The 144,179-nt window shown below is 29.5% G+C and overlaps 5 protein-coding genes and 1 long non-coding RNA gene across 8 annotated transcripts in view; 2 read left to right on the forward strand and 4 right to left on the reverse strand.

The window, feature by feature from the left end:
* Positions 1-6,207: 6,207 nt before the first annotated feature.
* On the forward strand, positions 6,208-69,629 carry LOC107440433 (microsomal triglyceride transfer protein large subunit). Of its 2 annotated transcripts, XM_043050617.3 has the most exons (20): positions 6,220-6,539; positions 27,245-27,271; positions 35,714-35,916; positions 36,844-37,071; positions 38,466-38,585; positions 42,225-42,370; positions 43,623-43,711; positions 44,807-44,883; positions 46,325-46,482; positions 48,599-48,764; positions 51,123-51,236; positions 52,094-52,303; positions 58,328-58,542; positions 60,538-60,635; positions 61,811-61,932; positions 62,909-63,100; positions 65,022-65,176; positions 66,798-66,968; positions 67,116-67,280; positions 68,206-69,629. In XM_043050617.3, the coding sequence occupies exons 1-20, from the start codon at positions 6,503-6,505 to the stop codon at positions 68,207-68,209; spliced, it is 2,697 nt and encodes an 898-aa protein (XP_042906551.1). In that variant the 5' UTR covers positions 6,220-6,502; the 3' UTR covers positions 68,210-69,629. The 2 variants fall into 2 exon arrangements, with proteins under 2 accessions (XP_042906552.1, XP_042906551.1); XM_043050618.3 differs by lacking the exon at positions 27,245-27,271 and having other exon boundaries at positions 6,208-6,539.
* On the forward strand, positions 29,188-31,302 carry LOC107440422 (transmembrane protein 179). The gene has a single exon (XM_071182118.2). It carries the CDS (start codon positions 29,671-29,673, stop codon positions 30,325-30,327), a length of 657 nt encoding a protein of 218 aa, XP_071038219.2. The 5' UTR covers positions 29,188-29,670; the 3' UTR covers positions 30,328-31,302.
* Positions 69,630-71,828: 2,199 nt separating the features above from the next.
* On the reverse strand, positions 71,829-88,369 carry LOC107440421 (splicing factor 1). 2 transcript variants are annotated; one of them, XM_087160898.1, is made up of 12 exons: positions 88,307-88,369; positions 88,036-88,169; positions 85,595-85,786; positions 83,182-83,257; positions 80,485-80,637; positions 79,721-79,841; positions 79,233-79,385; positions 77,090-77,389; positions 76,184-76,354; positions 74,242-74,466; positions 72,827-72,953; positions 71,829-72,276 (listed from the first exon to the last, which is right to left on the reverse strand). In XM_087160898.1, the coding sequence occupies exons 2-12, from the start codon at positions 88,121-88,123 to the stop codon at positions 71,960-71,962; spliced, it is 1,923 nt and encodes a 640-aa protein (XP_087017024.1). In that variant the 5' UTR covers positions 88,124-88,169; positions 88,307-88,369; the 3' UTR covers positions 71,829-71,959. The 2 variants fall into 2 exon arrangements, with proteins under 2 accessions (XP_087017024.1, XP_087017023.1); XM_087160897.1 differs by having other exon boundaries at positions 88,036-88,369.
* A 1,609-nt stretch (positions 88,370-89,978) lies between these two features.
* On the reverse strand, positions 89,979-96,419 carry LOC147810872 (uncharacterized). The gene is made up of 2 exons (XR_015433003.1): positions 95,497-96,419; positions 89,979-90,338 (listed from the first exon to the last, which is right to left on the reverse strand). It is a non-coding gene; the product is annotated as an uncharacterized LOC147810872 (long non-coding RNA).
* Positions 96,420-107,528: 11,109 nt separating this feature from the next.
* On the reverse strand, positions 107,529-110,945 carry LOC147810873 (uncharacterized). The gene has a single exon (XM_087162130.1). The coding sequence runs from the start codon at positions 110,943-110,945 to the stop codon at positions 107,529-107,531; it is 3,417 nt and encodes a 1,138-aa protein (XP_087018256.1).
* A 27,294-nt stretch (positions 110,946-138,239) lies between these two features.
* The window catches only part of LOC147810874 (uncharacterized), a 22,013-nt gene continuing 16,073 nt past the window's right edge, over positions 138,240-144,179 (reverse strand). Inside the window, exon 2 of the mRNA XM_087162131.1 lies at positions 138,240-138,614. Coding sequence (XP_087018257.1) covers positions 138,240-138,614 — 375 coding nt within the window. The remainder of the gene's footprint in view (positions 138,615-144,179) is intronic.

Genomic DNA, 144,179 nt, shown 5'->3' on the forward strand with positions numbered 1-144,179 from the left:
ATTTATTTCTTCAAACCATTTTAGTAACGATAATAATATTAAAAAAAATTACAAATATACTCGAGTGATGTGTTTTCAATAATCTTAGCTTCGCCGGTCACCGGTGATCCCCGTAGCGTTACGAACAAACTCAGTGCCGGTCACCGGTGATCCCCATGGCATTCAACGTGTTAAATTCAAAAAAAAAAAATAATAATAGTTAAATTTAAAAAAATATTAAAAAATTAAAAAAAACTGTAGCTAGTAGAGAGAGACCGATTGCAGATTTCAAATCAGTTACGCGAAAATCGTTACGAAATCTCACGCAACAGAAAATAATGTGTTTCCTAATGTAATCATCCTTTGAACTCATTATTTGTAATTGCATAGGAAATGAATTTGTGATATTTTTTTACCCATTAAAAATGTTAAATAATAATAAAATAGAAGACTATAATATCTAAGAAAGGTAACAGCTGATGTCTCTTGCATAACCAGTCACATGACTTCTGAAAGAAGGAAGAATACTTTCCACGGTCAAGGTCACTTTTAGTCGGAAGAAAAGGTAAACCTAGAGCGTTGACCTCCTACCATAATCATGGGGAATGTCTACGGCCCTTTTCATGTTATTTTATCCCAAGAGGCAAATGGAATTCGTCATCCGACAAAACAGGTTTAAATATCATCGAATGTGATTAAGAATCAATTTTTCTAACTAATAAAATAAATATTTGTGTATTTTTCCTGCCTGTGGCTTGACTCGAATTTGAATTGATAGTTAAAACAAAAAAATTTTTTATTTTGGAATTTTTTTTATTGTTTTAGAAAGTATTTCGAAAAATTTAATTAATAAGATAGAAAATCATAAATTTCATACAAACTGGCTGAAAAGAAATTTTGTTTGAAAAAAAATGGACCCGTGGTGTTATCATTCAGAGAAAATAATATGAAACGTTAAGAAGCATCACATAGGACGCAAGAAAGATGGGGAAAAAAGAAGAAAAAAGGAGAGAAATTTGGTAAAAGGGTTGATGAGGGTAAAATTAGCAATTATGCATTTAAAATCAGTAATAAAAAATTGATGTATTCCTACATCATTCAAAACAATCACGCCTTAACTCTAAAAATTCGTTAGAAACAAACTTCACAATTGCATTACATGGAGAGGAAAACTCCGAAAACCATCCATGGTTAGCTCGATTGTAAAGGGATTTGAATCAATAGTCCGTTTACAACCTAAACATCCTAGAGAAGAAAGCCTCACAACTTTTTAGTGACGTCACGAAGTATCGACTCTACTTTCTCTGTACCCATTTAAATCGTCTGCAGTTATTTTAATTCTGCTAGAGTGTTTTATTTTTAACAACGAAAAATCATTAAGAATTTTTTTATTTTATTTGTGCTTGATAAATATATAAACGTATGCGTGTTGTTTCAAATAATTTAGAGTAATATTTAACCACATTTTCTCATTTATTTCCTTTTAACTAGAAGAGAAAACTTGCTTACATCTAATCTTTATTTTTTTTTTTAATCAAAAGAAAATCTACTTTATGTCTATCAATTCAATCATAATTTTGATTGTAACAACTTCTAAATAATGAAAAGCGGAATACATTTACAAACCGCAAAGAAAACTAAATCATGCATTTTTTCAAAAACCATCATTTCTTAAAAACAAAATTCATAGTAAACAGTGCATGGAACTTTTGTCACTTCGAAGAACTGAATTTATTATAAAAATCAAATCAGGTAACACTTTCTTTCTTTCTTTCTTTCATAAACTATTTCTCATGTTGCTTGGAGCTTTTATAATTAATGAAATTACAATTATAAAGTTACAACTTTCTTTCATAAACTATTTCTCGTGTTACTTTGAGCTTTAATAATTAATGAAGTTACAATTTTGAAGTTACAATTTTCTTTCTTTTATAAACTATTTCTCGTGTTACTTTGAGCTTTTATAATTAACGAAGTTACATATTTCGTCACTTTATAGCTAATTTCAGGGGCCGTGGCATATAAATTATCTTATAAACCACAAAAATTATCTCGAAGGTCACGGGTTCAAATCCTAATGAAACCCTTTAGATGTATTTTTGAGATGTCATTCTATAATTTGTGCAATTTGCTTTTCAATTTAACAAGAGCTTATAAGCTGTCCTTATAATGAACACACAACTGTAAATGGGAAAATATAAATAAATAAATAAACCATTTCAAATTGAAATATCCGATTAGATTTTTTTTAAAGAGGCTTAATTAAACTTGTAATTTTATTTTTTGCAAGCAGGGGAACAAAAGCTACAAATTTTTCATATCATGCTAGCAGCTCTACAACAAATTGTAATGCGTAAGTTTCAAAATAACTTTTTTCTTGATTAATAATTTGGTTTCTTCTGTTTTAAAATAAAATCTTAAAAAAATTGAAATAATACAAACTATATTATTAAGTATTGAATTTTTAGGAAAAAAAATCGAAGTATTATGCTTGATTATGCTTATGATTATGATTATGATTATGCTTGATTATGATTATGCAAAGTATTATGCTTAAAGCTTGATTAAAACAATTATCAAATTCACACTTATATCTTATAGTTCAAAATATCACTAACATTATGCAAAATCAACACACACTATGGCAAACGTTATACAAATTTACATAAAGTCAACGTAGTCTAAAATCAAAGTTTTGTAGGAAATATATTTGCAACAAAATTCTGAAATGTAAGAAAATTCTGAGAACAAAAAAATTAATAATTCGAATATTCATTTAGGAAAATTAATTTTTTTGTGAATAATTTATTTCAATAAAATTTTTAAAATGGGTAATTATTTAAATAATTTTTTAATTTGCCAGAGCATGAGCAAGAAAGAAAATGAAACGGAAAGAGAAAAATACTGCTCGAAACAAGTTCTTCCTATTCCTAACTATAAACTATACACCAACATATACTTTTTTTCGAGTTAAAAAATAAACAAGAATGAAATATTTTAGTTACCAGTTTTTACTCTTTTCTTTTTTGCAATATATTATAAATTTTTTTGTTTCTTAAAAAGAACATGTGTTACCACAATATCACAAAAACAAAATGTCTCATTCACTGAATAATTTTCTTGATGAATAGGGTTGGGGCCGCCGCACGTCCTGCTTACCCAATTTGTTTCAAATAAAGAAAAAAGAACCTGTACGTCATTCAACTTTTAAACTACCAACTAATTTGACATTCAGAAATAATTTTCTTAGTGTCAGCAACATTAGTGTATTAAATCTCGAAATTTAGACTTAAAAAAAAATTAAAACTACCACTACGATATAGAAATTAAAAAAATATGTAATTAAGATCGATTTGATTGTCGTAAAATTCTCATTGTGAACCTAATAGTTCCAAATCTTCTCAACTTAATCATAAAATCTTGGCAAACAAAACGAACCGTTGATAACACTTGGTAAAATTTTCTTCCACGACCGTTTAAGCTGGCAGGTATGTGTATATTTGCATGTAATAGTAGTCTAAATAATTTGTTATAAACTTATAAATCCAGGAATTATATAGTAATACAAATTTACTAAAGTTAGATATGAAAATTAAATACCCTGAAAAATGAAAAAAATATTTTCTCATTTACTTTGCAGTACAATTGTTGTGACAAAAGTACGTAAAAAAATACGATATCCGTTATCAATTTTTTTCTTTCGTAAACCAGGTGATTTCTTGTCACTGCTTTATGAAATAAATTTAATATAAAATTTCTACTTTTTTTAATTATAAACTGATTTCTGCATAACACGAATTAGCATAAATAAATAAAAGACATTGCTAATTACATTAAAAAAAACAAGAATGAGAAAAAAAAGCTATAAGTCAATATTTAAATAAAAAATATAGTGAAGAAAACAACAACAATCAAACGAAAAGTGTAGGTTGAACTGTTCCGTTATTTGAACGCTATAAAATTCTCATGGTAGACCGGTTCTCGTTTGAGCATGAAGATAGGAAATTAGTCTTCAAAAAATGCCGCCAGAAGAAACGATTTGGCGATTTATTTTTATCCCAGTTTGTTTTACAAAAAAATCTCAAAGCTTCGATAACAGTTTGAAACCTGTCTGTTTGTTTCATGATTAATGAATGACGACTTGTTTGACCTTATACTTCGGACCTAATAGAGGTTAATAAAGAAAAAAAATTGAAGACAATATTGACAGAGATATTGAAAACATTTGTAAAAAAAGGATCTGCCTATTCAAAAAATTTAATTGCGTAACTAAAAATGTATTGTCCTAAAAGCAATTTATTGTCCTAATTAAACAGACTACCAAAAGTAAAAATATTGCCATTGAATAAATAACGTCAGCATTCTTGACATTTTCTTTTTAAGAACATTTTATTGTCCTAATTAAACAGACTATGAATATTAAAAATATAAACATTTTATAAAAAAAAAAATATATTAGTAACATTGACATTTTCTTCCTAAAAACATATTTATTGTCCTAATAAAACACGCTACCAAAATTATAAATGTACACATTTAATAAAAAATGTCGGTATTTTCGACATTTTCCTTCTGAAAACAATTTATTGTCCTAATAAAACACACTACCAAAATTTCAAAATGCGCACATTTAATAAAAAATGTCGGTATTTTCAACATTTTCTTTCTAAAAACAATTTTATTGTCCTAATAAAACACGCTACCAAAATTATAAATGTACACATTTAATAAAAAATGTCGGTATTTTCGACATTTTTTTCTGAAAGCAACAATTTATTGTCCTAATAAAACTCACTACCAAAATTACAAAATGTACACATTTAATAAAAAATGTCGGTATTTTTGAAATTTTCTTTCTAAAAACAATTTATTCTCCTAATAAAACACACTATCAAAATTACAAAATGTACACATTTAATAAAAAATGTTGGTATTTTCGACATTTTCTTTCTAAGAACAATTTTATTGTCCTAATAAAACACGCTACCAAAATTATAAATGTACACATTTAATAAAAAATGTCGGTATTTTTGACATTTTCTTTCTAAAAACAATTTATTCTCCTAATAAAACACACTACCAAAATTACAAAATGTACACATTTAATAAAAAATGTTGGTATTTTCGACATTTTCTTTCTAAGAACAATTTTATTGTCCTAATAAAACACGCTACCAAAATTATAAATGTACACATTTAATAAAAAATGTCGGTATTTTTGACATTTTCTTTCTAAAAACAATTTATTCTCCTAATAAAACACACTATCAAAATTACAAAATGTACACATTTAATAAAAAATGTTGGTATTTTCAACATTTTCTTTCTAAGAACAATTTTATAGTCCTAATAAAACACGCTACCAAAATTATAAATGTACACATTTAATAAAAAATGTCGGTATTTTTGACATTTTCTTTCTAAAAACAATTTATTCTCCTAATAAAACACACTACCAAAATTACAAAATGTACACATTTAATAAAAAATGTCGGTATTTTTGAAATTTTCTTTCTAAAAACAATTTATTCTCCTAATAAAACAAACACACTACCAAAATTACAAAATGTACACATTTAATAAAAAATGTTGGTATTTTCGACATTTTCTTTCTAAGAACAATTTTATTGTCCTAATAAAACACGCTACCAAAATTATAAATGTACACATTTAATAAAAAATGTCGGTATTTTTGACATTTTCTTTCTGAAAACAATTTATTGTCCTAATAAAACACACTACCAAAATTACAAAATGTACACATTTAATAAAAAGTGTCAGTATCAGCGATATTTTCCTTTTAAAAACAATTTATTGTCCTAATTAAACTGACTACAAAAACCAGAAATGTAAGCATTTATAAAAAATGTCAGTGTCATCGATGTTTTCTAGCTGAACTATGATTTAAGAATGCCAATGACAAATTACATTAACTCGCACAGAGTGGCATATATTTTACTTGAGATTACACTTAATTTTGAAAGCACGTTAGTCATCGAATTTAATTTAATATTATTGTTTCATACGTCATCATTAAAAATTTACAGCCAATATAATAACTGTACAGGTAATTACAACACAAAATCTGCTGACATGGCACAATATGCATATTTTAAAAATTGACAGTAGAAATTCATTCTTTTCATATCTTCTTTTCGAATTCGTCGGCGAATGAATGAACATAATCTGAAAATCCCGGTATGCTTTCTTTTTCATGGCAACCCTAAAACTTAAACTCCTAAAACGAGAACTTCGTTCCATCTGTTTCATCACTCGGTTCTTTGGTGTCTATCTTGATTTGTCTTAATCTAGATATTCAGTTTAAAGTTCACACTTTCTCGGACATTTAAGGGGTCAAAGGCCACCTGAAAGGTCAGCAACATCTTAAACACATGCGAGTGTAAAAATCTTTTTACTTGTAAAGACTCTTCTGTTTCTGTGATACCTTCCTGTGAAACACGTGTATTTATCGTCTGCTCAATGAGTTTCAGTCTAAGGGATTTACACTATAATTGTATATAACATGTGGATTATTTTTCTTATGATACTTTCTGCTGTTGGTAAGTATCATTATCTATTATTAGTATCATAATCTGTTCTTATATTATTGGTTTTAAATAATGAATTTAAAAAACGTACAGTTTGACAGAAATATATTATTAGAGTATGTACGTACTCGGGAAAATTTAAATTTTGGTTTAAATTTATTTTGATTAGCTTTGGTCTTATAACAAAAAATTCAAATTCCGTGTCAGTGCCATACTACTGCGGAGTTTGCTTAGCTTCAGAAAATTACATGCATAAAAGTTTAAATGTAAATAAACTGAGAGGAAAGATTTATGATTAATTCTGTTTTATCTGTTAATCATGTAACTTAATCATTTTTTGATTTAGTTTATTACCAGTGGAAAAATATTTAGCTCTAATCTCAACTAATCTTATCTTGGAATCTTTCAAGAAATATTGACACTTTGCAGGCATCCATTAAGATTAGCAAACAGTGTAATTGCCATTAAAATTCTAAATAATAATATAAATGTTATTGGACACAATTATTAAGATTTAAATATATAAATCTAAATTTATAAATATATTCTGGTAGATACAAACTAAATTAAACACAGCTTTTTTTTTTTTTAAATCTGAATTATAATACCATTTTCCCAAGAGCAAAAAAATTTTTCATTAGTTATTTAATTCAAAACTAAAATTGCTTCAACACATTTTGTAATGATATGGAAATATGATAAAAAGTGGTAGGGCTTTTACGACAAAATTAATTTGATATTTTCTACTGCTAGCCACCACTTTAGTTCTAAAGGTTCCGCAGTTGCAAAATTTCAGATTAAAGTACAGAAATGATTGTTACATTATGCATAGCTGCAGTTTTTCACATTTACTAGTAAAAATTCTTGTAAAAGTAGCGATATAACAATTGATTTTAGAATTATAAACAGTAACTCTCTTAACGATGCAAACACATTAATTATATGGAATGGTAGTCTTGATTATTATGGTTCAATTAAAAAAAAAAAGTAGATACAATTTTTTTTTTTTTTTTTTTTTTACCACACAATATAAATGAAATCTCCCACAAAAAACAGGAGATTCCGCAATTATGCATTATGTAAGAGATGATAGGTTTATGCCAAGTACAACCGTTTCTCAAACATAAACATCAAAGATGAAATATTTGATAGGTCAGTCTGTATAACTTTTCAAAGAATTCACTGAAAAATTGCCCTTCATGCAGAAATGCCAACTTGCATTGCTTTGTAAAAAAATATTTTCCATCGGTAGCGAAATTTTTAGTTTAGCAGTATTTTACTTTTTAAGTAATTGTTTCACCTCTACATATCAAAAATTCAAAGTATCTTTTGAAATGCAAATTTTTTGCAAATATTTTGTGGTAACACTCATTAAGCATGGGCGTAATTATCCTTAGTCTACAAGATTTACTATTTTATTCGCTACCCATTAATTGCCTTCGTGGAAGACGTTTTGATGGAACAAACCACGAATTCCTGCCGTGGTTAGCCCGACGGCAAGAGGATTCTAACCCGCAATCCGTCTACCACTGAGGATATTTTATGTCAGCATTATGGTTGGTGCAAGTCGGGAGACGAATTCGCATCCACTAGCAAACGCTGGGATTCATGCTTGGATCACCTCATAGGGAAGCGTGTGCTACATCTTTAATTGAAATTAATTTTATAAAACCAATGATGAAATAGAGGAATGTAAATTTTGATATCATTTTAAATATAAAAATAAAATCTTACGGAATAGTAGGTACTTCATATATACTCTCCAATTATTACAAAATTTTGGTAGTTTCGGAAAAGGTTTTCTCCAATGTAATAATGGTAATGTACGGTTGTTTTGATAGTTTAAAAAATATTTATTTAAAACAGTACTTGTGCAGTTTAGATGGATCTTTTATGAGTCAGCCCCACTGTGGGTCAGTGATAAGATAGGGAAGCAAGAATGCGGTGGCTGATTGTGTACAATTTTTAAAAAGATAAATACAAATAGAACAAGCTCTTGCTTTTTTCTTGGAGAAACAACACAAGTCCATCCCCAGTGACAGGGTTCCCACGGTCTGGAAATTTTTTTTAAGTGGTCGCAAAAGTGATATAGATTTAGAAGTTTTAAGCTACCAATAAATGTTTAATTCAAGGAAATATATAGAGGTTCAAAAAATAATATAACTCGAGAATAATTTCATAATTCGAAAATAAAAGCTAAATTAATGCATTTTTCAGCAATCTTGAAAAATCTTATCCACCACTCATTTATTTTTTCAAGGTCGTGGGAACGCTGCATTAGAAAAACAAATATTCTGATATGGATTTATAATTATGAGATAGCGATTTGTTTTCTCTCTTAATTTAAATGGTTTTAAGCGTAATAAAATATTTATATTATTGATAAATTAAGGCCTTTTATTTGTATTAACACTTTATTCGAAGATAAAAAAAAAAAACATGTTTTAATGTCCATTTAATAACACTCGAGATTTTAAACAGAATATTTTTCCAGTGGTATTGAACAGAAGTGGAAACATTCAAAGCTAATAGAATGTTTATAAAACTTTAATAATAACTTAAGACAATGACCATATAACATTTGTCCGTTTATATGTCTGCCTAACACATTGCAAACGGGTCACGTAAAAATAGTTTTTTGAAATTTGTGCTGTCCATACGAAAGTTTAAAAAGTGATAACAAAATTTCTTCTTTTCCGTTGTGTTTTTCAAAGAAATTATCTATTCGTGATTACCATAAACATAAATGATTCAGTATTATATGTAATCATTACTACAATCTTTCGTCGTGCATTTTTTTTTAAAATTGAAATTGCAGCTATGGAGAGAAGTTTGTTCCAGCTTTTATGAAATCTTGCTTAGAACTTTCTTAAAATTTTAATCATAACACCTGTAATATATTTTTTGAAAAAGTTGCTCGCGTGCAATGCATAAACAACATTCGAGATTTTAAGAGAATGCTTCTCCAGTGAACTAAAACCGAAAAATTCAAAACTAATAGAATTCTTATAAAACATTAATAATAACTTAAGAAAATGATTATATGACATTTGATTGTTTATATATCTGCTCAAATTGATTACATGTAGTTGCGTGAGAAATTTTTTTTTAATTATAATTTATTAAATATTTCTATATTACTCTTTGCACTGACTAGGAAAAAAACATTTTCTAATTCAAAAATTCCTAAGTAGTTGAAGGTAGGTAGGTAAGTACTTTATTTACGTCCCACTAGAGCAGCACAATAAGCTATTGGCAACGGTCTGGAAAACATTCCTGAGGATGATCCGAAGAGATGCAGTCGCAATTTTGATCCTCTGCAGAGGGGATGGATCGCCTGTTTTAGTAGCCCGACCACCTGCACGCTAAGTCGAGAACTTTACGGTAGAACAGTTTAACGAGGACAGATGTCACGCACCCTCGGTTCCTACGCAGGCTGATCAAAGTGGTCACCCGCTTACTTACAGCAGCCAGTGATGCTTGACTTCGGTGTTCTACTGGGAACCGCGTCCTTACGATCAGTCCACTGGGGGACAAGTAGTTGGAGGATATTTAATGGGAAAAATGCAGAGGATACTTTCTCATTTTAACACGTTCACGCCGGGAAAAGTGAAAATACCGGTACGGGAAAGGAGAAAATACTGGTAGAAGAAGTATTTCAATATTAGATAATACTAGGGAGGAGTTAATCTATTCTCAACAATAACATTTCACTGTAAGGAAATTTATCACGGCGATGAAGCAATTCAATATAATAATTGCATCCGTTAAAAACAATTGGTAGTTATGGATTTTTATTATTCCCGGAAAAAAACTGAAAAATGAAATTTATTGTTACCAGTTTTTACTCCGGTGAGCTGCCAAGATGAGAAAATCTAGCGTGACCCACCGGTGGGTCACATCGGCGTGAACGTGTTAAGCTATAACTATCATCATCATCATCATCATCAAAATATAACTGGGCGCCTGGGGCCGTTAGCGGCCTTTTTCCCATTCGTCTTGTATTTAATCTTTAAGGTGGTTCTTTCTGGTAATTGGAATAAAAGGAAATCAAATATTTTGTATTTTAGTTAAAATTATGTCACTACAAAAATGAGCTGCAATCGGCCTGAGGTTTATGTCTTCTCTTAAGTTTTCAAAAGTAAAAATTTCATTGAATCCTGCGGTGTCACAATATATGGTTAAGCTATAACTTAGAATCCCCAACCCTACATTTCTTGCTCTCCTTATCATTTGTAGTGGTAGCAAAATAGTACTTCAGTAAAAATTTTATATGAAGTAAAATTAAGGGCTCGATATTTTAGTCATTGATAATTAGGTATATTAAGCGTTTTCACATAGCCTCCTACAAGTTCATGTTAAGCTTATCTGCCAACTTCTCGCTGCAAATCGCAAGAGAGTGGTTGTAAATTTCTTATTTTATCCTTTATTATTGACCTAATACTTTGATTTAAATTTTTTTTTTTTTGCAACTATATGCAGCAATATATCACCACTATGTGCAGCTGATAATCTTTAAATGAATTGATGAAGTTCGGGCTAAATTGCACAAATGAAGTCAACCATAAAATGTTATTTCGCAACCACATTAAGAATTGTGGAAGGCTATCACATTGTTACATAACTGCCAACTTTTGCTGTTGTCAAAAATGATTTTCCAAATTGGTAGTAAAATGTAAATTAAAAAATTAACTATAGACAAATATATTTCAGGGTTCCCACGACTTGAAAAAAAGTAAATGAGCAGTAGCTAAGATTTTTTTCAAGACTGCTGAAAAATGCTTAAATTTAAAAATATTTCATTTGTGAATTACGAAATTATTCCCGAAGTTTTTCCACCCATATATACATTTTCTTTAAATTAAATATGTATTGATAGCTAAAAACGGATGTATCTAACTTTTGCTACCACTTTAAAAAATTGTCCAGATCGTGGGAATCCTGTATTTGCATTGTTTTGTCAGTCTAATTCCTCTAACGTATCATCCTCATCAAAATTTATCTGGGCGTCTGAGGCCGTTTCCTATCCGTCTTGAGGTTTTAACATTTAGGTTGTACTTTCAGATAGCTAGAACGCAAATAGGAGTAAAAAGAAATGAAATATGAATTCTGGATAAAGATTCGCCAAATGTCTCAAGAAATTTGTTTAATTTATGAATATGATTGGTTTGTCTTATTTACTTGTCAACCACCAAAGATTCAATTCTCAAATATATATCATAAATTTCTCTAATTTACTTTAAAAAAAGACTCTTTTCCTATCCACCAATACAACTTTCCTATGTATGTCCCTTTGGGATATTTCATGATGAATGGGATAAGGGCCATTTAGGCCTCAGATGCCCAGTTCTAAAACAACGTACGAACGAACTTTAAAAAAAAGAACATGGGCTCATGCACATAACTTGTTAACCTTTTAAATAGTCTTCACAGACTACTTTTAAAAAGCCATAGGGAGGCTTTCTGATGTTGGATTAACTCGCTCTGATTATACCCACACCATAGTAAATTATTATAAAGTGGTAGTCGAAATTATATTTATAAAACCAATAATTAAATAGAGAAACATAAACTTTGCTTCCGTTTTAAATATAAAAATAAATTCTTCCGGAAAAACCGGAAGAGTTGTCAATTAAGTATTTCTCATTTATGGTGCTAAAGACCATTATTCAATTTAGTAGATAATTCGTGAATCGGTGTAAACAGATAGTTTCAGCTTGCTTATAATTCAGTTCTAAAGATAAAGAATATCGAGCAGCCGAAACTGATTACAATCGAACGAATTTTATCCGCCGTCTTATGATTTTTCACTATGCAGAAAATAACTAATGATCAGAATGATCAGCTATAAAAAATTTCCTTAGGAATTATTATATTATTAGTTTTGTTACCAAAAAAAAGTAGTCATTAGTAGTTTAATTTCTTTAAAATTCAAATAAATAGAAGTGATTGAGATTATTCTGAAAGTTTTTTTTTTATACACGAAATGATCTATTTATTCATACTCATATGTGTTGGTTATCTTAGCATCAGCCCCGCTAGGGGCTCCAACTAATTCATCTGAGTGGAAATAAATAATAAATCGCCAAACCCAACTGAGAGGTGAAAGTTGGGGTTCAGTATCTTTTACTGAGAGAAAATTAAAATGAAGTAGTGAGATTGAACAAACAAGTTTGAGAGAGAGAGAAGAGGTTTTGTGGCAGACTGCCTCGCCTCCCTTCGAGGTATTACCCCCGAGCTTCACAGGTGCACAGTAGCCACATAGCCCCAGAAATGATCTATTTGAAATAAGTTGAACTGAGATATGCTTTCGGAAAATATTACATACTGGTAGCAAAAACAAATATCACTTCAACCTATGTTACAAAACAAATAAACTAACCGTGATAACCACTACTTATCAATACTTGAAAAAACATGTATTGACTCGCGAAGGAACTTAAATTAAAACTAATAAATAGTGGTAGTTACAGATAATTCATTCAAAATATATATATATATTTATATAGTAAGAGGAAATCTATCTTGGTGTTTTTTTACTTCAGTCTATATAGCACCAAGTATGGCCCTATCCTTTTTTGGATAAAAAAGAAATGCTTTCACTTCCACCGATGTATCTTTTCTGAGAATTATCAGCCCTGGAGTAAACCTGAAACAGTTACATTTGGAAGTATTACTTCTAGTTGGAGTGATAATGGCTTAATATTTGGCTTTCACGCCAAATTGGTATTCGAATAGAAAATGATTATTAAGATACAAAATATGGAAATAATTAATTTTTTGAAAGGCGGAAACTTTGTTTTTGAAAAGTGTTAAATCATAGATATCTTTAAGGTGATGAAAAAAAACAGGTAAAGTCAATGACTCGGCAATCAAGAATAAAACGTAAAGTGTTTGTTTGATAGAGTGCGAAATCAGCATTTTTTCCAAAGAGATCGTATCAGATATTAGGTCAATATGATACTTATTTAAAAAACCAGCTTAATTTATCTGAAATTTTTATTATAATCATTGCAGTTAACCGCTTTATTTTTTTTGTATTAGCTACCACATCGACTGCTAAATTCAAAATGTTATCACTTTAAACTTATGTACATTTCTAGATGTATGGGATAGGGGCCGCTGCGCGGCCCAGGTGTCCAATTTTTTATAAATAAAGTAAAGTAAAGCTTTATTTTTTGTTTAATTGGTTTGACTTATATTGATTTTTGCCACCACAATTTATAAACAAATTAAGCATACATAAAAAAAGTCGCAGATTACATTTACAAGCAAAATTTCATTTTTTAAGATATCCTTAAGATTTGAACAGAATTTTGCTCACAGAAATATTAAATGTTTTCCCCCATTAAGGGAGTACAATTATTATCAAAAATGGAATTTTTATTTTATTTTAATTTTTTATTATCGTGGTTTTTGAGGGCTAGTGGTAGAATGTACTCGAAAATATTGGGAAAGGTTAGTTTGTTTTTAACATAATAATTTGATTGAAACAGCAAAATGCTACTATAAGTTGATAAAATTATTTAGAAAATTGAATGAGTGACTTCTAAAAAAGCAAAAAGTGGTAGAAATTTGATTCATTTTTGTTTAGTTACTATCTTTTTAATTAGTCGATCTTAACTACAACTATGACTTACTTTTAAAATTATTCATATTTAAACCAAAATCATTGTTTGTATTCTGCCTGCTTACTGCCTACTTATATAATTCACGACTTTCCTCAGATATGCCAGGCTAAACCTTTTAAAAAACTAGCAAAATCTATCTAATATTTGCAAATTTAGTTTGTAGTTATTTACCGTTTGGTTCGACGTACAAGACATGTAAAATTAGCGTGTCATTTAACGTGTTAATGAATTCTTTAAAAAAAATCCCATTTAATCTTTTTTTCGTAAAAAATAAAGTTTCAGCTACCATAATATTATTCAAAATAAGTTTTAAATTTTCATTTTAACAAGCAACTCATATTTTTTTTCAAAATTCCTTAGAAGATAGGATGATAAGCTTTTTTCAACTTTTCGTGGATGATATTTCTTTTTTGACTACAAAATTGTCATCTACCCAAATAGGCTCTACATCCTTGATATCGAAACATTAGTATAAACTAAATCATAGATAACAATTTATTTTATTGATCAACAATATCTACTTTCAACTGTCATCCGTTAGTTAGTCACTGTAACCCTCCACGTATTAATAGACTATCCGTATATCAAAAATCTACGTAATTCAGAATAATAATCGCTATCTTTCTTTCCTTAACATCGATAACTAATCAAAGAATCAAACTGATTTACACAAATTCAGAAAATTAAGCATTATTTAAATAAAATTATTTCAAATGATAAGCATTTTATTATTAACTAGGGGGCTCCGCCCCCTGCTCGCTACCGCTCGCCAACCCCCGAGAATTGCTACACAATTCTTTTTTGTTTGCTTCGCAAACAAATTTTAATACATTTATATAAGGATATAAATGCGCTGCAGAGCAAAAGTACGATTGTACGATTCTCCCAAATACTGATTTTCATCTATTTCTCGAAGACGATTAGCTGCCATACTTCGATTTTCTCTTTGGCGGGCATTAGTAAGCTCTCGATTATTTTGTCGATTTATTCTTCGACGCTCTTGTTCATTTTGACGAAACGTGGGATCCAGTCTCCGCTGTCTGCAATATTCTCGATCGCGATCTGTCCTGTCAGACATTATACTGAAATTCCAAATGATTGAAATGAGTTGAATAAATAAATGTGATTTAAAATTTAACCATTTTAAGGTAAGCAAGCCTCAGTAAGCTTTATCATAGCAAGCAACAAAAATGTAAACATTAAAAGATATCAATCACTGGATAGGTATAAGAATGATAAGATAAGATGAGATGTAATCAGCAAAAATCCACTCAAAGTAAATCAACAAAAAGCTTTGACGCGAATGCGTCCTCTTTTCTGATTGGCTTAAAACTGCATCCTCGCTTGGATTGGCTACTTCTTTCTTACTGTCACGTGATACCTTAGATTTCATTGGCTGGTGCGACACCATCATTGGATTTTTATATATAGTTAGATAACAACTAAAACGTTATAAAATATTTAAATTACAATAATATTAATACTGTTCTCACATGTGATTTTGAAAATCTATTTACGAGTATACCACACAATAATTTAACACGTTCACACCGGGGTGACCCACCGGTGGGTCACACTCGATTGTCTCATCTTGGCAGGGCACCGGAGTAAAAACTGGTAACAAATAAATTTCATTTTTTAGTTTTTTTCCGGGAATAATAAAAATCCATAACTACCAATTATTTTTAACGGATGCAATTTTTATATTGAATTGCTTCTTCCCCGTGATAAATTTCCTTACGGTGAATTGTTATGGTTGAGAATAGATTAACTCATCCCGAATATTATCTAATATTGAAATAGTTCTTCTACCAGTATTTTGTCTTCTCCCGTACCAGTATTTTCACTTTTCCCGGCATGAACGAGTTAAGGAATATCTGTTTAGAAATTTTTGATAATTATTTGAGTAATGTGAACATTAATAAGGAAGATTGGATCAGGGCTAAAGAGAATAGAAGGGCTGGTTCACTCCTTTGAAGAAACTCTCGCCGCGCCAATCCTCCGATTTTCTCTAGTGACGTCACTTTGGCACAAAGCTCGCACTTTTACTTCAAGATCGGAGTGTTCGGCCTTGCTAGCTCTAACTAATATTGGAGCATTTTTTTGTGGCATATTCTAAGCCATTTGTCATTTTCTATAATGACTCTTTCCTCAGTTTTTGCAGTGAATTTAAATAATTTAAAATTATTATCGAAATACCAGTTTGCGTGATTGCAACTTGCAAAAATTCTGATAAAAAAACAAAAGGAAAAACGTGTTCCCTAAAGTAAATAAACAATTATGTAGAGAATGGATTCCGAAATGACACAGTTAATATAAAACAGCAATACGTTTATTCTATCGTTAAGAACTTTTATAAAAATTCATTATCTAAATAGAAACCGCCTCGTTACTTTAAAAAAAAAGGCAGGTGAAAAAAATTAAAAAATAGATTAAGTCAAAGAAAATTAAAATGTAAATAAAAAGTATAAATAAAATATATAGTATATAATTGAAATTCTCCTAATTTCATAACATATTTTTAATGTAGTTATTCTAAATATTTATAATTTCTTTAAAAATTATATTCTCTTAAATTTAAATATCTATAAATTATATCATCGTAAATTTAAATATCTATAAACAATTGTAAAATTTCTAATGTCATTATGAACCTAAATTATTATTTTGTTTCAGTAATTAGCGTTTAAGGTAGATGTTTCCTAATGATTAAGTATAAACAAATTGCTTTTAACGGCATATTTAAAAATTAGGGATTCTAAATTTAACTCAACTTATTGTTATAACAGAATATGTAGATAAAAAAGTGCCAATATATGCTTTAATTTTTCTTAATAATTAATGTTAAAACAGAACTTTTAATAAAACTAAAATAAAGTATTTATAGTGTCATTTTCGCCAACTAGTAAAATATTTTTATAAGTTTAAAATGGTATTTTTTTAATATAATGGCCAAGAAAGTTTTTTTGAACTATGCTTATGAACGGAAATAAAGTGTTAATTACGTAAAGTTTGAAAGCCAATAACCAGAAAATGTCTAACTTATTTTTACAAAGAGAAAGATGCAAAGTTATCATAATGTCTTTGCTTGCGATCTCTGAGATCTGTGGACACAGTGACGTCATGAGGAGGGAAATCGTAGCTTCAGCTCTAAGAGCGGAGTGAACTAGCCCTTCTATTCTCTTTAGCCCTGAGATTGGATAAATGTATGTAATATAAACATTTTTGAAAATTATCTTTTTAATGGTATTTGTTTTTGCAGATAAATTCAAGGTATCTCCACGGGAAATTGTTATTCAAGTGCATTTGCTAATATTTCCTTACATTTTTATGAACAAAAATTTTTACAGCATAATTTATAAATTAAGTTTATTGATGATTTAATTATTTCTGATTCTAATGATTTTGATTTAATTAAAGACATTTATTCTAAAGAACTAAATTTAATACAGACTAATTCAGGTGAAAATGGCGCTTATTATTTAGATCTTGATATTAAACTTAATAACCAAAAAATTTCCAGCAGATTATGTGATAAAAGAAGAGATTTTAAGTTCAATCTTATTAGTTTAACACATTTTAATTCCAACCTATACTTTAAGATTTTTAAAAATATTTTGATTGGATAAATTATTAGGTTTAAATTTATGTAATAATAAAACAGATTTTCTTTCAGCTATCGTGAATTTCAAGATTACATTAGAGAATAATAATTTTCCTTTTAATTACTGTAATTATGATATTTTAATTCAAAATATTTTCTGATGTGTTTGTCATAAATATAGACGTTCAAATAATTCGGCCGATATTGAAGCCCGCATAAATAGGCCTATGCCGTGAAATTTAGGATTTTCTGTTCCTGAATCATATAGATGGCTGCACACTTTTAGAAATTTTACTCATTGAATGTTTTTTGCTTTATTTTTTAAGATTTTCAAAAGGGGTCAGCACTTGATTTATTTCTAAATTTTTCTTAATGATTTGGCAATTTATATTTTATTTTGATTTAGTTATTCTAACTATATCTTTGCTTATTTTTCTTACATGTGGGCGTTTTATTATTAAGTCTTACTCTGTGTACTTTTAAATTGTGTTTGTCATTAATTTTTCATTGCTTTTACATTTAAATTTTTCAAATTGCTTTTTCTTATTTGTTTATCCATAACGGGACCTCGGGGCACTGTCAGTTTTTGGTATTACCATTGACAACAGAATGGCTCCTGTGTGTTGACAGGCATTATGTCCCCTGATAAAAGAACTGTCTTGCTAACGCAGATATCTTATTAACATTTTTCGTATTTCTGACTTTCTAAAATCGATAACTGATTAATAATTATTAACTAGTTGGCATATTTTTCTCCTTTTGGCGTAAATAATACTTAATTATTTCAGTCGATGATTATTTTACACGTATTTGGATAGATATAATTAAATCTTGTACTCAGAAACTTCATTTTTGCAGCATTTATCTTTCAAGAGGTAGGTCAATATTCTTGCTTCATTGCAATAAGGTTGCACAAGAAGCATCCTTTTGCAGTAGTACACTTTACGTTTTATTCCTAAGCTTTATACATTAATTCACCGTTTCTGGACAACTATATCTGTAGTTGACTAGAAAAAAAGTCAATAAACCCTCCATTTTGAATGAGAAAAATTAAGAGAAGTTGAAAAATAACAACTGCGTTCCACAACTAAAGGTCCAAAAATGGCAATAGAGTATAGGAAAAAATAAATTTCCAATTTGAATCAGAAAGCTGTCATTTTAACAAGCATTGAAAAATCTAAAGTTTGTCTTTCAATATTCATAAGAATATGTGGTTAGTTATTATTTAAGTATAAATTTTATTTAATTTTAGAGTGGTCACCACTATGTTGTGTTGGTGGCACCTCAGAGGTGGCAACGGAGTGCGAAGAGTTTGAAAAAAATGGAAACAGCTTAAATTGCTTGATTAACCATCACGTCCTACATCAGAAAACCTCCACACGGTTTCTTATAAGTAGTCTGCGCAGATAATTTAAAAAGTGAACCACTTGTGCGCATGAACCCAAATTCTGTTTTAAAAGTACTTGAGAGAAATTTATCATATATATTTCAGAATTGAATCTGTAGTGGTTGACAAGTAAATAAAACAAACCAATTATATTCATAAATTAAACAAATTTATTTATAGACATATATTTTCTACCACTTTCTAATTTTAAATAGATTTCATATTAAATGGTGTTTTTACTAATTGGTTTACCATCACAGTGGTCTGATCGAACTACCTACAAAAAACCGTGTGGAGGCTTTCAGTTATAGGTGTCATGATAATTCTGTACATTATAAGTTGGTGTTGGCAACAGTACCATTATTGATTGATTGTTGTCTTTGTAATAAGTTGTTGTTGCAATGGCTGTGTAGCTAAAGAGTTGTTATGCTTAAAAGATGAACTATATTAATCCAGAAATAATCTCATTGTAAATACTATAAATAAAATGAATATGAAAGAACTATTTGTGTTCCATTAGAATTGTATTAACAACATTTGACATGGTGTCAGAAAGGAAATTGATGAAATCAGATTTCCATCGAGTCTAATCCACGTTTTTTCGATTTGCCATGGATGCGTTCCGACCACCTGCTCCATTGAAGTTCTCCAGTGGAAATGTTAAAGAGAAATGGAGAAAATGGAAACAAGAGCTGGAAAATTATCTGCTTGCCACAGAAAAAGATGAACGCGCAGATAAAATAAAAATCGCAATCCTGCTGAATTTACTGGGAAGTGAAGGACTTGAAATATTCAACACTTTCAAATTTGAGTCTCCTGAAAGCAAAGAAAGGTATCCAGATGTCCTAAAGAAGTTTGAGGATTATTGTTCACCACGGCAGAATGTCGTTTATGAACGTTATAAATTTTTTTCGTGCGTCCAGCAGGAGGGACAAACAATAGAATGCTACGTGACTCAACTTAAAACTTTAGCTTCAACCTGTGAATTTGCCGATCAAGAAAATGGACTAATTCGTGACCGCATCGTCCTAGGAATTAGGGACAGTGGTTTGAAAGAACGCCTGCTTCGAGAATCTGGTCTGGGACTAGAAAAAGCGATTGAAATCGTTCGTGCAGCTGAGAGTAGTAGAGAACAACTCCGAAACATGAAAGACGAAAGCACAGTGTCTGTTAATAGTGTAAAGAAACATCGCAAGCATAATCAGTTGAAACAGTCTGGACAAGAGTATGATTGCAAGAAGTGCGGAAGAAAACACAAACCTCGCGAGTGTCCAGCCTATGGAAAAATTTGTGCCAAGTGTAAAACGAAGAATCATTTTGCAGCTAGGTGCCACCAGAATTCAAAGTATGTGCATGAAATGAAGGTTCCTGAAAACGAATTAAGTGTATTCGTTGATTCTGTGATTACAGTACCTCCAGAAAAGAATCTAAGTGTACAAATATGTTCAAAAGACCCTGTTGTTCATGTAAAACACATTAGTGAACTTAATGAACTGAAAATTTATGCTAATTCTGTGGGTAAAAACACAGAAAAGGTAAGTGAGACATGGTTGAAAAGTATAACATTGTATGTAAACAATAAGTATTTTAATGTTGATTTTAAACTTGATACGGGTGCAGAAGTTAATATTTTACCTATGTATGTTTTAAATAGTGTTAATGTTAGACCAAAACTTAGTGAAACTAATTTATCATTAACAGCATATGGTAATTTTAAATTGAAGCCAGAAGGTACTATTGTTATTAATTGCTCAACTGACAAACTTAAAAATGTTCCTTTACAATTCTGCATTGTTGATGTTAAGTCTAAACCAATATTAGGATTAAATGCATGCTCTAGGTTAAAATTAATTGAAAGAATTGATTCTGTAAAATGTATAAGCATAAATAAAAATGAGCTGATCAATCGTTACAAAGATATATTTACTGGTACAGGTGAATTTCCTGATGAACCTTATCACATAACATTAAAAGAAAATGCAATACCAGTAATTCACCCTCCAAGGCGTGTTCCTCAGGCATTGCAGCCTATACTAAGAGACACACTTGAAAAGTTAGAAAAAGAAGGGATTGTGTCAAAAGTAAACAAACCAACAGATTGGGTTCAAAGTCTTGTAATAGTTGAAAAACCTAATGGGAGTTTAAGATTGTGCTTAGATCCAAGGGATTTAAATAAGGTTATAAAGAGGGAGCATTATCAAATTCCTTCTGCTGATGATATAATCAGTAGATTAGAAGGTAAAAAGATATTTTCTGTTGTAGATTTGAAAGACGGATTCTGGCATGTTCCACTTGACGAAGCTAGTTCTGAAATTTGTACGTTCAATACACCATTTGGGAGGTATAAATTCAATAAAATGCCTTTTGGAATATCCTCTGCCCCTGAAATATTTCAGAAAAGAAATCAAAAGTTGTTTGGAGATATCGAAGGTGTCGAGGTTTATTTTGATGACATAATTGTCGCGGGATCTGATGAGGCCACACATGACATAATTATGGCTAAAGTTCTAGAAAGAGCTAGGTCTCTAAATATAAAATTCAATCCTGATAAATTGCAGTATAGAGTACCCGAGGTAAAGTATGTAGGCCAAATAATTTCTGAATTGGGTGTAAAAGCTGATCCTAGTCATATTAAGGCAATTACTAACATGCCAACACCTAAATCAAAAACTGAAGTTCGACGGTTGTTAGGCATGATAAATTTTCTATCAAAATTTATACCGAATGTTTCTAAAGTAACTGCCCCATTGAGAGAAGTCATTCATGAAAATGTAGAATTTATTTGGGGAGGAACTCAAGAAGAATCATTTAATAACATTAAGGAATTGTTGACTAAGGCTCCGGTTTTAAAGGTTTTTAGTGCAAATGAAAAAATAGTGATACAGTGTGATAGTTCAAAAGATGGCCTGGGTTCATGTTTAATCCAAAATGGTCAACCTGTGTCATTTGTCTCCCGCAGCTTAACAACTAGTGAAAAGAACTATGCACAAATTGAAAAAGAGTTGTTGGCAATAGTTTTTTCATTTGAGAAGTATCACAATTTTGTATATGGACATAAAGTCATTATACAAAGTGATCATAAGCCTTTATTGGCAATTGTAAAAAAACCTATGCATAAAATATCCTCTAGAATGCAAAGAATGGTATTAAAATTGTTAAAATATAATTATGAAATAAACTATGTACCAGGTAAGCAAATGTTTTTAGCTGACACACTTTCACGTGCATTTCTTGAAAATGAAACCATTAGTGATGATCCCGAAATGTTAAACATTGTTCATACTATTTCAAAATACCTACCTATGAGTGAAAAGAGAATTGCACAATTTAAAAATGAAACTGCTTTAGATTCAGAATTACAAATAGTTCAGAGATATATCAAAGAGGGCTGGCCCAACTCTTACAAAAATGTAGATAACAGTGCAAAGACATATTACAAAGTTAAAAATGATCTTCATATTAATGATGGTATATTATTTATTAATGAAAAAGTAATTGTTCCTGTAAATTTACGAAAAGATATGTTGCAATTAATTCATGAAGCTCATTTTGGGATAGAAAAGTGTAAGAAAAGAGCTAGGGATATAATGTATTGGCCTGGGATAAATTCTGATATAGAGAAATTAGTAGCACAGTGTGAAATTTGTGAAAAATTTAAAAGAGCTAATAGTAAAGAGCCCTTAATGCCCCACACAGTTCCAAATAGACCTTTTGAAAAAGTAGGAGTAGACATAATGGATTTTGGTAATCTAAGTTATCTGATTGTAATGGACTATTATTCAAAATGGATTGAAGTTAGTGAAATTGTAAATAAATCAGCAGATGAGGTAATTATTAAACTTAAATCTATTTTTTCTAGGTTTGGTGTTCCCAATACTGTTATCTCAGATAATGTTCCATTTAATAGTTATGTTTACAAGAAATTTGCAAATGATTGGGATTTTAACTATTCATTTATTAGTCCCCACTTTTCCCCAAGTAATGGAATGGTTGAGAGAGGAGTAGGAATTGTAAAATGCATTATGAGAAAGGCAAGGGAAGATAGGAAAGATTATTTTGTAGGATTAATGGAGTATAGAAATACCCCAATTTCAGGCCTTGATCTTTCTCCTGCTCAAATGATGTTTAATCGCAGATTAAAAACTAAACTACCAATATCTAACAAGCTGTTAAATGCTAAATTGTTTAATAACATTAAAGAAAAGTTAATTGTAAGGCAAAAGATTCAAAAATCTCACTACGACAAAACTGCTCATACACTATCAGAGCTTCAGCCAAAGGAAAATGTTAGAATACTAAATTTCAAAAACAAGACTTGGGAACCAGCTGAAGTAATTTCAAAGGATAAATTCTATCCTCGTTCATATTATGTTAGAAATAGTTCTGGTAGAGTTTTCAGGCGTAACAGAAAACACATAAGACAGTCAAATACAAAGTTTAAAATTGAAATAGATCCTAATGATGATGATATAATTAGCAATTCCCAAGCTGATTTAAACAGTTCTTCAAATTCTCAAATCTCACAGAATTGTCATATATCAAATAGTAATGTGCAAAGAAAAAGTAATCGTGTTCGTAAGTCACCATCTTATTTAAATGATTATGTTGTATAATTGTATAACGTAAAAAGGGGGATGTCATGATAATTCTGTACATTATAAGTTGGTGTTGGCAACAGTACCATTATTGATTGATTGTTGTCCTTGTAATAAGTTGTTGTTGCAATGGCTGTGTAGCTAAAGAGTTGTTATGCTTAAAAGATGAACTATATTAATCCAGAAATAATCTCATTGTAAATACTGTAAATAAAATGAATATGAAAGAACTATTTGTGTTCCATTAGAATTGTATTAACAACATTTGACAATAGGAGGCGTTGGATTAACACGTTGAATGTCACACTAATTTTACACGGCTTGCCCGCCTGGCTAAACGGTAAATAACTACCAATTAAATTTGCAAATATTCAACAGATTTTTCTAGTTTTTCAAAAGGTTTACCATGACAAATCTGTAAATGGTGGTGAATTATATAAGCCTACGAATTGTTTAGAAATAGCGGCGGATAAAGATCTACTCAATAGAACTTATTAGATCAAGAAACACAATTAATAAACTACCAATTGAAAGTTTTTATTCGCTGTCCGGAGCAAGTTGGCATTTCCGTACATATAAATAAAATTATTTTTGTGTGTTCTATATTGCATTAATTTCTTCAAACCATTTTAATAACGATAATAATATAAAAATATTAAAAATTTACTCGAATTATTGTTGAATAAGGATAATTACGCCCCACTTTTTATAAGTGTCACTACGAGATAACTGCAATGAAGTAGCTTTCCATAAATTATATATATTTCCATAAATTCTTAAAATTCCCGATTAAGAAGCTGGACATGGCGCAAAACTTCTATTTTAAATAATAAACCCAGACTTTTGATCCTATGCACCACGAGTATTTTAAATTATTTTAGATTTTTGCTTTTTAGGAGTTGATCGTCAACGTAGACACCCTACTAAAAATTAACCCTTTGCACTCCGAGTACTACTAAACACTATTTGAACAAATGTAACCTTTAAATCAATTAAAACAACAAAATGTTGTATTTTTATGCAATTTTTAAAATTCTTAAACTAATGATGTTTCTAATTGTTAACGTATAAAATTTTTTATTTTAGAGTGGTGACTGTTGATGAAGCCTCAGAGGCGACATCAGAGTACAAAGGGTTAAAATGCAATTGCTCTCATAAAGCTGATCAATTATTTTTTTAATAACACTTTTGCTTTGATGTTTATGGACGGATCTAGCAAGGCTCATTAACCAAATTTTTTGGAAGTCCGAAACTTTTCGTGATTGAAAGTGTTTAAATCTCTTTTTGCCGAATTAATTTCAAAGCAGAATTTTGTTATAGCCCCCATAAAAGTGGTAGCATATTTATCTGCTATTACTATTTTATATCACACTAAACTTAAGAAATCCACTAAAAACAAGCTGTAACTTTGCCGGTGGAAAGGTAAAACTGGTAATAAAGCAATTTCATTTTAACATGCATTAGAGATAACTGAAATATCCTTAACTATAATGAATTACCAACAGTTATAACGCGTATTTATTCGTGAGAAATTTTCCGATTAAGTATAGATACACATCTGCCATCTACTACGCGATTTGCAAAATATTTAATGGAGCGGTAGACATTTAAAAACCAAAGCTTTCAGAATTTTTCATAATTTGCCATTTTAAAAGCCTTATCACGATAGAGCTGGAACTAAGTGGCGTTGCATATGAACTTTAAAATCATTTATATGTCGTGGTGTGTAAGATCAGTTCAAATGAATGAAAAATATTACATTAAAACATAAATTAGGTACCTTTAGAATAAATTTTAACATAAAGCGTAGAAAGTTGGCAGCCGTGTAGATAATTTAATCCACAAAGTTTACTCATTGTGAAAAAGTATGTTTGAAAAAGTTTAACTGCTAGTCTTTCTCTTTTGTATCAACTGGCAAATGTTTAAAATAAATGTAACATGAGTTGGTAGTGACAATTAATGTCTTGTATATCCTCCAACTACTACAGAATTTCCGCATTTTCAAAAAAAAAATTTTATAGTAGTAAATATATGTAATACATCAATGTTTCAATAAATTTTAATTAAAATAATATTATTCATGACTAACGTATAAACATTTTAAAAACATACATTTAACACCAGATTTAGAATCAATTATGTTCTGAAGGTTTATAAGAGATTATTTGAAAGGTTTTATAAGAGATTATTTGAAATTTCGGCTGATATATTTGGCATGACACTCAAATGTTGGAGGAATATGATTTAGTACACTCTTCTTAATTTCAGAGTTGCAATGGGGGACAAAAAAACTGAAAAGGTGACAAATAAAATTCAAAATTTTTTTTGAAACAGGTAAACAGATTAGCAATTTTTTTTAAAAATGCTCTCCTTTTCAATTTATTATTTAACGCAGAATCTTTAAGAGTTAAATATGAATAATTTATTTAAATTGAAAATCATAGTGGTAGTTACGATTGGTAAATTAAAGAGATTATAAATAAAAAAATTGAGTTTTTACTGAATAGTTAACACGTTAAACTACTGAATAGTTCAGAGTTTCTACTGAATAGTTAACACGTTGAACGCCACGTTAATTTGCATGACTTGCCCATCTGGCCACGGTAAATAACTACAAACTAAATTTGCAAATATTAGACGGATTTTGCTATTTTCTTAGAAGGTTTATCATAACATATATGATGAAAGTGGTGAATTATATAAGCCTACGAATTATTTAAAAATAGTGGTGGATAAAAATCTACAAAATTGAATTTATTAAACCAAGAATCAAAATAATTACGTAAATTTTAAATAAATTTTCTGCAATACCATAAAAGACTGTAAATTTTATTGTTCTATATCATGTTATACGCTGTGAGCCAGCTGTTTTTCGCGGCCTATGTGAAAGGTCAGTGACAGCAAGAGGTGGCAGACGCAGCCTAAATGTAATTTCAGTGTCAGCCACCGGTGGTTGACGCTGCCTAAATGTAATTTCAGTGTCAGCCCCCGGTGGTTGACGCGGTGCTCAACGTGTTAATAACTAAAAATCGATGAAATAGTTTGACTACCAGTTATTTTTATCTTTTCCATCTAGCCTTCAGGCCTATTAGTGAAGAATAAAGCATTTGTGACTACCATGATTAAATATTGTTTTTTTATACCCCTAAAGCAGTATATATATATATATATATATATATATATATATATATATATATATATATATATATATATATATATATATATATATATATATATATATATATATATATATATATATATTAGTTTTTAATCGTGGTAGATATGGATAGTTAACTCTATTTATATTTTAAGGAGAGTAAGTAAGAATGAAAAGTAATTGCTAGTAAATTGCTTTTCCGGAAGTTAGCAGCCTTGCATGCATTATCCTCGGACAGAAATTCCTATTTTTTTCTTGAGCTGTGAAAAGCTTAGATCCGTCTATATTGGTGTTGGTCTTACTTACATTATAACTCTTCTAATTTTTCTCTTTCTTTGCACAGGCTTGTCGAAATCTCTTCCTGCACCAGGTATGAATTGCTAACTTTTATATACACTTTCAATAACAACTTACTGCGGTACTCTTACGTCGGGGACACCACTGAAAATACGGAGTCAAAATTCTAAGTCGTTATTTCGAATTCTAGCCAAAGTTCACACCTAAAAAAAAGTATGATCTTACCTAATCTCTTTGATTTCAAATAATTAAAGTTTAATTTTTATTCCAATTGAGATGATGATGCATTAATTTCATGTTAAATTTGTTAGTTAGTTTCATGTAATTATTAAAACACATTAAAAATAAATAACAATAATGCAAGAAACAGCTATCTAATGCAACTATATTCATTTATCGAAATACATTATAATGTATTATAAAGATTCCTTAAAATAAAGGAAGTACAATAAAAAATTACGATAGCAGTATTTTTGTGATCAGATTCACCCCTCCCCTAGCTTTATCGGTGGCTCCTCTTACGTAAAAGTACCATTATAATACATAACACAATTTTATGTATAACATTTTTATACAAAACATAGCCCTTATTATACATAACATATACATAATTGTTCCTATTAGTCCACCAAAATATTGAAATGGTAATAAACACTTAATGATATATGATTGTGCTGAAGTATTGTGTTGTTACTAAGGTAAATCACACTGCATGCAAATAACGTGTGTAGCTAAAACAGTTTTTATTCAATATACTGTCATTTTAATATATATATATTTTTAATAAATTTTTAATAAATTTTTTTTAATATTTTACGTTTAACAGAAGCAGAATTAACCGTTTAAATGTCAATAGCCTATTTTTGGAACATGTCTCTTTTTCAACATGTTTTAGATTGATAATTCTAATCTAGCATTCTTAGCACTTACGATTGGAAAAAATGAATATTCCTATCAATCAAAATCGATTCATAGAATAAAATTATATATCTTGTAATATCTATTTTGTTCTGAAATCATACAGGTGTATATTTCAACAAAATGAGTAGCAAAGTTAAGAAATTTCCATTTATTAAGCATACTTGCTACCACGTTTTTTAAAGGCACTTTTTCCTTAAATGCAAATTAAAATCCCTGTTATTAATGCTAATGAATAAGTGAATAAAATGAGGAATTAATTTATTATGAAGGCCACTTTTAGCAGGTTCCTACATTCCATAGCAAAGTTTTGCTCTAATCATTCTACATCCGAACTGTCATCTCAAATTTATTTTAGAAACTTTTTTTTAAAATTTACTTTAAAAAAAATCTAAATGTGAAAACATATGTTCTTATTTATAAATGTTTTAATTTAATTATTTAAAATTTTTGACCAATAGAGAATTATATGACATTTTTTATGTCATTTTGCATAAATATTATAACATTTGACCAGATTCCTGGAACCAACCTAATAATAAATCTAAATTTTATCGATTACTCGGAACCGGCCGAGTATCAATTAAAATTTGTATCGTGTACCAGAAACCGACAGGTTCAATACAATAAAAATATTTATTTAGAAAGTAAAAATAAATCATTTTTCAAGGCTTAAATACATTAAAGATTTAAATTTCTAAATATATGCATTTATATTTCTTAAATTCATTTTTGAATCTTTACCTTTGAACAAACAATACACGCCAAACGGTTTAGTTCCATCGTTGTTTAAAACTCCATAGTGGTATTTTCTCTTTTGGTCATAAATTGATATTTTCCTTAATAAATATTTTTTATTTATTTGTTAATTTTAAATGCCTATTGGAAATAAATTTAGTTTTAGTAAATATATTTCTAAACAGAATTATAACTTTTTTTTAAATGATTACGACTTTCACTTTTTTAAAATTCTTTTTCTATCGCATATTTTGACGAAAACTGAATTAATAAATAATATTTCCTTTTTCAAGCGTAATTCATATTTATCAAAATTTTGTTTATTTCGAAGAACTCTTAAAGTAGAATTAGTAAATATTTACCTCTCTAAAAAAAAATTCAAAGTTTGAAAAGAATGATGCATTGATTTAAAACCTTCCAAATGCTTAATGTAAAAATTAATCTTATTTAAAGATTAATAAATATTTTTTCATTAAATATTTTATGCAAAATAAACGAAGAAAAAAAAAAGAAGGAAAACTCATGCCAGTCTTTATTTCCACACTGACTCATTAGATGGCAGCATTACATCATTTATAAATAAACATATCGTATCGCTACTTGCTGACGTTAATTATATCGTAATCACTATCGCAACCGCGCATGAATTAATCGTAATTTATATGATATTTGTTTATTTTCCTTCCTGTCATGTGTGGTGTGCAACATGTAATTCTACGGGATTTTATTCTTTTACCTTACTGAGTAATTTATAATCTTCATTTAGAGTAACATTATTTCTTATTTAGTTAGCAACTGATTCCAGTTTCGTCTACCATGGCGGTAAACAACATATTACTTTTGTCTCAAGCTACTGGCTATGTCGTCGCACTTATGTTATCACTAAGTGTAATTATTCCTCTTGCGATGAATCTAGAATGTTTCAAAGGACATTGTTTATTATTTACCACTGGTAGTTTCGGCGATGATGGTAATTTCAATGCGGAATGGGCTTCCAAAGCATATTGCATTTACATCGCTTTCATCAGCTCTCTATTAGTCATGGTATCTACATTTCAAGCTATTCGTATGTTTACGTTACTCAAAAAGGAACGGGACAGTTCCTTCCTGGCTGCTTTTTTGGAATGCATTATGACAGTCTGCATCTCTATTATGGTGTTTGCTGCATCTATAATGGTTACTCTCGGATTTAAAACTTGGTGTGATGCTGTGACTCAAAGATTCCGATCATGTGATGATGCTTCAATAATGGAAATCAGTAAAGCTGATAATGTTCAGACCAAAGGATTTTTTATACAAATCGGAACGGTTCAGTTTGGTGTGTGGAGCTCCTGGGTGTGTTGGGTGCTCTTGGCCGTGCTTTCGATGCTAAAGTTATGTCGATATCATGAACAGGAAGTTATAAGGGTGAGCATGGCACGTCAAAGACAGAAAATCATTAATCAATCTGATCAGGATTCTCTCCTTGAATGATGGATTTGCGACAATTTGGCTTTTTAGAGTTTCCGAAGGGTTTTTGTTAGAAGATCTATATGCTGTCAATTGGGAAGATTTCCGTATCAGTATCTATGCCAATAGTCACGTTTTAGCGTTTTTTCAGGACAATGGCTATTGAGTAACTTAAAAAAAATCATTGAAGGGTACCAGCTTCAAAGGTTATAGGTCTATAAGATGCCCCATTGTGATCTGTGGTACAATAATGATCAAGTCTTGGCAACTTCCAGTCTTGAGCCTCGAGAAACTAAAAAAAATAAAACATCACAAAAGGGGACCAACTCACTGTGTACGTCTCCTAGTCCCCACGAGCAAATCTTTTCCTGTTTTTTTTGTAATGTGCAGGTATAAAATCAATTTACTGCTTTGGCAATTGTAGTTGGTGCGACAGATCCAGATTTATAAATATTTCCTATGAACCAAAGTTGCTTGTATTTTTAAAAAAAATTTATTTTGTGAGATAAATATCCCTTTTGCGCCTTGGCGATCGTAGTTCATGAGAACAGGTACCAATACGGAAATATCTCCTGTAATTTCATTCTATTTATTTTATCAGTATCAGTTATTATGGTATTAATTATGCTGATAAGAGACTTCATTACTATTTATGTGCACTTTAGTTGTTTCTTGTTATCAGTACATGAGTATAAAAAATTAAGTTCCTTGACTTATAATCAAATTTTATATTGCTTGAGTTATAATCAAGTGTGTTTTAACAAAATGTTAAAATTTGTTAAAAATATAGTGGAGGATATAATTAAAAAATAAGGACAACTTATTAATTGTTATTAACAGTTAGAAAAAAAGTAAGAAAAAGAATATTAAAATGCATTTGTTTGGTATTTTTATTTAAAGTGTATCTACTTCACAAGTTATTTCTACTAATTCTTTCAAACCTCAATTTTTATTGCATTTTCTTAAATAGTTTAAATACTCAGTAGAGAAAATTCTAAATGCAAAAAAAAAAAAAAGAAAAATATTTGTATTTTATGTCAAATTAAATGGACTTGTTTTTTTTCTTCAAACTGAAAATTATCAATATTGATCATAGTAATGAAAATATACTTGTACAAGAAGTGAATAAAATAGGTTCTCTGACATAAAGTATGTAGAAGACATTCTAAAAAATCACAATCATAAGGTCCTCAGTTTTCGAAATTTGCAAGTTTTCTTTTAAATAAATTTGAGTACTTCATGAAGTATTCATTGAGTATTCATGAAGCTTTTTCATGAAGATTTATGTTCAAACTAGTAGCTCTTTTAAATAAAATGATCTATGATTTAAGTATTCTCAATTCTCATTCAATTATTTTAACTTAACTGGAATGTTTTTAAAATTGCTTTTGCTTCAAAAAGTTCTATGAAGAATGTAAAATTTTATAAACGTGCTGTTTAATATTAAATTTGAGGCATAGAGATTCTGAGATACTGAAACATTAACAATATACTGCTTATATTTTTTTGTAGTAGTATTTCACGTATTTATGTATGTTTTTGTTTTGACTACATATTATTACTTCTTGATTACTTTTGTTATGACAATTTTTGTTATCATTAGCTATCTAAATGTGAGAAATATTAATTTTTTTGTTGTCATAACAAGACAATGTTTTTCTTAATGATAAATAAATTATTTTAATTTATCATTATTTAATTAGATTTATAATTTGCTTTTAATTTGTATTATTATCTATGCAATTTCTAACTTCGTTGTTTAATTTAAAGCTTTTGTGATTTAGAAAGTTTTCTGTGTAAATGAACATTTTATAAATATCAGTCAGTTGCACATTATATACTTATAAAAATTTCACTTATATATGATTTATTAAGAAATGCAAGTATATTTTTAATTGAATGTAAATATGATCTTCAATTTAAATCATAAAGATTTTTAAGAAATTGTTAGATGTGTATCAACCTGTCAACTTAAGGGAGCACAACCTTTCTGAGGGAAGGGCTATTTGCACGGCCGGTTGACTAACATAGAACCTCTCACATGTTTTGTCATGTTGGCGGCAATATGAGAATTTTTATATAAATATTTGTGCTCAAAGCACTTATTTTTTTTGCCAGTAAACACATAGTAACATATTTAGTGAAAATTTTTCAGTTATTAGAATTCATTCAAAAAATGAAAAAACTGATACTTTAAAAAAAAAAACTTATTTTCTTTATGTATATATATTAAAGAAAAGAAATATAAAGTATAAATTCTAACAACAAAAAAAACTGATGTTTACAGAATGAAAGAGTAAAAAAAAATCTTCGGACTTTTTAAACCATAAGGGAATAAATACATTGCAATAACTGCCGATAAAATAATTGAAAAATAACGAGGATTTGTAATGAAATCAACAAAATAAGAAAAGCTTGTCAAAAAGTGATTACTAAATGGATGATTTGAAACTATCTGTCATAATATCATACTAAAAATACAGTATTTTCGAAATCGTCGAAAAGCAAAGCAATAATTGCCGTTAAAAAATCATTTTGATTTACTATAAAATCGTCACAAATGAAGGATGTCAAAAAGTGATAATGAGTGTTTAGGGATTTTAAAAGCCATGTGGAAGTCCGTATGTATATATTTGTCTAAAAAACACTATTTAAAAATGGTTAGTATTATGATAATTAATATGAAGTGGATTTATGATGAAAAATTTATTGAAGTCAGAAATTGATTACTTATTCAAAATTTGGGTATCAAAATATTGGGATTTTAAAAATCATGTTTCGTTACAAAAACTGTTGAAAAAGTAATCGCAACAACATGACTCAAATGTGCAATTCAAAATTTTTCCTATTTTTTATTTTTCAAAATTTTTTTTCTTCTTCATTGTGTTCAGAAACACCCACGGACCGAACATCAATAGTCGATAGGTCGCAGGTTGTGCACCCTTAACTGAAACTGATTAATATTTGTGCTCACTATTTTATGAATTATTAAACATTTTTTTCGAAAACTAGAACTGAACAATTTTAAATAAAATGCATTTTTAGAATCTGTTAAAAATGTACTGCAAATTAATTCAACTAATTTTTAAAATATGACTCACTTTATCTAATTCATGCTTTTATGAATTGAGGGAATTATGAATAATGTTAATCTTTGTTGTTGTGTGTGGAATTGTCCATCATCCTACTTTAAAATTATCATTTTTGTATTTGTTATCTTTTGTGAACCACATTCTCTTATGATTAGTTTTATAATAATAATTAATGACAATGAGTAATGAAAATTTTAATTAATAATTAAAAAGCATTAAAAAAAGAGTTTTAAATTTTTGAAAAAAAGTTTGTTATTTTTTCCAGAAATTTTTCCAAGCTGTTCAAAGCAGCAAACATAGAAACTTCTGTCGTGTTTTAAACATTTCAAAACATCAAATTGATTTATTTATATTAATTATCCTTTTAAAAGTATTTATTGATGGAATTTGGTGTTTAGAAGACAAAATGTTTCAAATATGTATGGATATAAAAAAATCTCTCTGTTACGAAATTACTTAACATTGGATCCAGCATTGCCCCAGATTTTAAAATTCTCTGAAACTATTAAAAATTGGGTCTATAGAAGTTCGATAAGTTAACTACCCTATATTTCATAAGTATAAGCAATTTTCTAAATTTTTTTGTTACTGTATTAATTCTTATGAACAGTCTTCTTACTTTAATATTTACAAAATCTTATGACATTAGCCTTAAGATTATAATGTGCCTGTTACATTTGTGATGCTGTTACCAAAATATTTTCTGTTTTTTGTCACTTATTTGAACTTCATTGTTGGATTACTGTAAAATTTTATGCATCTTTATTTGATAATAAATTAGTTTATCACCTTCATCACTGTTTCCTTCTTTTTTTCTGCTTGAAAATTAAATTATAATTGGCATAGTTATTTATATTAATTTTTAAAAGCAATTTTTTAAAAAAGTTTTAATTTCTGGTATCAAAGTCATCTGTTTATGTAAAAGGAAAAATTTATTTTAACTTTTTTTTATTTTTTTTATCTAATAAGACATTTTTTATTTATATTATAAGCCACTTTTTTATTAGCTTGCAATCTTTTATTGTTGGAGTTAAAAAAAATTATCATGAGCATTTTTACCATTATTTACAAGAAAGTGTTTTTTAACTATATTTTAATTTACAACTAAAAATAATTATTTGATAGTGTGACAAAAGGAAATTATATCATGATTTCATTCAAATCATGTAAATATTTATAATTGTCCAATTCTTGAAAATATTGTTTAATAAATGTTTAAAACTATTTTTATAAGCAATTTCATGATAAATATAAGTAACATGCATTGATTATAAAGTTTAATAATAAATGCTTAAAAATATTTTTATAAGCAAATTCTTGGTAAATATAAATAACATGCATTGATTATAAAGTTTAATTATAATTGTATCTATTGTTTTGTTTTTAGTAAAACTAACGCTGAAGATTTTTTTACCTTTATTTTAAAGGTATTAGAATTGGTTGATTGCAGTTGCTAATTAAAATTTAGAGTGAAATCTTAATAAGAAAAATCTGTAAATAATGTTCTATTTAAGTCATGCTCATTCAGTGAATTTATCTCAGCTTTCAGAATATTTAATTTTCAAAGCTCTCTGTTTCATTAAACATTTCAAGGGGAGTGGGATAAAACATGTCCCACTTTTGACAATAATATAAACCATTAAAATTGTGATAGTTATGTTTTTCTTAAACAATGATGCTTAATAAACCACTTCTTGTTTAAAAAATTTTAATAAAGATAACTTCAAACTTAGAAATCACTTTATTGGTGATATACATATGATGATCGCAATTCTCTTGGCTTTTTTTGATTAAATTTTCTGCCCCTCTAAGGGTTAAATAATAAAATGTAAGGCATTCTTAATATTATTCTTCTGTAGTTTTGAGTACAAGCTAAACATATGTGCTTTAATTTTAACTTTCACTTGCAATAAACAACGGTTGAGTTTTCAGTTTGGATTAAAATCTTAAAAGATGCTTGTTACATTATTGGTGCACAATATTGTCATTTGATATTAGAAGATTAAAGTAGGCTCTGTTTCATAACTGTTCTATGAATTGCAATTCGTAAAGAAAAGAAGAAAAAAAATGTTTAACCAGTGCTTAACTGCCATAATTAAAACTACCAGATAAACCTGATAAATTTCATTTAAATAAAATGTTACATATTTTTACATATTCATTTAAAATGCCTAAAATTTCAGATATTTATTTGCTTACGATTTTAGTTGGCAATTTATTTTATATTAAAAGATAACCTATTATGAATATTTTCTTATAGTTTATTGTATGTTTTTAATAATTTTTTCTTTTGAATTAATTATTGATTTTTAATTTAGTTGGCCACTCTTTGCTTTATGAGACTGGTGTATCCTATAAGTACAGTTATCAATTCACAATCCTACTGAATGAAGATGCGAACATTACAAGTCGAACTCAGTCTCTTGGTAGAAATGTGGGTTATCGAGTTTCTTCAGAGTTTATTCTTTCACCTATTTGGCAAAGCCCAGAAAATCCAAAGGAAAAGCTTTTAAAATTAGAGGTTTGTAAATGATTTAGTAAAATTGTAAACGAAAAATTTTGTAGAAAAATGATTTATTAAAATTTCTATTGTTGCTTCAAATTGTAAGAATAGAAAAATAATATTGAAGGATTTTTTTATTTATGATTTTTTTATAGAAAACTGAATTATCTGAATGTATAATTTTTAATAAATTAATTGCTAATTAATATATCACTAATATATATAGCACAATACATATATATGTAAATACAAAAATGATAAAAAGAGAAAAATGAAAATTAATAAGTCTTATTTTAATAAATATTTTATATCTTAATGTGTTCTATTTTGTTTCATAAATTTTTTTGAGTGCTCTTCACACTATTGTATTGATATAATTTTGCTTTGGCTATATTTGATACAATATTAGAAAGCACTCCTTTTTTCGGATATAATCGTGTCAGCTGATAAAGAGATTATACATATTTTTTCCAATCCAAACAACCAATCACCACGCGTCTGAATTGCAGCCTAACTTGAAGTTGTCTTTGCCTGGTAATGCTTGCCTGATGACAGGCTAGGAGAAACGGAGATGAAAAATCAGGTTTTCAGTTGACTTGCTACCTCATGTGCTTGATGTCAGACCTCTTGTAAATTTTGAGTTCTTATTGTTTCTTTGGATAAAAGGGACAAGCATTTTTCAAAATTGGTATTTATTTAGAATTGGAAAAAAAATTGCTGTAACTTATTACCTTTTTGCTCTAAGCTTGGTTAACAGTTAAATTTGCTACATCTCAAAAGGAAAAGATGAGTAGTTAGCCATTGTGACCTCCTAACACATTTTTTTAAAGTTATTATTATTTTTATTTGTATTTTGCTGTGATACATTTAATCTTACCTTTATTTAATCATACCTTTTTTTGTTGTCAATAACAAATAATTTATGTTTTAACATTTACATTCTAGTTATTGAAACCTACTTTGCACGTATCTTCAACCATGCATTCAAATGATGGTATCAATAGACATTGGTCTAAATTGGACAATTTATCCTATCCACCGATTTACATTCATTGGAATGATGGAATAGTGAAAAAGGTTTATGTATTGCCAGATTCTCCGTCAATGATAAATATTAAAAAGGGCCTAGCAAGTTTGTTTCAGATAAAAGTATCAAATACTCCAGTGAAAGAGGTTGGTTCTATTTTTTTAATTTGCTAATTCCCTAATCAATTGACAGAATTTTAAGTAAAATATTATTATTTTATTTAACATCTTTATTTTTATTTTTGCATACTACTTAATCATTCCTTTTGAATTTAAATCTTTTACAAAATATAAAAAAAAACTTACTAATTCAAATGAAACGTTAAACATAAAATTCTCCGAAAATTATGTGTTTTGTTATACAGTTTTTGTGTAATTTTTTTTAAAAAAATATGTCACAGTAAAATAAAACTTGTAGATTCTTTACAAAAAGATCAAGTTTTGTTTTCAAAATGTTTAGTTGTGTTGTTGTTTCTATCTATCTTTCTTGGTTGTTTCTCTCTATGGCTAAGAATACAACTTCAGCCACACCCATGTCACAGCCCTGTTAAGAAGGTGGGCTCATTCATACTTCATTTTATTCATCTACAAATTCTAATTCTGACTTGAACCAGAAAACGATCAATCTCCGATTCAGTAACCCTAGAAATATAGATTTTTAAAGAGAATTCGAAGGACTTTGTGACCCAACAGATTTAACATATACCAATCACCATTTACTACACTGGGAGTCTTTGGCCATGAAACCATGACCAGCTGAAACTATGACCTCTTGAACTTAAGCTCGGCGATCTACCAACCAGATTATCCCGGCCCGAAAGCCAGGGATAACCTCCACAGCCAGGAGGATCAGCTTTCAGTTATACAAAATCCGATATATATATAACTACACTGTATTGAAACAGTGAGTCGCGCACTTTAAATCTCTCGGGGTCACAAAGTCCTCCAAGCTCCCATAACAAATCAATATCTCTTAGGGTACTGATTTGGAGTCTCAGGTTCAGGTCAAAATTATGATCTGTGGATGAATGAATGGGGTTGATTGGGTCCTCCCTGTAAAATGGGCTGTGATATGTGTATGGCTGAAATCCTATTCCTGGCTATAGATGGCGCCACTGAAAAGACATGAAACACAGCCTCTGTCGTAAAAATTTGCTTGTTTTCAAACTGACTTACTGATTAGCAAGTAGCATTAGTAATAACACTAACAACTCGTTTTTCAAATACTTTAGTTGACATTTTTGAGTATATACGCTAAAAGCTGTTACAAATAATTTTTTTAATGTATGGATAATTAGGAAGTTTTATAGTATAAATGCATTTTTTAATGAAGCATTCTTTGAATCTTCCTAATTTTTGAAAAAAAATATTAAGCTTTTTATACTTATATCAGTTAAATGATCTTCTCTATACCTAAATATTGGCTATTTTTTAACTCGAAGTAAAAGTTCATTCTATGAAATTTCTTACATTTGTATTTATCAAATTATGTACTTTATAATCAATACTATACTGTTTACTTAAATATTGCATATTTTCAGCTAGATGTATCAGGTACTTGTGTTGTTCATTATAAAGTGCATGGTTCAACCATTAAGAAAAACAAATCCAACTGTGAACGTATAAATTTTCCTCTCAAGAATACTGTAGTCAATAATGAGGTAAGTTTCTCAAAAATTATGTAAAATTTCTTTGCTTGTGGGTTTTGCAATTTCACACAAGTACTTCTTGAGCATTGATTTTAATAATAAAATTGGAACATTTTCATCTCTAGATCGGTGTTTCTTAACCTGATTCAATCAAGGGACCAGTAGAATATTTCAGTGTTTTATTGCAAACCCATATGAAATTAGTAATCTGGACTGTATTATCATAATATTAAAGGTTTTGGCACTTAGAAGGTTTTTTGACCCGTTTGTCTCCGATCATTCACATACTGTCTACAATAAAACATATTCCGGGTCAAAATCTATTTAAATAGAAATAAAATTTATATTGATTCTCTTACAAATATTTATCTGTAGACCAGCAGTTGAGAAACAATGCCCTAGATAATAACATGCACACACCTGTTCAATTTTTCAAATGTTTATATTTATTTGTTAGTTTTTTTATTATATTCTTTGTGTGCATTTTTTAATACCAGTAATTATTAGTATTATAAGTATTATACTTAATAAAGTAGTTATACCAGTAATTATTAATATTAATGAATTGAAAAAGCCTTGGCCTGCAATAGGCTGTAGTGCCGGCGAAGAAGAATTAATGAATATTTATTAGAACTTCTTAAAATAACATACTCAGAAAAACAAAGCTGTGTCTTTCAGGAGAAACAAGCCACTTTTCATCAGGTATACTTTCATCGAGTAGATATATTTCAATAATTGAATTATCTTTACTAGCTTGGGATACGTTTGTATAGCAGTTTACTAATCTGCTGGCCCGGTGGCCGAGTGGTTAGCATGCCTGATTGAGAAGCCAGATTGCTGCAGGTTTGAATCCTGCTCAGAGCATCTCTCTGTATGTTGTCCACTGTTGTGTGATGTGTGAATGTGACCTATCCTATTTATTGGTATCTGTGGCAGTGTGGCATATAGTAATGTTGCTCCCCTCCGTAACTTTGGTCACAAGATGCTCACCATGGAACGCAAAATGACCAACTCTTCTGGCACCTTCCGTGGCAAAGAATGATAAGTTCGGTGCCTGCTGTTAAGAAAAAGAAAGAAAACAATTTACTAATCATGAATATTTCATGAACAATTTATGTGTGTTTCAAAGTTTTCTTCAATTAGTTTAGTATGAGCTGCGATGACTCAGGGGATAGAGCGTTCGCCTTCCAATGAAGTGAACCAGGCTTCGATCCCGGCGATGGCTGGTTGATACGAATTCCCCAACTGGCTTGCACCGACCACAGTTCTGACATGTAATATCCTTAGTGGTAGATGGATCATGGGTTAGAGTCCCCTTGTCGTCAGGCTAACCGTGGAAGGTTCTTGTGGTCTTCCTGTTCATGTAACGCAAATGCGGGTTAGTTCCATCAAAAAGTCCTCCACAAAGGCAAATTTCTCCCAATACTCAATCCAGGAGTTCCTTTGTCTTCTAGATTGGGTGCAAAATTAAAAGGCTACGGAGTTGAACATTAGTAGTGTTGAACCCAAAAATTGGGTCAGCTATTCAATGACGGTTATGAAATAAAATAAAAATAGTTTATTATTTTTCTTCTATTTAATTCCATAATTACTTGAAGAAACAAATAACAGGGATGAGATTTTTCCGCTTTTTAGCGGATTTCCGCTTTTTTCACTTTTATCTCTTAAATTTCAGCTTTTTTATCAAAAATTCAGATTTTCTAAAAATTTCATTTTTTTTTATAAGTGTTCCGCTTTTTAAGAAAATTCACCGATTTTCGAAGAGAAACAGAAAATTCAAACTACATAGCTACTAATCCTTTCTCATTTTTACTTATTTTACCTATTTTCTCCCCTTTTACACGCAGCAGATAAGATTTTCGGAATTTTTTACCCGCCCTCCAGATTGATCCGATTTTCATAGCTGCTTCTGACAAGCCTTTTAGAGGTCCCAAGCCTGGAATCTGCTAATATCTCGATTCTTATTCACACGATTTTAATATCAAACATAGCTTTTCATATTTGCATGTTGCGATTCTTATTCACGCGATTTGAATATTGTACGTTGCGATTCTTATTTACGAGATTTAAAAATCCGATATTGTGATTCGTATTTGCGTCTTTTTAAAAACCTATGTAGCGATTCGTATTCACGCAAGTTTAAAATTCAATGTGTTGATTTGCTCATGTGGTTTATAATATCAAACATTGATTTTCGTATTTATACGCGATTTTAAAATAAGGCATTGGGATTCGCAGTCACGCATTCTAAAAGTTATGCATCATAATTCTTATTTATGCAATCTAAAAATTATGAATCGGGATTTGTATTTACGCGTTTTAAAAATTCTATATCCCAGTTTGTATTTTCTCATTTTCAAAATCGTAAATCTAGTTTCATATTCGTGTGATTTCAAATTCCATAATTGTTATTCATATTCACGCAATTTTAAGATCAACTATCGCGATTCTTGAAAGAAGTAAATTTTTTTTAAAATTAGTTACTATAAAGGTGACTGTTTTTCTAATGACGATTATTAGTATATGTAAGTGTTACAACATCAGAGAAACTGGAAGGGAATATATTCAAAACTTACATTCTGTGCTTGCAATGAAGAAAAAATAGGATTTGTCACAAGATGTTTGAAGATGGACTAACGACTAAATATAGCAAACATAAAAGATATAGTAAACAAAAGCAATCACTTAAAAAGGGATTTAATTAAAAAAAAATTTTGGGGCAAAAAGAGTTAATTAACTCATCATCAAAATTTTATTTATAATTGCTGTTATTTATGCTATAAAATGCAAAATTCTTATCAAATAAAAAACAATTATCTAAACAGTTGCTGATTGTCATGTAATTTTTCAAACTAAAATAGCAATTTTTGTATGTTAAGGAGTTACTATATATTTCTACTTCACTGTTATTGATATGTTTCAGAGGGCTGTAGTTAGATTAGACTATAATATGAACATAATGATTCGGTCCATTGTTAAAGTTTTTTTTTCCCAATATAATTTAAAAAGTAATATTACTGATATATTTGCTATAAATCACATAATAGTATTTATTAAAAGAAATGAAATATTAATGTATATTCTCAGTAGTTTTAATTTGCTAAACCAGGTAGTTTTTCAAGTAGTAATTGTCTCTTATGTGAACTGAGGAAAAATATAATTTCCAGCTTTATTTTTTCAATTGGTAATTTTTTTTTTCACTAAATGTTAAGTATCAATGTTAAGTATCATTTTTTTCACTAAATGTTAAGTATCAATGTTTTCACTAAATGTTAAGTACCAATGTTTTTGTAATAATAGATTAGTACACAATTGTATGTCTACACATTATTTATTACCTTAAACTGTCTGGAATTTATTATTAAAGGGTTGCGCTTGCGTAAAATTTACTATCGTGGAAATTCAGCTTTTTTGCGTTTTGGCTAATCTCATCCCTGAAATAAACCTTATTTTAATTTAGTTACTTTTTTTTTGTAATTTATAGTAATTGTTGTTTTGCATTTCAAAGTAAGTGTTGCAATTTTTTTCACGATGCACAATTTTCACACAGAATATTGAAGAGTTTTCAGCATATGTGTTTGCTGTGTAATTATATTTTGTGTTGACTGATTTATTAACGCAGTTTTATATTAACTTTGTTGTATTTTGTAGCTGTTGTCTCCTTCCATAAGTGACTCCTCTGAAATGATTATAAATTTAATCCCACAACAAAGTATAATCGATTCTATAACTGGAAAGGAAGAAGTTATGATGACTTTGAACTTATGGAAACAGGCGGCTGTTTTTGTAAAAAATAAGTAAGGTGCATGTTTTCTTAAACAATTTTTTCGTATTCAATATCTTTTTCTTGTTTTGCATTTATACTCTTTATCGTTGTACATTTTAATTTATTTCATAATGAATAAACAAATAGGAAAAATAATAAACAATAAAATTAATTTTAAAATATATGTGTTTTGGGACCTTTTGTTTATTTGTTTAAAAAAATTGTTATTTCCTCTTTGAGATCCACCAACATTTTTGATTGTTGTTTTAAGTTTAGATATAATCTAATAAAGTCTTATGTTCAAAAAAAGTTTTTATGATTAAAATAAACTTTTTTTGAAAAGAGCTGAAATACAAATACTTATGAAAAGTTCATCTAATTTGGATACAGCTGGTAACAAGTAAAAGTGGAGTTGCATTTACTCAACAATATTCTGAAACAATCATACTTTTATTAAATTATTTCTAACTATATATGTTTTGGACAAAAGTCAATTGACTTATTTCATATTTTTTATTTTACAGTTTTATATTGTTTGTTTAACTATTTATAGAATATTTTGTCACTTAATTTTTTTAAGCATTGCTCTTGGCTTTTCGGATTTTTTTTTGGGTGGGGGATTAAAAAATGGGCTAGGAAAAGGTACTTTTAGCTGAAATCAGTCAAAATTGTTATTGAATAGTAATACCCAAGGTTCCCACAGGTTTTAAAATTTTTCATTGGCAATGATTTTAAATTAATGCTAGCATAATTTTTTTTATATGACCAATTATTTTGAGAAATGTAAAACAAAGTGATTTGGTTAAAGATATCTATCTCATGACAAAATAGCTATTGATTTTCACAAATATATAAAAAAAAAATCAGTGTTTAATTAATTTTTACTGCCACTTTTGAAAATGTTCAAGACTCGTGTCAAACCTGAATACCATTACTACTTAGTTTAGAAAATTATATATTTTTTGAATTGATAACTCAATCAATTATGCTCATTTGTTTATTTGAGCAGGCTCTCTACTTATACTTTGTATTAAATCATGAAGATCCTTTTTTAATTAATGAATAATAATAATAAAGGATTGAATTAGTATCCTACATTTTTATGTAAATATCTCAGTTAAGTAAATACCTATTGAGCTAAATGCATTCTCGATCACTACTAAATTATAAAATACTAATTAGAAGCGACATTTTTCCTACAGTCAAAGTTTATGAAATGTAATTATTTTTGTATTATTACCGTCGTAGGCGATTTGAAACTGCATGAATTTTTACTTTTTTAGATTTCATGTGAAGTATGTTTCACAGTCTCAAGGCAGTCCTGTTTTAAGCGGCAAAAATGTTGCTGCTATTTTAAATACAATATCCCAAGGTATGTTCTTTGTTGTTCAAATAAAAACACAGTTTATCCCCTAAATGTTGGGAGAAACTTAAAGGAGAGGTAGGGCACACCAAGAGAATTGTGGATGTCATAGCAACCCATCTCCTTAAATGTCGCTGTAGACTGCTAGGGCTGCATCTTTATTGTGAATTTTCTGTTTCTGCATCTTTGAACTGGTACTTTTATTTATCTAAATTATCTGAATTTTAAGTTTCCTGATAATTATTTGTATTAAAATTTTTTTTATATAACCGTCGTTGAACAGCCGACCCTATTTTATGGCTTTACGACCCAATCCAGAAAACAAGAGAACTCCTGGATTGAGTATTGGGAGAAATTTTTGATGGAGCTAATCCGCATTACTTTACGTGGGGAGGAAGACGACGAGAAACTCCCTCGGTTAGCCTGACGGCAAGGGGACTCTAACCCATAATCCGTCTAACACTGAGGATATTTCACGTCAGCACTGTGGTCATTGCGAGCCAGGTACGGAATTTGCTCGGATTCGAATCCCACCCATCACTGGGATTCGAAAGCGGTTCACTTTATTCGGAGGCAAGCTCTCAGCCCCTTGAGCCAAGTCGGATGCGGAATTCGTATAGATTGGGATTAGAACCCGGTTTGCTGCATTGGAAGGCGAACACCCTATCCCCTGAGCCATCACGGCTCCCCAATAATTATTGTTGAAAATTGCATTCGAATAGGCTCTAGTAATAGTAACTGTTTTATCATAATTTAACGTTTTAAACATGCTTGTTAAATTAAATGCCAATTACGATAAAAATGTCTTCTAAGCCTATTTGAATGCATTTTGCAATTATTGCAATCGTTGTTAAAAATTGCATTCAAATAGGCTATAGTAATAGTAACTGTTTTATCATAATTTAGCGTTTTAACTTGTTAAATGCTAATGACGTTTATGGTCTTGGGATTGCTATGCATTTCTCCATCCTTTCGATATGCCCTACCTCTCTTTAAAGTTTGTTCCAATATTTATGGGACACCCTCTATGGTAAAAATATTTTTATGAAATTTTTATCATAAGATGTGGAAAACTTAACGTAAATTTACTTTTGTTTTGCATAGAAATGGGATCAAAATTGAAATCAGAACCTCTTGAAGTTACTACTGAAGCAGCACCTTGTCTTTCTAAATGCAAATCTGTAAGTATCCACTGATACCGACTTCTTCTGCTTTCAAATATTCAAACATAATAGATGCTGATTTCCAGCTGTTTCTTATTTTTTGGGCTGTGATATCCTAAAGGATCAACCTTCCTTTGGATGTAATAAATAAATTTCTTTGGTAATTATGAAGATGTAAAGTAACGATAGATTTTAATTGTTTTGAAAATATTCAGTGAATGAATGAAGAATGAAATTTTTTTATCATATCATTTTTCAACATTAGGCTTAAAATTGGGTTTTAGGTCAGATAATTGAATTCACAGGTCTAGAGTAGTATCTAGTGTAGTTCTTAATTTGATTTTAATGTATGCATCAACTGAAAAGGAATGAGCTGAAATATTTTTTCCTTTGAAATCAAAATGGAAAAGGAAGAAAATTAATTTCATAATGGTTATGAGAGAAACATACAACTTCATTGTTAAGTTTGGTTATTTTTATTCAATGCAAAACACAAATGGAGTTTTTCATGAATGCATATCCTTTTCATATCTCATTCATTATATTGTTATTAGAAAAATAATTTTGGAAATCTCTTTCTTCACAAGCATTCCACTTAAATTATATTTTAAAAAAATAACGAATATGTTAAATAAATAATGGATTATTAATTCGATATAAATTTAATTACTAGTTAAAAGAACTCTCAGAACCCTTGTTACCCTTCCACAGAACTTTAGGTCCTAAAGCCATTTATTCCTAGCTATTGAAATAAAACCTGGATGTGAAATATTTTAGTTTATACATATCATAATTCTTTTGTCTATGGCAAGAGAATTATTTTAAAAGGAAAAAAAATGATTATCTATATTTTTTAAGAATTTTTAAAAATTTTATGTTATTGTAACTTAAAAATTTAATTTTCAAATTTTTGTCTCTGCTCTTTCAAAATAAGAAATAAAGATCTCTTCAATTCAAATGTTCACTTTTTGTTCTGAATTACAAAATAATAAGGAATATAAAATTAAAGATTTTTTTTAGTTTCTACATTTTTGTACTAAAGGATTCTTTATATTTTCTATAACATTTTCGTTTTTATAATTTAAATATATTTGTCATTTCTTCAAGATAATCTACATTTAATATTATTATTCTGCATTGCAGTTTTATAGGGTATTCAGGTGTATTAGTTTTACTTAGTGGTGTTGAAATTTTAAGCATGCTATTTCAATTAAATCTTTACTTGCTACACTTTTTCTGCTGTGCTGCCACTAAACTTGACAATTTTATATTGGTCTTACGCATAACCAATGTGTAATAAAGGTTTTATATAATATATAATGCAAATTTAAAACATCTTAATACTTTGTTCCCCAAATCAAAATGTCTTTTAACTATAATTGTGGCTGATATAATTATTGTGATTGTCTTTTAGGTAAATAAGTAGCATTTTAGTAAGTTTGTTAAAATTATATTTTAGGTTCGTGAATTGGTGGGAGAATATGGAACCAATTTACTTCCTGAATATATTGGGGAATTAAAGTCTGCAACTGGATTTCTGAAATTTTTAGATAGCTTTAGAAAAGCTTCAAAAAAGGAACTTTTGATGCTTTTTAAAGATACTGATGCCAGAATATTGTAAGAATTGCATGATATTTTGTGTTACTCCTATGTTTTTAATTGAAGAGTAATCATTTAGGTATTCTTAATTAATTACGGAAACAGCATTGTTGTTTTAAGTATTAAGGCCTTTTTGAATAGTAGAGAAACTTCATTTCTTTAAATCTTAAAATAAAGAGTCTTAAAATTTAATGAATATACTCATCTTGTTTGATCATGATGCCCTTTTCTTTGGCAGTCTAAATAAACTGGAGGTGAGCTATTTTTTTTTAAAATTAGGTACAGGGATTCCGTTAAAACTCTATTGCAAATCAAATATGCCGAAAATTAAAGGAGAGTTATGAAAAAGTTGCAACGCATCCATGGATAATAAATTCTGATGATGCTGGGGGAAAAAATAGTGCAACCGCAGATTTATGTTAAAATTAAATTTAGAATAAAATTAATATTTTCTTCTTCATTAATAGCAGAAGAGGCAAATGGAAATAATTTTGAGTTGAATTGATATAAAAATTTTAGTTTTAATTTTTTTTATGGAATTATTACTGAATAAATTCCTAATCACACTTCTTTTTCCTAGTCATAAAATATTTATTTTTTCTATATATCTCTAAAGTCGAGATTAATATAATTAAAAATAGAGTAAAAAAGTACTTCTAGTAAAAAAGGACCTACCCCAGGTAAAAATGTAGTCCTGGGTCCTAAGGATCCCTAATTTCCAAAATCTACCGAAGTAACAGAGATAGTAGAAGTAAGGAGACACATGAAAGTAAAGCTAACTTCCTTTTTTCATATGGGAGTTTTTCCATAAATAAAATAAAGCTTTTAATATGTCTTATGAATAATTATAAAGTTTTATTAGGCATATCTTAAAGATCATTAAAAATTATAAAATTCAATCATTAGTTTAAATGTTAATGTAATTTTAAAAAAATATATTTTTTCACTTTGCTGACTTTTGTCAAGTGAGAATGAATTTGTTGTCTTATTAAAATACTATAATTAAATGAATATCATATCTGTTGCAATTAAAATACCTTATGATTTATGATATTTGAAGTTGTTCAAGGTTTTATCCTATTGTATATTTATTTATTGCCCGTATGTTACCATCTATGTATTAAATCTGACTTTCCAAAGAATGCCAAGTATGAAAGGATTAATACTTCTCCTATTGCCTGTGTATTCCATCGAATAATTAATAGCAAACTGGAAAAGTATAAAATTATTAGCATTTCACACATTGCCAAAGCCTTCTTTGGTAATTTTTAACAATTAACATATTCGCATGTATTGCACGTATTTCTTACTTTGTCTAAGGAGCATTCGTCATTTTATAAAGTGCCTAGGCATTCCAATGATTGAACATAGTATATAATAATTCTCATGTTTTATACTTTTTTTAAACATGCCAGATATTCTAGAGAATAGCGACAATTAACCAAACATACACATGACTTCTGTTACAATCTTTGGTAATACACGTGTTTATTATTACACTAACTATTCTTTTACTACCGAGTTACTCTAGAATTTTTAATTGTATTGCACGACACTTATAAATTTGTATAATTAGTTAATATTTTTATTTCATAATATTCTGTTTATATTATAAATTTCCAAAAAAAAAAAATTATATTCATAAATATATGTTGTATCATCTGACCTAAATATATGAAAAACTATTATTTGAAAAAAGGAAAAATCCAGTGAAGTAAATCAAAAGTTTCCTGGTCAGTAATCGATATGAAGAAGAAGAAAAAATTAGCGAAATGCTATAAGCAAAATTGGTGCAAATAAATAAACAGCATGAATCATCTAGTGGTTTTCGTTATTCGAATTCTATCACAGATAAAACTTCTGAAAGGGGAGCAATGTAGCGTAACTACCAGTACAAATATTAAATACCAAATAACTAGTATATAAGACGTTAATTTGATTCTGTCTTGAGGTACCTTTTGATAAATGAAGGTTGACATAGTCGATTTATAAATCCTCTCAGATTGATGGCAACACATATACAACTGACAATTATTAATGATTTAAGCTTAGGTAGCATAGCAAATTGTTTATCATTTGTGTGGAATTTTTTTTCTCTAATGTGTAAACATGTAACATTTTCTTTCTTTTTGAGGACCCAGTTGTTGGATGTGTTGGCTGCTGCTCAGACTGATGATTCCTTAGATGTGGCTTTTGAACTCATTGACTTTGAAAGTAAAGATATAGACATAGCAGAAAGATTCCTTCTGTGTCTCGCTGTAGTTCCAAATCCTACTGATGCACTGATATCTAAAACATTAGTAAATAAATACTTCTATAGATTCTTTTTCCACATCATTTATGTATTCCCATAATTTCTCCTAACTATGCAAATATTTACAAATGGTTCAGGATAAGTGATGACCTTTTTTGAAAGTTTAATGCGTGCATGATTTGATGCATTAACTCATACTCTAGCTTTGTAGTGAGTGGGATAATTTTCAAATTAAAATTTGGTCCACTTACCAATTTGGTAGAGCCAGAGATGCCAACTGCTCCGGACACGCCAAAATAGTTTTTAAAAAAAAACGGTAAATAACTACCACCTAAATTTTGCAAATATTTGCCTATTTTTGGTTGCTTTTTAAAAGGTATAGCATGACATAACCTCTTAAAGTGGTGAATTATATAAGCCTACGAATTATTTAGAAATAGTGGTAGATAAAAGCCTACTAAATTGAATTTATTGAACCAAGAATCACAATAGATAAACTACCACTTTAAAATATTTATTTGCTGTTTGGAGTAAGTTGGAATCTCTGTAGAGCACTCTGTAGAGTATCTTTAAAATATTTCTGTGCTTGATGACATAGTGAGTTTCAATCATTTTATGGCTACTTCAAGAAAGATTTATCCTTATTTCATAGCTAAATCATCTATTTTATTAAATATTCATCGATAAAAAAAAGTTCCAACTATTTTCTGATAGCTACTGTCAGAATTTATTGTCATTTTATTGTGGTATACAATTTATTGTCAGTCAAATTCTGGCAATTTTCTATCTAAGTAGAGTGTTCATGGGAGCGTTTTGTATAATTAAAATGCAAGTTTCAATCATATTGTGACTGTTAAAAACAGAATTTGTTTTCAAGGAAAATTTATCATCAATTCAAATTTTGACTACTTCTATTTATCTTAAATTTTAACCCTAACTTTATGATGTGCGACAATTCAAGTTTCTATTGTTTCTTGAATGTGGTACAAGCAAAATTTTTTGCTTCTCAAAATTTAGAGCATTTTCTGTCATAAAAAAATTGACAGACACAAAACTAAAAAGAAAAAAGTAATTTTACTTTTACTAGAACTGCCTCAACCCAACTTTTTCAAAAGTGATGCAGTCTTCTTCTTCTTCTTTTTTTTTTTTTTTTTTCAATTTAAGTCAAAGCAAAAATTATTGAATGAAATTATTCTTTTTAGTCTACTTGAAAATTGTTTCTTAAAAATTTTATTTTACTGCATGGAATATTTTATGCCAAAAATAATAAATTAATTTTTCTACCACATAATCTTAATTAATATGCTGAAATCTTTAAAATGTGTCATTGTATTTTATGTTTTATTGCTCTGTTGTCTCTTAAGTCTTTTTTACTTTATTTATTTATTTATTTTAGAATGTGTCAGCAGTTTTTGCATGCTGTTTTGTATATCTCATGCTGATATAAGACACTACTGATATAAGTCACTATTGATATAAGACTCTGCTGAAATTAGACATACTAAATCACTTTTTCAAAGGACAATCCGACATGATTTATCTTTTAAACTTCAAAATATGTTGTATATATTTCTATAAATTATTACCTTATATTGCTTTTCTCATTCACCTTGTTAAATAGCAACTCATTTACATTAATTACATAAGCGATAAAGAATAGTTACATAAGCAATGAAAACTATATCTATAGATGAGTCAGTATATCTTTTTTGCATTTCATGTTGAATTTTAAAAATGTTTTACTTACTACACAAAAAAAAAAAAAAAAAAAAAAAAAACTGTTAGAAGATAAAATTTCCATTTGGTTAATAAATACATAAATAGTTCTTAAATCTGCAAATTTTGAAATTGTTAAAATTCTGAATTTGTAACAAAAAGGTTAGATGTACCAATAAAAATAAATAATAATATCAGTTTTTTGATATTCATATTAATTATAACATTTTCATAGTGATATGATGGATGATTAATCTCTAAATTTTCACCATTTATTGAGTATTATGAAAAAAATATTTCCATAATATGTGTTTTTTTGTTGGTTTTTTTTTTTTGACATAAACTTAAATTGTGAACTTTTGTGAATACTATTTAACTCTATGCCAATGCAGGTTGTTTAACAATGTCATACATGTTACTACACACATTAAGATGTTAATACATACATAACATAATAACATGTCATACATGTTACTATATACATAAGGATGCTGATACATGCATAATAACATGTTATGCATAAATTGCTTTAGTTTTAACTTTGATTTCTGTGTTATAAAAAACGTAAGCAATAATTTTTCTTCAAGTAATTTTTAATTAAAATATTTTTAGAATTTTCTCGATATGTACCATTAATTAAAAATTTTTTGGTTGTATCTTGATATAACTTTGTATATTTAATTTTCAGAAACTTCTGAATAAAAATATTAAATCTGAAAAGTTGCGGTCCACAATTTTGGTTGCTCTATCATCTTTGATGCGAACATACTGTCGCAGTAAAACAGCTTGTTCTGATTCGCTGGTTTGTAGAACACAAATGTCTATAATTTCAATAGTTTTAGTTTTGATTTTCTTATCTTTCCATTTAGATAAAATGTTTCACTTATGTAGTTCACTTATGTTACGTGGTTCACTTTTCATTTTAACTTCAAAAGTTTGATTTATTTCATCTTGTTCATTTTTAGCAAGTACTACTATATTATTTAGGGTAATTTTACATTATTTTCAGGTTCAGTAATATTTGTGTTACAGATTTAAAATATTTATAATTTCAATAATTTTTGTTTTTATTTACTATTTTTTTTATTATTAAAGAACTTTTAACACTCTAAATTTCTTTTGTTCATTTTAAATTCTTTTTAATTTTTAAAATTTGTTTTATGTCATCATACTAATTTCCAACTATAGTTATTCTTATATAGACACTTTATTAATTTTAATAAAGTACGTTATTTAATTGTTTGAAAGTATTTTTTTTGTTGTAATGTATAAACAGAAGCAATTCTAAGACACAGATTTAAAAGTATTTTTTGTTTTTACAATAGTTATTAAATATTAAACATAATACAAAACTTTAGATTTGCTAGCAACTTTAAATAACCATGCATTTCTATATTATACACATTAGCATATTTTTACTTTTTTGATTTTCCATTTAATTATGTTATAATTTAAAAAAAATTTTAATTTTTGTTTTTAAAATTTAGTTTTTTTTGAAAAGCACTTTAATGGGCTTAACTAAAATGTATTCTATTTGTTTTGAAACATTTTATCATTAATTATAGTTACAATAATTAAAATTAATTGTTATAGTTTTATTATAGTTTCAGTGAATAACTTCTTTGTTTACACATTTTTTTAATAATATGCTTTATACAGATAGTCCAAACTATGAGTAATCTTTTCTTGAAAGAGCTTCAAGGTTGCCAAAGTGCTAGTTGCATTATGAGCTATCTGCTTGCTTTCCGAAATGCTGCATTACCTCAATATTTACCCGTGCTCTTAGAATTTGCCAAAAAGGGAGGAGTTCTAGGTTTGATGGCCCTTGAAGCTATGAAAGATATTGGGGTTCAACATTTTACACCTGAAGTAAGATTCTTTTTATTATTATTCTGTGTTCTTAAAAATAAGATATTAGGTGAGCATTTTATTCTTAACCCAGCTCAAAATGCCTGTTTAAGAAAATGACTTACTTACTTACTTATCCTCTACGTGCCTTGGGCACTTAAGGCCTCTAGCATATCCCTCCAACGCCTCCTGTCTTTAGCAATAGATCTTGCTTCCTCCCAGCCAGATATTCCACATTCTTTTAATTCGCCCAAAAACATGCGCTGGATGGTAAGTCTGGGTCTTCCTCTTGTTCTCTTACCATCAGGGGCCCATGTAAGCGCAACAGATGAAATTTTTTCTTTGGGCATTCTAAGGATATGTCCGAGCCAGCTCCATCTTCGTTTTTTAAGTTCATCTTCGATTGTTTTTATTTTAGCTTTCTTTAATAGATTTTGATTTGATACTTTGTAAGGCCAGAAAATTTTAAAAATAAATCTTAAACATTTGTTTTGAAAGGTTTCTAATTTTTGTATTTCGATCTTAGTCTGTTTCCAGGTTTCTGCGCCATATAATAGTACTGCTCTAACAATAGCTTTGTAAACAACTATTTTTGTCTTTATTTCAATATTTGACTCTCTCCAAAATTTATGTAATCCCTTAAAACATGTTCTTGCTTTGATTATTCTCTGTCTAATATCTTCACTACTTCCACCTTTTTTATCTACAATAGAACCTAAATAGCTAAATGACTCTATGTCATCTATTTCGTGATTTTCGATTTTAATTTTGTCATTTTTCTTTTGATTTATTCTCATTACTTTAGTTTTCTTCTTGTTCATGAATAAACCTACACTATTTGAATATTTGTTGAATTTGTCTGTTTTAAGTTGAAAGTCTGTACATTTGGATGAAATAAGTACGATGTCATCAGCAAAATCAAGGTCTTCTAAAGTAGTTGTGAAATTCCACCTTATTCCTCTTTTTTCATCTTTCAAGCTGTTTCGCATAATCCAGTCTATCACCAGTATAAATAAAAATCCCGATAAAACACATCCCTGTCTCACGCCAGTTTTTACTAAAAATAATTCGGTTAATTCTCCATTTACTTCTATACATGCTTTGCTGTTATCATAAATATCTTTGATTATGTTAATATATTTTTCTGGTATATTATAAAGTGATAAAATTTCCCATAATTTCTCTCTCTTAACTGAATCAAAGGCTTTACTGAAATCAATAAAGTTTAAATATAAAGAGGTGTTAAATTCTAAGCTTTGCTCAATGATATTTCTAAGTGTGAAGATTTGCTGCATTGTTCCACTTCCACTGCGGAAACCTGCCTGTTCTTCTCTTAAAATTCCATAAATTTCATGTTTTAGTCTATTCAAAATTATTCTTCCAAATATTTTTCCCGGTATAGAAAGTAGGCTGATGCCCCTCCAATTTTCGCATTTTGTTAGATCGCCTTTCTTGGGAATTTTCACTATTACTGCTTCTTTCCATTGTTCTGGTATTCTTTCATTTCTCCAGATTTCATTGAAGAGCTTTTGCAACTGTCTTGTAGCGGTTTCAAAATCTGCCTTAAGCATCTCTGCCACGATTCCGTCTCTCCCTGCAGTCTTCTTTGGTTTTGTGGCCCTCAGGGCACTCTGTACCTCATCCAGCGAGATATCTTCCAAAGAAGAAAAAAAGAATCTACAGTAGATGCTACATTTAATGTAACATTTGGGAGTTGCTCAGAATTTTCAACATGGTGTGCGTTAAGCGTATCTTCAAAATATTTTCTCCATCTTTCTTCGATTCTCTTATCCGTAGTAAGTAACTTATTGTTTTTGTCTCATACTGCACATTGCAAATTTCGTTTATTTCCTTTTATTTGTTTCACTTTCTGATAGAAAGTACTTATTTGTCCTTTTTGCGCTGCATCTTGAGCCTCAGTGGCAAGGTCTGTGAAATATTTCCTTTTGTCTTTTCTGGCTGACTTTTTTACTTCTCTATCAATTTGACTATACTGCTGTCTATACCGATTAAATAATCTTTCAGACTTTGTAGTTTCCATCTGTATTTTCTTTTTCCTTCTGCTTTCAATTAGTATTAATGTTTCTCCCGTAATCCATTCTTTGCTTTTCTTTCCTTTCTTTTTACCCAACACTTTTTCTGCTACGTCGCAATAAATGTTTTTGATATGTTCCCAAGTCTCTTCAACTTTTTCTTTTACCTCATTTTCTGATTGCTTAGTGTTGCCATGATTTTCTTCTTCCTTTAACAGCTCAAATCTGTTTTTCAACTCGATTGAAAATTCTTGTCTGCACTCTTTGGCTTTTAACTTAGCAATGTCATAGCTTATTCTTTTATGTCCCGTCTTCTTTGGTGATTTTCTTAATTTTAGTTTTAATATTGCAAGAATCAAGTAGTGATCTGATCCAACGTCGGCACCTCTCATCGCTCTTACGTCTCTTAGTGAGCTTCTGAACTTGTTATTAATTGCAATATGATCTATTTGATTCTTTGTTCTTCCGTCTGGTGAGGTCCATGTACATTTATGTATCTCTCTATGCTTGAATCTACTCCCACCTATGTTTAAACTATTTAGTTCGCACAGGGAAACAAACAGTTCTCCATTTTCGTTCCTCTCGCCCAGTGATTCGTTTCCAATGGAGTTTTCATCATCACTAATCCGTTTTCCAACCTTAAGAAAATGAACGCAGCTTAAAATGTGTGTTTGAAATATAGGACAGCACAAAGTGTATGTTTAAGAAAATGGGAACAATTGAAAATGCCTGTTTAAGGAAACGGACCAGTGTTTTCATCAAAGAAAAAAAATGGGTGAGAATTTCTCACCCTATCTCAAAAACAGGGTGAGATTTCAGAAAGTTAAGTGAGATTTCTAAAAACTAAAAAAACACAAATAGACTTGAAAAAAAAATCATTTCTTTTATTATAATACATTTTTAACGTCTTCTATTTTTTAAAGCATTGAATATTTTTGCTGCATCATCATAGAAGATTTTGCCTTTACTAGGTATTTGTCCATCTTACATTAGTGCATAAAAAATTTGAACGTCTTACAATGAAAAAACCTTACCTACGATAAACACGTGGTTGCAGAGAAATGTGTTCTGAAAGGGGTTCCGTGGTTCGGTTGTGTTCTGTTGTTCGAAAAGGTTCTGAACAATACTGGTAAATAGGGAAGCTAGATAATGGAACAAATGTTGAAAATAATGAAAGATCCAGGAAGAAAAGTGAAACGGATTTTATTCTAAATAGCGTAATTTGAAGCTTCTTCCAAAATGCGAGAAATTCGCGAATTTTGAAATTGATTTATAGAATGCGCGAATTTCTCGCAGTAATAATTTTTTAATGCGAGAAAAGAAAAAAATATGCGAGATTCTCGCGTTCTCACGCTGTAGTGAAAACACTGCGGACACAGCTCAAAATGTGTCCTTAAGAGAATGAACACAGCTTAAAATGCTTGTTTAAAGAAACTCAAACAACTCAAAATATGTATTTAAGAAATGGACACAACACTGAAAATGTGTGTTTAAGAAAATGGACATAGCTCAAAATGCCTGTTTTAGAAAATGGACATAGAACAAAATGGACACAAAACAAAACGCATATTTTGAAAAATGGACATAGCATTTGATTCTAAGTTTCAAACTTTTTTTGTGAAAACTGTTTCTTTTCAAAGGAATAAATTAATTTATACAAATATGCTCGTTATGTGTTGCCTTTGATTTGCCGAAATCATTTAGTACATTTTTTTAATTAGTCTTTTTTAAAAAACTTTGGAAGTCAGTATAAGGTTAGTTTTTACAAGGTTGTCATGGATCTTATAAATTTATAATAGCAGTATTAAGTTGACGTTGTAAAAATTTAGATTTTTAAAAGCCATTTTATCATTTATTATTCTGAATATGAAAATACATATCACCTGAAAAATTACATACACAGCCTGTCCAGCCTGAAGTCTAAGGCTTTGCCCATAAGGATTAACCTTAGTGTTTAAAAAAACTCAGGAAAAATAAATATGAAATTCTTTGTTAAATATTGAAAAAGTGCATTTTTTGCTATGTCAATTTTCTCAAACGAGCATTTTGATGTGTGCCCATTTTTTAAAGCTTGAATTTTTAGTTGTGCCCAAGATAGAAACCTCATATGATAGGCTGTATAGTTAATGCAAACTCTTCCAGTCTTAACCATTTCATTAATTTATTTAGATTACGTGAATGAATCTCTTTAATTTCTGACTTAAAATTAGATAAAATCAGGTTTAATTGTCAGTTAAACTGGAAGGACATATTTGGTGTCATGCCTTGGACATTCATAACATTATTTTCTTCTACCAGACTATCTTCTTTTCACTCAAGTGTTTGTTACAGCAATTGTTCCAAAATACTCCAATTCAAATTAAGATGTGCTGGCTTCAATGCTATTATCAGCAATATTAATTGGAAAATTATTATCACATAGAGTATTATTATCGAGCCAAATAATCAGTTATAATATTAAGATTGATCAAACCACTCTAAAAGTATTTATGAAAAAAAAACTTTGAAAGTTATTTAAAATTGCTACTTCAAAACACCAGACATGGAATTTCATAACTGTTATTTACTTATTTTTTAATTCAGATTTGAGTTTACTTATTCTAAGCAGTTTTTTTTCTATAGAGATGTTTTTAATTTTAAGTAATTCTATTTTTTGTGTTATTGTTGTGTTTATGTATTACTACATTGTTGATGATATCAAGAAGAATTTAACATAGAAATAACTTTTGCTCCTCTCTCTTCAGTGGTAAAATTTAACATGTTAAGTTTTTACAATTCTATCCTGTAGCATTTTGCTAGCACACATTTATCATTGAGCCAGGGCCATATACACAATACTCTCACATGCAAAAATGAAATTAATTCTCCACTTAGTTTATACTCATTTTGGAGAGCCATCTTAAAGCATGTGATTTTGAAACTTATATAATGAAAAATCACATGGATGGAACCTCATTTCGGTTGAAACTCAAATCTATATGTACTTTAAATCCCATGAATATACAATGGCATCTTGTCCCAAATATTGTAATTTTTAAAACATTTCAGAACACTGTTGGTTTAAAAATATGAGCATTCTATGCTGCTATGTATACTTGACAGTCGGCGCAAAAAGGTTAATAAGAATACAAGATATTAAACTCTGAAAAGATCACTGTTTCTGTTGACTAGATTGTTTGTGCTGTCATTTTTTGTTTTACTTTGGTTAACAGTGTGCAGCAATGTTAATTAATATTGTGGCACAAAATGATTTTTTCTTTTGCAATGTTAATTAATATTGTAATTTAATATTATGGCACAAAAATAATTTTTTCTTTCTAACGCCTTTTATTGCTCTAATTAACTTTAATTAATTTTTATTATTTAATTAAATTAACCTAATTTAATTTTAACTCTAATTTTGATATTAAAATTTGATTGATATTAAAATTTGAAATTTTATGTCCGCTTCTGTTAAATACCTGTATTGATGCTTTCCATATTTAATAATTTACTGTATACTTTGATCTAAATAGAGTTTTTTAAATTCTTTTAATATCTTTTTAATACAGTCCATAAATAGAATAGATTGAAAACAATAAAAAGAAGAACTAGGGATCTTAGTATTTGGATAAATTTAGTTCACAAGTTTCATTATAGATTTACCAACAATTATTCTGTTTTCAATAAGATTGCAAAACAAGTATTACTTTTTAAATTCTACTATGCAAGTAATTCTTGGTAAAAAGTTCACTATCTTAAATTATCCTATCTCAGTTTAAATATTTCACTAGTTGTACTTAAAAACAGTTTATTCATCAAATGAACTTGCTCTAACTATTCACAATGATAAATTTTAACAATGTTATTGTCTAACTAACAGTTTGATGCAATAACAATACTTGTTTGTGAAATATTATTGAAAATCTAAAATCAGAATTGTATAATTATCATTTTTATTGAATCTCATTTAATTCTCATATTTATAAAAATTAAAATTTATGTTTTAAGATTGATAAGCTATTGTTTTCAGATCCACGAAGCTCTTCTGAGGATTTACAACCAGTTTTGGCCTCATCAGGAGCCTGCCTCACGAATATTGGCTGCAGAACTTTTAATGAAAAGTAATCCAACTATACATACCATTGGTAACCTGGTGTTTTCTTTGGACAATAGGGAACAGCCAGAGATCAACTCCCTCCTTTTGTCAAAAATCAAAAACTTAGCTTTGGAAAATGAGGGCATCAGGTGAGGAAACAGTTTAAAATTAGTATTCATTGGTGCATGATTTAAATTCTAAAGCTCTCGAAATGATCTCGATTTTATGAAACATCTCGACTCTTTTGGAGCTCTTGAAGTGTCAAATATTATCAAAAGCACTCTTGGCATTTTCTTAATGATTTACAACTTTCGCTCATAAACTGCCTGACATTAAACATGGTTTTTAAACTTTGATTAAACCATGAAAAAATTTCACTCTTCTCATTAAATATTTTCTAATTAATTAATAATCTTTGGTTTGTACAGTTAAAGCTTTTTAGCATGGCTCTCATTACTGCACCCCTTCCATCATTGCAACCAATACATAAAGTCCCATTTGCTATTCCATACATGCAATGTTATTTTAGGGCTCATTAGAACTATGTGAATCATTCCAATATAGTGACCAAAAATTTGTTTATATTTTTTATTCAAGAAAAAAAATTTAGAAAAAAATAAAGAAGGAAATCACTCTCCAATCAAGTGTTAAGCATTTTTGCACTTTCAAAGCAAACATTTTTCCATTGTTGATTGATCAATGGATAGCAAAAGTTTTAAATTCAAACTATTATTTCTTTTGATGTTATTGCTCAATAAGCATGAAATACCATGAATTCTCTGTGAATAGAAAAAGAGTGACAGGACTAGGACTATCTGTTCACATTCTTATTTATTCATAGGCTAAGGTCTAAACTAAAAGATCGTGAAATATCAAATACTTTTCATTATTAAGAATTAAAAATTCTTATTGCTTCCTTACATGGAAATTGGAATCCATGTATGTATTTGTAAATGGCTGCATAAGCTTTCTAAATTTTATTACAAAGGGTTCAATAAGATCATTAATTATATTTTTCTTGTTTAACTGTTGTGAGAGTTGATTTACATGGTGTTAAAACGTCTAGTTATTCAGATTCTTCTTGATTTTAATTTTGATTTGACTTTGAAATCCTCTGGACATATGTTAGATTGTGATAACGGCTGCTCCTTAACCAGCGTGAGGTCATATGCTTAAAACAGAAATAAAATATAAGTGGATAAAAAAATGTGTTTGCCAAAATAAGTTCAGTATTTATGAGTAAATATTTTCGATAGACTTTTGTGTACTCACAATAGAGCCATATTGCGTTATAGCATTTATTTTCATTTGGACCACAAGTGTTCTGTGAATTGTACATTGTACGAGTGTGGACTGTATATTTGTTGCTAATATTAATAGCAAAATAGGTAGTTACAAAAATGTAAAGTCATATTTTGAATCTACTTTTTATATAAATGTAAGTTGAAATTATTCTATAGTAAAAAATTAAGAATTATTAATTAAGTTGAGTCGGTGGTGTGCAGATTTGTGGGGATGTCAGGGAGAAATTCCTCAAATCATATGCACCTTCAAAAAAGAAAATTATCAAGAACTAGTTAATTAAAGAAATAGTATTAGTAACAAAATAAGTAGTTACAAAGTAAACATATAAATCCATATTTTGAATCTATTTTTATATAATTGCATGGTGATAAATTATTAATTATAACAAAGTTATTTAAAAAAATTCTTAAATGTTAAGGATATTTAAAATTGTTTGAAAGTCATATTTTATTCCTCTTAGAATATTTTGCATTAGCCAAATATTCACCTATTGAAAATTTTTATTTCAGAATAAAAGCAATGGAAATTTAAATTAAGATTTTTAAAGTTTTAGTTTTGCTTAGTCATTGATTAGATACCCAGCTGAAGACATCACTCCTTAGACCCTTCTTCATACCACTTAGTCAGAGTTCCCCCAAAAAAGAAGCTGGATAATTCAGGGTTCCATATCTGTTTATATGGAGAATTGATTGAAAGTGTAATTAACTTTTTCCAGTGAAATAAATTAAATAGTGTAAACAAACATTGTTTTATAGTTTCTTTTATAAATTGGTATTAATATTATGAATTCTGTGATTATTTTAACTTTGTTAGTTATAATTTCCCCCTATATTTTTTAGGTCATGTGTGAAGGAAATTTTAAGAAATGTGACATATGGGAACTATCATTATATGGCTCAAAATGGCACATCTTCTAGCATAATAAATCTTTTGCAGGGTACAGTAATTTTTTATTAATGAAATTTTAATTCGATTAATTCTTATTATCTGTTTTGTGTTTTGAGCAATAGCAAATTGCCACTGCTTGTAATTACATGTAATATTAGTTGTATGCTAAAAATTCAGCCCATGGTAATTCGAGCTCACATTTTTTTTTTTTTGTGCTTATGAAATTCTGTATTACACTGTTTTATCAGCACTGTATCTGTTTTGTGATATTTCTGTGTATATTATTGTAACAAATAATAATAATTACAAATAAGAAAAGATTGTTTTACTATGCAATGCAGCTGACATCTTGTGACCATTTTCAACTTATTTATCTATAATCTAGAAATATTAAATGAAATATTCTTGTAAAAAAATCAAATAATAGCTTTCATGATAAATACATTAAATTTAATTCATAATCAACAATATGTAATTAATTCAAACATTTATTTATAATTTAAAGAGTACATTTTTTAAAAGACCAACAACAAATTGAAATGATTCCATGAGATAAATAGTTAAGTACTGCATTTCAATTAACACGTTGAATGCCACACTAATTTCACGTGGCTTGCCCGTCTGGCCAAAATGATTTTTGTGTATTCTATATTGCATTAATTTCTTAAAACCATTTTAGTAGCGATAATAATATTAATAAAATTGAAAGCATGAAAAAGTTACTCGAATTATGTGTTTCTAATAATCTTGGCTTCGCTGGTCACTGATGACCCTCGTGGCCCTACGAACAAACTCAGTGCCGGTCACCGGTGACCCCTATGGTATTCAATGTGTTACTATAAGGCTATTATTGTGTTACGTGTTAATATAAGGCTAGTATTACTATGAGCTATGTTTATTGCTTTCTCTGAAGAAAATCTGATTTTACACAAAACTTTAATATCTGTTGGGCTATTTTATAAATTTTTGTTTTTATAAGCAGAGTATTTCTTCTACCAGTTAGCAGTAACATTAATTTAAGCTATAATTAAGATTTATTGATACGTTTATTTTCTTTTAAATTTAGTTCGTTATTAAAAAATTACACATCGACAAGTGTTTTTAAAAACACCTCTTACTGTATAAAAGTCACATATTTCAAAATAAAATTTAAGGTAATTTAATTCCGTACTGTATATTAAATATTTGTTCTCTCTTTAACATTGTATTTTGTATCACGAACAGCAAGCCATGATGCAAATACTACCTATGGAATAAATGTGGAAATGCGTCCAACTGGAATGCTTAAAAGGACAAGTTTTGATTTAAGCCTCAGTGGAGGAAATCATAATTTACATCTCATGTCTGTGAGTAAATGCATGATTTTACCATCACTTGTATATCACATTTCACCGAAAATCATAAATTTTGTATTGTTAAAGGCTTTTGTGCAAATCTTTTAATGTTTGTCTAAAAACTAGTATTAATCAGTATCCAGTCTTATTATATTCTCAGGTGTTAAGAATTTTAGGTACGTTGCATCATTTTGGTGTTAATTAACACATAATATTTTTATCATCTCATCAGAAAATAAAGCTTTTGCAAATACTCAACCTTTAACTTTTTGAAACAAGCTTTAGCAATAATAATGTTAATTATTGGACTTATATTGATGTTTTCACTGTGAAATTATTAACGAATTTAATATAGTACTATTTAAAGTTTAATTTTGTTGCAATTAAATATAAATCATATTAGTATTGCACCATAATTATTTTAAAAAAAAATTCTTTTAAGGGTTGAAAAACTTTTTTATGTTAATATTTATTTAATTAAACACTAAATTTTTTTAAAAGTAAAATAAAGATGAAAATAATTTATGAAGAACACTCATGCAGAATTTTGCTAAGCTTTTTTCTCCAGCTTAGAAGCACAATTATGTCAAATGTTCTTCATCAAGACTTCTAATAATTACAAATGTACTGTGGGCATCATTAAAAGCAGACAATCAAATCTTGCTCAATGAATGATTACCACTTTTTTAAATGAGGAATATTTTAATTTTGCAATTCGAAATTGCAAACAAGGAACCTTATTAGTTTAATATCGAATTATGTATTAATGCCTATATAATGGAACAAAATTAAAACAAAATTTAGTCTCAGTGTGTAAAATTTTCACATTGACTTGGACTTAATTGTTCTGTGGATACTATCGTTCTGTGATATATGTTACAATTTTAAGCATTTTCTGTTTTAAGGTTTTACAATACAAAGATTCTGAAAATTAACTTGCTTATGTCTATGTCAGACTAACATTTACAAGTTTTTCTTCTTCTTCCAGTTAGGCTTATTTGTGGAAGGATTTGGACTAACGGATGAAGAACAAAAAGAAAATCCTGAAGAAGCCTCTGCAGGAATGCAACTGTCAGTCCTTGGAGTTAATCTGAGACCTTACATATTTTTCTCGGGCACGGGAGAATTGATGGGACTTGTATGGTCTGGTGCTGGGAGTGAACCCACTCCAGCAGTTCAGGTAAGGAAGAATATCTTCATCTTTTCAGCGACAGTTACCATCAATACTTCTGAGTTTATCAGGTTAATTGTATTAACCTGATGAATGATGACCATTAAAATAATTATCTAATGTTTTTTGTTTAAACACACTGTTCACATGTTTCAGTGTTTAATACACAAATTTGTTTTGTCGTAGTAATACAATCATAGTAATCGTTCCACCTGTTGTGTGTGCGTTGATCATTGTTTAGGAGGAACACTATTTTTTTTTTTCACTGGCTCAGATTTATGAGAAATTCGAACAATCGAGACTACTGTATTGGATTTCAGGTTAAAAACATGCATTTAAATATGCTCGTTATTTATAATGTAACTTAAATAACTTAATGTAATATTCAATAACTTAAATGATAAAAGAATTAATAAGTTCAGTGTAAAGTTTCCTTTAGAAACGATCACTTTAAACAAAAGTAATGTGCAATTGCATTACATAGAGAGAAATACTTCTAACGTTTAGGATTGACATTATTAGAATATTATTTTGATATATTTTAGTTTTATTGTAACAACGTTTTTAATTTACGGAGAGCATAGTTTCATCTTATTATTCTTTGTTATGTGATGAAACCAGGGCTCGAAAAAAGTCAGAAATTTTACCCGTCCCCGAGGACAGCTTATCCAACAATGTACCCATCCTCCTTTGAAACTAACCTGCAGCTTCTAGATAAATAAAAATATAATTTTCTCTTATTTATTACAAACATTTATATAAATTGCACAATGAATTAGTAGTTACAAGGATTACAAATACTAGGATTACATTATACAGTAATAAAAGAAATACTAGGTTACTAATAGTAACCTAGTATTATTTTTATTATTTATATTACAAACATCAATTCCACCATGCGCAGTATGTTGCTGTATTGTGGGTCATTTTGCTGCATTAGGTTTTATAAATAGCTTAGGCTCGGAGGAATGAAGCTTTCTGGTGTTTAAAGATGTTATGTATCTTAAATTTTAATGACACCCATTCTTGAGAAAAATTTTCTTTATCTACTCCTTCAAAAAAGATTGTATGATAACAAAAATTGAAAATGTATCGCGAACATTAACGGAAAAATTGCCGTCCGAGCAGACGTCGGATTCGAGAAATTCGTTGTCCGCTGGGAATTTTTGACCGCCGAATACGGGCAGTTTTTCCAGCCCTGGATGAAACTATGCTAACTAGTTATCTTTTTTTAAAATTGTCTGTACATACTTTTTAAAAACGTTTATAAATAAAAATAATAAATAAATATTGAGTATCGTGCAAATATTTAGATCAATAGAGTAATTTTTTTAAAGCAAAAGCTGAAATATTTTGAACACTAATGGGTCAAATTGCTTCACTTTTACACAACGAAACATTTTAAAATCTTATAACATAGTCTCATCTAATCAAGCTACAAAGTCAATAATCTAATTTCAGATCATCCTATTAGTTGTGAATAAGGATAGTGTCTCCTTAGGAAAAAAAAAGTGAAAGGTATTGCTCAATAAAAAACTTACTATGACAAATGTCTCTTTTAAATAGCCAAGCAGGTGTAGAAATTAATTAAAAATGTTAAGTACACATTTAAAATGAAATGTATCTAAATTAAAATCTTACCAAAGAATGAAATTTTTTTTACGAGTTGCTCTGGTGTAGCAACTTCAAATAATGAAAAAAAAAATTTTTTTTGAATTTTACGGATAAAATTTTCAACATTACAATGTTGAATAAGAAGATTTATATTACTTCGACGTCAATCACTCACCTCGGAGGATTGTAATTACACATAATATTGTTACAACTTCTTCTAAAATAATAAAGTATTTAATGACATTCTTAAGTATTCGGCAAAATATTTGTATAAAGGTTATATTTAAATAAAAATTAATTAATGTTTGAATTCTAGGCAAATTTCTTATTGATGGATCAAACCCATTCTGTTGTCTTACAAAATGGTATCACAGTAGATTTAAATCTAAAAGGTGCCTTGTCTGCAGATGTTTCAGGAACTGTTGAAGTCTCCATGTGGAATAAGAATGCACATGCTGTAGTTAAAAACAGGTTAACGCTAGGTTTCTATTCAATTATTTCTAACTGCAATTGCTAGCAACATTCTTTCATCTATTGACTTAATATTTCCTTTTATTCATCTTACATTTTGTATTAACTGTGCTTATAACATTATTATGGAACCTACTAAATTGTGTGATTGATATTGTTTACAACTTTTGCATTGATAATGATAGTACAGTATAGTGCCTCTTCCATGGAACTCATCCAGACATCAGTCTCGCGTCATGACTAGTACCATGCTTAAGAGGAAAAGTCACCACGAATAGGAATGTGCGTGAATAGTTTTATCCTGATCTTGGCGTAGGTCAGCATGAGTAAACCAATCAACACCTTCATTCATCCATTGCACCCTCATTAGAAATGTGCTCTCCCTTATTACCATACCAGCAGACAGCCCCAGACTTTTAGTCAAGGAATCCTCCTCAAAGCCGCATAATAAACTGACTATTTGACCTAGTTAAATATGAGAAATGTTTGAACTTGCCTTTTGCAAAACGTGTCGTTGGAGTTGGTAGAGGACGAAATAAAGAATGTTTAAGTGGTCATCATGTATAAAAACTATGCAATTGTTACGATTTTCAACTGATAAAAGAATAGTTTTTATGAGCATAACAGTGTAGTTTGACTCCTTCTAGTCATTACTTTTCAAATTTATATTTTATATAAATAAAGTATTTTTGCATTAACCATTTATCTTAAGATGCGTAACACATGTTTTTAATTATATGGAGAAAAGAGTAAAATGTAACCTGATCTTGTTTTGTTTGTTATATGACCTTTCCTTCTGTCACATTAAACTGAATGGTCAGGAGCTTGCTGTAATTTTCATTTTTTTTTGTAATCTGCTCAAAATTAGGTAATTAAAACTTTTAATTACAAAAGAAGTAATGCATATTATAAAGGAATGTTTGTACTGAGTCATTTCCTTTCACATGGAATTTTATAGTGCATTATTGCTGGAATTTATAATGCAAATGATCACAGAAACTGATATTTGTGAGAACAAATTGGTTGCACAGAATTTCAACTTTATAATAAAAACGTGTTTTTCAAAGAAACAACCAATTTTTTTTATTTTTTAATGTTCTTCAAAAAAGTTAACAAATATCAAAAAAAAATATATATATTTATTATACCGAAAATTTCTTCAAAAGTTTGATGTTAAAATTTAACACTTTGTTTTAATGAAACTTTTTCAAATACTGTACACAATTTGTATACATTACACAAAATTTGAATTAATTTGTTTTTATTTTTAAAGTTAATTTGTTTAATCCACATAAGAAAGAACCAAATTATTATAAAACCTCAATATATTTTTTTAGCGCTTCCAAAATTAATGAAGAAAAAACTTCAACTTATACACACTGTTTTGTTACTGTGTACAAACAATAAATTACATTATATTATACATTGCAAAAATATAGAAAATTAACATTACATTATAATTCAACATTATTCCAACAATTCAACGTATTCTTTACCTCTCATTATGTCTGAAATATTAAGCAATTGTATATGCATTAGATAAAATACATTAACTCTAATTGCCAATTTATCATTCCCACTTTATAATTTAAATACATAACAACTTTCTATTTTGCTTTAGGGGAGCATTGCTTGTAAATGGATTTTGCAGAGTAGACACATCTTTTGTTGAAAGCCATGTCGATTTTGCTTTAGGTGGTAATTCTGTGCTGAATATGGTTGTAAATTTAGACTTCGCCCATAAACCCATGAAAATTTGTTTGCAAATAGATCAACCTGATTATATATTTAGGTAATATCTCAAATGTCACATTTTTCAAGAATTCAACTTTTCATTTATATCATTAATATTCATTAGAATAATCTCATTAAATTTTGATCAGTCGATTTGACTTCTAAAATTTTTGCTTTGATTTATATTTTTAATGTTCCATTTTAGGCACAATGTAAGAAAAACTGAAACTATACCTGGAAGTAAACATTTAATTAAGACGTTGAAAAGACGAAGCATGTATTTTCCTGGAAAGTCGTTTAACTTGCACAGGAAGAATTCCGACTCGTGTAGAGAGTTACTCATTCCAAAGAAGCAGAAATCATCATTCTGGTATTGTGTTACATTCCTCTTACTCTTTTAACTTATTTGAATGGATACATTATGTGGCGTCAAATCTTGTTTGCCGGTGTATGATTAAGTTAAGTATTTCCCTCCCCCAGTCACTGAGGTTAGGGTTCTACAATTTCAAGATTAATGGCACGATTGCAATAATGTGGTCAGCATTATGCACAAGCTGCCTTTTACCAGACGAGGCTCAGCCCGAGCTTGTTTACTAGAAAAAGGTTTTGGACATGGACTTGTGATATCACAAGTACAAAAGCTAAACAAACTTTTGGTTCACTTATTAAGTGTACAAAATGTAAAATTTTTAATGTATAAAAAATATCATCGCTCTGCTTCGTAGTCACAAAATTTGGGTCTTTATCCAACGTGTATCGTGCACTCAGGCTTGGATCCCCAACTTACTATTCGAACTTATCTCTAGTACCCATTGGGTGTGAAAATGGCTTCAAGCAGTCACTAAAAACCAAACCCTAGTTCTTTGCAATGACAGCTCAGTGACTTTAACCATTGAACCATAGCAGCTCAGTGATATACAGTTGCATTTGTACTTTTTATGATATGCGATAAAAAAAACTTTTATTTTAGGAACTGGAAATTCTAAACTGAATTAGTTTTAAATATGTCAGTTTTAGTTTGTTTTTTTTTAGTTACTGCAATTTATAAAAAGCATTCTCGCAATAGCCCACTGTGAGCCAGGGGCGACATAGAGGTTAAGGATTCAAAAGTTTTTAACTAATGGCATGATTGTGGTCAGCATTCCGCACAGGCTGCCTGTACTTCCCAGGCAAGCTAGTACCCATCGGTACTGATATATTTATATCGATGCATAATTTGTTCTGGATTTGGGGTTCCATACTGTAATTTACTTCCCTTATCTCATCTTATATTAACTATTTTATTTTTATTACAGGTAATGATGAAGTTTTATTTTACCAAAGTGACCGAGTACTTAACAAGATGGAACTTAACTAACTAAATGTGAAAAATCAAAAGTAGATTTATTTCATTCATCTGATATTTTAAGAACAATTTGTGTGTTCAGATATATTCTCAATCATCCAACATTTATGGGACCAAAAATATTTCTATTAACTTGAAAGTTATGATTGTGTCCATATTATCATTTGCTATAATTGAGAATTAATATTTAATACACCTTTTAATTCATCCCTGCTTACTAAAAGTGTTCTTTTTACAAGCATATTGTCTATCATTAATTTCATTTTTAAGTTTAATTGATACAAAAAAGTAATATTTTTTTGGCAGATTTTTTAGTTTTTTCTAAATTTTGCAGTTAAAGAGCTCAGTTTACCATTACCGAATTTAGTTTACCATTAACAGAAATGAAAAATTGTTTCGTTTAAAAATCTTTAAAACAGAATTAAGTTCTTGACACAAATATTGTTTTAGCTATTAATACACTAAAATTGATAGCTATTTACACACTTTTAGCACCTAAGAAAGACTGATCAGCTTGTTGGATAGTTGAGAGTTTACTATAGTTTAAAACACACTATTAATAAATTTAAATCACGAATTGCGAAAATTTTCTATTTCGAAATTATTTAAGGAAAATTCATTTCTGTTGCTCCAAAGTTAAAATACAGAATTCAGTTATTATTCCAAAAATATGTCATTGTTCTTAATTTATGTAACTTCTTCAAACCAGACTTTGAATATAACAAAAAATGTTTAGTTTCTGGTTGCTTTGATATTTAACATAAATAATGAAAGAAATAACCCAAAATGAGAAAATTTAACTCTCTATATGTCGTAAAAGTTGTGCAGCAATATTAAATATTTTAATTTGGTGGTTAAATTTAAAAAGAAAAGCTTTATTTGATTATGAAATAATTCCATGTTACATTATTTCAATGACCTTTTAATTTTATGTACGTTTTTTGACATTGCATGTTAAAATTAACAAAGCTGTACTTTGTTCATGGCATAAATTTGACCAATACTGGCTTTAATAAACATTTGCTTTCTGTAACTTAATGAGATTAATGTATATTTTAAAGTGCCAAAAAGATTGGTGAAACTTAGTTTTGTGAATCATTTATAATCTTCATTGCTTTTTGTTAAAACATGGCTTATTTTTACTCACCATTTATAGTTTTTTTTTAATACAACAAAAATAGTATTTATTTTGTTGTTCACTTAATTTTATATTATTTAATTATTGGAAGTGTGTATTTTCTTCAGATTGATATCAGCTATTTATTGTCATAAAGATAATTCATTGTTATTTAATTTATATGTTATTTATGAATTTTCCTGCACCAAAGACTTCCTCAGTCTGATGTTTTGTAAAATAAAATGCAAAGAGAAAAATTTTCTGTGTTATTTCAATCTGATTCCTAAATAAACTTTTTATAGACTAGTGTTAAAATTAATTAGTAAAAACAATTATATATATTCAATCAGAAACCTGATCTCAAGTTTATCCCCCAGGACATTACTGGCTAATTTCTTATAAAACAGCCAAGCAACTTTTTTACTTAAACACTCTGAACCACAATATGTAAGTGAAGGATATTCTTACAGTTAGAAAAATTAAATATACCAGTGTATTATTTGTGCTGAATGTGAATTGTTTATCTACTTGAATGACTATGGCAACTATAACAAATGATTTCTGCTGAACAATTAGTTACCAGTCCCAAAACAGACTTTAGTTTTTAAAACTAAAAATTAGGGAATACACGTCAGCCAACTATCTACGCTTTTTGTAAAAATTTATTGCTGTGGTAGGTTATAATGCATTATTTTTTATTCATTTAAATGTTCAGGGTCACTCATGGTTAGGCTTCAAAAATGCTGGCAAATTTACCAAAAATTCTGAAAGCCTTGGTTTTTAAATGACTATTACTCTACAAAATATTATGCGAAAAGCATAGTATGAATCCTAGTTTGAATCCTTCAATGTGTTATATCTGTAGTGAAACAAGTAGGAAAAAAAGGATTAAAATAAAATATTGCTAATAAAAATTACACGGGCAGAATTAACAACGCAGGGTTCTCGTTGCCACCAGCCAAAATAATTTAAATTATCCTATAATTATTCGGTGAGTAGCTAATGCCGGAAACGAATTTTTCACACAACAGTCACATATTTTAAAATTGCACAATACTTTCTGGGAAAGTAAACAACTCTGAGATGAGATTGTGAAGATCTACTAAAAAGACAAATTATAGAAAAAAAGTATTTTTAACACTTATTTTCGGTAATTTTTAAAAAAAAACTTTTGCAGAATAAAAATACATTTGTTTTGGATTGGTCCTGGTAGTTTAGTCAGAAGAGCAGATGTTAATTTCATTTTTTTTTTTTTTTTTGCATACTTTATATTTCTAGAGTTTTTTTATACACAATTATAAAATTCACTTATCCAAGGATAATTCCAGATTAATAATTTTTAATTTATTTAATAATCACTAAAAAAAAATTTAAATGATGAAGTATGCAAATCGTATCATTTTAAAGTATCTGATTTAAAATGAGAAAATTTGATCAAAATCAGTTAAATAATTTTTAAGTAATCACAACTTTTTAAAATTTGATAACTCAAAAATTATTCAACCGATTTCATTTGAATTTTTTCTTAGCATACTTTAAAATAATATGTAATAAATGTTTCTTTAAATGATAAGACCTATACATATCATTTATCTTTAAATCAATATAACGTTATATATAACAAAATACAATGAAAGATGTTTTCAGGGTGCGTAGCCAAATCTTTCAACAAAAAATAAGTACTTTTTAAGCACATAAAAAATATCTTCAAGCACTATATACATTAACAAAATAAACAATAATTTTCTAAGACCAATAATCATAATCATGATAAAATAACTAGTTTCTGACAAAGAACTCTTTATTACATTAGCCACCATAAAAAGATAGAGATTTTTTGGTATGATTTCAGAGGGAGGAAATTGAAGCCTGAAATTGTGAATCTCTTGCAAAATGCAGCAGAATTGCAAATGATAGTGCAAGAATAATTGCCACTGAATCCAGCTCAGTATATGCATAAGCAGACCATCAAGCATTTCATTAAACATGTAAAATGATTGGCGCTTTCACACACAACGAAAAGCCGGAATGCATTTTCTTTGAGTAATTTGTAAAAAGGTTGAATGTGAAAACCACGCTTTTGCGTAATACATGGCGAAAATTGACACGGTAAAGAAAAAAAAATCTTTAAGGGCTTTTAAAAACAAAAATTAACACCTTTAATCACTTTTTAAAAACGCTACGCACCCTTGTTTTGAATCTGCTTGATTATGCCAACTGTAATTGCATTTAGCATTTTTGAAGGCCTATTTGGTGCCAACTAAATACATAGTCCATGAAACTCTACAATTAGTATATGTTTAATTTAAAAAAAAAAGAAAGACAATGGCAAATAAAAATATAACAATTTACGCATCAGGTCGTATAGCTCCCCTTTTAGGTATTGTTCTCCAGTGTTAAGATAAAAAAAGTAACAAATGCTTTAAAAGAAACTAATCAAAAAATAATAGTAAGACAACTTTTCAATGTACTTTATTCTAGTTCACCATTATGGATGCACACACAAAATGATACCAAAATCAGAACCTTTAAGAGTAAAATGGAATATTATATGTATTCATGACAGTTCTTACAACACCCTTTAAACTTAACTTGGAGGGGGCGGAGGTGGTGGTGCAGTTAGCAATGATGGAAGTGACAGAGTAGATAGAGATGAATTCTGACTAGCACCAGCACTGGATGTTTGGGCTGAGCTAGCAGGAGGGGGAGGAGGTGGAGGTTGTGCTGCAAGTGATTGCAGAGATGCAGCCTGCATGGGGGGCGGAGGTGGAACTCCCATGAATCCACCCCATGGATACATTGTTGCAGCCATGGCTGGCGGTGGTGGAATGGGGGCGATTCCTGGAGGTGGAGGTACAGGCATAGGTCCAGCTGCAACTTGGGGAGGCATACCCCAGGGTGAGGCTAAAAAAGAAAAATAATAAGTCATTTGTTTAAGCAACTAAATATATTCTCAAACAATTTTCTTTAAAGTGAAATTTCTTGGAAATAATTCTGCTTATTTCACATGATTTAACTTTTTCATTATTTTGTAATAGTAGTAGCTTGAAATATTTAAAATACACATAAAAATCAGATAATGCAAATTTGTTCATTGGAAATGTAATACGATATACATTGGAAAACCCAGCTGCGAAGTACAGAAATATAACTAGCAATTCCATTTGTTCTTTTTTGGAAGAAAAAAAAATTATATCTAATGGATTATAAATATGTATAGATAATTTTCAAATGCTTTCTAAAATTTTCTGTTATAATTAAACTCAGTGGAAATAATTTTAAAAAAATCTGTAGCAGCTGGCAGCCCATGGTAGATAATAAAAATTAAAGAAATTTAATCATGTGAAGAAGAACATTTTCAGAAGAAACCCAAATTTTTAGTTCCTGATAACTTGTAATTTCGTTTTAAGAAGAAAAAATATGTTGCTTTACATGAATTTTTTTATTAACTAACCTTGCGTCACAGCTGCTGAGGGAGTCATCCAGGCAGTTGTAGTTGCAGTTACTTGCGACTGTGAGGCAGATGGTAGATTTGGTGGTGGTGGAGGTGGCGCTAACACTCCCACCATAGGTGCATTACCCTAAAAATAAACGGACTCAATACATTCTGTTCATAAACAAAAATTGAAGGATGGAAAATTCTATAATTAACTAATAGAATCATATTTATAATAGAAAATAATAAATTATAAAACTAACAAAATAGATAATAATTCCCATTTATTAAAAAAAATCATTAACCCAATTATTAAATTCATTATTTAGAGACATATCATTAGGTGTTTGTAAATTATTGAGTAAATGATTACCTAAATCTTTAAAAATTCAATACTTCTTCTCCATCAATCTAGACACATACAAAAATTCTTTTTTCTAAATAATAATAAAAAAAAAATTAAGGAAATATTTTTAATATTTCTTTTTTTTCTCTCTCTTAAGATTTTGGCAATTTATTTGCAAATTATCTACCTTAGCAACATGTTTAAATTTCCAAAATACTCTTCACCATTTAAATATACAGTCCAGAACCCGTTATCCGGAAATAGGAAAACCAAAAAACCGGAACGAAATTCGATAAAATTTCCCACCATTTTAAAAAAAAAAAAAATTTTTTCTCTCATAAGGTTTTAGGATTTTTCTTTCCTTTTTGAAAGATGTTTACCTTATCATCATTTTGGAAATAATCATTAGTGTAATTACTTCATCGTTTTTTCTTCTTTTCAAGATTTCCAAATATTAAAAAAAATTTTTTTTAAGTTAGGTTTAACAATAAAAAACCGCTTTTTGCAGCGATTCAGAAAACCGGAAAAATCAGTTATCCGGAATAGCGATGGTCCCGATCGTTCCGGATAATCGGTTCCCTACTGTACTAGAATTTTGGAGAAAAGCAATAAAATTTAAGAACGTAAATTTCATAAAAAAATAAGTATTTTTTAACCACACACAATATCAGATTTTAATCTTATTCATCTAAATATTTTATGCAGTTAATTTTGAGCATATTAGAAAAAAAGTTTTGGATAGTAAAATATATATGAAAATACAGAAAAAGTATAAGCTTATTGATAAAGTTAGCAAAAAAGAGTAAATAAAAAACCAAAGGGAAAAAATGCGGGTTTTAAGGTATAACATATAAATTATTTTTACGTATAAATTGATTACAAGTTAAAAAATTTATTAAAAAATAAAATCACTACATATGTAACGCCAATGAACTAACAGAAAAAATTAAATAAATTACATTTAAAACTAAAAAAAATTTCCTCAATTAACCTCATGATTAAGATGAATTTCTGTTAATTGATTATCCAGAATCAGACCTTTTTCTAAAAATAAAAATTACAACTAGATAGAAATTTAAGAAATTACTTGTGTAGTGAGCACAGTTTGTTGTGCAGTCACAGGGACTTGGAAAGGTGGTTGATTCCAAGGTGGCATTCCTAGTGGAGCCATTCCAACAGATGCAGGAGGTAGAGGGGGAGGCATCATGGGTGGGGGCATCAACATAGATGTCATAGTAGTCTGAACCATACTTGTTGGAGGAGGAACAGCTCTTACTTTGCCCTGACCACTGTTGAACATTGGCTGAGTGTTCTAAAAAAATTGTATATAATTAATTATACTAAAAGGAATATATTATTGGAACAGGCTGGATATGTAGAGGCGCTTAGCACGAAGTGCTTTTCCGCTATCAAATAGTTGTTATTGACTGAAATCATAAATTATATAAGGTGCATTTGCATAAAAACATCAGGAAATTTAATAAAAATTCTTGGAAAAATCAAAACTGATTTATCGAAAACATCTTCACTGGTTGTTACAAAAGTGTCAACGGCAAGGTAAGAACTTCATAATCATGGAGTAAGTCTGATTTTTTTTTTTTTATCAACCTGACAAGTTTTCTTGCTTTGTTTGTAGACTTTCCAACTTTTCTTCGATGTTGGTGCAATTTTTAGATCCTGGCTGCATATTCAGAAAATATAGACAACTTCTTATTAACTTATGGTACTTTCATTACAAGGCGACCTTTATTAGCAAACAATACGGAAATTCCCCTCTCTTTAGTATAGGTTTGATTGTGTTATCTGCTCTTAATTATAGACACTATGGAGTTCCGTTAACAAAATACTTCTCTGTAATACTTTGTGATTTGGATTTTATTGACATAGAAATTGGAATCTTAGTAAAAACAAAACAAAAACCAATTTTCCCTCCAAAAAAATTTTTTTTGTGATATTTATACTGTAGATCTAGTGAGTAGACTAAATATGTTTCAGATGTAGGAGAATCAACAAGCTATATTAAAAAGGCGAAATTTGCAGGTTCAAGCACTGTTATATTGTAAAACCATACTTAGACAGACCCTTAATTTAATAGAACAACTTTGGTAGAAGCATTTTTTAATCCCTAGATGTAATGGGAAAAGCATGCATTTTAATGAATTCAGTGGCCCAACGTAGAATACTAAAGTAAAAAAAAAAAAAAGGCTTCTACATGAAAAATTACCTTTTAAAATTTATAAATAACTTTTTTTCCAAAAACATTACCCATGCTCCTAATCACTTGATAGATTAAATGAGATATGCAGAGCCAAGTAAACGGTATATAACAAAAAGGCGAAAGCAGTTATTTGAAAGGATCAATGAACGATTATCTCCAGAATATTACACATGATTAATATTCTAGTATAGCACTTGTAGCATATATACTTGCTACAATTAAAAACATAAATGGAAATAATGTGCCTTTCTAAATTTTATATTTTCAGCATCATTAGCACATTTTTAGGATTTTTTTTCTAGTGTAATTACCTTTAATGTATATGCATAGGTTTTAATTGATTATTGACAGTGTACACACTTTTTTTATTTTACTTAAAAAGACAATATTTTAAAGAAAAATATTTGAAATTCACTTAAACTATTTTCATTAAATAGACTTTATTTAATGCTGCATTATGTTAAAAAAAAGTTAAATGAGGCTTAATTTTTATTCATTATTAAACTATCAGTACTAAAACAAACTTTATCTATATTCCGGATGTTACTGATCTACAATAAAAGATTCTTATCTCACAAAAAAAAAAGAAAGAAAAAAACCTTCTGATACACATTTTATTGAAATAAATATATGACTAGAATATAAATGAACTTTAAACTAACTTCAATCTGTTAATAAAAACTGACTTTTTTATTTTTCCTGAATATTTAGCATCCTTAACTATCAACTGCTAACCTGGTAAGTTCAAGATTTAAAATTCCCATATAAGTGGGCAAACATGCATAATTAGGGAAAGAAAAAAACATATTACTGTAGTCTGAAACTGTGCTACACTAGAAGTGGGTGGAGCCATGATTGCACGTGGAGGTCCAGGTGGTGCTTGTAAAGGAGAGATAGAAGATTGAGACATTGAATTCCCCAATGAATTCAATTTGGTTGGAGGAGGTGGCCCTTCTCCAAGTTCTGCCATCAAGGACATATACTGAAAGTAGACAGAATTGATTAATGCATAGACTTTAAAAGGATGTATAATTCTATTTAATGTGAGTACAAATACAGTTTGTGACTAGTTTTAACATAAAAATTAATCTAAGTTAATTACTAAAAGGAAAATGAAATAAATACACAATAAATTACTTATTTCGAGACAAGTGGTTTAAATGAGATTTTAATTAACAAAATATCAATGTATAAAATAAAATTGTAATATGATTGCTACTTTTGGGCTACTTGATAAGAAAGCACGAGGACAAAAATCAAGGTATTTGTGGGGGAAAAAATATATATTGAAAAAGTGTTGGAAGACAGAAGTAGTAATGGCAAGATGAATAACACATATACAAGTTTACAACACATTTGTTTAGTCTAAAATACTAGTTTTGTTCCTTGAAAAAAAAAAGGGGGGGGGGTTTCAATTCAAAAAATTTGCAAAAAACACTGGCAGTATCAATAACTACAAATTATAAATGTCATTCAATATCAAAATACAAACTTCCTTTTAAAATTTGTAGACATACTTATAATTGCTAAAATAATTTATTTTTTGCAAATTTTAGTTAACATGTAAAAAAGCAAAAACTTTCAAAAATGTTTTAGTTACAATTAAATATGTCAAGAAAAATTATAAACAGCTTTCAGATGCTGAAGCTCAGGCACTTTTGTAAATAGGCCAAAATATTTCTTAAAATTCTACTAATATTGGATTAACAAAACATACCTCTTCATCAATTTTAGCCTTGTCAGGAGTTCCCAAAACACCAGGCATACTCTTCTGTTCTCGGCAATCTTTTGCAATGTGACCAGCAGAGCCGCAGTTAGTACAAATGACATTATTTGTAACATTTGGCTTATCAGGGCATTGCCAACTTCTATGAGTGGTACCACCACAATTTGTACATCGTGGTCCATCATTTTCCCTCAGAGTTCCATTCAGCAGGGCTAATTCACGCAGCTGCATACGCCTTAAATCATTCTGTCCTTCAGGTACCTCTACACCTTGCCTGATAATCTCCTTGATCTGAAATAAAGTAATAAAAAATAATGTAATTTTTCTAACATATGAGAACTCATGATGGATCTGTAAGACAATAATGCACTTTCTCATGTCTAAAAGTTGTAGAACCACCCACCAATTTTGACAAAGATACTCCACATTTAGAGCATTTGCACTGAATGACATCATCATGACAACCTTATAACATTCTTGAATTAATTCCACAAATAGCAAATATCTTATGAGTAATACGCAAGCATGCATTTGAGTTTTTTTTTTCATTCCTAATAGCATTGCAGTTGGCACAAAAAAAAAAAATTAAAACAGAATTATACACTATGCTACACATACCAGACTTTTTTTAAAAAGGGCTAGCTAAAAAAAGCAGCATAATTTGTTCTGCTTAAGTGTAATAAAAGCAATTTTTATTGCATAATAATAAAATATACTATTTTTAATTTCAGATTTACTTAGTGTAGAACAGAAAGTTTTAGCAGTTTCCAGTAAAATTTTATTAACAATGAACAGCTCAATATAAATATCAATATTTATTAATATTAAGTTTTAAATGGAAAATTTTTATTGTACTGTTGCATAAAAAAAAATTAATTTTCGGCTTTATATTAAAGTGATTGAGAAAGCAACTAAGAAATAACAAGACAATAAAAATGAGTAACAAATTAATAATCATTAAAAGTAAGTTAAGACAAAGCTCCCATCTTTTAACAAAATGAATCAAATCTAGGTAATTGGTACATATTAAGAATTAGATAAGAATAAGTTATGTGTGGCACATACTATCAGATGCACAACACTTGTCGATCAACACCAAAGCTTCAGATCACAACCAAGCAAGTTTTTCTTATTAGTGTGCTATGTATGCGCCTTAGCCTCAAATCTCCACTAGGCAAGACAGCTTTGATGACCTAGTCACTCTTGACGTGACAAGTACACCAGTGTAACAAAAAGTTTGAAACTGAGTTCAAGATTTCCTAAATTAAATCATTTTTAAAGTAGCGCTTTAATAATTTTGAAATGAAACAGTGAATGTGCTACTTAAAATTTTCATACAAAAGTAATTTTAGTAAATAATTCCTCAATTCACAATTTAAACTACAATAGTTCAACGTACAAGATTTGTTACTGCATTTGCTAAAAAATATTAAGAGTATGATCCCTGAATTAATCATCAGAAAACTAATACAGTATAAAATTGTTCATTAAGTTCTTTTATCATAGAATGACTGAATTCACAAGGATTAAACATTGAATCCTATGGGTAAAGCTATATGGCCGAACCATGTATAGACTTAGTAGACTATTGCTAAATTGCAACTATCGAATTTTTCAATTTCAACTTGCACTATTAGTTAAATTAAAACAATGCTAGATTGAAAATCCTAATTTTTTAATTCTTCAAAAAAAAGATTTTAAAACTAAATTTTTATTTTTAGCAAACGGACATTCCAAACATTTACAAAAAGCAAAAATACCAGGACAACAAAGCTAAAAACCAGGACAAATAAGGACAATTACGAATCTTGCATTATATTAACCGAAGATTCAAATAATCAGAGTTTGACAGTATTTTAAAATTAGTTTGAATCATTTTTGAAGCGTAATATTCGAAAATTAGAACAAAAAATTAAATAATGTTTTCAATATGCGAGACGAAAAAAATAGAAGAGAATTTTAACTAAATTATATCAAGATTTATAGTATGAAACAGAAACATATTATAACGAATTAAGATAAAAGAAAGAATTTCTGGATCAGAATAAAAATAACCTAAAATAATCATCTTATTATCTTCCAAATAGTAGATGAGTTCTAGAAAATGTAGAGAAGATTGAAAATAATTGTTCACCTTATTGACAGCTTTCTTAACACTTTCATTGCTGTTTCCTGTGACAAATGCATGCAAGGGTTCGTCTTCCCCAGGAAGAGGCTGTCCATCTTTGCGGCCTACTTTTCCTTCTTTCACTGAGCCCTTGCCACGAATGATTATCTTTGCTCCAGTCTATAAAGGGATTAAAGAGTCAGACAATGTTAATTCAAAAACTATTAGACTGATATTTAAAATTTTAACTTACAAGTTTTACTTATTGTAATAAACAGTCACAAAAATTGTAAGAGCAGAAAAATCTAACCAATAATATTTAAAATAAATAAATGAGGCAAAACTAAACTTTAAAATTAATCCTTATCATTCAAAGAACAATGTATATACAAAACTAAAAAATAAATCTTATTGCAATAGCACAGTATAATTCCTAGAGATCTATATCCTATTATTTCAATAACTTTCAAGTACAATTGAAAGATAAGTAAAGGTTTAATAGGATTAACAATTACTTCTTTTTCCATGGATTTCAAAGTGTTCCCTCGTGGTCCGATAAGTAGTCCGACAAAATTAATATCTGGATGCTCTTCTTGAGGAATCATAACCTTTTCACACACCTTCACTAAAGGAGGTCTGAAAAATAAAAAATTTAACATGGATTAAAAGAATATTTATTTCACATAATGAAAAAATTAACATTATTCTAACTTCCTTATTTTTTGATAATCTCTGCAACCCACAATAGCAAAGATAAGCAATATTACAACACAAGAAACACTTTTGATAAAAAAAACAGCAAAAAGTTTAATTGGTTAATTAAATAAAATTAATTAGTTTTTAAGCGAATTCAATGGAGTAAAAAATTATTGTGGAGGAGGAAGTTTTTGAATCGAGAGTCTATCTTATGTGAAATTATCGTTCAGTATTAGTTTGTAACTTGGAACTCTTTTTCATAACTAGCTACTTTTAGAGAACAGCTTGGATGCTCTCAGATTTGCAGAGATTGTAATATAATAGGACAAAACAATTATTGACTAAATAATAAAAATTTATATATTTTATTTTAGATACAATTTAAGTTTATCTCATAACATTGAATAAATATCAAAATTAATGGGCAGTAGATAAAGATTTAATAATGTGTGCCAGAACATGAAATCTAACAGATACTATAGATCTAATAGATTTATACAAGAATCAAGTGTAGCAGATTTCTATAGAGATATACCCATGATTCTGGATTTCATAAAAGTAATACATAGAATATTAAAATTACTTGTAATCAGGAGGCGGTTTGTACTCAGGATTACATGAATACATCTCTTGTATTAAGCTATGACGATCATCTTCCAACTTTTTCCTAGTGCGATATTCTCTTGTATTCAAACGCTTACCTTCACTGTTATAAATTGGTTCTGGAGATGGAGACCTGAAAAAAATAAATGCATAAAAGAGTGCACAGTAAAAAATATTAAATAATAAATTAAGAAAAAAAAAAGAAACTGTTAAAACTAAAATTTTAAGCGACAGGTGGGAATTGAGGTTTTAAGAAAGCTGCAGAATGAACCTAAAATGCGATTAATAGTGATAGATTTAAAAACTGGAACAGCTGAAAAAATGGTTATTAAAAAGGTAGCACGGTTTGAAATTTTCCTAAAAGAAAACCTGCAATAATTAGGCTGTAAAAGAAATAGTTATTGAAGTCAAAGATTATTCGACATAATTAATAAATATACTTTTATATCTATTATTATTAACAGATGTCGTCATTTTAAACAAGATATCAAGCTGTTTCGAGACCAATCTCGAAAGCATGACTTTTTTAAGGCTGCAAATGAAATGTAAATGAATTGATTTAAGCTAATCAGATGCTGTTTTAAACACAAAAATAGAAGATTAGTAAAAGAGTTTCTAAAATATCTAAAATTACTTATAAAATGTATATTGTAAAGGTCAAAAATAATCAAGTCTATCACGTATCGTTTAAAAAAAATCGAAAGTTTTGAGTATATTATTCACATTTTTTCTATTTTACAAATTAAAACCGAAGTTAACATTATTTGGTCTTAAAACCTATATCAATTTAGCTGTGGGTTTTAAATTAATAAAAAACAAAAATTTGACTCTTAGGCAATCAAATTTATTTAGATGCAAAGAATAGCGTTAGACAAATATCAAATACAAATTAAAAATAAGTTAAGAAATAAAATTAAAATCTATAGGCAATCAAGACAAATATTAAAACTACATATTGATTCTACAATATTTGAAATTTTAAGTAAAAAGGGTCTTTTAAAAGTAATGCACATTTTCAAATGATAGCTGTAAATAAATGAAAACTAAATTATTTAACACTCTTGAATGTTTGAATCTTCATGTAATCCAAGTATAGTCTCATTTTTTTCACTATTTCCATGAAAAGACAGCCAGTTGCATTAGTCAGTGGTCTTTATCATATTTACTCATGAAATATCATTGATCTTCTAGAGCTTCAAATCTTCTTATTTCTTTCTTAATTTCATGACTTCTATATTATTAATAAATTGTATTAAACATAAGAAAATAGCAATAGTAATATTAATTCAAGTGATCATTGTTAAATTTTTTTCATCTTGTTAACTGCAGCCCGAACTTCACAATAACTACTATACATCATGATACACTGATGAGCAATAGGAGTAAAAGTCAAAGATGACATAAAAAAATATTTTAAAAAAATTCCGGATATATGCAGCTGTTTGAACGCCAATACTCAATCTGCATACTTTTTCAGCACATGTTAACATAGATTATGTAAACAAAGCTTAAGTAGAAATATTGATTATTATCTAAGTATAAAATTTGGAAATGAAACCAATATCTTCATTTCTTTACATGCATTTTGGGTGCAAATTTTAAGGGATGTAAAAAATAATAAAATGGCTTTGTATTATTTATTGCATAAAACATGAAAAAGAAAAAAAAAACTATTAAATTTTTTTTAACTGATAGAATACCAATTAAGAAAAACTTGTTATTATTCCTAACTAGAATTGAATAAGTAAATATGCTATTTTTAATAAACTCATATGCACCAACAAAACGTTAAGAAAATGAAAATCAGCATTTCGAAAGTTATCAATATGAATATACATAACTTTAAAATTAGTAAAAAGTAATTTTAAAATCTGCAAAGCAACTGAGACTGATGGCTGTAAGCCAACATATCTCACATTCACAGTAAATATTGAATTAAGTTTATCTAAGTTTTATATTGAAACATAAAAACCATACAATGTTTCTTAGAAACTATAAGAATGAATCTATTGTAGTCCAAAAACGAGGTAACTATATAAACATTTCCATCAATATCTCAAGAATGTTCAAAAAACATTAATTATACATTTAACTGGCTTTTAAATACTTAATGAAGTACCAGTCAAAAAGGTAGAGTATTTCCTTTATCAATAAGTAAATTTCTTTTAAAATTATAAGCATGATGTAGAATAAAATTAAATAAGTAAAGGATCTGAAACTGCAACATCACAGCTACATAGAAACACTGTAGGTAGTATTTCCGAACATTAGAAATCAACAGCAGGCCAACATCTGATTAAGTTCATCCGAAATGATATGGCAGGCATTCCTTGATATGCTATAACAATGACAAATGGTTACGTATTGATCAAACAGAAAACATCAGGGAAGTTAACAGTTTCAGTCTATATTTTTCCAGGTTTTTCATGAACTGTAACAAAAGTACCTATAAAAAGCAACTCTGTGATCTAATGTAATAATACAGACTTTAGTGCTTTACTTTCAAAATGACCCAAGTTATTCATATATCATAAGTTATATCATAATTAGTGATATTAAGCAGAAATAAATATTCAAGTAGAATCTTGGTAAAAATAATTAAAATTAATATACTTTGAGATACTGGAAAAATCCTAAAAATATTAGTCATAAAGTTTACTATTAGTAGTAGCCAAACCTTTCTTCAGGATTAGGGGAAATTCCAAGATCACCAGTCCGAAGACGCCTACTTATTTCCTCAATCTGCAACTGCACTGTAAGAGAGGTGGTTAGAAAATGGGGCAAGGCCCCTAATTAACATTATGAAAGAAAAACAATTTGCATTAAAATAGTTAACACTTCATATCTGTTCACTTCAGCTAAATTATAAAGGAACAGATTAAATATTGAAAAACATATGGAATTAATATATATTTGCATTAAATTATTTAGTGAAAACAAATAATCTACGCTATTAGTAAACCATATCCTACTGAAACAATTAATAAATTATACATAACATAATTGAATATGCAAACTCGTGAATCACAGCCAATGAAGTATGAATTTTAATAAACACTATTAAAAAAAATAAAACTGAAATGAAATAATATAGAAAAGGAGAGAAAAAACTGAAGCATGCAAATTCAAACAAATGTATTAACTACTAGAAATTAATTGAAAAATCACAAATGATTGCCTTAACAGATTAAAAACCTACAACAAACTCACATAGATGAATAAATTCTAGAAGAAAAAAAAAACAGAAATGTATATTTCGTAAAAAAAAAAGAAAAATATTTATAACACTTATTTAATAAATATTTAAACTATTATGAAACATTTAATAAAACATATAGGTAATGCCAGAATTATAAACAAAACTCAGCTGTTTACTAATTATGAAAGCAATTAGAAAATTCTTGATAAAAAAGGGAAACATTGCTGTGAATTCGAAAACACTGGTACCAAGAAAGAGACATAGTACAGGCTTTTAGAATAAAAATTTAATTATCATGCATTACTAATTAAAATCAAATACAATACACAAAACATACACCATTAATGCTGTTTGATCTGAAACTTATTATTTCAATAAAAATTTAAATTTTTATAATTTAAGAAAGATAGCAAAATTTACATTAATTAATCACTAATGCTACTATATTGTTTAACATGTTTGAACATATGAAATATGTTTCAGCTATTTTATTTTGTCGAGTAAGATATGAAACCAAAAATATAATTAATTGAAAATGAAGATTTTCTTAATATTTTAGGACTTGAGGCATTTTCATGTTCCTCACTTTTCATTGATTTAAATAAAATAAAAAAATGTACCACACATGAAATAAATTTGCAACAGATTTCTGACACCTCAAAATGTTATTAATTAAACAAAGAATAAAACACAGTATAAAAATAGAGATAATTTAAAAAAATTTATACAAAGTGTATAATAACAAGGTATTTAATAATATATAGCTTATAAAAACAAATGTCATTAAAAGTGGTTATTAACCCTAAATAGCAATTAAATCATCAATGAATTAACTATCAAAAATATGAAAATAAACCAGTTTTTCTCTTACATAGTTAATCATTAGGATGAAATTAAGTAACTGTATCAACTAAACTTTACTCGTGAAATAACATGGGATAATAGTTTTGAAATTGTTAGGAGTATACTTAATTTTGAATCAAAAATCATCAGAGGAAAAAAAAAATTCAATGCGTATAAATTCAAAACAATTATGTGGTCACAGTAAAAACATACAAAATTTTAGTTATATTGCTACCTTTGTAAAAATTCCCCTGAGTTACTCTCATCTTTTGTGAACATTTTTATTACAAATACAACTTTGGTACAAATATAAACTTACCATAAATCACACACCATTTAAGTTAAAATTTCGATTCTAACAAGGACGGTTAATGAGTAAGAGAACTATGACATGCTCTTGCGTAAAAGGTTTTTAGAAATAAGACTACAAAATTATACAGTGTAAAACACACACACAACATCCTGAATAAAGTTTGACTCATGGATCAAACTCTAAAGAAATCAAATTTCAATCAAATTTAAGAAATCAAAATCAACCCATTAGTTTAGCCCTTCAGCATAGACAAATATTTAGGCAACAAAATTAGCCTTAAAAATATTTTTTCGCAGAAAAAACTTTTATTTCATAAACAGTCAAGGATTTCTGAAAAGAGCAGTCGCAGACTATCAGGGAGAAATTCCTAAAAGTTAATTTTAAATGAAGATAAAACTTTAGATAGAGGAAAAAATAAATTACACGAAAATTTTACTTCATGGAGATTTTTCTTTCTTTTTTAACAAAAGATTTTTTAATAAAAGATTCTTCATCAGCATCTTCCGAAAAGATATATACTTGACTTAAATGTCCACATGCTATATGAAGTTTATAAACTTTTTTTCATCAATTCAGGTAAAAAAAAAAAAAAAATTAAAATGAAGCATGTATTTTTAGCCCCTCATCCCAAATCTTATTAAGAATTTGAAATCTATGACTATATGAAAAATAATCACATGTCAATAAGAACAAAATCATTTGCAAATAGAAAAAAATACATATATATATACTTACATAAATAAGCCCTCTCTTGTTGAGGATTCAAATTATTGGGTAGAACAGTGGGCAAGCCAGGAATAAAAACTTTTTCTTTTTCATCACCACCCCATCTAGATTTCCTTTTACGTTTTCTTTCTCTATCACGCTCACTTTCTTGCCTACTGCTGTCCCCATCCCAAGAGTCTTCAGGTGGCCATTTTGTTGAAGCTGAGATAAAAATAAAAAAAAAAGAAATTTAGTACAGTGAAACTTAGATGACTCAAAGTAATATAGAAAGTTTGACTTATGTCTATTTAAATGTTTCCTTTCTCTATTACAACAGAGCTAAAATAAAATTAAAGCAAATAAGCAATTTTAAAATATTTCAAAGAAAATAAAGTTAAGTAGGGTTAACACCACAAGGTTGTGACTCAAATCCGGAAGAAGAAAAAATCCCTGTGTTTTCCCTGTACATATTATACACAATATATTGAGAGGAAACAACAATTACTGTGCTCTTGTGTGAGCTATATTGGGCTAACTATATTAGTTTTAATTGTTCGAAAAACTGAACATACTTCAATAATGCTTTAGTAAATGAAAAAGCTTAGTATAGCTGAAATATCAAGGTTAAATACCCGACAGATTACGCTCTGAGTGGCCACCATTTTTTAAAATACAAAATTCCCTGTATTTTCCAAATTTGTAAAAAAAAAAAAAATAATTAAGATTCCTTGTATTTTCCAAGTTTTCCCTGTAGGCAACTCTGAACCAGCTATGAAAATTTAGTTGTCTAAAAGGACCACCAAGGTATACATTTAGTAGTCTAAAAACTTAATATGGTAAAAAAACTTGAGAAAAAAAATCTGACTTTGCAATTACATAATTTAATTTATGTTTTCATATCAAAAATTTTTTATTGTTATCTATTACACCATAACACTAATTAGGTTCATTACACTACAATGATTAAAAAATACATCCAGAGTTGCCACTCTAATCTGGAAGAAACGAATTCCCTGTACATATTACACACAATATATTAAGAGGAAACACAATCACTGTGCTCTATATGGCTAACTATACTAGTTTTAATGGCAGGAAACATTAAGAAAATAAAAAGAGGGGTAATTGTGAAACAAAGTGACAAACCTTGAACATTTTATGTGCAAAAAATCGATATCAAAATACCAATTTACAAAGCATAGATGTTTCATAGCAAAAAAAAAAAAAATTTAAATAAAATTTATAATTAAATTTCCTACCAATGAGGAATATCACACCTTAATAGTAACTAATTTATGAAAAATCTTAGTTCTTACAAGTATCGTGATACAGGAGTTTTAAAATCACATGATTACAAATCGCGATGCGCAATTTTTAAACCATGTGAATACAAATCACAATGTGTAACTTAAATTAGACAAATCCGAGAATCGATGCTTGATATGCAAACTGTGTGAATAGAAATCGTGATATTAGCGGATTCTGGTGCAGCTTCAAATATTCAAAATGGCGAAAATCCGCCAAACTTAAATACTTGCGTGTACGTAAGCATCTCGTTAATGGGAATTAGCAAAAATTTCATCTGATTAAAAGTTTTTCATTAGTGAAAGTACAAGAACCAATGATCTTGAGAAACGCAATATTCTCAGAAAAATTATATGTCGTGGTCCTAACTCTTAGACCTGGAAGCATAATACAAAAAATCCGGGATACAATCCTAAAAAGGAACAGCTGAACACACTTAAAATAAACAACGCTATAGTCTAGTATAGCAGAAATATCTACCATAAATATATGTTCCCTGTTACTTCAAAAGAAGATTGATTAACATTCCATGAGGGTGAGGGTAATAAATAGAAATAATATGTCTTGATATATAATGTTATGAGAAGATACATGTTTATATAGATGAGATGTGAAATGAAGTCTAATTATTAACCTATAAATTAAAATTTATAATAGAAATACTAAAGATGTATTTAATATTCGGTCCTTTTGCCAAATATTTGGCTAAGCATTTTTCGACCAAGTTCTGTTTGAAATTTGAATGAGATTTAATACAGAATAATCAGAATTGTACTTTTTATTGAACACTATTAGAAATAGTTAATTAGTTTACACCGAATCACAAGTTTTGCACTGCTAATTTTTTTTTATTATTATAATCAGAGAAGTCAATTTCATCATTTTTTCGACACATTTTGTTTCAAGAATGTTTCTTTTCTTTTTGCTGTTTTATTTGACATTAAAATTTTTTAACACTACGTAATAAGACAGCCTAATACATAGCAACATGAATGATTTGCAAACATTATTGTATTCCCATTACATTGATTGACGTTTTAAATTACGACAACTTAAGACACTTCTTTTTTAATGTCAATATTGAAACAACATAAGCAAGGTCAATTGGATCTAAATAGTTAAGGTTAATTTCATAATCCAATATGAAGAATAAAACGTTTTCTTACGATAGTCATAATCTTCATCTCTATCTCTTTTACTTCCTGATGACATATAATTAGGTTTCAGTAAGCTAGATGATTTTGATCCTAGCATCGCAAGACTAGGGCGTCCTAGAGGAGTTTGATTAGCGCCAGATGTTCTATGAGATGACATACCCAGAAAATTTAAAACGATAAAAATCAATAACACAAAAACAAAAGGTAAAAGTTAAACATATACTGGCAATTTTAACGCTATATTAAATGCACATTCAACAGTAAAAATTAATTTATTTACATCGACGAAGTTTCAATATCATATTTATCACGCCATCAACCATAATAAAACCAGTTGAAGACCAGTTAAAACTTTCTAATCGTAACTGTTATATTTAACAAAAGAAATAGAAGTTCAAGTAGATTTACAGTAATGTCATTTTGTATACAACCCTATAGGATCATTCCCACTGCACGTAAAATAGTCTCACAAGCGAGTTAGAAGATGCGTAAGGAACCTGACTGGTGAATTGTTCTGCGAGCTTCGCCAATTGGCGATCGAAATGGGCTGCAGGTGGCGTAGAGCAGAACTCTTTTCCTATGGCAACACTTCACATGCTTTCCCCATTAGCGTGTGGAAAGTCATAGAGGAAGGAAGTACGTTAGTTTCTCTCTTGATTTTCATATAGATTGAAATCTTTTAACTTGAAAAACTATATGGAACTGAAAACTACATTAAACATAGTTCTAAAGAAAAGTATTATGGAAATTTTAAAAAATATTCTTATTAAATAAAAAGGAAGAATATTAAGAAAAGGGAAAATATCGTAGTACATTCCTATACAACTGAAAAGAGGAGGAGAGGGAAGGGAGAAGGGCTAAAGGCATGAAACCGGTCTCTCCCCAGATGGCGTATTCGAGTGTTGCGATCGCGAATCAGGTTCACATGCACTATTCTTTTTGAAATGAGCTGTGCGTACGCACAGGATCGCTAAAATTGAAAGTTTATTCTAGGCAAATTAATAGTTTTATTACAAGTTTTTCTTTACATTTGTTAAATCTTTGATATGTCCCGCAGTGGACTGATGGTTAACCCAGATAGCAATATAAGGTTTTTTTCCCCCAACAAAAACCTTTTCATGTAAACCTAAAAAGGGTTTTTAACACGGTTTACGTGTAAACCTTCTAACCTTAAAACGAGGTCTGCGACAATCTGCTCTATTCTACGCACATTACCCTAATCCAAAACCTTGGAAAACAACCTTCTGCCTAACAACCTTAAAACGAGGTGGTTTTAGGGTTTTCAAGTGAGAAAAAAAACCTTGAATAACGCTAGTTCTAAGATGAAAATCATCCTAAATCTACATAATTATAAGGTTTCCGTTTGCAGCGTTTCGTATGGTCATCTAAAATCTACCTTGTCATGAGATTTTCATTGACAATGCAATTTAATACTATTGCTAGTGTACGTCAGCTAAAACGTCATTCTGAACGTGATGTCATCTCTTCCACGATTGTTTGTGTGACGGCGCGTTTCATTATTCGTTTTATATTTTACTTCTTATAGCTTCTCAATCCGAGAAATTCATCTATTTTGCTTGATTATTTTGGGGAAAACAGTCATTTTTTTATCAGTCTGACTTACTTTGCTTTTAGAACTTAGAGATTTACAAGTTAAAATATCGTTTAATATGAAAATTTTTTTATTTGACGATTTGATTAATGAAAACATAAAATAAATAGAACATATGTAATACTTAAAGAGGTTCTGCATATTTTCGTCTTTCTTATTCGGAAATTTATGCGGTGTGAGAAGTTTTGATGAGTGCAAAAATGTTCAGTTTTTTGTATATCAAAGAAAATTAACATGAAATATCTTCTTCTGTCAAAATAAATAAAATGCAACTGATTATTTATCTCTTACTTAATATGTATGATATGATAAATGTAGGAAACTTAATGATAACAAAATATTTTTTTAAAAGAAATCGTTTAATGAATGTAGAAGCTCCAAACATATTTTTTTTAACACAAAACAACAAATAAATATTATGATTATCATAACAATTAGTATATGACAAGTGTATTAGTACAAATCAGATATGCCATAATTATATTAGGTATTTTGTTATATAAAAATATTATCTGTATAATAACCATTAGTGAATAATACAAAACAGATACACCATAATCAACTATTTCGTCAATACATAAACAAATGATATTACAGGTATAATAACCACCAGTGAATATACAACATATTTAACATGAAGGAATTAGCGAAACAATCCTCATTAAAATAAATTATTTCCTCGTCAGATATTCTCCTTTCTCTGAAAAATAAGAGGAAATTTTTGTGAGCGTACTTGCGTATATTGAATGAAATTTTATGCATATACACATGAATTGTATGTACGTACATGGACACAAACGTATATTGTACCTACAGGAACGCATGCATACATTATATGTATACAGGTGCATATACACGTATAAATAAAAATGCATGCATACACACGTATAAGTAAAAATACATGCATACACACGCAGTATATAATTATATTTATGTGGTCACTTTAAATATCGTTGTATGAATAACATTGTAATTAAATAGTACATGCATATAGTACATGCACACGTGAGTACATTGTATGTCATATGAACGTAGAATGAATAAATTATTTGTTGAAAACAAAAAGCAGACCACTCTGAAAATTTTTTGATCTAATGATCGGTTGTTTTTGTTGGTCTATGTCGCACTAACGATGAACAATGTGCTATTGGTGTAGAGTTGGGAAACATTCCTGAGGATGATATGAAGACATGTCAACTCAATTTTGATCCTCTGCAGAGGGGATGGATCTCCTGCTTGACCACCTGCGAGTGAAATCGAGATCTTAATGGTTGAAAAGTTTAATTAGGATAGATACCGCACACCTTTGGTTCCTTTGTAGGTTGATCAAAGTGATCACCCATCCACACACTGACCGTAGCCAGTGATCCTTGACTTCGGTGTTCTACTGGGAACCGTGTCTTAAAGTTCACTCTACTGCGAGATGATCGGATATTTACGTTCTTGAACTCAATCTTAAGGATTCAAAGGATCTCAAATATGTTAATTAATTAATGCAAACCATATTTTAAGTTATTAAATTAGACAAAAATAAAACGTACTTTCTCTGAAAAACATACCTTTTCTCGACGGATGCACATTTCTGACCCACAAAATATAGGGCGTAGCCGCACTCTGGGAAATATGGTCCTAATAATAGGTTGGTCAAACGAGCCGTCCAACGGGTATTCGCAATCCGAAATAAATCGTCCCAATAGTGAGGTCTGAGTCCAAAGCTTAGACTCCTTAATGTTAATTTGACTTTTTGAGTATTTCACCATGTCTTGAGAACTTTTAAAACGAATTAAAATAATTTTGCATACAAACATAAATTTCGTTTATCCAAAGATAATTCTTTGCAAAATATAACTTTTAGTAAATATTTACTTTTCTAAAATTTTATTTTATAATAGCCAAAAAATGTTTGATTATTACAGTGCACAATTTTTTATGACATTTTAAAGAAGGAAATTTTAAATGGCAAAATACAACATTTGAGTAGAATGGATCGAATTGTTCCTGAAAAATTGAACTTTGAAAAAGTCACATTATTAAGAGCTATTCGATTGATTTCGTTCAAATTTTGCGCTTTGCCATTTAAAATTGTTTAACTTAAATTCAAAATTTTTTAGACTATCATTGAATAAAATAATTAAAAACAATTATTTTGACTAAAATTTATATTTTGCATGGAATTAGCTTTGGACAAACGAATTTTTTAATTTAGAGCAAAAAAATTTTCAATTCATTTAAGATGCTCTCAAGATGTGGTCTCATACGTAAAAAATATTAACATTAAGGGGTACAAACCTTGAACCGCTCTTTTGACTATAACTATTGGGACTATTTTTTTCCAGATTACGGCCACCCCTATAATTTGAGAGTCAAAAACCCAAGAAACACCATAAAAAAGGTATGTTTGTTCAGAGAAAGTATGTTTTTGTGTCTGATTTCGTAACTTTAAATATCGTGGGCACTAAGTAATTAGCATATATGTCATCCTCTCGAACCTTTAAGATTGAGTCCTTGAATGTGAAGATACGATCATTAGATGAAAACTTATTTAGAATGGTCCATTTATTTTTTGCGTATTGTACATACGTATATATACTTTAAGTAGCATATATAAGTATGCATAATCTTATGTACGTTAATTCACATATATGCAGATACACGCATACTTTATATGAATATATAATGTATATGTCACGGGCAATGTAAATAATTGGGCATTGTTTATAATGCCCGGGCAATTTAAAAAGTGCCCAAAAGGATATGACAAAATGATAAATTATGTTGCAATTATTACAATGTCCGGTCATTATGTATAATGCTAAAAGTCAAGTAGGCAATTTGTGTCACACACAGCCACAGGATGTCTTGGGATATTCATCCACTTTTAGATGCACCTGCATAATTTTTTTAAACATTTTTCCCGCACATGCACTGTATAAAGCAACTACTTCAATTACTCTTATCTGGCGCAGTTTTTATTATTTTTTTTAAATTTTAAAGCAATAATTTCGGTATCAGTTCAAAATTGATTCAAACGCTTTGTTTAATTTTTTTTAAACATTTAAGCTATAGCAAAAGTGGCACTAGACCTAGTATATATTTCTGACATTTACCAAAGGTCTAGTCATACTAGGTCTGGTTAAGTGCCATTGCCCGGTATATCCTACACTGATGTTTTTTTAAGGTCAAGTGCCACTGCCCGGTATACCTTTGCCCGGCATACCCTACACTGATGTTTTTTTAAGGTTCAGTGCCCCTGCCCGGTATACATTTGCCCGGTATACACTACACTGATGTTTTTTTAAGGTCAAGTGCCACTGCCCGGTATACCCTACACTCATGTTTTTTTAAGGTCAAGTGCCACTGCCCGGTATACCCCACACGGATATTTTTTTAAAGTCAAGTGCCATTGCCCGGTATATATTTGCCCGATACTCCAAACACTGATGCTTGTTCTAATCTATCGTCAGTAAGTATTAAAATATCGAATAAATGTAATTATATCCACGAATAAATTAGTATCAAATTGGATGTAATAAATATTTCGGACATTCACCAAAGTGACTAATTTGATTGTCAACATTCACCGGTGAGCATTGGCCAGCCAGAATCACACCACACGCACGTGGTTGTCCCATTGCTGTCAATTAATCAAAGTGCCCAAAGAAATAATAGCGGTATTTATAATGACCGGGCAATGTGAGAAATTATCGTAAAGTAATTCAAATTTATCAAATTGCCCAATTTTAATGGTCATTATTCATAATAACTAAGCATTATGAATACTGACGTAAATAATTACATTGCCCGTAACATATATATGTATCTATGTAAATGTGGGTATATTTGTACGCCCGTACGTTTGTACGTATATACACAATTTATATATGTTCAATATATGTACGCATATATGCGCTATGTAATAACGATGTATGCACTTATGTATAAACAGGGCGCAAAAAAGGGAAAACCCTGAAAATATTTCATCTATTGATCGGATTTTAATGTACATAATACTAATCGATCTTATTTGTTTGAATGTCTAACTTTATGAGGGATTCAGTTCCTAGACCCTTAAAACAGGAGAAGCACCTGCCATCTGCAAAATATGGTATCAACAGTTTATGAAGGAGAGCGGTTGAAAGTTTGAATCACTTAATGTTAAAATTCCTTTTTGCAAATTTCGTATTGTATAACTTTTAAAGCAAATCAAAAATTTAAAATTTGAATGAAATCAATCGAAGTGTTCTTCAGAAATCGAATTTTCTATAAATAGCTTTTTTTTAGAATTTGACTACCTAGAAACTATTAGTCCGATTTCATTCAAATTTCTCATTTTGTCTTTAAAATTACTTTCTTAAAAATTATGGATAAAAATTTCTATATTTTGCAATGCAAAGTGTTTTCGACAATTAGTAAATAAAATAAAAAATAATATTTATTTAAAGTTATTTTTTGCATAGAATTATCTTTGAATAAACGAATCTTATAATAGTGCGCAAAAACTTCATGATTCGCTTAAAAAAGCTCTTCAAATCCAGCGAAATACTCAAAAAGCTTTGTTAACATTAAGAGATCCAAACATTCAATCGCTCTCATGCCTAAACAACTTTGGCAATATTTTCAGGCTGGAAAACTTTTAAAATATTGACTACCTTCCATATTTTTAGGATCAAAAATTCAAATCCATTGGAGAAAAAAAATCGTTTTTTTTTTCTTGTTTTGTAACTTAAAATATCGTTTGTATAAATTAATTAGCATGTACAAGATTAGGTCCTCGAACAAAAAAAAATTGAGAATCAAGACGTAAACCATTTACGTATTAGATTGAAAGTTATTTAAGACGAGTAATTTTGTTTCGCACTATATATAAATATGAAGTCGAATCAATAGATAAACTACATTCAAGTTCCGAAAATTTTGTTGTAGAAGCAACCCATCAATTAGCACAATCGATCACGTTATCTTCCATGTTGAACCCGAACTATCGCCTAATACAAACTGAACCAGGGTGTCCTAGTACCGGTCACAAAAATTTTAATGGCTATTATTCGAAACTTGACAGTATTCGACGATTTTTGATCAATTATAGAAATCAAATTTCTCAAATGAATTCCAATTTCAAAATGAATCACAATTATTCCTATAAGCAATCAATTCTACTTATGGTGATTAGAAAACGAATAAAACATGTATTATCCTGTTTTGAAATTAAAAGTGCTTAAGCTAATCGGAAAGTTACCAAAATTACAAATACAATCTTCTAGCTATGGATACACTCGAAAGTGGGTTAAGAAAATATTATAAATGCTACGTTTGGAAAAAATCAGATTCAAATTATAGTAATACACAGTTTCTATTTTAAAATCCTGATAAGTAGTCTGGAACCTCATAAAACTTTTTAATGTGGATAAATCTTCAATTTCTGAAATATTATTTTTATTTGCTGGGCTATATTTTAACTATATTTGGGCTATATTATAAATCTAACTAACGTTAGTGCTAATTTCCATTTTTTATAATAACTATAAATGTATTGTAAATGCTATTTACTTGAAACTATCGGCAACTCATAAATCAAAAAAAAAAAAAAAATTAAGGTAAAATAGTAATAACAGTAATAAATGAAAGTATTGATAATTAAATTTAAATTATAGTTTCAGTGTTTACTTGAAACTTACTGAAATTAAGAAGGGAGCATAATAACCATTTAATATCCTTTGGGTAAAGCCGTTCCAAGCATAAACTTAAGTTTTAAATTCTTGAGTTAATATTAATTATTGATAATCTTAAAAAAACAAATAACAATTTGTAAATTAAATACTTAATAAGGCAAATGAAATGCAATTAAACAGTGTACCTACTTTTTATATCAACTAAAGGGAAACATCTTAAACTTGGAAGAATAAAACAGAATATCATTAAGAAACTTCAATTTTAAACTTAAATCAAGCAAGTAAACTCCAAGATTGTAAATGATCAGTAGCCGTAATATTAGTGCAAATTTGCGCATGACGTAAGCAACAGTTTTTAAGACAGCATTTTGAGAGTGAGAAGAATCAGGGGTTTGCAATAATTTTCAAGAGTTAAATTTAGTGAGATTATTTTTTTTCATTCTCTTTTATTTTTCTTTTATTTCATTTTCTTTTATTTACTATTTTTAATTGAATAAGGATACTGAAGTTTGAACATTGAGCATTGCCTCAAAGTTTCGGTACAATAAGGCTAATGGAAGTTTTTCTAGTTTTTAAAAGAGCTTCGCTTAAAATTTTATTTATTGCTTTTCCATTTTAATTTTATGTATTTTAGACGTATATTTGTTTGATAATTCAAATAAGACGTTAAAAGAAAGAGAATAGATTTAAAATAATATCTTCCGATTTTTTGAACGACTTAATTAAAATTTAATTAAACAGACTTTTAGCCTCACCCCCCCCCCTTTAGAAAGACTTATTTTTCTTTATATTAGTCCCTTTTACATTCTTTTTTTATTTTAAATTTTTATTTTCAACAGTGTTTTGCCGATAATGTATAGAAAAAATTCTTGACACGAAAAAACTGCTGCAAAATTTCAGGAATGGTTGAACATTTACATACCTGCTTACTTATAAACTTTTTCGAGAAAATCTTTTACAGCAGTGTCAAAATTTAAGTTAAGAGGTATAAAATTTTCACATCCTTTTAAAATATGTCATTTCACCTGACACAATGCAAAATTTGAGCATAATCGGTTGAATAGTTTCTGAGAAATCGAATTTTAAATATATACAGGAACAATTCGATAGATTTAGCTCGATTTTGTATTTTGCCATGTAAAATTACATACATAAAAATTGTATAAAAAGTTGTATGCCTTATAATTCAAAAATTTCCGGCATTTATTTAATAACGTAATAAAAAGTAGTAAATATCTACCAAAGTTTATTTTCTGCATGCAATTATCTTTGAACAAACGAATTTTAAAATTATGTTCAAAATTTTTTTAACTCGCTTAAAAAGGTCTCTATATATGGCGAAATATGCAAAATATAAAATTAAGATAGAGGCATCCAAACTTTGGATCACCCTCATGATCAAACTATAGGGACAATATTCCCCAGATTGTGGCTACCCCCTATATTTTGGGTGTTCAAAATCTGAATCCGTCGGAAAAAAAGTATGTTTCAGGTATGAAAGGTATTCAGAGAAAACACATTTTTGTGTTTAATTTCGTAACTTAAATAATCGCCTGCACTAATTAATGAGAATACCCCTTCGAAAAATTAAGATTGAGTTATAAAACGTGAAAATTCAATCATTAGATCAAAATCTATTCAGCGTGGTCTGTTTTTTATTTTGCACACTATACATCGAGTTCTGTGAACAAAATGTTCTTAAATTCACTCCAAAGATATGATGAAAAAAACTGTGGGTCTAGGTTTTGAATCCACCCAATTTTAGAGCGGGTACCAGCTTGTCAGGGAAATAAAGGAGGTAGGTGCACAATGCTGATTTTATTTTCACCATCACTCCTCGTTAGTCATAAATCGTAGAGTCCTAATATCGATGACCCTCTAGCTCACAATAGACAGTTGGGCGAATTTTTTCTGTACATAAATATTTTAAATAAAATTTCTCTTCGCGGATATTTTATTGCTATACTATAACTAGGTTTGCAATGAGGTAAAATGAACGAGAGAAGGCCAGACATTTTAAAGGAACCGTAAAGCATGGGATCCCTAAAGCCAAATTCGAGAAAAAAGTAAAATTTGTAAAAAAATATTGAAGAGTCAATTTTAAACTCCAGATAAAAAATTTTTTAAAATTTTATTTATTTTTTAATGAGATTGTTTGAATGAAAAGTTTCTAAAAAAGAACTATTACTTATACTTGTGTCGAGAAACCTTTCGTATGTAAGAAAGAAATTTTTCGTATTGTACTTTCGCAGACCTTAAAAAACAATCCAAAAACATGGTCTTATGCTCGGTTATTTTCTTTCCCTTAAATGAGGTCCTTTGCAAAATATTTTCTAATTATTTATTAATATTTTCGCTGAAAAGGTTAATATTTGCTTTATTTCGTTTCCTTTGAAAAAGGTTTTCGCTTAATATTTCTGCTAATCTAATCATGACAGCAAGCAAGAATGCAAAAAATAGGGTTTACAATTTGCTTGCTTTTTAACCCTAATAACAATATTTTTTAAAAAAGATTTAAAAATCATTTACTTTTCCTTTAAGGAGGAAAGGTAGGAAATTGCAATATTTTTACGTCATTGAAAAAAGGTTTTTACTGCAAACCTTTTCGTGACAATGAAAATAAAGTTAAAACACAAGGTTGTCGTAAGGTTACATGCTTTCTGGGTAAGACACGGTTCCCAGAAGATCACCGAAGTCAGGCATCACTGGCTGCGAACAGTGTGTGGAAGGGAGACCACTTGGATCAGTCTGCGTAAGGACCGAGGGTGTGAGGTATGGGTCCTCGTTTAAACTGCTCTACCGTAAAGTGCTCGACTTCGCGTGCAAGTCGTTGGGCTACCGAAGCGGGGGTGTCACCCCCTCTGCAGAGAGTCAAAATTGTGATGGCTTGTCTTCGGATCATCCTCAGGGATGTTTCCCAGACCGTCGCCAATAGCCCATTGTGCAGCTCTACTGCAACGTTAATTAACTACAACAGCAACAAATCTTTGATATACTTTTACTGCGCCTTGAATGTATAATTCATGCAAGTTATTATAATTTATCTTTCCAAATGAGTCTAATTTCATTTCGATTAATATTCCTTTATATCAGATGTGTAATTTTTAAGGTAACTACATGGAACTTTTGTCCACTCTCAACCTTAATCTCATAGAAATTAATTGTGTTAAAAATTTCATCTATTGCCAATTTGTGAGTGTGGGAGGGGGGCAATCTATAAGAACTGCTGCAGAAATGTCAAGAAAAATAAGAGGCAGGGTTGGCTTGATTTAAGATATTTAGTATCATTGATTTGAATCAAGTGATTTTTTTAAATCATAGATTTGATCGTGGTAGTATAAGAGCCTTAGATTTATCTGCAAAATATTATTTATATAGTATTTCATTGACTATTATATTATACTTAAAATGTGATAATAGATCAATGATATCAAATCTAATTGATGATAAATGTTTTATTTATATAATCAAAAAATAAGTTAATAAATTTAGAAACAAAATATTACCCTTTTTTAAGAGCTTAAATGTAGATAAGAATGTAACTTTTAAATTACAATTTGTCATTAATTTATTTCATATCATTTTCATATTTTAATGTGCCGTAGTAGTATTTAAATTAAGTTGCTGTTTTATTATTAATAAATATATCTCAATTATATTAATTTAATTTAATGCACATTTATTTCAATTCAAGTAATTTTAAAACTTATTAAATATTTACTTGGAAGTAAAGAAAAGACACTTGTTCTGCCATGAATAATTTGTTTTTGAAAATGTTTTCTAGTTTAAATTAATTTACTTTTCATTCGACAAGTTGGTTCTCTGTCTTTGCGATTCATTAAGGTTTTTAGTTTCATAAAAAAATAATAACTGAATTTAATAATTCAGTAATTAGTTAGCAGTAATTGAGTAATATTATTAACCTATTTATTATTAGTGGTATTAAGAATTTTAGTTGCAGCATAATGTAGTAAAATGTAGCAGCATAATGTAGTGCTAAATAATGTTCTAAAGTATTATTTATACATTTCGTCTGAGTTTTGATCGTTAAACGCGAAAACGGTTTTTAAACAAAGTGATTAAGATAAAAAAAAATCCAATGTTTAATAACAAACTTTGTTAAACAAAACATGATTTTTATTAACCATGATAAAATACCTTAATGTTTTGTCCAGGAGTCCAGGGCCGCTGAGACCCTAAGTACGCCCCTATAAAAGTTACCTGAAATCCCATGCTTATTTTGTTTATAATTATGATTTTCAAACATAATTTCATAATATTAAATAATTCAAAATAAAAAAAGTTATGTACTAAAAAACAAGGTTAGTTCAGAAATGTTGCTGATTCGTTTAAGAAAACAAAAAAAAAATCTCATTTTATTTATGCTAATACTGCTTAATTAATGGGAATAAATATACTAATATAGATACAATAGAAGGCACTGTAACAATATATTTTTAACTTTTTTGCTGTGAAGCAGCGGAGAAATTTTTTTGATTGCAACAGCATCATGCCGAATGATATTCATTGCAGTTAATATTTATTTCGATGAGATAGACAACTAAGAAAGTGCCCAACACTAGGAAACTTAACTGAGACTATATCAACTCGATTCTTATTAGTAACACGCAATATTTTATTTCTTACTTCTTGGGCAGAACCATAGAAAAGTTGATGATTTTTTAAAATTTTTTTAACATTATTTAATTTATACTTTGCGTAATGCACATACGACAACCGCAATTCGCATAGTTATTTTTCTACGAAAATTTTGGTTCAAATGTTACTGCCTTGCAAAGTTTTTAAGTACAGAGAGTAACAATTTAACCTGACATTGAATAATGAATTAATCCACAACTATAAGGTTTCCCATTCCTGAATGGGATGGTTATCCTCACTATTACAGACATCCTACTCCAAAATAAGTAAATAAAATAGGCCCTTCATTTCAGGAGGAGAAACTCATGTTATAATCTTTATATAAAGCTAACATTTAAAAATTTTTTTTTTCTGAATACAATGCATATATCACAGTTGTTCGTAATGCTCGTATGCAGTTACTACCCGACATAGCATCAAATGAAACCTACAAGCTTAAAATTTCCAGGGAAAGAAATTTTACTGCATCAGTTTAAAGTTGTTTAAATTAAATTAAAGAAATCTTCTGAAAATTGTAGTATAACACCCGAAATTCTTAAAGGACACATTAAGCTTACAGCAATTGCTGAGAAGGAGCTGTTTTATGCATAGACCATCAGTAATATAGTCTTATATTATTAGTTTCTGGTTTTATGTAATATGGGAAGGAGAATGAGTACAAAATGAGAGGGAAGAGACAATATTAAAATAAGTCAGAAAGGAAATATTTCTAGCTGTTGCAACGTCTACTGTCCATCTGTGGAAAAATAATCTCGAGAGTCCCACCAAACCGTGTGAAACATGCAATTAATGAACACATAGGAGAAGAACAAGATGGTTTTCCAAGGAAAACAGCACTATACAGCAAATTTTTGCATCGAGAAATCGCAATTGTTTTGCATTGGACAAATTTTCGCTTCCCATCTACTTGAATTTGATTGACATAAGAATTTTTTTGAATTTTATAGCATTTGATTCAGTGAATATAGACAAATAATGGGACATTTTGAATAATTATAAAATACCAAAAATATTTATTAATATTTTAAAAGAGCTATAACATGATGCTAAATCAAGAGAAAAAGTGACTGGAGCTTTAATCCAATTATTTAAGAAAAAACTAGTATCCGACAATAATAAGTGTTGTCAGGAGTTTTGTTTAGACTTATATGAGAAACACAAATGCTGGCCAAAGAAGGACAGGTGGTGATTTGATACTGTAATTAAAAGATCTGAATTTCGCTGGCGGTATTGTGCTATTATCATCAAAATACTCTGACTTTGAAGGTAAGACACAATTAGTTAATAAGTATACAAATAATGTCGAGTTTCATATAAGTAAAAAGAGGACGCCAGATATGATACCCAAAGGAAACTTAAAATTGATAAAGGCGAATTTGGCAATGTGAAAAAATTAACATATCTTGGACCTGTCCATAACAGCAGTAGAAAATTAAAGGTAGATATTAGGAACAAAGTCATCTGTGAAAGAGCATCTTTTAGAAGCCTCGGAAAATTTTGGAAGTCAACAAGCATTCAATACAGGACAAGAAATAAATGTCTATGATACAATAGTCCGAGCAATTTTGTTATATGGTTCAGAAACGTAATGTCTTAGAAAGTCAGGCATCCAAAATCTTGAAGTTTTTCAAAATAACTGGCTCGCAAAAATCGTCTAAATTTCTTGGCCTGTAGGAATAAGAAACAATACAGAAAGAGCAAACCTCATAAAAATGGAAGAAATTAACAAGAGAAGATAGAAATGGACCATATAATAAGAATTCTAAGAGAGAAATTAACACAAGCTGTCTCGATTCTAGGCCTCTTATAGCAGGAGAAAACCATGAAATACTTGGCAAATAAAAATACAAGCGTATACGGATTTTAAGAAGGAAATATTTAAATAATTAGAGCAAGCCAGATTCTAAGCCTAAGCTCAAGTGGAATGGAAAAAAAGGCTGGATATCTTTTATATCAGTACTACTAAGTAAGTAATAAGTACTAACTCGTAGTTTTTTTCTTTTTATCTATATATATATCCGTCGTTGAACAGCCGACCCAATTTTGGGTTTACGACTGCTAACGTTCAACTACCTGTACTTCGAATAACTGTTTCCTATGTATTCTGAAGCCATATTGGGCTAACAACGTGATTATTGTGTTTTAGGACTCTCTTGGGTAGTATTTCTCGCAAACGTGCATTTGTCACCTGATTTATTACGTGTATTTAAAAAAAAAAAAAAAATAATAAAAGAATCGTCATTTGAAGACTTGTCATTTCTAGAAATAAGAATCGTCATTTGAAGACTTGTCATTTCTAGAAATAAGAATCGTCATTTGAAAAAAAGAATCGTCATAAAACACTTTCTTACCTTGTCAACAATATACCAACTTCAGAATTTAAACCTAGATGATAATTTGTAAAATGAAATTAATCTCGCTGCTGGTACAATTTTCTAACACTAAATGATGGTGCATGGCTTGCAACAAGAACAAACAGTAATAAACAATAGTCCATAGTTTGATTTATTAAAAAAATAGCTCAACTCAGAATATTATATTTTACATTACTAATGACATGAAGTGATATTCTATAGTAGTAAAAAGTCAAGTTATCACGTTTTATTTAAATGAAAAGTTTAATATAAATTTTCTGATAACTATTTTCTGCTTTACTAGCAGTTTGTTACACTTTACATTGTTATCATAATGAGATTATTGGTATCAGACAACAAGCAAAAATGTAACTTAATCAGTAATTGATAGGGAGTTAATAATGTAATAAATTACAATTGCTATCAATTTTCAAAGACTTCGTTTTACCATAACGGTTTTTGCTTATAGCAAAATTTACGGCATTGTTTGGTGAAAAAAAGAAAAAGAATTAAAAACGGGAAAAACTATACTGGTGAAAAATCACGTCACTTAATAGAAAAAGCTGCTGGAATACATTTTATGATCTAAAAATTAGAATTTAATAATTCTTTTCCAGTCGTTGTGAAGTACATGACAGGTCTTGAAAAATAATGCAGGGGAAAACATGAAAAGCGAGTTGAGAGTCGAAAAAACTGTTGCGCGGGGCAACTTTTTTCAAGAGGAACGCATCTAGGACGTTCTTTTTTTTTTATGAGTACGCTTTTAAGTTAACAGTTCTTTGTGTTTCGTTTTTCCAGATTCAGAAGAGAGGGGTTACTTTTTCGGGTGGTTTTTGTAACTTCCAATACAACCTGCGACATAACCATATTTCATCAACTGAATGAGGTATAGAAAAAGCAGCTCCCCTTTTCCTCCACTGAGTTAGGACAAAAATAGAAAAAAGGAATATGCACGAAGCTCATTGATTCCCTATTAGGAAAAACTTTACTAGCAGACGATTTTTTCCACCCTCTTTCAACCTTTCCGTTTTTTTTCATTTAGTTCGATTACTTTATTTAGTTGAAAAAGAATGGCAACAGCTGGTTGCATTATTTTGCTTTAATAGTAATAGTGATTTTTGTCCAGAAGCTTCATATAATTTTTTTTGATGTCTCAGTTTTGATCATTATTCATCTTTCAATAATATTTTTCCTGAATAAATTTGAAATATTTATGCTAAAAAAAGCATTGTTGCTTTTTTGATGTATTATTTTGTAAGATAATGAAAAATTCCGTAAGATAATTTTTTAAATTTTATTTTACGAAGTTATTTTATTTTCTAAAAACGTTTGAACAAATATGCTTTTGCTGAAAAAGCACTAGATTCAATTATTGACAAGATAAATTTGATTAATAAGTCAGAAGAGTGGTCAAAAGTTTGCTTCTTCTTTGCTTGTTTCTTTAATGTTATTTTTATCTTTATTTTGCTGCGGGTTGAAGTTTATTCTATCTATTTAAGTAAATTGAAAAATTTTGTGCCCAATTTTGCGTTTCAGAAACTTTTTTAGTTAAAGAATATTTCATCTAAAATATGATGTTTAATAACTACTCTTTATTTTATTAAATAATCGTAAACATTATCATATTTTCTTAAGCAAATTAATTTTTATGACGAAGTAAAAAAAAAAAAAAAAAAAGAAACGAATTCAATTGACTAACTCCTGAGTACGAAAAATCACAAAATAAACGTCTGTAATAGATTTTTCCTTAGGTTCGTAAAAATAATTTTAAAAACTGCAGACTACCCTTTTCTTATTTTTAAATAAAATTAATAATTAAAGATTGCTAGATGAAACCCATAATAAATGATACAGTTTATCAAATTACGCCATCAGAGTTTAGTTGACTGCCTTAATAAAAATCGTTGTTGTTACTTATACCACTTGCAAATACCTGCAATCTTGCTAGGGAAAACCAAGCGAATTTAGGGCTGAAGGTGCGGTTTTTGTTTTCCAGTGGTTCTATCTGTTCCATTCCATCTACCAAAAATACAATTTCAACCACAGGCACGTCATAATCTGTTTTACAGGGTGGACCAATTCATACATCTCTTCATTCATCCTCAGATCGTAATTTTGACGTGAACTATCAATCTCCAATTTAGTACCCACAGAGGTATTGATTTGTTATGAGAACTTGTAGGACTTTGTGACCCCGACAGATTTAACGTACACCATTCACCATTTAATACAAGATTTAATTTAATAGACGAGGATTCTTCAGCAGGCGGGACTAAAACTCCCGTTCTCAAGAACATGAGCCCGACGTCCTACCAACCAGGCTGTCCCGGCCTTATGATTTTAAAAACGCGCTTTAACATCTTTAATTTCTGCTGCTCATCTTCCAAGAAATCAAAATGCAAAAGAAGTATTAAGTTGCAATGCATTCTTTTTCTGATGAATACAATACAATACAATACAATGCAATGCAATACAATACAATACAATACAATACAATACAATACAATACAATACAATACAATACAATACAATACAATACAATACAATACAATACAATACAATACAATACAATACAATACAATACAATACAATACAATACAATACAATACAATACAATACAATACAATACAATACAATACAATACAATACAATACAATACAATACAATACAATACAATACAATACAATACAATACAATACAATACAATACAATACAATACAATACAATACAATACAATACAATACAATACAATACAATACAATACAATACAATACAATACAATACAATACAATACAATACAATACAATACAATACAATACAATACAATACAATACAATACAATACAATACAATACAATACAATACAATACAATACAATACAATACAATACAATACAATACAATACAATACAATACAATACAATACAATACAATACAATACAATACAATACAATACAATACAATACAATACAATACAATACAATACAATACAATACAATACAATACAATACAATACAATACAATACAATACAATACAATACAATACAATACAATACAATACAATACAATACAATACAATACAATACAATACAATACAATACAATACAATACAATACAATACAATACAATACAATACAATACAATACAATACAATACAATACAATACAATACAATACAATACAATACAATACAATACAATACAATACAATACAATACAATACAATACAATACAATACAATACAATACAATACAATACAATACAATACAATACAATACAATACAATACAATACAATACAATACAATACAATACAATACAATACAATACAATACAATACAATACAATACAATACAATACAATACAATACAATACAATACAATACAATACAATACAATACAATACAATACAATACAATACAATACAATACAATACAATACAATACAATACAATACAATACAATACAATACAATACAATACAATACAATACAATACAATACAATACAATACAATACAATACAATACAATACAATACAATACAATACAATACAATACAATACAATACAATACAATACAATACAATACAATACAATACAATACAATACAATACAATACAATACAATACAATACAATACAATACAATACAATACAATACAATACAATACAATACAATACAATACAATACAATACAATACAATACAATACAATACAATACAATACAATACAATACAATACAATACAATACAATACAATACAATACAATACAATACAATACAATACAATACAATACAATACAATACAATACAATACAATACAATACAATACAATACAATACAATACAATACAATACAATACAATACAATACAATACAATACAATACAATACAATACAATACAATACAATACAATACAATACAATACAATACAATACAATACAATACAATACAATACAATACAATACAATACAATACAATACAATACAATACAATACAATACAATACAATACAATACAATACAATACAATACAATACAATACAATACAATACAATACAATACAATACAATACAATACAATACAATACAATACAATACAATACAATACAATACAATACAATACAATACAATACAATACAATACAATACAATACAATACAATACAATACAATACAATACAATACAATACAATACAATACAATACAATACAATACAATACAATACAATACAATACAATACAATACAATACAATACAATACAATACAATACAATACAATACAATACAATACAATACAATACAATACAATACAATACAATACAATACAATACAATACAATACAATACAATACAATACAATACAATACAATACAATACAATACAATACAATACAATACAATACAATACAATACAATACAATACAATACAATACAATACAATACAATACAATACAATACAATACAATACAATACAATACAATACAATACAATACAATACAATACAAGTTATTTGAAGATTGTCTCTATGTCAATGATAGATGATGTATTTGAATTGAACAGTAGATGAACATAAGAAGAAACAGTGATGATTATGCGATATATACAGGTTTTAAATAGATGTTATTTGCATATTTTGGTATTTAGAAAAGGAGACATCTCCACGGTAGAAAGCTATATGGGGCTTATTTTCGTTAAAGTAGGTGCACTCACACTTGGATGCCTTAACAAAAAAGTTAGAATTAATTTGGCAATATATTGATAGAAAGGATCAATTTTGAAATCTTTATGCATTTCTATGTTACGGATAAACCATTGAGCCTAGGTGAGGTTTCGTAGGATTTTATCTTGGTATATATCAAGTGTTCAATCTAAAATGAATTCCTGTTTTCAATATGAATTGTGGAAAATGTTCCACTTACCTTTAGACCGCCAATTTGATGATTCGTAAACCTTTATTGGTTTTAATTACAAATAGATGAAGATGAATTTACATGAAATGGTAAATGATGATTATAAAGTGATGAAAACATTTAGTTAGGTATTAGCGCTGCATGGCGCGTCTCTAGTTACATTACATCTACTGTTTTTAAGTTCTTTAAAAAATAAAAAGTTATTACTTCTGTTGCGCCAGTGGCGCCATCTGGGGATAGTTTTCTGGTATGAGGGGGATGAGGGCTCGTTACATCCTCCCACCTTGAGTTTTGGACGACGAATGTCATGACGAAACTCAATTAGTCAATTCAAGTCTATAAAGTTTTCGACATGGTCGTAAGTATGATCCATGCCGAGTTTTTACGCGCACCACTCTTGTTTTTCCATCTTTGCCGGGGTAAAGAGCTTCTATTTTGCCCAAAAGCCAATTGATGCGTTTGTGGTTATCGTCTCCTACGAGAACGATTTCTCCTTCTTTAACTTGAGAGTCTTTCTTTTTACGGGCAAAATCCTTAAGTTGTCCTAAGTATTCAATTCGGAAACGTTTTCTTAAGTCCTCTCGAATTTTTTGACGATAGGCAAATCGTTTTTTCATCCTTGTGGCATCAATTAGATCAATATCTGGTACTCCAGATTCTTTAAGTTCGTGCAAAAACATGGCAGGTGTTAATGGTATCATGTCCTCTAGATCTTCTGAGATGTACGTAAGTGGTCTGGAATTTATGATGCTTTCAACATCACAAATTACTGTGTATAGCTCTTCATAGAGAAGGTTTGCTCTTCCAAGGACTTTCCGTAAAATTGATTTCAGCATTCCAATCATTCTTTCAAAAAATCCACCCCACCAGGGTGCAGAGGGAGGATTGAACTTCCAGTGAATCTTTTTCGAAGTAGCAAACTCTTTTAGTTTTTCGAAGTCTACTGATTTCAGATCTGCAGCCGCGCGAGTCAGATTTGTGCCGTTGTCAGAGAAAACCGTTGCGGGTCTTCCTCGTCGTGCTATAAACCTTCTAAATGCCAACAGAAAGCTATCCGTGGAAAGTGAAGTTACTAACTCAACATGAATGGCTCGGAAAACCGCACAGGTGAATAGCACGATCCAACTCTTGCTTCCATCCTTTAAAAAGAGTGGTCCGCACAAATCCACTCCAATGACCTCGAAAATCAATGCTTCTCGTACACGATCTTCAGGTAGAGGACCACTTAGCACTTCTGTAGGACGAGCGCTGAACCTTTTGCAAATGACACATTTTTTAATCACTCGTTGAACAGTTTTTCTGCATCTGAGGATCCAATATTGTTCTCTTAGAACTGACATTACAATTTGAGTTCCGGCATGATTTAGTTCTTTGTGTTTATCAAGTATAAGGCAGTGAGTGACATTATGGTCAGATGGCTGAACAATAGGATACTTAAATGTTCTCAAATCCTTCCTCATGGCTATTCTTGTTCTAACTCGTATAAGGCCTTCATCATCCGTTATAGTTTGTAATGAAGTATAGCAAGGCTTGGTTTCTTCTGCTAGGCATCTGTTCTGCACGTACTTTAAAATGACCATTTCAGCGTCTTTCATTTCTTTAATAGTCAGCTGTTTTTCGAGGTTTCGTTCATCCGTAGCACTCTTGATGTTTCGATAAAATCTGTAAATCCAAGCAGTTACTCTTATCATTTTTCGATATGATGTTAAAGTATCATATAACAGAATTTGTCCTTTGAATAAATTTGTTGAAGTCACTACCGTTTTTCTTCTTTCAGCGTTGATAATGTCCAAATCTGGATCGATAATATCTTTTGGCCAGAGCTGTGGTGGATCTTTCAGCCACATAGGGCCCTCCCACCATTTAGATTGCTTAAGATGATCTGCAGAACATCCTCGTGAGGGAAGATCAGCTGGATTAAGAGTTCCGGGAACATAATTCCATTCTTCTGGCAAACTGAGAGATCTGATTTCTTGGACTCTGTTGTAAACAAAAGGGGCCCAATTTTCATTCCTTTTTATCCAAAAGAGGGCATTTACTGAATCTGACCAGAAAAATGTTGGAATATTTTCAAGTCTTAAGTCTGACTTAACTCCATGTGCCAGTCTAGCTCCAATTGTACAGGATAAAAGTTCAAGTCTGGGTATTGTGACGGGTTTTAGAGGAGCTACTCGAGATCGAGCTTGAATGAGCTGACATGATGTCGAGTCTTCGTTTTGGCTTCTCAGGAATATGCATGTAGCATAAGCTACCTTGCTCGCATCACAAAAAATATGTAAACTTAAATTTCTCGAACCTTCAGGCTTGTCCAAGAGACACCTCGGAATGGTTATATCTTTCAATTGACTTAGTTGTTTTGGCCATTTTTCAAACGTTTTTCTAATAGAAGATGGTAATTCTGCATCCCAAGTGCATTTTAGCTTCCAGCACTCCTGAAGCATGATCTTCGGTCTTAATGTTACTGGACACGTGTAACCAATGGGGTCGAATACTTTGTGAACTTCAGACAGAATTTTTCTTTTGGTTAAAGTCTCAGAGGCCTGCGATGTTTCCTTTAAGTCCAAAGTCAATGAATCAGTACTTAACTTCCAAATCAGTCCCAAAACTGGTACTTTTCTTTCTTCTTCAGGGATGGCTACTTCTTGTGAATTTAGGATACTATGCTCCCACCCTCTTAGATCGAATTGAGCTCTCTTCAATATATACTGCGATTCAGTCATAAATTTGTGCAAATGTTCTCTATCTTCAACACTGGTTAAGCAATTATCTACATAAAATGATTCTTCTAATTTAACTGCAGTTTCCAACATTGATTCTGGCGCTTTCTTCAAATGGTACCGTAGGGTGGCTCCCAACAAATACGGACTGCAAGTCAAGCCAAACACCACTCTTCTATGTTGGTAAATTTTGATCTTCGAAAGGTCTCCATTTTCACACCATAGAAATCTTAGGAAAGGTCTATCAGCTTCACTCAGTTGAATTTGTAAGAAAGCTTTTCGAATATCTGCAATGACTCCAATCTTATTTAATCTAAATCTGTTGATCACTGAAGGAATGAGCTCCACAAGATTAGGTCCTTTTTCAAGACAATTATTGATAGAGGGGAAATTTTTTATTTTGGTCGAACCATCAAAAACAGGTCTGATCTTGGTAGTAGAATTTTCTTTTATCACTGCTCGGTGGGGCAAAAAATGTTCATTGGTGGCTGTATCGTCTGGGTCAACCTCTTCGATAATTCCCTCTTGCAACCATTCTTTAAATGCCGCTTCATAATCTTCTAATATTTCTGATTTCCTTAAGGCCTCAACGCAGTTCTTCAATCTTCTTTCAGCAACACTTCTATAATTAGGCAAAGTAGGGTGATTTAAGATCCATGGAAGGCTCACTTCATATCTCCCATCTTCAAGTACCTTAATGTTGCGATTAAAATGGTCTTCGGTAGCTTTTGCAATTTCTTCTCCTGATTCTTTTTCACCTGGGTCTAATATTCCTAACGTATCTAGTTTCCAGAGATCCGAAATTTTAGCCTGAGCCACATGAAGGGACAAAACTGTGTTGGTTCTATTACTGTTTTCAGGATCACGAATTTTACCCATAAGTGTCCAACCTAATCGCGTTTCGAAAGCAACTAAATTTTCTGAAACCGATTTAATAATACCTGTGAAAAGTTTACCGCAAACGTCGGCTCCGATAAGTAAATCGATTTCTTTAGTTTCCGAATTCACCCCTCCCATGTTTTTATAATCGCAAAATTTAATTCCTAACTTATTCGCTTCTTTAATCCACGAGCCGTCTCTTATTTTAGGAATTTCTGTGCAAATTTTTTCCTGATCATAAACTTCAAAGTTACAAAAATAATCCCGATTTAAATCGCTCAAAAAAATTCTGTATTTATTATGCTGATTAGTTCTTTGTAATCCCCCGAAAAGACTATGATTTAAGTTTTCTTGCCCTATTGGTTTGTAACCTATTTTATTTATTGTTTCTTTTAAAAGATACGACTTTTGGGACCCCGTGTCTATCAATCCGCGTATAACTATTTCTTTTTTCCCGTTTATTAAGCGAATTGTTAACGTTTGCATTAATACTTCCGGGTTACAAGTTTCATTCGATAAAACCGTACTTTCCACTTTACTATCTGTTTTCTTTTCCGGACACATAAATGTATAATGACGTCTAAAACAAATATCGCATTTTACAAAACTCCTGCATTTTTTAGCCGTATGGCCAAAGCGAAAACAAATAAAGCAACAACCGCTTCTCTTTAAAATATCCCTTTTCTCATTCATTTCTTTCATTTTAAATTCATTACAATCCCATAAATTATGTCTATCGTTACCGCAAGAAATACATCTATTTTTCTTATTACTCGATTCATTCAATAAATCTGACGCCGTTGATATGCGATTCTTATTTTGTTTATTCGAATTCTCGCCTCCACAGCTACGCTTTGAGGAGGGGAAGGGGAAACATTCTGAAACTCGTGTTATAGATAACGTGACCATTTATTTTTTGACTCAAAACGGGACGTAGGTTTATTTAGGTCAAATCATAGGTAGTCAATGAAAAAAACAACACTTTTTTAAAGCTATTTATTCAGAAAAAGTTAGTTGGCTTAAAAGTTACAAATCTCAAAATATGGGTACCCAAAATGCTTAGCTGTATTTATCAGAAGAACAAATTCGTTTTAATATAGCTGGGGACGATTTCAAGTAAGAATGAAACTCTTCGCACGTTTTTTTTTTATATTCACTTTATTTATCAACATCGCCTTTAGAACTAAAATTTGTAACTGGGTTTTCTCAGATGTCCACAATTTGTTCATAATAGAAAATACTCTTTCTACTGGAGCATTTGTAACAGGCAAACATAAAATATATTCAATTACAATAGAAAAGTTTTCATGCTGAAGATTGTTGGCGCGAAAGTGTTTGAATACTTCCACCCAACGGGTTTCCGTGGAAATATTTAAATTATTCCATTCCGTTATTTTTTACGATGTAATGCAATTAGAAATTAATGAAAATTCTTCAAAAACTTCAGTATCTTTATTACAGTCAATATATTGCTTTTCAATTAATACATCCAGAGATTTCTGAATATCTTCCCATGTAGGGACCTTTTTAAATCTGCCCAATAAAATATATCCATTTCTTTGGTGAGAAAGCAAGTCCACTGCTCCAGATATTCACGGCTTGTTTTATAAAATTCTGTAGCCGTCCTTTTCACAAATTCTTCATGAATATCAGTACCACTATCTTTCAATTTTAACATTAATTGACGGACCACAAATGGAAGAAACTGATTGGTCTGTTTCTGAGTTAAATTGTCTTTTAATTGATTGATTCCCTTTGCAGCTTCAATTGCCGATACAGTCTGACCTTCAAGTTTTAAGACAGCTTGATAAAAACTTGCTGACTGAAAAAATAAAACCACAATTCGGATGTGGGATCTTCAAAAAAGTTTTTTAGTAACAGGGGACATTTTTCAATACTCAAAAAGTAGTTTTTTAACGGCTGATACATTTTTAAAACCCTCTCCAAAGCAGGCATAAGAGCAAGCCATCTGGTTTTGCTATAGCCGAGCATTTGTTGATATTCCGTTTCAGTTTCGGCACAAAACTCCTTTAGAGCTTCAACTCGAATCGTATAAATATAAAAAAATCTTCACAATAACGCTTTCGTAATCTACGAGTAGCCCATCTGCAGCAGATTTTATTGCATTGTGAATTACATGGGCTCCCCATCCAATACCTATTAATTCTTTTTTCAGAGATGATTGTAATTTCGTTCCTCGCCTAACTGCACCTCCGAAATTGGCATTGCCCCACAAAATGCTACGACTTTTGCTGTCAAATTGGTCAACACTTGGTTTAAATAATTGACAATGATGTCAGAAGTTTCACCAGGTTGTTCTTGGAAATCTAAAATTTTTACTTGTACACCTACGTAAGGTTGAAGAAACCGCACTACAATGGGGTATAATTTCTTGTTTGACGCGTCGTTTAGTATTGTAATACAATTGCACTATCAAGGTCAATTCTTTCATTTCTGTATGCATCAAAACATTTACTACAATAGCTTCTGATTTCGTACTCGCGCATGTAAATTTGGGATCAAAACATGTGGTTTTCTTGTATCGTGTGATAAGCCCAGACGCCTTCTACCGCGTCGATAACCAGATTGAGTAGCTGATGGGCGGTGGCCGGCCGTCTGCTACTCAAATTTTCGCGTGGTTTCTGAAAACGGGACAATTTTGAGTCCCACGGTCCATTTCGGGGACACCGGGACTCGTAATTGTAAAAAGGGACAGTCCCGTTCAAAACGGGACGTCTGGTCACGTTAGTTATAGACGAACTCAAGGCCGTGGCTTTTTCTCGGCTAATTACTTCTGTTTTTAAAATATCTAGGATCTCTGATACTTTCCACTCATCATCATTGCTATATTTTTTGGTTATTTCTAACACTATATCTGAGGGAAGTAATTTAATAAGTATAGGACAGAGTAAAGCCCCGTAATTTTCCTGATTAATTCCCAAAGATTCTAAATTCCTTATTTCAGTTTGACAAGAATCAAAAAGTTTTCTTAATGAAAAAATATCTGTTGATTTTTCTACTGGGGTTAAACTCAATAATTTATTCAAATGAGAGTGAATTATCAACGTTTTCTTGCCAAAGCGTTCTTTTAATGTTTCAATTGCTGATACATAATTATTATTTGTTAAACTGAATCCTTTAATCGCATCTGAAGCCGATCCCACTAAATATGTTTTCAAGTAATTAAACTTTTCAACATTCGACAAACCAGTGTTTTTATCTATGGCAGATTCGAACTGATCGTAAAATCTTTGCCAGTCTGCAGGATCGCCAGAAAATTTCTCTATAGTTAAAAGAGGCAGTTTCACAGAAGAAGTTTCATTTATTCTTATATTGGTGTTTATCTTCGGTTCGGAAATGTTCGAATTTAACTCAGGTGACACTACCGAAGTCGACAGTTTTTCTATTTTTCTTTTTAATCTGCTTTTACTTCGTACAATATTTGTCAAATATTCATCACACTTTATAATTTCTGTATCGATTTCATTTACATCCGTAATACCCTGCTGAATTTCGAGATCAATTTCTTTCAATTGTTCTTGTTTTAACATTAATTCAGACATTAACTCATGCAATTCATCTATTGTAACCTTATCGTCTTGATAAATGTTTTCGATTTTGGTTAATAACTTAGTTGTTAATGACCTTATCGTAGTACGCTTTTGTTTGGATTTCGCCATCTTAATTTATAAGCAAACTATTTATACACTTAAAGTCACTATTCTATGAAACTAAATTTCTAATCGAAAATAAACAAGAAATCTCTTAATGGCGGTCCCTGTTCGGGCGCCAGAAAATGTTCAATCTAAAATGAATTCCTGTTTTCAATATGAATTGTGGAAAATGTTCCACTTACCTTTAGACCGCCAATTTGATGATTCGTAAACCTTTATTGGTTTTAATTACAAATAGATGAAGATGAATTTACATGAAATGGTAAATGATGATTATAAAGTGATGAAAACATTTAGTTAGGTATTAGCGCTGCATGGCGCGTCTCTAGTTACATTACATCTACTGTTTTTAAGTTCTTTAAAAAATAAAAAGTTATTACTTCTGTTGCGCCAGTGGCGCCATCTGGGGATAGTTTTCTGGTATGAGGGGGATGAGGGCTCGTTACATCAAGTTTGTTAATTAGAGATATATTTTCCTAGGCAGGGGATGCATACGTTAAAATTAATCTAATCATAGACTGGTTTAGTAAACTCTTTACTTTCAATTGCATATTGGAGTTGTAGAGTAAGAAATGCAATGAAGTGGTTTATTAGAATTACATACATTAGCCGGCTTGTGTGCTCAATTTAGGCTTATAACCCTCGATAGCATCAAAATAACTTGGGCTCTCATTGGACCAATATTCACGAATCTTGACTCAATAAGGTTTTAAAGGGGGGTTATTTTTCCGATATGAGCCCTATATAGAATTGTCCGATTCACCCGATATTTTTCAGTCACTTTACAACCATTATCAGCCCTATATAGAATTGTCCGATTTACCCGAGATTTTACAACCAATATCAGCCCTATATAGAATTGTCAAATACACCCGATATTTTACAGCCACTTTACAGCCAATATCAGCCCTATATAGAATTGTCCGATTCACCCGATATTTTACAGCCACTTTACAACCAATATCAGCCCTATATAGAAATGCCCGCTTCACCTTATATTTTACAGCCACTTTACCAATATCAGCCCTATATAGAATTGTCCGATTCACCCGATATTTTACAGCCACTTTACAACCAATATCAGCCCTATATAGAAATGTCCGATTCACTCTACATTTTACAACCACTTTACAACCAATATCAGCCCTATATAGAATTGTCCGATTCACCTGATATTTTACAGCCACTTTACCAATATCAGCCCTATATAGAGTTGTCCGATTCACCCGATATTTTACAGCCACTTTACCAATATCAGCCCTATATAGAATTGTCCGATACACCCGATATTTTACAGCCTCTTTACAACCAATATCAGCCCTATATAGAAATTTCTGATTCATCCGATATTTTATGCTCATTATTCAGCGAATATAGGCCCCATTAAGGCCAATATTATTTGACCTATATAGGACCAATATTAAAAATTCTAGATATCCCAATATAGGACCCATATTGAGCCATTTTTGAACCCAACAGGAGCCAAGGTGAAATTGTTGCTCGGACTTCGCCGAATAGAAGGACAGCACAAAGATACATTCAAGATAACAGCTGGATTCGAACCCGCTACCTCCACGCTTCGCACAGCGTTTGGTGGAATGAAATGCAATAAATGATTTCGCTTTAAATATTTCTTATTGATTCTATAAACATTTAATTCTTGGATAAGAAATAATCTGATTACGAAGTGGTTTTACTTCTAGTTTCATGTTACTATAATAACTTTAGTGGTAAATACTAGCTTATCTAACTAAAACATTCATTATTAGTTATTGCTTTTTTTAATACAAATTTAATAAAAAAATATTGTGGTAAAATTGAAATAATTCAGGTTTTTAACATCTAATACCGTAGTAAAATTTATCGAAAAATCCTGTCCATAATATTCTATCTCAAATTAATTGGTCCTGTTTTTCAAAAATTTTGTATTTTAGTCCAGCACTTCTTGTAAATACTTAGTTACAAAAAATAAAAAATAAAATAAAATAAATACATAAATAAAATACGGGAATATAAGAAAAAATAAAAAATTAACTAATTTCTTAACTATATAGACATATAATGTCTCTGTGTAAACTTCACTAAGTGCAGGTGTTGATGAATACATAGTGTTTAATGATTGAATTGGTAAAATTTAATCCGCATTTTATTTCTATTGAGTGGGACAGGCTTATAGAAGCATTAAAGGGATAGATTCGTGTTTTCTACACACCCTTATATCCCTATTTTTACGCGCTCTATTAAAAAACGATTAATCCCTCGGATTCAAATCCTTTTTTTTGCACCTAGCCTAATGATATTACGCCAATCATTGTCGCCTACAATGCGTTCTGAAAGTTCTTAAAAAACTCACTGCCGCAGCTGCTTTTTTGAGCTTATCGGGAGAGTGCAAAATATATTCGGGCCAACATTTAAAGCACATTTAATAGCTCAATATGTATATAAATAAACATTTCGTTACATTAATTTTCAGATTAAATCATAGTCTTAAAACAGTCATAAGATAAACATTAAGAAATCGTTGTTTTAATAATATACACATTGTAATCTCATTACGCATACAGAGGTTTATATATTTCTTTTATATCTATCTATACATACATTTGAGATTTTGATAAAATATCAAAGTTATTTTTTGATATTTTGTATTTTGTCCGTGCACACTTTCACTGGTCCGTTTACATATCTCTATTTAAGTTTTTTTTTCTCCTTTTTTTCAATTAAATTTTTTTTTAATTAATCCAAATGCAAACTTACTGTTCAGAGATTGATTGATGTCCCAACTTATTATGAATTTTACTAATTTGTGACAAAAACATTGACCAAAACACGAAACCGAAAAATCAAAATATTTTACTATCACTTTATATTGCTTATTGGTCCACTGATAATTATTTTATGGAGGCTCTAGTCAAATGTGGGAGCTATTATACTACCATCTATATTCATTAGTCAAGAATTAACGGATCTCTGTTAATTTATTGTGGTTAAAAAAAGTATAAATTTACTTTATAAATTCAAGAATGAAAAACAAAATGCATAAAGTGTACAAAGTTTTTTCAAAACTTAAAAAGGTTGGTATTTATACAATTCGATAATCTCTCATGTTTCAGATAAAATCTAATGACAAATAATCGGATCGATAAATAATAAATTGTAAAAGGTTCAACATATATTTATTAAGGGCAAACGTGCTCCCATGAAATATTCTAGAAAAATAAAAATGAATAAATGAATAAGAATAAAATAAAATAAATAAATGAATAAAGTGCGGGTATGGTAAATAAATAATTTCACAGTAAACCTATTAATTTGTACAGCCGTTGAGGAAAATTTTTCTTAGTGTTAACAATGCCTATTTTTTAAAGTATAAGTCTTGATGTTCGAAATTCACTTATCAAATTAGTTAATAAATAATGTGATAACAACTCTGAACACTGATAACAACAACTGAAAGTGATAACAACACTTCCTAATTTAATTATTACTTCGCTAGTCTTTATATAATTTTTTCCAGCTACTGCAATAGTTTATGTTCTTTTACGCTATTTATAAAAGTTGTGCTGTTCGGAAATGATTATATAACGTTTTTAAAGTATTATGACAATATATGACAAACAATATTTTTACAGGTCCAGAATTATCCATTCAACAACATACGGTATTTTAGAGAAATGATTGACAGCAAAAACTAGGACTTGGAGGTCAAATGCATGAGCTAACGAACGACCAGTGCTTTCCTTCCATAATTATATCTTTTAATTACAGATAGAGTTCTTATAAAATCTCTTTATTTAAACTTATTTTTAAGAAGAAAAACCATCATTACTGTATCAAACAGAAGGGAGGTGGTTTCTTGCATAGCATTTATGTACAACTTAAGCAATTGTTTTCTAACTAAGTTACATGAAGAAATGATAAAATAATAAGCGATAGAAAAATGTGTTTAACAGACAGATAGGTAACAGAGTTTATATTTTATTGTTCGTTTCTAACAGTACTCTTTACATACATATATTACTCAGAAAAACATCATTTTTTTCCCTTCATTTTCTTATGGCAAAACGCTTTGGTGTTTTTCTTCCATAATTATATCTTTTAATTGTGGATAGATATCTTTTAATTGCAGATAATCTCCTTGTTTTAGCTCATTTTGAAGGGGAAGATCCATCATATTTGTCTCAAAAAAGAGGAGGGATGTGATTTTTAACATAGCATATGCAAATTTTAATTTTTTTTTTTTATTGAAAATGGGATGAGGTCCCATTGATTTCTTGTTTCCACCTGTCAGTAATTGCATTCATCTACAAGGTGGCATAGTTAGTTTTTTTTAAGGTGTTTTGAAATAAGTTAAGCAAAAAAAAAATTCAGATTTTGCATTTTTTTTTTTTTGTTGAAAGTTTGATTATCGGTATTATCTAATAAAAACATCAATAAACGAGGAAAGGTAATGGGTTGCAGAATTTGTCATAATAGTAAACTTTAATAATTACTACGAAAAAAATTTAACCAAGATTTTCAGGACAGGAAACTTGACATAGCATACATAGCATGTCTTGCATAGCATACATAGCATAGAAACTTTGACATAGCATAACTCTGAAAAACAACATTGCCATATTGAAACGAGTGTAATGTCCTTAACTAGGCAGCAATACATTGATAATATAGCAAAACAAAACTTTGGGGTGCGTTGTTACTTTCTTTAGATGTACTCCTGTTGTTGTTTTCTATACTCCTTAAAACATACTTATATTCCACTCTTAAAGAAATGACCCTAAACGTTTACATTCCAGGAGTGAAAATTTTTAAAAATATAAAAAATAAAAAAGAGTAATAGAAAAAGAAGAAGAAAAATGGAATATTTAAAAAAATACTTTAAAAAAATTATTTTAAGAAATTATTTTAAGAAATTATTTTTAGTAACTAAATACTCTAGAATAAACAAATCTCACTCTAGAACAAATTGATACAAATCTTTGTTTACGATGAGTGCGTAGAGAAATGTATTATATGTTAAGCAACATTTCTATAAACAATAATACATTGCGTTTAACGTAGGCAAGCAAGTTTTAATTTGTCAGATTAAAAACGTCAGATAAGAAACTGCAACGTTTTTAAAGCTTTCGAAATTTGTGTTTTTTTTCCCCTTTATTTAACCCATAATACTTTTTTTTTTCTGAAAATCTCAAAACTACCCGAGATTTAAAAAACAAAGCGTATTTTATAATTTACTTCAAAACAATTTAATTCTGATGATTTGTTTAAAAACTATTAACAGAAACGTCAATATTTAGCAGATAAAAAAGGAAACATCATATTTGTGTAAAATGAAATTAATAAAATTATTATGATATGTAAAGATAACAACTCATACATAAGAGGCTATTCCTTGTCTAAGACCTGACAGAATTTCGCCCACCCTGTATCTAATACAGTAGGTCCGGGAATTGTAAGTAGTAAAATAAACTCGTACTATTCTTAATAGTAAACTATTCATCACTATTTACTTTTCCTCGGTTCATCATCATCTTGGTCCATAAGGCCGTTTACGGACCTTTTCTCATCTTTCTTATAGATAGTAACACTAAAGTGATGCATTCAAGTAACTGGAATGTAATTGGAAAAAAAATAAAGCTACCGATTTTGTGTTCTAATTCTGTTCTAATAATAATAGTAATTTTTCTGGGGAAAAAAAAGAGTCGTATAGCTGAAAAAATTTGTATTATCACCGTATAAATAATTTGGTAGTCATTAATGTCTTAATTTTCTGAAAACAAGCTATAATGAAATAATTTTCCAACCAATATTTGTTTTTTCCCATCTTTTGTAAATAAACATTCTGACTAAAACGGGATATAATATTAACACTAAAAGTAATTTTGATTCCACTTGAAACTATTTTATTTTGTTTCATAACCGGCGTTGAACAACCGACTATTTTTGAATTTACTACTATCAATGTTCAACTCTGTTGCCTTGTAATTTTAAACCCAATTCAGAAGACAAGGGAATTCTTGGATCAAGTATTTGGAAAAATTTGCCTTTGGGGAGGTCTTTTTGATAGAACTAACCCGCATCTGATTTACATTTAGGGAAAAACCACGAAAACCTCATATGGTATGCCTGAGGGCAAGGGATTTCTAACCCATGATTCGTCTACCACTGAGGATATTTTACGTCAGCACTGTAGTCGGCGTGAGCTGAGTGCAGAAATCGTATCGACCACCCATCGCTTTGATACGAACCTGGGTCATCATTAGAAGGCAAGTGACCACGGCTTCATACTTAAAATTATTTAAATTATCCGTATTTTATTATCGGAGAAACAAAATATTAAATATTTTTATTATTTAAGTTTTGTATCTAATCGCGTATCACATTCTTCCATAAAATCTTATCCGCATAGAGAAAATAACGGTTTAAATGGTATGATTTCACATTAAATTATAAGATCAATTTCAAAACAGTGCGAAACTTAGTTTCTTATAGCAGTAAAGTGCTACAAGAGCTTCAGTCCATGAATAAACATCAAAATCCATGTTGCCGAGATGGTCTATTGATACCAAGGCGTAACATTTGATGCACGTGCACGGGGCATTCGAGAATAATAGAACATTCGCGCATCCTCAATTAACTTTACAATCTATACGGGAGGACGACACAACGTCAAAGATTAATTCGAAAAATTGTCCCATAATCCTTTTGTTGGAACGTGGTTAGGGGGTCGCGCAGGGGTCGATTTACGCTGCTAACGGACAAAACAAGGCATGCAGCTGCTCTTCCTATACAACTTTCAGCATTGTGCTAATGCTACAAATATTGGTTGGTGAGCTTGCTCTTGCGAATTAAATTTGGATCTGTTATTACTATTTTTTCTTTAAAATTATTTTTAAAATCTTAGGATATAGTCAACGGTACTGATCTCCAACCGTTTTATAGCCACGGACCGGTCAGCGTTTGATAATTTTACTGAGATGAAAGGACGGTGATTGTTTATAATTAAGATTGGTTGGATGTAAAAATTCTAATTAAATAATTTTAATTAAATTACATTTAAATACGCCTTCGAAAAAAATACAGATGCTTTGAAAAAGGAATGATAAAATAATAAGTGATTTAACATTTTAATTCCCTAGAACGATAAATCAATGAGATCCTGGATTTGGAGGTAATAGGAGACAATGACAACCGAAGTATATGCTGCTTATGTCCTGTTATGCCTTTTTTATATGTGGCTTAGGTCCAGTTTATTTATTTATTAATTATTATTATTATTTTTTTTTCTTCTTTTTTCTTTTTTTTTTTTTTCTTTTTTTTTTTTGGTTGCTGTGACTGTTGAAAACACCGCTTCCCGCTGATAGGTTGTCGGAAATATCAAAGAAGGTTTTAGTGATGCGTTATCAATCTCAGGGTTAACTTCTCGTCGACAGAAAATCGCAATAACTCGAGAGAAATACACCACAATAAATAAAACTAAAATTAATTTCTTAGTCTTTGGGTGGCCCAGGGGTTGGGGACCATTGACCTTATAAAAACTCTCAATTACGGGTCTCTTGGAACGAGTACGTAATTGTCAGCTCCTAAATTTGTATTGGTCAACAAGGCAAAACAATAAAAATAAAAAATAACCGAAAAACTCTGGTCTCAGCAGATTATAACCTTACATACTACATATGTACATATTATGCTACCCGACATAGTATATTACTATTTCTCGTCTTGTAATATTTTATAATTGAAAGGCTTTAATCCGTATTCTTTTGAAAGGGAATATTTTTAGAGCAAATTATTTCTCAATGCTGTTTCTAACTAAGTATTTTTCAAGTTTCCAGAATTTACTCAGGAGAGCATTAAAATACAAAGAAATATTTTAATGTCGGTTTGGAAATTGTATCGCTCGCTCTCCTGAGTAATTACAATTTATGTAATATAATACAGGGTGTTTATAAAGTCCCGGACCCATTATGATTTTAAATAACTCATAAAATAATAAAGATAGATTAAAATTAATAACATAAATGGTTAGATAGACTCAAAAAGTTTCATGACCCTTGTCAATGAACTTCCACGTGTGCCCCCTTCGTCGCACGGAGAATATTAAGTCGACAGTTAATTTCACGCCAGGTAGCGGGAAGCATGTCGGCATCCACAGAGGCTATTGCGGTTGTAATTCTGGCTTTTAGGTCATCAATGTTCGACACGATCCTCCAGTAAACATTGTCCTTTATAAATTCCCAAAGAAAAAAGTCCAGCGGCGTTATATCAGGTGATCTGGGTGGCCGAGGAATTGGACCTCCTCGCCCAATCCATCTTCCTGGAAAATGGTCATTCAAAGAACTACGAACGATGATACCCCAATGAGGTGGTGCACTATCTTGTTGCAAAAAGACATGTGGCTGAAGCTCTCCTTGTTGTGGAAATACGAAGTTTTCCAACATGTCTAAGTATACGACTGATGAGACCATCTTTTCCGTAAAAAAAGAAAGGCCCAATGATTCGCTCGTGCATTAGTCCACACCACACATTAACCTTTGGGGGGATTCCTTTGCGTCTCACGGTATTCATGGGGGTTTTCAGATCCCCATATGCGCACATTATGGCGATTAACAATGCCAGAAACATGAAAGGATGCTTCGTCGCTTCAGAAGATCAGCATCATTTTCTATCCTTCCTACCATATCTGTTGTAAACGCCATCCTCCTAGGCCTATCGTCCGGTTCCAAACCTTGAACAATTTGAACTATGTATGCATGCAGTCTTAATTGTTTCTTAATAACCTTGTACACCGTCGAAATTTGCATATCCAATTCTCTTGCCGCTGATCTCACAGATCTTCTTCTAGGACTGTCTAAAAATGTTTGTCTGACACGCTCAACGTTAAAATCACTTGTGCAGGGACGTCCGGAACATTTCTTATCTGCGATACTTCCAGTTTCTAGAAAAAATATTTCCACCGAAAGATGCTGCTTTTGGATGGAGGATCTTTTTGGTAAATTCTTCTGCAATTTCTCTGTGCTTGCACTATCAATTTCGTTTCTATGAACCACCATAAAATCTGTGCTTTCTCTTGTGGTGTATGCATTCTCCTTAATATCCGCTCGAATAAAACAACACATAGAAAAGTACTACATAGAACAAACACATCAAAAGTAAACATAACATTGCAATAGTTGCCAAAAACAAAAGAGAGAAAAATACAATTAATAAGCAGACGATATTTTGACCGGAAAATGAAATTATCTGAAATTAACCACACACGCAGACGATATTTACAAAAGTAAAGATATTCAAACCTGAAAAGGAAAATATATGAGTTATTCCATCAATAAATGCCATAAGTTTGTTTATATCTTCATTATTTTATGAGTTATTAAACATCAAAATGGGTCCGGGAATTAATAAACACCCTGTATAACCAGAGGTCACCAGACCCAGCACGTTGCGCTTGACAACCTCTAGAAATGCGAATATATTACTGATTTAACGACTTTATACTTAATTATTCTGGGGAATAAATAAAATAATTAATTAACAATTTGATAAATAACTGCAAAAGAGAAAAATTAATTTGCAGTTTAAATGAGGACATCATACGAAAGATCATTTTTACCTATGCAAAATTGGGATCGACCAAAACAACCATAGGCAGTGAAAAGTTTTTACATTATAACTAAAAAAAATATTTTCATAAAAAAATTGTTATCATATAGAACAATTTTAAAATTGATAGTATAAAGCTAACTAAGAAACTATCAATTTCCTCTCCTCATTTTATACGATGCAAAATTTGACTAGGTGAAAAGGACATAATTTTTAAAAGTTTCAAGTAAGATCATTCGAATTGTGCCAGCAGTTTTGCCATGCAAAATTTTATGAAAACATGTTCTGCTAAAAGAAAGTTTGTTTACATAGAATTTGTATAGAAGCGTTTCCATATTTTTATTCAATCTGCTTATTGAATACCAATCTGCATTCCACTTAAATGCAGCCGTTTAACACGTTGAACGCCACGCTAATTTTACATGACTTGCCCATCTGGCCGCGGTAAATAACTACAAACTAAATTTGCAAATATTAAGACAGATTTCGCTATTTTTTAGAAGGTTTATCATGACATATCTGACAAAGGTGGTGAATATATAAGCCTACCAATTGTTTAAAAATAGAGGTGGATAAAAATCTACTAAAATTGAATTTATTAAACCAAGAATCACAATAATTAAGTAAATTTTGAATAAATTTTCTGCAATTCCATAAAAGAGTGTAAATTTTATAGTTCTATATCATGTTATACGCTGTCAGCCAGCTGTTTTTCGCGGCCTATGTGAAAGGTCAGTGTCAGCAAGCGGTGGCAGACGCAGTCTAAATGTAAGTTCAGTGTTAGCCACCGGTGGTTGAAGCGGCCTAAATGTAATTTTAGTGACAGCCACCGGTGGTTGAAGCGGACTCATTGTAATTTCAGTGTCAGCCATTGATGGTTGACGCGAATTAAATGTAATTTCAGTGTCAGCCACCGGTGGCTGACGCGGCCTAAATGGAAAGTCCAGTGTCAGCCACCGATGTCTGACGCGGGGCTCAACTTTTTAAGATTAAAAGGCAAAGGCTTCGGGCCTAGGTAACTATTTCTGCCAACAACAAGAGGAATACTAGTGACTTAAATTAACCATTGTTCAATTAATTCATTCTGGGTTACCTTTAATCACTGCTTACAGAGGTGGATTTAATGGTTAAGTGCTCGAACACTACTTTTAGTTATCCGTATTTTTTTATTTATTTGATTAATCACCAACCAAGAATGTAGTAATTCAAGATGAATCTAAAATTTTACAACATACAAGTTTTCTAAAGCTCTTAGATCACTCTTCTTCTTCGTTCTCTTTCTCTTTTTTTTTTAGATGAACAAATCTTCATTGGATACATCATTCTACGTTAAAGTTCTCTTCATTATTATACATCATTCTACATTAAAGTTCTATTACAAGATTAATACAAGGTCCGTGTTCACTGCCGTGCAATTGACAAAAAGAAAAAAAAAAACTTAGTGCTTCACAATTGATTTGGAGAAAAGTGGCTTGACTTTTCTTCTATTGCTAATGTAATGAACCCTAAAAGAGCATTTCAAAAAACTGATCGAAATTTTTTTTTTTTTGAATCTGTTGTAGCTATGCCAAATATATAAAAATATCAATTTCGAATTTTTTATCGCTTACATTGATTTTTCAATTGCACGGCAATTCCGCAGGTTCCAACTGCCACTGATGCCTGAAAATGTAAAACGTGGGGACTGAAAAGCAAAAATATATTAAAAGAGATTAAAATTAGCACATTTTTCTAGCATATTTCCAGATTATTATTGAAAATAATTGCAATGATTATTTTCGCTTTAAATATGGATAATTTCCTATGTAAGCTTCGATGAAGTAATTAAATATATAAAATAAATCAAAATAAATTGAGTTTTCTCCTCTTCATACATTTTTTATCGCCTGTGGTACCTGCTTCCTCCAACTACAAGAATATGTTGACTTAAAATGTGAGACTTAAAATAAAAAGATTATTGTATTTGTCATATTCATATTTTCACTGCAACTTTTTGTTGTTTTCCCCGATTGTAACCATCCCGCTGATATGCAGGGAAAAAAGTCACAAACATTTCATCTTTTTTTCCCCTTCTTCTTCTAGTCCACCCTCATGGGTTAAAGGCCTTACCACCCTTTTAAGGTAGATTTTATCACCACGCTATATCCTCCGTTCTATTCATAGGAAGAAAAAAATAGATTAATGGGAAAGGAACTTTTGGTGAGCGAGATCTATAAACCAGTGATGAAATATTGAAACATGCGATATTAAAGGAGAGAGATATTTTTATAAGAATTAGGGTTATATTATTTATAATATTATAACTATGAAGACGAAGGGAAAATATGCGTACTATGTGTGTTTGAACGTTGCCACAAAGTTATAAGACTGTTTCACACCCAATAAATATTATATACCCTAAAGAAAGCCATTATCTTTTAATTCGCTTTCTCATGGTGACAGTATAAAATTCCCTACACTTTATGTATATCCGATAAAGCCAACCCCGCCAAATCGAATTGTTGCGTAACTAAACGATTTCAGAAATGCCTGTCGTGCTTTAATATAACGCCAAGATGGATCATAAAGTATATCTTTTCACTCTCGTAGGAGATTACCATTCGTAGATCGTTTAGATTCTCATTCTTTCGTATCTTCCCGTGAATAGGGAAGCACAACAATCGCAAGTTTTATTATGGTTATGATTCGTCTAGAAATGAAGAGAATCCCCTTTCGTGATAATCAATTATCATTTTATAATTTAATGCTTGTCGTATACGTTATTTGAATTGCAGTATATGGAATATCAGCAGCATGGTCAAAGGTAAAATCGTCTACGTTATCAGTATCACGATCTTGGAGAAAGATCATACCGCTTGATGAACAATCCTCTTCAGATGTTCAAGAAAAATATGATAACAGTATTCTCGAGCAAGCAAAAGAAATCTAAGGTTTCGAAATTCTTTATGAAGAAAATTTAGAAGATTGGTTTCAAAGTGATGCATGTGAGCCTGGCTTCCAGTATTTGACAGATGAAGACATCGTTATGTTGTTAAATCAAATAGTGATGATAGTAACTGATCCAGAAGATGTAGTAAATGAATGAAATACAATTTCTCATTCTGCTGCTCTGTGGAAACTTTATTAGATTATACGGGAGGATTTGATTACGGTGAGCGTATTGACAAAACATACCGTAGATTGTAAAGGGGTTGGCGAAAATATCTATCGGCGTTGAAGGAGCGTCTCGCAAATCGCCAAACAGCTGTGTGCTTATGATTTCGTTTTTTTTTTCGGTATCACATATCTATCATTCACCAAGTTATATAAGGGTGTGACATTTCAGAGTTTCAAATAAGCTGATCTTCATTAGATTCTTCTGCATTAAATGAAATATAAAGCGCATTTTTTTGTTATAGCTCCGACATAATCGTTTGTATTTGTTAACATAATTGTGTTTATTAGCGTTTTTTAGAAGATCGTAATAAAACTAAGATAAAAAAAATTATATATTATTACCTCCATAGCCCCCTTCTGTATTTTCATAACTTTCATTAAATGTATACGCGTATTTCGAGTAGTGCACTTCTTTACCTACTCATCCACTAATTAAAATTAATAATTTCACAATAACCTCTAATCCTTAATAATGAAATGATTATTACAATAAAGTTCGTTTACTTAAAAGATTAAAAAAAAATTATTGTTCAGCAGTGACTTTGTTACTAATTCTATATTCATTAATTAAACTTAATGGTTCTGCTCGATAACCATTTACATTTTTTTAAAAATTTTATTTAATTTTCAGTTATTATGGAATTACTTAAATATTTTTCGACGTAGAGATTATTTAGCAATAATGCGAAAAGCTGAAATTTATAAATGTATAATATTTATAAATGTTAAGAGAATTATTAGCAGGTATTTTGTACTAATTATTTTAGTTGAAATGTTCATTATACACAGTTTTATAAAAATAATCGTAAAATTCATTGAACGATGGAGACATTGACATTTAAAGTGCAAGTAGAATTCAATAATCATTTCATTTTATAACTGTAAAACGGTAGATAAGTAACTTCGTTATAAACTTTTACATGATACGAGAATATTATGCTATTGCTTTATAATGAAAGAACAACATTTTAAGTTCTAAACTTTTTGTGGAAAAGAAGAAAAAAAAAACGAAATTTTTTTCCTGTAATCGGTGTTAGCGATTAGAGAGTGTTTTATCGTATAAATATTAAGTCAGTACTGTTCCATTTTAAATAAAAATGCATTTTGCTCCGGAAAAAAAATTACTTGAATTTGTCAATAGAAATTCCCTAATTATTGTAGCAAGAACTTTTAAATTTCTAATCAAACTTTCCTCTATTATAATTTTGTGCAAATAGTTATTATTAATAATATAAATGACTATTAAAAGGAATTAATTGAGAATGTTCAATTTTAATAAATTAACTGTTTACGCAATCAGATTAATAACTTTTTTCATAATTTGCAAATGGAGAAAAAGTCTTTTACAGTTTAAAAGTGAAAAGAAAAATAAAGTTGAGATTAAGTTTATAAAGTAAGCATAACTCGAAGGAGGTTGAAGTAAGGGCATTAAAATCAAAATTTCAAAAGAAGAAAAAAATCACCTTTTAGTGTACAGTGAGCATTAAACGAAAAATCTAAAACTAATTTTTGATCTAATGATCAGATGTTTACGTTCTAGGACTCAAACTTTAGATTTAGAATTTCCTTAATTCCCTACCACTATTGTATATATTTACTTTTCACCTAACTTGTAAAATTGTTAAGTTTAGAATTTCTTACAGAATCACTCAGGCTAAGTGATTGTGTTTTATTTAAATATTATTTAGAAAGAATTTTTCTAAAAGTATTTCTCTTAAAGTTTTTATCAAACTTTTGTTTTTTTATTTATCTATAGTTATTGAAAGTTAAGTTGAATGATTTTTAAGTTGAAATGAATGCCGCCCTGCTTTGCATATTTCAAATATTATTTCTAAAGAAATGTATAACTTAACATTAAACACCCAGGACCTTACAATTGTAAATCAAACAATCACTACATTTATTTATTAAAAAACACTCTTATGACCTGATAATAAATTGATCTAAATCTTAAATGTGAGTTTTATAACATATCATTTATTTAAACTCAGCACATACATCTAACCTCTGTTGTCGCCAATGTCTCAATTTTAAAATATAGTTTTTCTTTTATAAATTTTCTGATATTTTCATATGAAGGATGGTATTAAGTTCGAGAATTAAATATTTGTGCCCAAAAAAGTTGCTAAAAATTATAATTATTATTAATATGTGACAACAGGAAGTTTTTAATTGAAGGTTGAAATTTTTTTCAATTATGTTATTTTTTAATTATATTTTTAATTACCAAACTCATATAACAGTATTTAGGAATCTATAAATTAATGTTACATATGATAGTTGCATTATAAACTGTACGCAATATGTGTAAATAAAATATATTTTTAAAATTGTGCATTTTCTATTAATTGCATTTATTATTCTTATATTGAAAAGGTATCAAGTTATCTATGACCTCCATAATGAATGAAGTATTTACCGACTTTTATATATGGGTCATTCTCACGAAAACTGTCATTTTTCAGTTTATAAAATCCCAAAAAAGTAAAGTGAATAAAAAGCTCTGAAACTTTCTATATTAATAGAAATATGTAATGGCATTATAAAGAAAGTATATATCCTATAAATTATACTTAATATTTAAATTAATTAATTTTTAAAATAATTAATTTATAATTATTAATTTATAATAATTAATAATTAATTAATTAATTTAATAAATAAATCAATTAGTTTAATAAATCAATTTATTAATTTATTTTTCAAATTAATTAATAAGTAAATTAATTATTTTCACTATTTAAAAAGTGAGGGACTGACACTAATAGTGAGGGAATGATATTTTATTTTAATACACGTTTTTATCTAAGTTGCATCTACCTGAAGTTTGAAAATGATAACATACTAAGTATATCTAATATTTATTATAATTTAGTCTTATATATTTAATAGTTTTTACAGGTTTGGGAAATAAAATTGGCTGGCACGATTGAACAAAAAAAAATTTAATAATATACTCATCCTGAATCATTCCCTCACTTTATACACTAGTGAGGGAATGACGAATTCAATAAAATTTAAAAATAACAGTTAGGCTTTATTAATTTCTGAAGTCAATCACATACAATTATATTCATACAAGAAAGCAACATATAATTATCCACTTTCTCGAAGAAGTTGTATTTTATTTTACTCTAAAAAACGACATGAGGGAATGACAAATGTAAAAAATTTTACCTGGTTTGATTCATTCAAATTTATTCCACAGCAAAGCTTCTTTAAGTTGAAGATGGAAACATACTGCAATTTTGTTCTATGATGCCAGTTGTTAACTTCTGAAGTTTTTATTAAAATATTTTTATTCTAAGATGATTGCAGGTGATAAGAACATTGTTGTGAGGGAATGACGCGAAACACTGGGGACAAAGTTTAAAATAGTGCTGTGTTAATATTTTTATCAGAAATTAAATTTAAAATTTATTTTCTGAATTCTATTCATACAAGAAAATTCTGAATTCTATTCATACAAGACAAGATATATTTCAATATTCTCAAATAAAAAACACAAATTTGTAAAAAAAATTTTTTTATTTCAGAAACAATTTTTTTCTTTTTTTAAATCAGCAGTGGGGACAAGTGAGGGAATGACATATTGGTATATTTTTATTACCTAAAATTAATAAAAAATAAAAATTGATAATTTTATTTTTATTCTTTTGTTAGCTTGCATGCTGAAGGACACTTTCCTTGAAAAAATTTTTTTCGTAAGTTGTAAAACAAACATAAAATATACTGGGGACATGAAAATGACTGTTTTTGTGAGAATGACCCATATAGTAAGGAATTGAATCAATTTTTCACAAAGTTTAAAATCTCATCTCATTCCAAAAAAAAGTTATTTCATAAAATTATGCAAAAAAGTAATTTAATATATATTTTTTTATAATGAATGCTTCTAGTAATGAAACAAACGCTTTCAAACTTTATTTTAAAAATATTGATTATTTCGTTTACAAGAAACTATTACTTTAAAGCGTGATAGCATTTTTGAATACTCTATTTTTTTTCTAGTAAATAATATGTCTTTGTTAACTTCTAAAAAAATAATCTTTATAAAAAAGCTTACATTATTCTTTTATAGAGAATATTGATTTCATAGAAAATATCACTAAAATAAAACAGGTTATGTTTTCTTACAATAAAAGTTAAATAGAATTAATTCTTCAAAATAGCGTTTCAATAAAACATAGTATTAAAATGTTACGTTATTTTTTGTGATTGGTTCATTAATAAATTATTTTTATTTCTTCGCAAACACAATTCTTGTAAAAAAAATTAAAAAATTGAATCTGTTTTATCAAAAAACTAGATCGTTTTATAAAATATAAATTATAGCGCTTAATGAAATATGAATACAGTGTATTTGTAAAGTGATCCTGACAATAAAAAAGGTATTATTTTCTTTTTTATTTTCTCTATTAAAAGAAATTAATGAGTTATTTTTATTCATAATGGCTAGTCGAGGAGAAGAAGAAAATATCGAATTACACTGCTTAGGTTAATGTAATTTCGTTCTCCCACCACATTTACGCGTAATCCATCGCCAATTCCACCTGCAATCGCCACGTTTACAATCTACGGTATGTTTTGTCAATACGCTTACGGTGACACTACTGCGGTTCGTAAAATATGTGTATCGATATATGGCGAAGACGCATTACACATTTTTTAAAAAGGAAAATTTCTAGTTTGATGTTATGCATGCAAATGTCAGTAATTTTTATGTTTTTTGTACTGATATTGAATTTTTCTTTAATAAAAGGAGTTTTCGGATTATCCGTGTTTTTCGATTGTCCGTGCGACCCGTCCCGGTGATTAATCGGGAGTACACTGTATATATATATATATATATATATATATATATATATATATATATATATATATATATATATATATATATATATATATATATATATATACCCTTAGGAAAATTTGCCATAGAGAAGCCTATGGTAATCTATGGCAACCTATGGCTACCATAGAAATTTGTATGGCAAGATACCATAAGCCTATGGTTACCATAGAGATTTGTATGGCACAACCCCATAAGCCTATGGCTACCATAGAAATTTATATGGCAAGATACCATACGCCTATGGTTACCATAGAGATTTGTATGGCAAAACCCCAAAAGCCAATGGCTACCATAAAGATTTGTATGGCAGTATACTATAGACTAATGGTAACCATAAGGATTTGTATGGCACGTCACTATTGGCCTATGGCAACCACAGAAATTTGTATGGCAGTTTACCATAGGCCAATGGTAACCTTAAGGATTTGTATGGCAGTATACCATAGAGAAGAGCTGATCTAGATCTCCACCAACGAAACAACAACTTCTATGGAGTCCTCAAAAACATCTCCTAAAAGAAATAAATATCCATTATTTCACCCCGAAGTTAATTAAATTCAACATGTAAACCCACAAGGCATTCCTGGTGAGTCTTTTCCGGCCTCCGGGTGGCCAATTTTTCCATTTTTGAATGTTTAAAATCCGATGTTCCATTGATTTAGGCTTAGTGTATCAGACCGCCATATTAACGTGTCATCCACTACAAGTGGAATCATTCGCTAACTTTGGCTACTTATTTTAATATTTTTTCGATCTCATTCTTGGTCAAAAACATTTTATTGCAAACGCCTATGCAATTATCTATCTGAATTTATTAAGTTTTTTAATTTCCGGCTGTCTGGTACTTTTATCAGTGTTTACATTCTCATTAGTTTTTTATTTTAATTCCACTTAGGTTCTTGCAATGCTTTTTTACATTATCTTACATATGTTAGGGCTTTATATTTATATTTTGTGTTTAATTTTTGCTTGCCATTAAATTGTTTTTTATCATGTCTTTGTGTTTTACTATTTTACAACTAATATTTCTTAAGTATCCACATATATTTGTACAATGTTCTGTTACATGTTTATACATAGCTTAGGGTCATCACTTAACTAGATTTGCTGGATTACTGGTTGACAATTGTTTTGCTTCAATATCATCAACTGGACAGTCCCTGGCCATATCATCTGCTGCTGTAACCAAAAATGCTTTTAACAATTTAATCTTTCCTTAAGTTTACAACTTTTTCGTCATAGTGATTCCCTATACCCAATTAATTTTTATTTACTATCCCTGACCAAGTGTAAATTTGTCAATAACAATTATTAATTTTACCAATTTTAATCATGTCTTAAACATGTTTTGTATTTACCAATGTTTCTATATTGTGTTCTCTTTTCTAAATGTGCTTATCACAACTCAACATAAATTTTCTGAGTTTTTTTATCCCTCATTAGTAGGGGATCAATTAATTTAGCCTGTTTTCTATTCTTAGCTTTTCATAGTCTAATACCATCTTTTTTATAGATAAAATTTTGTTCACATGCCACCACTGGTAGCACCGTTACATATTCGGCTTTTGCCCCGTTTGCTCTATTTTAAACTAATTTCGCTTCGACCACCGGTCCCACTTTTTATCTTTTGAGTTTTCATAGTATTTTATTGTTTTAGTAGTCTGTTTAATTTTTAGCTTAGTATCACATATCAAAATTTAAAAGAATTTCATACTCGCTCCGACCATCGGACCATTATTTAAATTTGCTTTCTTTTAGGTTCCTCTAATATCTGACGCTTATCTAACTAATTATGATACCAATCAATCAAATTAACGTTTTTTATACTCGCTCCGACCTCCAGACTCACTTTCTATTTTCTTGTTTTTTACAGTTTTAACAAATATTGGTTGCGTGTACTCAATATATTTTGTTCCTAATCAACATAACCAATACTTTCCCCTCTCGCTCCGACGGCCGGACCCATTTTCTAACGGTTAGTACTAACCATTTAAAATTTATTTGAATAAGAACAGCATTCAGAAAGGATTCTCCAAGTGAAACATTAGAAGTTTATCAAAGAAATTTGAAAAAAAAAAAGCTTTCTGGATATATATTTATTCTACAATTATTAAGTTTTGCATTTTTAATATCCATTGCGAATAATTCTTGTAAGTAACTATTTTTTGATGTATGATAAAATATCAACGAGAAATGTTGCTATAGCTGTATGGCAAAAGTGTACCATAGCCTATGGAAAAATATTTCGTCATAAGCTGTAGCACAACTTAGTTTTATGGCAAAAATTTGCCATATAAAAAATGCCATAGGATATTCCTATGGGGTTTTGCATATGGCAAAATTTTGCCATACACTTTTGCCATATACGTATGGCAAAATTTTGCCATATAAAAAATGCCATAGGATATTCCTATGGGGTTTTGCCATATAAAAAAATGCCATAGGATATTCCTATGGGGTTTTGCCTATGGTAAAATTTTGCCATACACTTTTGCCATATACGTATGGCAAAATTTTGCCATACATGTATGGCAAAAGTGTATGGCAAAATTTTTGCCATAGGCAAAACCCCATAGGAATATCCTATGGCATTTTTTATGGCAAACCTATGGCAAATTTTCCTAAGGGTATATATATATATATACGTATATAAACAACAAATATTCAAAAAATTTTATTATAGATATATTAGAAGGTGGGACCTTATATTTCTTTACCTTATTTAATCTATCACTGCTTTCCTAATTTGAAATAAAAATCAGGCGAGTATGCTGAAAAGTAATGTAAATTAGTCAAGTTAAAATTAGAGTAAGAGCAAAAACAATGTTGTCCCATTAAATCTCACCTACCTGGTTCCTCCACTAAACTCATGTATGTTATTGTAAGCCCAAAGTCCATTGAATTGAGTTTTACCATTGAAATAAAGCCCGAAGCGAATGATTTTTAAAAATTGAAATTAAATTTAAATTAATTTTAAAAATTATTGAAATATTTCCGGTATTCATAGGGAGAAATGTGTATTATTGCAGCTTTTGGAATATGGATGGAAACTTATTTGTGAAATATAATAAATATCGCACTGTTTTGGTATTTTTTATTTATTGCTTTTCAATTTTCAGTTAACTCTTGGAAAAATATTTATAAAACAGTTCCACCGACATAGTCTTAAGTACGAATTAACTATTGGCACATTCCATTTTGATCCTTTTACAATTAATAGTTTCAATTAAAAAATTAAAGAGTGTTTTAGTATTTTTGAGACACACTCTCTACAATATATGGTACTTTGCGCCGACTTCGTCGTGAGTTCACTCGATTTTTCGATCGATTTTTAGTCCATGGATTTCTGCATAATTTTTGAATTTCCGATATTTTTAATACGAAACTATTACGACTCTTTAATCTTAAATCACGAATAATATAATCAATATCACTTGGCGAGTCAGGAAACTAATAACTTAAAAATAATAAAATTTAAATCATACTATCCGGACGGGGAAAAAATTTCGTTTAAACAGTTGTGTTGTGTATTTGGCTTGGTTACTATTAAAGTTAATAAACCGTAAATGATTATTTTGAAAGGTGACCAAGTTGCTCACCCACATTGGCCAGTATATAACATTCCATTGTAACAATAATTTAAAACAGCAGATAAAAATGTTGTTATAGCGAGTTGGATGTTATAAGCAAAAAAAAAAAAAAAAAAAACCAACAACAGCACATATTTAAAGATAAAATAGCAATAAAATAACTGAAACAAATAAAAAAAATATAATGTTAGAAATGTTACCTCTGCTTTATTTATTTTGAACAACTGTTTCAATTTAAAATAATAAATTTGATTAGACTACTTTATCCCGCAGATTCCCTCCACTCTTTATGAAGAGCAGACCGGAATGTCGATGACTGAACAACAAGTCGATGACTGAAATGTTTAATCAACAATTTTTTTGCTAGGAGAAAATAAAATGACGTGAAATCATTGCACGTTTTGCATCATTGATAACAGTGAACTTTTATCTTATAGCAAGTTGTTCAGTAGAGGAATAAGGCACCATGATCAAAAGGCGCAATACTTTGAAGTAAATTGCAGGATTTCCACAACTAGCAGAAGATAAATTAGCCAGTGGTCACCCACACATTGCTTTACAAAATTAAGAGGTTAGAATTGTAAAAAAAAAAGTATCCACGTTTTTCGCTTTTCAGCATTGAAATCAGATATAAAAATATTTTCCATTGAAATCTTTTTCGTCTAACTAAATAATAGCCCTTAAAATTTGTAACCAATTCTCAACAAAGTGTAAAAAGTAAAAATAACAATGTGAAATATTGCCATTCTTAATATGATATGTAAACTGTTCAGCACAGGGTACAGTGTAAACACCATAGTAGTATTTTACACTGTAAAAACTAGCTCGTTATAAAAGGTGGTGAAGTTTCAGATCCAGTGTCATTACAGCTACCCATCCCATTGTTACAGTACAAAAGAGCTTTTCAATCTTCCTTTGGCAGAGAGATGGGGGGAAGTCAAATTAGCAAAACCCTCTACCCCTCATCCGAAGGGTCAAAAGGCAGTTTGCTTTGTTATCTAACTTTGATTCATTTTCTTGTGAATCATTTCATGCATATGAAAGAGTTCAAAATTTTCTTTTGATAGATGGTGTAAAAAGGAGAATCTATTGATGTTACTATTCTTTGGGTTTTCCACCTGGTGATTACAAAAGTAAATGTGCTCCCATAAGTAAATAAAATTAAAAATGTGGATAATGCAGAATTTCTTTTTTTTGTTTAAATCAGAACTCTTAGGTGATGGATAAGTATACTCAGAAGGAATTACAACAAATATAATAGGAAAGTAAAGATTTCTTTTTATATAAAATCGGTTCGTCTTGGTGAAGTCCATTTATAGGTAAATAAAATAACTAATGTATATGAAACGAAAACTAAATGAAATATTTATTATTATGCGTATCAGATCCTTTTAATGATGTATTCATTTATTATAAGGTAGTAATGATTGAAAGTAGGTGAAATGAAGTAAAAAATTTTTTTCCCATTTTTCTCTTATATTTTCTCTTTATATTCTCTCTTCTTTTATTATTTTGTGTGTTTATATATATATATATATATATATATATATATATATATATATATATATATATATATATATATATATATATATATATATATATATATATATATATATATATATATATATATATATATATATATATATATATATATATATATATATATATATATATATATATATATAATATATATATATATATATATATATATATACACTACCGGACAAAAGTTTAGACTCACTCTTGAATTTTTAAAAATAGACAAATAACAATTAAAAATGACTTCTTTTAAACTGAAAAAAATTACATTAAATTAACCTTATGTTGAGAAATGTAGGTACGCTTATATAGTAAGAACTATAATTTTATGCATAACTTATGAATTTCGTCCAATATTGGATTCTTCGAAATATCCTCCTTTACCCCTTATCACAGCAGCACATATTTTTGGCATTCTTTCTATTAGTTTTTTTAATGTTCTAGCTGATATCTGGTTCCAGCAACTAAGTAAAGATTCCCAAAGTTTGTTTTGATTGGTACATCTCATTTTTGTAACATTTCTATCGAGTTCATCCCACAATAGCTCAATAGGATTAATATCAGGGGATTAAGGGGACCAATCCATGTATTTCAGAACTTTTTTCTTTTCTTTTGATGCAATATAGTTCGTACACAATTTCGATGAATGGTTTGGATCGTTATCTTGCTGAAAAACAAATCCTTGACCAATGATTCTCTGTCCACATGGAAAGGCGTAAAGCTGCAAAATATTCTGTGATAATATTTTTTATCCATAATATCCTCTATTCCTACAAGATCTCCAACTTTAACACCGGCAAAACATCCCCAAATCATGACTGAACCTCCACCATGCTTCACAGTTGGTAGTTGACTTGTCATACGTTCACCAACTAAACGACAAGCATACTGCCTTCGTTTGCTTCCAAACTATTCAAATTTTGTTTCGTCCGTAAACAAAACCTTTGAGCACTGTTCTAAAGACCAGGTAACATGTTTTTTAGCCCATTGCAGTCGTTTAATTTATTTTGTTTTTTTAAAGAGGTTTCGTGGCAGCTACACAACCTTTTAAACCATAGTCACGAAGTCGACGTTGTACAGTAGATACTGACACAATTTTCTGCCGAGTAGCATTCAATTCCTCATTGATTTCTGGTGCTGTTCGAGTCCGCTGTCGCTTAATTTGAAGGCGGATAAACTTATCCTCACCTTTGGACGTTATTCTAGGTCTCCCTGATCGCTGGCTGCTCTTATTTTGGCCAGTTTCTTTCTTCCTTTGCAAAGTTCTGACAACAATGGTCTGAGAAACATTAGTTTTAAAGGCAATTTGTCTACTTGAATAGCCTTCTGCATGGAGTGCAATAATTACTGCACGTGTTTCCACACTTATTTCTGGTTTTGACTCATATTTCTGTAATAAATTGCATAAAATTTTTGTTGTTGTTGTTTTTAATATGTACCAGTTATTCTGGCTAATTAAGGCTATTATATCAATATTTAAAATTTGTCATGTATGTGAACATAACTAATAATTAACCCCATAAAAGAAGATGAAAAGTAAATTGTTTATAAACTAAGAATTAATAAAATTTTTTAAATAAATTACACTTGTTTTAGAATAGGTACTTACATGCACTTTCGTTCATTTCGTTATCAACTACAGATTAGATACAAAATGAAAAAATAATGAACAGTTTTAAAAGAAAACAGAGTTTAGAGATGTTTGTTTATGATTATGTTTGATAAATCGTATGTTTAAGTCAAAAACATTGAACTATTTTTGAAAATTTCGAAATAAATACAAGTGAGACTAAACTTTTAACCGGTAGTATGTATGTATGTATGTATGTATGTATGTATGTATGTATGTATGTATGTATGTATGTATGTATGTATGTATGTATGTATGTATGTATGTATGTATGTATGTATGTATGTATGTATGTATATATATGTATATATATGTATATATATATATATATATATATATATATATATATATATGCCGGTGGCCAGGTGGCCGAGTGATTAGCGTGTCTGACTGCGGAGCCATTGGCCGCGGGTTCGAATCCTGCTCAGGGCATGGATGTTTCTTTCTCTCTTTCTGTGTTCTATGTCCTTTGTGTGAATGTGACCAGCCCTATAAACTGTGGTGAGCGGCGCTGCTCCACTGCCGTGGCTTCGCTTCAGGTGCCCACTGGATAGCGAGAAAAGAGTAGCCTAGTTCTGGCATTCCTGTTGCCAATAGGACGATCCTCAAGTGCCCTCAAGTAAGAAAAAAAATTATATATATATATAAGTCGAATTTCTAGTATCTCAAAATTTGAAACTGTACGGTTATAAATTATGACAATATGTACCTGTAAACTTACATTAAGCAAGTAGCAACGGTTTTAACTTTTACCTTTTAAATATTCTCACGTTCTAGGCGTTATTGGTCATTTTTCAGAATTTATTGCAATGGGAAAATGGTAAATTCGTTACTATTTTTTTCTTAAGGATTTGTGCAAATTAATTGAAACAAACTCAATAAATTCAGAAAACTAAGAGAAAATGCTATTTTATTTAAATTTATACAAACTCAAAAGTTTTTAGTACATAATATGATCTCCATGACACTTTATTAACATTTGGACAGGATTCGGCATGAATTCCACTAATTTTTTACAGTCATTTATAATTTTTGTGTCCTTGTACCACACATGAATTAACGCTGTGATTAGCTTCTCCATAGTTATACAGTCCATATTTAATAGGAGATTCTTGCATATGGCCCAGAGATTCTCAATTGGGTTGATATCCGGAGAGTTCCCTGGCCATTCCAATGTCTCAATTTGATTCTCAGACATGAATTTCTTGACAATTTTGGATGTAGGGCAAGGAGCTAAATCCTGTTGAAAAATCCCTGTTCCATCAGGGTATCGTTTCTTCAACTCTGGAACAACTTTTTTACCCAGAATAGTAATGTACTGCTCAGAACGCATCATACCGTCAATAGGCTGCAAAGGTCCAACTCCATTGTAACCGAAACAACCCCAAAACATATTCTTTAAAAACACGGAAAAAAAAGTTTGTTCCAATTAATTTGCACAAGGGTGTACAGTGAAACCTCCGGGGTGCGACCACTCTCCGTTTCTCAGTGAAATGGTGTATGATGGAGGTTGGTCTCTCTTAGAGGTTACATTGACTTCAAATCTGTTATCGAGGATACTATATGATTTTTCGCTAATGATAGAGAGTTTTTAATGGTCTCTCTTAAAAGTTTTCTTCAAAGTTTATGGGAAAAATTCCGTACCTCCCGAAAGTAGTCGTTACATAGAGATGGTCTTTCTTAGAGGTTTCACTGTATATATGCGATATCTGCTTGTAGGATTTAAGAGTACACGATTTAGGAAACTTTCCTATTGAAATTGTTATTAATTTAATAAAAATGAAACCTGGCTAAATATACTTTGGTAAAAATTTGATAACCACCTAAAATTTAAAATTTTATAGATTTATTTATTTTGTTGTTTTCCAGCTACTTCTTATTTTTAATTTTGAAATTATACCAATTTAAAATTGCTCCGTGCTTGCGACCTCTTCTAAGTCTATTCCCAACTATAAGAATAATAAAATACGTAGTAAAAAAATTAATGAAAAAAAATAATAAATGGGCATGGATCTAATTGTTCTGATAAACTGCATAGGTAAAATTTAAATGTTAGAAATTTGGGTGGTAGTCAGTGTTAGAATTACAAATAAGAATTTAGATTTGCCAAATTTAAAATGGTTAGTCCTATATGAAAATTTAAAAAAAAGCGATTTGTTACGAGCTATTTCAATAATACATATATTTTGAACGAAGAAGTTTCAAATTCCCGATTGCAAATAAAATTTCGATTTTTGAAAAGTTAAATTTGAATTTAAGTGTTGTATTTTGTTGCTAAAATGATTCAGATAACAATTCAAAAATTTTATTAAAAAAACTAGAAATATCGATAATTGCATTTTTCTAAAATGAAAAATGGAAGAAACGAGTACAAAATAAAAAACAAATTTGTGAACAGGCAACATATATATATGAAAACAATCATATTCACAATAATTTATAAAACACAAAATATTGTAATAAAATTCTTATTTTTTAAAATTAATGGGTTTCAGCCAGCTCGCACTTTTCGGTTTATGAATTGGAAAATATATTTAAAAATATATCCTTTTGGAAATTAAAACTTTCAAACTATTTAATACTTTGATGTATTTATTTTCTAGAAATATTAAAAAATTATGATAGGAAAAGTATTCAAATTTAAAAAAAAATGGGTTTTTTTTAAAAATATGACTGTTCAAATTATAGAAAACTTCCAAAAAATACAATTGTTTTATTTCCTATTTTTTACACTCTTCGTTTCTAGGAAAAACTTGACTCTTATAAACTCAAAAGTAGAAAGGTACTTCGCCGTAGTGCTGCTACCTAGTGTTAAGATGGAGAAGTAAAACCTTACCGCTAATTTTAAGTCATTTTGCCACCACTACATATAAAAAATTCAAAGTATCATATCAAACTGCAACATAAGCGCAGTAGGCGCAAGTATCATTGTTCCACAAGTTCTACTATTTATTCCGCTTCCATTTTATTAAAACTTTTGCGGAAAGCGGAGCAGCTGGCATCCCTAATAATTAAAGCTGATGATTACACGTGAATAAAACAAAAATTTTACATATTTGTCAGCATCTCAAGTCTTCGCCACACTATTATCAAGTCTCTCTCATATATTTGTTCAAATTTATTTATTAGTCATGATGTCAAAATCATACTACATAAATTTTATTAAATTAAAAATCCAACAAAAAAGCGTAACATTTGCCACCACTTTATATATACCAAGAAAAAAAAAATCATTATACCGAGTGTAGTTGGTAGTTAGTGTAAATTTGAGCTTTATTATTATTTAAAATAAATCTTGTTAATAAAGTCTGTAATTGAAATTTCGGAGACTAAAGCTCAGAAGGTTAAATTTTTCTTTACCGGACCACTGGGAAAGCTTGAAATAGAAATTTTTTTATTTTACTACAGTTTCAAACTTCAAAACTTAAATTAAAACTATATCATATTACTTACATTTTAGCTCTTGAGCATTTTTCATAAACGGCGTTGAAAAACCGATCCATCTGTTGGATTAATGACTGTTAATGTTCAATTCTGTAGCTTAATAATTATTACTGGATTAAGCGTGAAGGCAAATTTGCCTACGTGAAGATTTTTGATGGAACTAACCAGGGCCGCCTCGAAAAGAAAAGGAGTTATTAAGTTCAGGGGGCCACGGCACTCGTTTAGTGACGTCATGCATTTTCGATCCATCTACGTTCTTCATTTTCTCTCTAGACTTTAGTGGTTTCAATGTTGTTCTAAAGAGATTGCTTCATTCTTTAAATTTCAAGCTCTGCTAAAAAGGGAATCTTCATTTCAGCGAAAACACAATTGCTGAATTTCCTTAGTAATAATTTTTGAAGAATATTTAATTAAATTATTTTTATGTGAAGGAGTGCAGAGAAATTCCGAAATAACTTTTTCACCTATCGTCATTATACCATATATTTATAATTAAAAATATGGATCGTAAGCAGAGTAAGAAAAATAAAATCTTAATACTTTTAAATATTTCAACTATAAAAAATCAGATTTTTAAGCAAAATAATAATAATCATAATGATAATAATAACCAAATTTCTTTTTAAATATAGAACATCTGTTAATCTCGAAACTGGACTTGAAACGAGTTGCAAGAAATTTTTTAAATTCTTCTTCTGCCTAAATTAATTGACATAAGAAGTTTCCAGTTATTTTCTAACTACGGAATACGAGTATACGAAGCATGATTTAGTATTAAATGCACTAAAATTTAATCTATTCTAATTAAACATAATATAAATTTTATGCATATTCTTCAGTTTATTTTGAATCTTTAATTGCCAAACATATAACCTCTTAAGACTTAGTGCAAATGAAATTATCATCCACAAGAAAAGTTGTAACGATCTGAATGTATCAAGAACTAACTAGTTTATTTATTAAATGCGTTCTGTTAAAAAAATTTTAAATTTTTTTTAATATTAAAAATGGTAAATATTTCTTCTATACTTCACCTTTATTAGACCTGAAAAAATAAAAATGTGATTTAGCTGTAATATTGCTTATCAATAATTTATTACAAATTATATTTTTAGTACATACAAGTTGAATAACCATCTACACTTTGATGATTCAATTAAATCTTTATTCAATATATTGTTAATTACTAATATGAAGTTTTGAACCAAAAAAGTTGGTATACTTTCCGACATGGAAGAAATTAACTTTAATTCCTTTCAATTTAATAAGAACTAATTTTTATAACTGATTACTATTGTAAAAATATTTCATATTTAGCATTTAACAAAACAAGACTATTAAAATAGTGTATAAAAGGCATAAGATTCATATTTTATTCAAGTTTTTACTAAGTAATGAATTTAAAAGGATAAAAAAAACAAAGCGTATATAAAAAAAAAAAAAACTTGAAAATTTTTTAAAATTCTATGTAAAAATATATATATATATATATATATTTGGACAAATGTGTAGGGAAATTTAAATGGCTAATTTAATGTGTAGCGGTTAAATATGAAGTAGCAGGCAGAAATCATTTATTATTGATTATTTAATAAAATCAAACTCTTGGAATTTCATGAACTGTTGGATTGACAAAAAATATTGGAATAAATTCCACCATACTTCGACAAGGTAGTTTTGGATCCTTGTTACATTTGTAATTAATAAAATAATTAGGAAGTTTTTAGAAAATTGTTTAACTAAAAATTTAAAAGTAGTCTTTATTTAATATTTTATTTTACAACCGGTGTTGATCAGCCGACCCAATTCTGAGTTTACGACTATTAATGTTCAACTCCGTAGCCTTGTAATTTTGAATGTAACCCAAAAGAAGGGAAACTC

This window comes from Parasteatoda tepidariorum, chromosome 4 (genome assembly GCF_982258835.1).
Source record: "Parasteatoda tepidariorum strain Cologne lab strain chromosome 4, Ptep-v5.0, whole genome shotgun sequence".
Taxonomy (NCBI): domain Eukaryota; kingdom Metazoa; phylum Arthropoda; class Arachnida; order Araneae; family Theridiidae; genus Parasteatoda; species Parasteatoda tepidariorum.

What these genes read in the sequence shown, in the direction of transcription:
- LOC107440421 (XM_087160897.1), bottom strand. Translation starts at nt 88,183, where the DNA reads ATGTCATCTCATAGAACATCTGGCGCTAATCAAACTCCTCTAGGACGC. An exon ending in TAGCACAGTTTCAGACTACA is followed by an intron (nt 74,467 to 76,183) that starts GTAATATGTTTT and finishes CAATTTTTTTAG; the next exon opens with AACACTCAGCCAATGTTCAA. An exon ending in CTCAGCAGCTGTGACGCAAG is followed by an intron (nt 72,277 to 72,826) that starts GTTAGTTAATAA and finishes TTTCTTTTTTAG; the next exon opens with CCTCACCCTGGGGTATGCCT.
- LOC107440433 (XM_043050617.3), top strand. Translation starts at nt 6,503, where the DNA reads ATGTGGATTATTTTTCTTATGATACTTTCTGCTGTTG. An exon ending in TATGATACTTTCTGCTGTTG is followed by an intron (nt 6,540 to 27,244) that starts GTAAGTATCATT and finishes TTCTTTGCACAG; the next exon opens with GCTTGTCGAAATCTCTTCCT. An exon ending in CATGCTGTAGTTAAAAACAG is followed by an intron (nt 65,177 to 66,797) that starts GTTAACGCTAGG and finishes ATTTTGCTTTAG; the next exon opens with GGGAGCATTGCTTGTAAATG.
- LOC107440422 (XM_071182118.2), top strand. Translation starts at nt 29,671, where the DNA reads ATGGCGGTAAACAACATATTACTTTTGTCTCAAGCTACTGGCTATGTC.
- LOC147810873 (XM_087162130.1), bottom strand. Translation starts at nt 110,945, where the DNA reads ATGGGAGGGGTGAATTCGGAAACTAAAGAAATCGATTTACTTATCGGA.